This window comes from Gouania willdenowi, chromosome 17 (assembly GCF_900634775.1).
Source record: "Gouania willdenowi chromosome 17, fGouWil2.1, whole genome shotgun sequence".
In the NCBI taxonomy this organism is placed as follows: Eukaryota; Metazoa; Chordata; class Actinopteri; order Blenniiformes; family Gobiesocidae; genus Gouania; species Gouania willdenowi.
Genome location: NC_041060.1, coordinates 12,405,151 through 12,549,329, shown reverse-complemented (window position 1 = coordinate 12,549,329; position 144,179 = coordinate 12,405,151). Strand labels below are relative to the sequence as shown.

Below are 144,179 nucleotides of genomic sequence, written 5' to 3'. Positions count from 1 at the left end.
GGACTCCTGGATGTGTTTGTGTGGTGGAAATAGGCCAAGTGACACACCTTGAAACTGAAAATCTGGATTCCTGTCAGATGTGGCAGACGAAAGGTTTGGCTAGTTGACACGTACAACGTCAACACTTGAACAGAGCCACACGCCTCTGCTCTTGAGTTTGATGAATCTATTATTAGTGGTGGATTTCTTGATGTGTGCAGGGACTTGCAAATGAATCGTCAAACCACAGTTATGGAAGCCTGGGCTCATCCAGCGACAAAGAATCTGAGGTAAACATTTTGTGTTTCACTGACACTTTCAGCATGTTTACTAGTGCTGGGCAATATATCAAGATTAAATATATATCGAGTATTTTGGCTATATAGAAAATTACAATATTTCCTATAATGATATATTTTTATTTTACATCTTATTTTGTATTAAAATATTAGTTTTCAGTGTCGCTGCTTTCAATAATTTTCTATACTCTATGCTATACTTTAAAATGTTATTAATGTGAAATATGTATTGTATGTTTCAGGATTGTAAAATAACCAAAGTTAACTTTTTAACTATTGATTGAGCTTTTGTGAAAAATTGTATTGATGTGGATTTTTGCTAATATGCATATTACATTTGACTAATTGACTTGATAAATACCAACAAAGTCAGGAAGACTAGAACTAAGACCAAATAAAAAAATATATCTAATAGGCCTTGGCAATATATCAAGATTCATAGAGATTTCATTGATATTTTTTTTAATATATTTCATCATTTTGAAGAGTCGCTACTTTTGCTACTTCTCAGAAAAGCACTGTTAGATTGATTGCTGAGTGCATCCTGGTCCAGACCATCCCCTAAACAAGCCACACTACAGAACTCACTCACACGTGCTGTCCCTAATAAGAGAAAAAGCCAGAAGTGGCACATGTTTTGCAGCTGTTAACAAATGTGCCTGTATGGCATTTTTCATCAGGAAATTGAACCCAGAATGGTTTTTCAGGTTGGATTTTGTTTAAATTAACAATATCGAGATTTATGTTGTATATCATCATTTTGAGAAAATACATTGAGTTATAAGTTTTGGTCCATATCGCACAGCCCTAACGTTTACACACACGCCTGTATTAGCCTCCTTTCTGTGCATCTGTCCCACTTCTTCTTCTTCACTCTCCTAGAGCTCTGATTTGAAAAGAGGGAGCTCCCCTGCTTACTCCGTATGTATTTCTGCCTGCTTCCTTTTCTCTGCTGAACACACTACTACTGAAGTCTGCTTTTGTTTGGGTTCAGCGAATCTATCTTCTTCTATCTTCTCTTTCTCCCATTTCATATCGATTCCCAGACTCCAGAGAAGAAGCACTCTGAATCATCCCGGGGACGGAAAAGGAAAGCCGATACTTACTCGGAGAGCAGTCAAGGTACTGAGAGCAGCTGATAGATTCAGGTTAAAAAATAAATGATCTTTAGATAGAATAATGTGTGATTTGTTTGCAGGGAAGACGTCTACGCGTGGGCCGAAGATCAGCGATTACTTTGACGTGAGTGTTCCAGGCAGTTACATCTTTGATCGCTGCCGTTCTAAGCACAGTACTGAAGTTACTGTTTTTCTATGTAAAAAGTTTCAGAGTGGAAATGGCTCCAGTCCAGTTCGAGGCCTCCCGTCAGCTCGCCGCTCTCCTCAGAGCTCACACTCCGCCCCAGGCTCAATTGTGAGTTTAAGACTAAAACAGCGCTCAAACATTTTGACGATCCCTGCAAAAGACGTTTTTTTTTTTTTTTTTTTTTTTTCATTTGTAGATTCGACAGAACAGCTCTTCTCCCACCAGAATGTGTTTTATGGAATCCAACCTCAAGGCTTCCACCAGCAAATCCATCCAGGTAGGCGATCGCACTGACATGACACATGAGTTGTATACACCAGTGTTTCTCAAATGGGGGTACGCGATGGCACCACAGGGGGTACTTGAGAGAGAGAGAGAGGTGAAAATTACCAAATGAAAGCGTTAGAAATATAGGGTTTTATAATGTTTATTTTTATTTAAAAATTATAGTAATACTAAATGTTACCAGCAACTCACAAAATGACACCAAAAACACGCACACTAAGAGAAAAAAAAAATACTATTACCAGCAACACAAAAAATGACAACAAAGACACTGAATGAGAGAAAAACACACAAACACTCAAAAATAACAGAGACACATACAAAACAACAAAAGAAACAACCAAATGACACCAAAAACACACACACTGAGAGAGATTAATTTAAATAATACCTACAACACACAAAACGACAACAAAAGCACAGAAAATAAGAGAAAAATATACTGGAAAATAAAACGAACAGACACCAAAACACAGACGATAGAAATGATCTTAATTAGAACATGAACATGAACATACAAGGATCAGTCTCGGTCCCACATCAGGAAAGAAACTTTAAGTTTATTCATGAGACAAAAAATGAGATTCATTAAAATGTGTGTTTTTACTTATTAATTACACATCATTCTGTTCTATAGTTGTTTTTCAAAGTATTCTGAGCAAAATATTGAAGTTGGACAAAGGTGGTACTTGCATTCAAAAGTAAGAGAAATGGGGAACTTGAGCCAAAAAAGTTTGAGAACCACTGGTTTACACCATCGAGTCATCGGCTCATTTCCTGCTTGTGTTTGTGGATTATTAAGACTGAACTGACGGGTCTGAAGCTCGCTGCTCTGGAAACCAACAAAAGTCTGGACCTGGAAAAGAAAGAAGGACGAATAGATGATTTGCTCAGGGTGAGTTAAAGTTGGTTAGTTTCGTGCAGGTTTTATGTTATTCCTACGAAAATAAGATGTTCATGTTGATTTTTTATTATTTTTAAGGCAAACTGTGATTTGCGAAGACAAATCGACGAACAACAGAAGCTTTTGGAGAAATACAAGGAGAGACTGAACAAGTGCATCACTATGAGCAAGAAGCTGCTCATAGAGAAGGTATGTTTTTGGGTTGATCCCGTGTCACATGACCAGACTGGTGTTACCTTAACATAGTTTATGTGCCGCCTGCAAATGATGATGATTTATCATGGAGGGGCCACAAAAAATGTGATTGTTTGTGTTTGAAATGGCATACTCAGTACCATACAGTACACTACAAACTTCTGTTTATTCACCAGCTGTAAAAGTTCTGAAAACATTTGAAGCAAGAAAGTGACCAAGTAGAATATCAACATGTGGTCAATTTGATGCATAAAACTCGCAGAAAGCCATTTCAGAGATTTTCGGAGACCCACCATTGTGCTACTGACAAAACTTCTGTTTTAATTTCAAAACAAGAGCCCTATTTCCAAAACCTAACGGATGAAAAGAAGAGATACTTTTGTTTTGAAAAGGATATGTTTGATTTTTATATTGAAGCTGGTCCCAGGACAATTTTACGTTCCGCTCGCAATGCATCATGGGGCAGTTTAGTATGAGTAGTGTGTCCACCATGCATACATTAAAACATTTTCTTGATATCGTATATATCTGGGTATTTCTCGCATACTCAAATCTTTTTATACTATCTAATGTGAACGCACTATATACTCAATTTGACGTCAAGCTTTGTATGAGTAGTACGTTAGTGTGCCATTTCGAACACGGCCGTTGTCTGATCCAAGGGCCACATTAAGAATAATGACCAATCTGAGCATTAATAGAGGCAAGAAAAAAGGGTTTATTCTGTATTAGTAGTATTGTGTGTTTTTTTGAGTCATTTTTGTACATTTGTCTCTCATTTTATGTTTTTTGTTGTTTTGAATATTTTTCTGTTGTTTAGTATGCTTTTTTGGAGGCATTTTGTGTATTGTCATTATGGTTTTGTAGGGTGTTATGGCCCCCTCAAGATAATATCTCAGAAGGCTTGATGGGCTGCACCATAAATGACGCCATAACAGAATTAAAGGTTTTCAAAGTATTTATTAACAAAAAGTAATTAAAAGTAGCAACAGAATGAAACAAAAGGGACTGGAGATCCTGGCCAAACTAAACAAAAGTAGGGAGGATACTGGGCCAACCCTATAATGGGCCGTCGCACCCAGCGTTAACCCTCCAAACTACAAAAAGTACACAACACTAAATCTACAGAAACACAAAAACAGGACTGCCATAAATCACCAGCACAAACTAAAATAATAGTCTAATGTTGTGGCTCCCTTCCTTCTGGTCCTCTCAGCTCTTTTATACAGCTCTTCCTCCCTTTCCACCTGATTGCTGAGGTTAGAGGGAGGATGGGCAGGCTGAGATGCCAGGAGGCACCTGCTGTAACATAGGGTATTATTTGTATGTATTTTTCAGATTTTATTGTTGTGGGTTTAGGTATGATCCTTTTGTGTTTTTCTGTAATTGTGTATGTTTTTTTTTTTAGTTATTTTGTGTATTCTTGTCTAATGTTCTATGTTTTTGGAGTCATTTTCATGTATTTTGATGACCATTTTCTTTATGTTTCTGTTGTTTTTGTGTGTTTTGGGAGATATGTTGTGTATTTTTGTCATACATTTATGTTGGGTTTTTTTTTATCTTCTATTTTTTTTTGTGTGCATTTTTTTCTTGAGTTACAGCACTTAGTAAAACACTCTGAACAAACTGAACAGACCCGCCATAATGTGGTCACTTAATTAAATACCAATGAAGATTTACGCTACTAGAGCTTAGAAGTAGTTTTTAATGCCTGATTCTCTAACACTCTGCATGTGGAGATGGTTTTATTTTAATTTCAGATTAAACATTTAATTAGAATATTTTCTAATCTGCTTTATTTATCATTGTCTGTTTTTGTGTGTTTGGTTCTTGTCACTAGAGTACCCAGGAGAAGCAGTCGTGTCGCGAGAAGAGCATGCAGGATCGCCTTCGTCTGGGCCACTTCACCACTGTTCGACACGGAGCCTCGTACACAGAGCAGTGGACTGACGGATATGCATTCCAGAACCTCATTAAGTGAGACATTTTCAACACATTTGCTGTCAGAAAAACTGCTTTTATTAATTTTCCCTGCATTGTGCATTAACTGAATGGTCAGTGCGTGCATCATTTCACAGCCTCAAGCTAAAAAAAAAAGGTGAAAGGCTTCTTTTCTGCCTTTGTGTTAACTGACCATTCTTTTCTCTTTTCTATGAATGTGTTGATTCTCCACAGACAGCAGGAAGGCATCAACCAGCAGCGGGAGGACATAGAGCGGCAGAGGAAGCTGCTGGCCAAGAGGAAGCCCCCCAACCCTGCATCGCCCTCCATGTCTGTGGCCTCCACCTCTGAATCCAAACAGCGCAAAGCTAAGGTGGTCAATGGGAACGACTCGGACCCCTTCCTCAAGCCCTCGCTGCCCCAGCTGTGAGTGATCTGCCGAAAATACATCTTCCAAAAATGTCTATCATTATGGTTCTGGTCAGCCATGTTGACGTGTTGTCACATCACCAGGTTGACCCTCGCTGAATACCACGAACAGGAAGAAATCTTTAAGCTGCGGCTTGGACATCTGAAAAAGGTCAGTGGTTAATGATCTTTATCGAAAACTGATAAAAAGCCAAAGATGCTTCTGTTATATCGTTAATAATCTGCAAAAATGTTTCCAACATGTGAGTATTAGTTACATTTCCTAATGTTTGACGCCCTCAGGAAGAAGCAGAGATCCAGGCTGAGCTGGAGCGGTTGGAGCGGGTCAGGAACCTTCACATCCGAGAGCTGAAGAGGATAAATAATGAAGACAGCTCAGCGTGAGTTTAAAGGACGAGCTGTCAAACAACTGCAAATTCAATATTTGAGATTTAAAAGGATGAAATTTGGATGTTTGTTCAGACATATTTATGTGGGAAGATCTAATCATTTAGCTTTGATAAAAACAAAAACAAACTGATATTAAATGTTTGCTTCAGGATATTGATGTCAACAGTGTTGACATGTAAACAGTCGATGAAAAATACTATTATACTAATATTTTTTTCACGTTCAAACGAGGGGTTGAACAGACGAGTTGACTTAAGTGATGTCTTGCAACTGTCTACATGACGTCGACGAGTCGCAATACCAGAATTTTGCCCACGATGATGGCGCAACACAGCAAACAAGAGTCCTACTACCCCTACACGGCAAGGCAGCACAACATCAAGCGTTTATCACTCCTTCCTGGTTTGTGCTCAAACTGCACCTGGTAGGCAGATGCTATGGCTAATATACATGTTAACGTTAGCTGTAGTGGTCACATGTTTGTGTATTAAGCAGATCTGGAAAACATCAGCAGCGCGGGAAGACCGCTGTTGTGCCAAAATCCGTGACCTGGAATAATCTGTGACCGGAGGAGACGACAGTTCCAACCCCTAGCTATTAAGGAGCTATTTACTCCCCCTTAAACATGACGCTCCGGTGGATGAAGTAAATGCAGACTGGAGAAGAATTATAAACGTGTTTAAGGGGGAGTAAATGTCCGCCGAGAAGCTGCAGGGGTTGGAACTGTCGACACCTGCAGTCACAGATTTATTCAGGTCACAGATTTTGGCACAACACCGGCACTCGGCTGCCACTCGGCTTGGCTCTGGCTCTTGGTGACGTCATCGACTAGTCGACTCGACTAGTATGCAAATAAAGTCGACCTTTAAAATTATGAAGTCGTTCAACCCCTAGTTCAAACTGCTGTACAATTACAGCAAACTCCCAGTATACAGGATTGTGCTTTATGAAGTGTTATGTTAAAGGGATCATCCACTCTTTTTACAAATGTGGCCTAAAACTTTTGAAATGTACTTATTAGAAGATCTATGCCTAACAAAACACATTATTTCGCGCCATATAAATTTTATTGACTTTTAAAATCGGGACTACTTTACTGGTTTATAGCCTGTGTTCTGCCATCTTGGAAACATCCCATTGTTTTCTATTGGAGTGAAACATTCAGTCTGCTTTTTAGATCATTTAGCAGCTTTCTTTGGTCAAAATGCCAATATATGCTGGTTTTGGTTACTCTAAATAATCAGGAAGAGTTAAAGATGTCAATGTAACCCTCTTTTGCTATAGGTATAGATCTTCTAATAAGTAAGTTTCAAAGGTTTTAGGCCACATTTGTTAAAACAGTGGAGGATCCCTTTAAAGTAATGTATTATTGAAATCCACTCAGTCTACTTATTATCGACCAAACTGCTGAATTTGTTGCTAAAAAAACCAGAACTACAATATAACGTGCTGCTGTCACACTGTTAACTATCAACACTTCTGTATCAGACTCAATACCAGTCCCGAGCTTGCTTTCAGAAATGTAATATTTCATGAAGACTAAAAATCAGCTCTGCACATGTGAGGCAGATAATATAGTTTCCACATTTTTCATAATGATGATGATGAGTCAGATTTGTCATGCTGATATTGTTTGTCCTCACAGGTTTAAAGACCATCCTACTCTGAATGAGAGGTACCTTCTTCTGCACTTGTTGGGCAGAGGCGGCTTTAGCGAAGTCTATAAGGTACTGTGTGTCTGTGCGTGTGTGTGTGCGTGACCAAAGGCACCTTTTCTTCTTTTTTGTTTGTTTGTGCAACTGTCTATGTAAAATGTGTGTGTGTTCTGTTTTGGAACATGTAGGCCTTTGACCTCTTTGAGCAGCGCTATGCAGCGGTTAAAATCCACCAGCTCAACAAGAACTGGAGAGAAGAGAAGAAGGAGAACTATCACAAGTAGGTGTCCACACACACACACACACACACACACACACACACACACGGTGCTAAGAAGTGTCCACAGTTGCACACTCTGCATTGACACCTCTTCCCCTTTAGGCATGCATGCAGGGAGTACCGGATACATAAACAGTTGGACCATCCTAGAATAGTCAAACTGTACGACTACTTCTCCCTGGACACTGACACGTGAGTGACCTTTGACCTCAGCCAGCTGCAGCCCTGCAGGGAGCACTGGGCTAATGTGAGATGGGTCAGAGTCGAACAGTGGTTCTCAAACTTTTTTGGGGTATTTCCCACTTTGAACGAAGGTGAACTTTTAAGCCCCACCTGCGCCCATTGCCGCCCAAATAATCCTGACTAATAAAACATTTTCAAATGTGTTGAACTAACGGGGAACAAGTAACATCATATTTCCTAATATATCAAAAACTAAATTAAACTAATCACCTGCATGAAAAAACAAATGTAAAAGTGCAGTAGTCAAAAATACAGGAAATAACGAAACTTTGTTTGCAATCTGTACCAAAAAGCTTTAAAAAACCAAAAAGGAAATTATTATTTTTTTTAAGTCTAAGCATAAGTTTATTGTTCTGCTGCATGTGAAGTTCATGCCAACGTAAAATTGTATTTTTGCTCTTTAGTTCCCCGTTACATTTAGTTCCCGGTCACATATCGAATGCAGTCTTATAATCCAATGCTTACATTTTTAGGCGTCTAATTATTACTTTCCTTTTGTGTAGGTGTTTTGTTCAGTGTTAATTATCTTTATTATCAATGAAGAAAGCCATTTAAGAAGATTGGCATGAAATTGAAAATGTCCTCCTGTTTGGCGCACCACACGCTTTGAGAAGTACTGGGGTAGAAGCAAATCACATTTAGATCATGGTTCTGCTTCAACTAAGATTTGTAAAGGAATTTGAAAGTCTTTGAGGGATGGATGTGTATTATTGATGTGATCAGCGTTATTTACGTCAGTGGTTCCAGACCTTGAATTATTGAAGCCCCGCCCCTCTACATTTGTCAGATATAAGACCATTGAAGGACGAAGACTGGAAGAAAATGTATTTTAACAAGCACAATTTTTATGCATATTAGCAACTGCAGCTGCTGAGTGTAACTTATCATATCTTATGGAATGTGACTTTGTGTACTTGCTTGCTCTTTCAGATTCTGCACAGTGCTGGAGTTTTGTGAAGGAAACGACTTGGACTTCTACCTGAAGCAGAACAAGCTGATGTCAGAGAAAGAGGCTCGCTCCATTGTCATGCAGATCGTCAGCGCTCTGCGTTACCTCAATGAAATCAAACCCCCCATCATCCACTACGACCTCAAACCAGGTGGGTGTAGATAAAAAAGAACACTTTGAAATGATTGCTTTAAGTAAAGGGTGTAACGATTCATCCATTATATCGATGAATGGATTTATATTCCTACAATTTAACTGTACTGTGGCTTTCCGGATGTCATTAATTGTTTTTAAATCAAATCATTTTAAATTAACCAATATTGTCCTTGAATCGAATCGGCAGTGCCAACGAATTGTGATTCAAATCGAATCGTTGCTAAAAAGGAATCGTTACACCCCTACTTTAAATGCTATATTTAAATAGTAATAGTCTTTAATTAATCTCACTATCTCACCCAGGCAACATCTTGTTAGTTGATGGTACTGCATGTGGAGAAATCAAAATCACAGACTTTGGCCTGTCTAAGATCATGGATGATGATAACTACGGTGTGGATGGAATGGACCTTACATCACAAGGAGCAGGGACCTACTGGTGAGACTCTGATACACTTTATTTTTTTTATTTATTTTTTTTTCCCCCTTAAGTGATTCATTAACAGTCCAAAACCTGGATTGTGAATTTTGTGTTCAGGTATCTTCCTCCGGAGTGTTTTGTGGTGGGCAAAGAGCCCCCAAAGATCTCCAGCAAGGTGGACGTGTGGTCTGTGGGTGTAATTTTCTTTCAGTGCCTCTATGGACGCAAGGTAAGATAATGTCAATTACAAGTGTCAATGAAACACTGAGAGTAAACCCAAAGTAAGATTTGACCACATCTAATTATCAATATTAGGAAGGCAATGAAACATTAATAAACAACAAAGACAAAAATTAAGAAAAGATGAACACATATAAAAATGTCTTCTATTTACTGTTTTTTTCCCCTCCTTTTTTGAATCATTGATAATGTACCGTGAACATGAATATTTTTACATTTTACAATAGCAACAATAATGAGTTGAATGGCCCGTTATTATCAGTCATCAATAATTTGGATGACCGAAATGTGACTAAACAAACCTGGATGGATTACGAACCTGTGTTTTTCTTTCTTTCACAGCCGTTTGGCCACAATCAGTCCCAGCAGGACATTCTCCAGGAGAACACCATCCTTAAAGCCACAGAGGTCCAGTTTCCCGCAAAACCACAGGCCAGCACCGAAGCCAAGGTAACAAGTCATCAGTCACTTCCTCTTTACACAACAACAATGCCTCCTGTGCTCACGCTCACTCCTGTGACCCTTGGGTCTAAACGGAACATTCAACTTTAATTTCTCAGATGATCATTGATCAAGCGTCTTACTTTTACTCTTTCTGGCAGTATTTTTGTGTTTTTATTGTTCGAACATCATTGACTCTAATCCTGTCTCTATTGTCTTGGTCAAACACAACACGAGAAAGCATGATTCAGCTTTTTTTTTGAGTCTCAATATATCAATAAAGCTATTGTATTCTAAGCTTTGAGTGGATTCATGCACATGCTAACAAAATGAACTGCTTGAACAAGCTAGGGCTGGACGATATTGGCCAAAACTCATATCTTGATATTTTTTTTTCAAAATAAAGTCCTACCAGAAATACAATTCAGGGTGAAATCTGCTGATGCCCAATGCCACACATGTACATTTAACAACAAACAGCTGCACAATATGTGCCACTTTAGGATTTTTTTTTTTACCAAAGCTATAAAAAAAATATATATGTATATATATCAATATAGGCGATATTGTAATATCGCCTATATTGAAAACTAAATAGAAAACTCGATATACAGTGGTGTGAAAAAGCGTTTGCCCCCTAAACCTAGGTAGTGCGACCCTTAGCAGCAAATATTGCAATCAAGTGTTTGCAATAACTTGAGTCTTTTACAACGCTGTGGAGGAATTTTGGCCCACTCATCTTTGCAGAATTGTTGTAATTCAGCCACATTGGAAGGTTTTCGAGCATGAACCACCTTTTTAAGGTCATGTCACAGCATCTCAATAGGACTGAGCTCAGGACTTTGACTAGGCCACTCCAAAGTCTTTATTTGGTTTTTCTTCAGCCATTCAGAGGTGGACTTGCTGGTGTGTTTTGGATCATTGTCCTGCTGTAGAAACCAAGTTGGCTTTAGCTTGAGGTCACGAACAGACCTTGTTTGATGATCTGAAACATTTAAGTGTGGAAAACATGCAAAAAAGTAAGAAATCAGGAAGGGGGAAAACACTTTTTCACACCACTGTATCTTGAATGTTGATTTATTGCTCAGCCCTAGAACAAGCAATGAACTATAAGAAAATGTGAATGGTTTGGAACATTTAGCTGCCTTTGCCAGAGCTGTTGCCTCCGCTAGTGCACGTGAGAGTTAGAGTTGTCAGTTCTGCCCACCAAAGGACTGTAAAACACATTGTGTGCTGTAAATGTAAAACCGTTATTTATAAAAAGTTGTAGATAAGTGTGTGTGAAATGCCGATCTCAGATCGTGAAAGATTAGAATGTGACGATGATCAGACAAATCACAGAGGTGGTTGAACTGGCCATAGAACACATACACACACGTGTGTTCTTATCCAATGGATCCAGCGTTGTTTTTTTTTCTGCTTAATTGGGATGTTTGCCCTTTCCCTTTTGATCCTCACCTACAGAGCCGCTAATGAAAGCCAATGTGAGGAGTCAGTCCCTAAAACCAACTCTCAAACAAACTCAGCATTAACGTGTGCCGTGTGTGCTCGTCTGTTGACATTTTTGAATGCCTTCCCAGTAGGAAGCAGGATGGATCTCTGTGTCGGGTTGGGTTACTGCTCTGACGCCAATCCACAAAGGCAAAACAAACAGCTTTGACAGACATTTGATAACGAGCCTCATACTGTATATATGTATGATAAAACAAGGAAGCACTGGAAAGATGTAATCAAAGCAGGAGCGCTTAATCGTGCAGTGGATATGATTGATGATTATTACCACCAATAATAATATATGTGACAAGGTCATGAATCGTGTCCACTGAGTAAATCTAATCTTTCTACCATGTAAAGTGGGAAAACTCAGGTGTTCACGCATAATTTGAGGTGGATTACATGCTTTTGCAGAGACAAATAGATGTGCTGTTTAAAATTTAATTAGGATGCTTTATTTTAAGAGTTTGGTCGAGGCAAACGTCACAACAACTAAATTGATGAAGAATTGAGAAAATGATGCATGTCAAAAATAAAAGCAAAGCCTGATCATGTTGTAAAGCAGAGGTTCCCAACACGGTGCCCGCGGGCACCAGGTAGCCCACATGGACTATGTGAGGGGCCCTCAGGAGCTCGAGTCACCAGTGAGCTCCATCTAAAATCTGATTTAGTTTCCAGAATAGTAGAGTTAAATACTGCTAATAAAGTTTTAGTATTCAATTCATTTACCACCTTCAAATGTTCTGTTGTATGGTGATTGGTATGTTTAAATCAGTATAATACAATGGATATAAATATTATTTTTAAAAACACAAGGTGAATTTTCTATCACATGTACTGCACAAATTGGGAAGAAATAAAGTATTTAATGTTGAAACCTACATTTTCTACCTTTTTAAGTTCTTAGCCTCTAAGATGTCCAATCTTTACATAAGATGTGTAAAAGTGAAGTATATCAACAACAAGTAATACAGCCTGCACAAACATTAGCTGTGTTTCCATTACAGAAAATTGCGCTTTGAACGTGTTTCCATTGAAGGTTGTTGTGAAATCTCCTCCCGCGAGACTTCGCTGCAGGAAGATGGACGCTCCAAACCTCCTTATAACACTCTGCATTCCTTTGTTGTTTTACGTCTAATAATTCTGTCAACACACATAGCACGCCTTGTTTTCTCAGCGTAATTTTCCATCGCTTTTTTGTGATACATTTCAATATCGAAACATCTGCAAAAATTTCCTCATGAAAGCGTAGAAACCTTTTAGCAATATTTGAGTGTTTTTTTTTCTCATTTCCATTACTAGTCTTTATTGCACTATTTAGATTTTGCGCATTTCCAAAGGTAAAGGAAACGCAACTCGTGCTTCAATGATCTACAAACATTTGTCTGTCCTGTGCAGGCGTTCATCCGCCGTTGTCTGGCCTACCGTAAGGAGGACAGGTTCGATGTTCACCAGCTCTGCTCCGACTCCTACCTCCTCCCTCACATGAGACGTTCAAACTCCTCCGGCTCCCTGCAGCCCTCCTCCTCCTCCTCCTCCGCCCTCACCTACTGACTCATGGAACTCATGGCAGAATGGACACGTCTGGATGTGGATGTTGCTTTTTACTACCTGATCTTTTCTTCCCGGAATAAGGAACTTATTGACATATGGGTGGAAAAGAGAAAAAAAAAAAGTCAATGAAGAATATGAGCTTGAACTTGAAACAGTGTGAGAAAGTCAAACTAAAGCGATGGAAGAATAAAAGGGAAGTGAAAATGAAGATGATGGAGCAGGAGAAATATCTGCTGGATGGGGTTTACAGACTTTTTAGCAGCACTATCCGAGCTTACTTTTCACAGCCGCTTCTGCACAATTCCGTACGCTAGTGTCATGTAGGTCGACAAGGATTCATTCATGTCATTGATTTTCAATGTCTTGTTGCCAGTACTAATAGAGCAGGGATGAGCGTCCAGCGAAATAACTTAACAGTGATACAAACTCTGACAACGCTTCATGAATGATAAAAAAAAAAAAATATATATATATACAATTTCTGTTGTTAGTTTGCTCATTTCAATCTGGATGATGTGTGTCTGAGGACAGATTTGGAAAAAGATACAGTTTTTTGTTACATTAGAAGAAGAAACAGTCCAAGTCTCTAAATTTGTTTTAACTTGTCATTCAAAGTGAGGATGGAGATGTTATACCAGGGGTGTCAAACTCATTTTAGTTCAGGGGCCAAATTAAGACCAGTTTTCATCTGGAAGTGGGCCGCAGAATTGCAGATTATAGGCGGGAAAACGAGCAGTTTTAAAGCAGAACTAAGTAACTTTTTCACCTTAATAAATCCTTTTGTGTTTATGGGGTGATTGGGGGGTCGTCTCTGGCCAGAAAACAGCACTCTTTCCCAGCCTGCGGCGCGGTGGCAAGACGTACTGCTTTACGGCAGCACAATACAAACTAATGCTAGATTATGACCAGTCTCGTGGCTGCACACGGTCATTTACAAATTCATGTTTTTCAAACTTATATCATGGCTGAGGAACGGAGCAACTCCATGTAGTGACAGCTCAGCAGCAATCACACACACTGTCGTCGCGGTGCCACGACGACAGTGTGTGTGATTGAGCAACAGGCACTCACACACACTCGCAACCCAGCGCTCCATCAGGCAGCACACACACAAATATCCATCTACCTATCTATATATCTATCCGTCCATTTTCAGAGCTGCTTTGTCAGCACACACACATTTCCACATTCTCTTCCGTGTTACTCCGACATCATTCATTTATTTGACTTGTCTCTCTTCCTCAGACTGTTCACATGGTCACATGGGACTATATGTGTGAAAGCACCCTTAGTGTCACTGTTGTAGTAGGATTTTTCAGTGATCGGTTGCTACTGTCTTGGCAGAGCGAAGGTGAATATGTAGCTGTGGGGTGGGGCAGGCGGTGGGGGTGCAGAGTGTTTATGACAGTGACATAACCAAAAGGGACCTTTAGGTGGAGCGCTAAGTACAAGTTACTTAGTTCTGCTTTAACATTCATATAGTTGCACTTCCAAATATTATAGTATTTAAAGCAGGGTTGGCGTCAATTATAATTGTAATCGTGTAATTGATAATGATTTACAATTATGGTGGAATTATAATTGTAATTGTAATTTTAAAAAATCTGTTGCGTCATAATCATAATGAAATTGTAATTGAGTTTAGATAATTGACTTAATAATTGTCACTGCAATGAAAAGTTTATGAAAATTGTCAATTATAATTAAACGCAAAACTGGGGAACAATGTTACTGTGCTAGGTACAGTTTTACACATATGTAATTAATAGTTAATATGTATTTTTACCATTTAAAAAATAATAATAAATTGAGGGGTACTGTGACATAAAAAGGCTCAGATGTCCACATCAAAAATATCAAAACCTATATTTTGATTATTATTATTTGATTAGGAAGGTAACCAATATATAGGAACTAAATTAGATGATAGATAATTGTTTTTAGTGCATTTTACAGTTGATTTAGCACCTGTTATCATAAGAGATGCTAACAGAAAGCTAACACAAGAGGAAGGTTAACTTTAGGTTATTTATTTCAGGCTCAGTCAATGTGATGAATTGTTATTGAAATGTAGTAATTGAGAATCCAATTGTATTTGACTTTCTGAGGATAAAAAAACAATTGTCATTTAATTGTAATTGGGAAAAAAATGCTGGTCACTGTCATTTTAATTGAACTTGGGTAATTGAAAACACAATTGTAACTGAAAGTGTAATTGACCCTAACCCTGATTTAAAGTATGAAACTAAGGCACCGACAATAGCATTAAGTGTCTGCTGGATCTTCACTTTAATTTCCTTTATTTTGTGACATATTTTTTATTTAATTTTGGGAAATCTTGGGGAATCATTTCAGGAAAATTATAGGATTTTGGAAAAAGTAAGACTACTTACAACTATTTGAGATTAAAAAAACAGCATTTTCACTGAATTTGTATATTTGGAGGTCCTGAGATCTACAACTGAATTGTCATTTTTACTTTCTCCTTTTGGGCCGAATTAAGGGCTTTAAAGGACCAGATTTGGCCCCATGAACCTTGAGTTTGACACGTATGTTACAGCTTGGTAGTCCTAAACGTCCCATGAACAAGCCTGAAACAGGGGGACTTTAAACGTTCCGAGGCTGGTTTTTTGCTTGTTCTGTTTTCAACAGTGATTCCCAGGACTCTCTAAACTCAGTGTGCATTTCATGTGCAGAATACATGGTTCTCTAGCCGTTCTGAACGGCTTCTCCCAGCTTCCTAATTAATGTCTGCTGTGTTCATTTGTGTGTCCTCCTGAAAAGACGGTGTCTCCGTTTGCTGCTATAAATTTTTGCTTTTATTTTGTAACACAAATATCTCTACCCTCCCTCGGTGTGTGCAAAGGCAACACAGTTCTCTGCCAACATCGTGTCTGCTTGTTTTTATTTGTTTGGCTTCTTGTATGAAAAATCTAGACAGTCTGATATGGAGATGTGGTGTTAGGGGGGAAAGAGCAATCAGATGCAGCGGTGGGTGTATGGGGCGCCGATTGTAAAGTTGCACATGATCAAATAAATGGCAACTTTTTGCAATATTTAGCTACAAAACACATTTAAAAGAACATGTGATGTTTATTTTGTTACTTTTGACCAGATTTACAGCTATTTTTTTCTCTTGTAAAAATCTATCAATGTTAAATGAAAATGATACATTTTGAATCTAAATCTAAATGCTAAATATTAAATCTAAATCTAAATGTTCTTCCAATGAGCTTTTATTTTGGGACTTCTGGTGAATTTGCATATTAGCTAAATATTTAGTTTCACCTCTGACATTTATCATTTATATTTAGGTTTAACATTTATATTTGAAAGGAACATTTAGATTTAACATTTAATTTTAGATTTAACATACAAAATATCACATTATGCTGTAAATCTGGTCAAATGTAATGTAAAAAAAAATAATGCACATATTTTCTTAAACGTTTTGTTAAATCTAAATATAAATCTTAAAAGTTACATGCTAAATGTTGCAAAAAAGTTGCTGTGTATTTTAGCATGTGCAACTTTACAATCGGCAACCCACAGTGGGTGTGCTGATTAATGCAGCTGAAAATCAAGAAATTCAACCCAAATGTTGTCATAGTGTAAATAAACTACTCGCCTGAATTTTGTTACATTTTTAGGTCTTAATCTCCCTGATAAACGATAAAGGAGCGTTATTTTCTACTTTCACTTCCCTTGTAGGTCTGATGCTAATCTGGAGGAGCCTAGGTGTTGTTTTAGATTAAGATTAAAGAAAACCACTGTAGCAAACAGCCTACTCTCACTTTACTGCTAACTAATGAAAATAAGGCGTCTGATGGTAAAATGGGACAAATTGTACAAGAGTCACTGTTTTAATTGTCAGCATTCACTCGTAGAAAACAAACCATATCTGTTGTGCATTGTTTTCTCTAAATTGCTATTATTTGGCAAAAATTTGGATTTGGAGCACCGAGACCTAGATGATTCGTTTTTGATAATAATAATAATAATAATGGCTTGAATTTATATAACACTTTTTTCGAGGAGACTCGAAGCTCGTACAGAAACCGTTATTCACGTCAGTCATACCAGTGGTGGTAAGCTACAATGTAGCCACAATTGTCCTGGGGCATACTAACAGAAGCTTAGGTGCCATTTCACGCCTACTGCCCCTCTGAGTGACCACAACAACATTCATGCACAATTCATACGAATGAATGATAATGCTTTTTAAAGTGTTACAAATATAAAAAAAACCTTATTTCCAATTAATCCAACATTTTTTTTCCCCTCTCATTTTTTACTTTTATAGCATAACACTAATTGGCAGGGTTGGAGTCAATTCCGTCTTCTATTATCCATTCTTCAATTACAACTCAATATTATGGTAACTGGCATTTTTACCAATTACAATTAAATTAATTTTTTTCCCTGTAAGTCAATACATTTAGGTTCTCTTACTAAAGTTCAAATTCAATTAACCACAACTACAGAGCCCAAAATCAATAACCCCATAAAACTTATCTCTTGTTTTTTTCTGTTAGAAACTCTTACAACAGGTTAGTTTTGGTCCATGTCTTAAATCAGCTGTAAAATACACTAAAATATTTGATCTCTTGTCTTATTTGTTCATCTCTTGGTTACCTTGTTAGGCTTCCTTATTCATGAACATATTAGTATTCACATTTTAGGTGTGGGTGTCTGAGCCTTTTTTTCTGTCAGTAGAGCCCTAGGTTTTTTTTTTCCAATGGTAAAATGATGAAGATAACTGACAGGAAAAGTTGATATGAAAAATATATATATTTTTAATCATTATTGACCATGTATTTTTAAGCCATAGAACTGTAACAGGATTCCCCAGGTTTGCGTTCAAATTGTAATTGAGTTTTTATAAAATTTTGAAACTATTACAATTCAATTATGATTTATAACAGCGACATATTTTTTTTCCAATTACAATTGTAATTATAATTACACCATAATTGTGATTATCAGTTACACAATTACAATCCTAATTAACGCCAACCCTACTAATTAGTCAGAGTGTAAAGCAGGGATCTCAAACTCATTTTAGTTCAGGGGCCAAATATGCACCAGTTTGACCTCAAATGGGCCACAGATTTGAGGGTAATTTTAACACCACTGTGCCCCAGTTTGTGTAGTTTAGAAAAATTTTGTGGAATTGTTCGAGAGAAATTTCTCAATTTAGATTTCTTTCCACAATTTGCATTCCAGTGGAAAACTGCAAACCCCTTATAATATTGTGGAGTTTCACTAAAAGTGTTAATTTGAATTATCTACAATTTCATTATTTAATATTTTACACAATAACTGTTTATTCATTTCTACTTTCTCCTGCGGGGTCAAATTGGATGCTGCGATGGGCCAGATTTGGCCCGCGGGCCTCGAGTTTGATCCTAGTGGTGTAAAGCCTCATGCAGTCCCAGTAAAAGTCATTAACCTTTATTGCTCAGACCGAGTGTGCGTACTGGTTTTCAGAAAGCTTTTGACTCTTGATGCATCACATAAACTTACAGCCATGTTTCTCACACACCAACAGTTTACGCGCACACACACACACACACACACATTCTGCTCAGTAGCTCTGGAGATGCAAGCGTCCCGTCTCTGGAATGGCCTGGCAGTAGTTTAGAGCTCTGGTTGTGTACATACATATAGATATTTATATATATGGAGATATACAAAAACAAAACACTGGGTGGTGCAAAATAATGCAGATTCATTCATTAGGTGGAAACACAGGAAACTAAACAAATAATGCAGGGTAATTAATGTCTACAGGGCAAGTTTGGGGGTTCACGAACAAATGGGGGAAAAAAGTTACATATCAGAGCTGGATAACAATTGATTAAACTTTCCTAAAATTTATTTTCATAGTTTTCATTATGAAAAGTTGAATAACTTCCAGTTCCTTAGCATCTGTTGTCCTCCTTTAAATCTAGTTTATCCTCCAGCCTCGTTATTCTACATTTGTTTACATTTATGTGGCGGTGAGGGTTGCCAGATCAGAGAAGGGGGGAAAATCCAAGGATCGTTGTTGTTGTTGTGCGTGAGCAGAAATGCACATCTCGTCTTCCTCACAGTCGCTTCTAAAGCTGCGGCGCTACCAGTTCCTCTGCATAGCTCTGGCACTGACACCTGGATGGATCCTCGATTCATTTCAAAACATAATATAGTAGAACATCTGTCTGCTGTCGCTTTGGGCTGAATAAATACAAAAAAACAACTAAATGACAGAAAACAAAAAACCAGGTGTTTGTTTGTTTGATGGCGAGTCGACTCTTTCCCATGTTATTGCGATGATGTCGTTTCCGTTGGAGCCGATGACTCGGTGACATCAGCGGGGGGAAGTGTTTCTGAGGGGGCGGAGTCGGCGGCGCCGGGTTGGATCGGGGCCGCTGCAGTGAACGTGAGTGGTGAGGGAGAGATGGAGGTGGGGAGGAGGGGAACTACACCCTGAGGGAGGAGAGGTGGCAGCTGGGTCAGACCAGGCAGGTTCAGGGGAGGAAGTGACGTCAGAGATGGAGCTGGAGGAGGAAACACAGATAATTAACATCTTACCGTAAGTCATTGATTCATACTGTAACTCACAGATCCACCTTATACTAGAACAATAGAAATACCAGGAACTTATTACAGGAGTCATTTAGTAAATTTGGAGTAACAGGTCAAACAACTTGAAATGACAGATAAATAGCTTCAATTACTTATGTCAATAAAAGAAGAAAAAGAAGAAAACAGCCGCAACCAAGATCAATGTTGATGAATGTAAATAACTGAGACAAAAGACAACTTAAATTAAAGCTGCTGTACACAAAATCTAATCATACTGTGTTCCAAATCACATAATAATGTACTACTAATACTGTCTGACTTTAAAATTAGTATATAGTGTGTTCACATTAGATAGTATGGAAAGATTGAGTACGTGAGAAATACCTGGATGTATACTATATCAGGACATTGTTTAAATATGCACAGTGGTGAGCACACTAGTCATACTAAACCTCCACATGATGCTTTGTGGGTGGAATGTAAAATTGTCCTGGGACCGGTGTCACAGACTGAGTTTACCTCATACTGAGATTATGATTATGAGCATATATGCACATGCGCATGTGCATTTTTGCTAAAAAAAATACTAATTCAGTTTTGTTTTCAAAGTGAACATACACAATAACTGGTTATTCATTTCTACTGTGTTTTTCCTACTGGGAGAATTCACTCACCTGCGCTGCTGCCTGATAGTGACATAGCACTGAGGTCTGGGAGTGGCAGGTTCAGGTTCAGGTTGAGGTTGGGGAGGTGAGGGAGGGGCGGGAGTCCAGCCGGGAGGGGCATAAAACCTGTAGGAGTTACACAATAACACCACAAAAGGATTGGTGTTTACACTACCACTGTGTCGCAGTAACAACGCCTAGAATGTGTGCAGTGCAGCGACTTAGAGTAGTTAGAGTTTTACTTCAAACTTTAAAAACTATCAACGTAGACAGTTTGTGTTAGCATTTCTGCTAATGGAAGAAAAACTTTTTTTTCACCCCCTAAATGTTAAAAATACATGCTTACATCCATTTATATCAGCATTAAACAAACACTTATTGTTGCTCACATGTATGATAGAGTGCAAAACAAAATAACTATGTACTATGTTTTTATTTTATTAATATATTTATAAAAAGGACAATACATATTTAAGTAAATATGTGAGCTTGTACCCCGTGGCTAATTTTAATCTGTTGTTGTAGATGTAGAGCTGTAAGGACATATGAATATTCAAAACATGACTGCATGGTCATATAAATAATTACAAAAATGAGCAATTTGTAAATATTATAGGTGGAATTCGATTAAACTTTCTAATTAATCTTGTTTAATATAAATTACTTGCATAATATTTAATAAGAGAATTTATGTTGGTTTAATATAAATGAGCTTAAACAACAATATTGTGTTTATTATTTTCATCACTGAGTGCTAACAAAGAATATTATGATGATTTCATTGTTCACAAAGTACAAACTTAAATTTATATTCATGCTTCTTTTTATAAACTTTCTGAAACAAATACGTTTTTTATGTACATCTCTTCAGGTTCTCCTGTCTTGCATTGTAGTCTGTGCATCAGTATTATGGGTTTACTGGGAACTCGTGAAATGAGAAGTTTGGAGTGCAAAAAAAAAAAGCGATTAACTATGTTATTTATTTTTTGTGTATTATTTTTCTGTAATTAATTATTTGCGATTAACCCATTAAAGTCCTCACTCTAATACCCACACATATATACATACAGTATATATCTATAGCTATTGCAGCTTGTTATTACACATGCCAAAGTTATTATGAATTGCATACTACCATAAAATATAGGCAGTTGCTATTGGTCCAGACCCAGACCTCAGACAAACCCGACTATAGTTCTGGCACTTCCTTTAAGCCGAATGCCGGTAGTTCCGTCACTGCCGGACTCGTATCTTATTAGCTATAGTTCCATCAGTTTTATTCTAACCCTTAATCCTTTTTTTTCATACATGTATTTTTAAAGGTAGAATTTGCCGTGTTAAATATGTTAAAATGAAAAAAAAATATGTCAGAAGTTGGATTCGAACCCACAATAGCAGAAGGAAAAAACCTTAAATCTCACGCCTTAGACCATCGGTCATCCTGTAGCAGTGATGAAGCTGCGCATGCAGGTTTGTCTGAGGTCTATGTCCGTTCCCTAAAATATATCTTTGGATAATAGTTACCCACAGGTTTCTTCTGTAACTTTAGTGAGAGTAAAAACTAATTAGACAAATCCACTTTTCCTTCAGAACGACTGAACCATGTTTGTTTACTCTGCTCGAAAGCGTCACATGAGAATCACCCACCTGGTATCGTGGTAGCTGGGTTAAAGGGGGCACCGGCAGGGTTTAGTGGTGTGATTGGGCTGAGGGAGGGCGTGGTGGTGGAGGGGAGCAGTGGGACTGTGGGCAAACCTGGACGAGGTAGATGAAATGAATAAAAGATCTCAATAAGGATTACTAAGATTCTCAAAATGATCTGATGGGGATTGAAAAAGTTACCTGTCTGCAGCTCACTGGGTATACTGGGAGCAGCTGAACTGATGGACAGACCAGCCAGTGAATCCTCAAGGCCAGAGGGGACTACGGGGACTGTGGGGGGCGGAGTCACAGCAGAGAGCTGGACCTGTACATGGAGACACACACGTGCAGTTGGGCTGATTTAGAGCACAAACTAATTCTTCTGACATAAAAAAAATAGACATCTTTAGATTTGAGCAAAGATGTGTTGCTTGTTTACATTCTTCACCTCTGTGAATCCGTCCTTCAGTGGACTGACGGGCTCAGTGGGGGAGTTTCCAGGGAAGCTGATACTTTTGCCCTCCTCAAAAGGTCGAGTGGGAATCCTATGGAGGTAGCCGTAACCAATCCCACACCCTAGGCTGAACATAAAGGAAAGATACAACAGAATAGAAAACAATCTGGATTATTGTGACTAGGGGTGTAAGGATACACTCAACCAACGATTAAATTTGAATCCCGATATATATATATATATATATATATATATGTTTTTTATTTTATTTATTTTTAAACAAACTTAAATCAAAGACTGGGATGTAATGTACTTAACTATTTTCAATTTCAATACATAGAGATCATATTTTGGAGAAACATACAGATTAATCAAAACACACATTCTTATTATTTTATTTAATTTGTCGATAATTTTTTTTTAACTACCGGTAATATATATTGTTACTATCATGACTTTCTTACAAACCGTTTGAACTCTCACACCAAAACAAACTGCACATTTCTTCATTCACCACCATTCAAAGTAGAACAAAAATGTAATTTTTTTTTACAAAACATAAAATAAAAATATAAGAAACGTTTTCAAATCATAACTACAGTGGGAAAAAATAGAGGTGACTTTCAATAAGCAGCGTACCCTTCAGTTACTGAGATTGTCATTTAAACATCCCATCATAAATTCTAATTGTCTCAGGTGAAAAGCATCCAGTAACCAAGTGTGGGAAGTAAATAATATGTTTTACATAATAGTAAAAGCCTCTATTTTAAAATTAGCAACACTGGCAGATTGAACTGTACATAGTAACTGTAAATTAAGCATCGACTGTAATTAACCAAAGTAACTTATAAACCAGAAACTGCAGAATGTCCTGATCTACTTCTCACAGTGCATATATTACCTTCCCTCTCCTCCCCAGGAGCTGTTAGGTGTGATGACCACCTCTCTGCAGTTGTCAGTGTCCGTGTTGTAAACATAAAGTTTCAGGCCCTTCCCCTCATGGCTCTCTATCAGAGAAAACAGGTCCTCGGACTGGTGGGTCGTCACAGAGAGAAAGAGAATGAGCAAAGCTTGAGTCAGTGCATCATTCTGCATCACAACTCACCTCATTCATTACAGTGTCTGCACCGATGATGTAGTCCGTGTGCGGCCGTAAGCCGGCGAGAGCAGCGGGAGAGTTAGGCTCCACCTCCTGTCAGAGGATAAAACACCTGCAGGGTCAGTTAAAGATATCAAACAAAGTGTTTGATTACTGACGTTTTAGTTTCCTACCAGCACATGCCACACATTCTCATTGGCTCCCTCAAAACTGCAAAAGCGGATAGACACACCGAGCAGGCCTTGACCTCCCCACAGGTTGCTGGGTGTGACCGTAGACTCTCGCAGCTCCAGAGTTTTAGACGAGTACACCAGCATCTTGATGGGTTTCTCCACACTGACCTTAAGCAGATCCTTCAAAGTATCGTTGTCTTTGTTCTGTGAAAGGAAAGGAAGGAATAAATCATCAAACTGAAGTCTAGTAGTCCAATCTCCAGCTGATTGATCTTACCAAACGGGTGTTGTTGATGGACACAATAAAGTCAAAGAAAGGCTCCAGTCCTGCTCGATGTCCAGGTGAGTTTTCCTGAACCTGAAAAGGTGGAAAAAGCTTCAAGTAGATACACTTTGTGATATTAACTTTACATGCAGACCATGTATGCCAGTGGTTAGGGTTCCCAAACTTTTTTGGATTGTGACCCCATATTGATGTGACAAATTTCGGGCGACAATCAAGACATTTTCCATTTCCATTTTTTACAATTATAAATGAATAATAACTTTAAAATATCTGTTAAGGGTTTTTGTTCTTTAAATTATGTGCTAAATTAAAAAAAATAAAATAAAAAAAACATTCATGATTAAAAAAAAAAGGGCTTTACAATGATCATAAAGTTATTTGATCCTTTAGTGTTGACACGTCTTGAAGCTATGTAGCATTTGAATTGGTTCAACCTCTAATAAATAAACTGGGTTTGGACACTCAGCAGACTGGTTAGGCTTAATGGTAACCTACTTATTATGTTGTAATAGTCATGTTACAAGTAAAACAAACCTGTACAAAAATGCAACAATTACCCAACCGTCAGATAGCTCTATTAATTTTTAGGCACCAGAAGGTTGACTGCAAACCGTCTATTATCTGTTTAAATCACAACTTGAAAAACACAAGCAATTAAAAAGTTTGCAACAATCTTCTGGCTTTCGACAATGGATATGTGAAAGAATGAATGGTCCTGCTCTAACTCATCCAGTTGGTGTTCTTCCAGGTTGAGATTAGAGATGTAAGGATACATTGATCTGAATCACATCAATGGAAACGCAAGCCATCAATCAACATCGTCCTTGTGAGGAATCGGATACACGTTTTCGTTAAAAAGAACGATTTCCTTTATATGTCTGAAACGTTTCAGCAATAACATTTTCAAAACATCAACATTGCTTGGTATTTTGCCTTCCAGTTTTAGATGAAATGTCGCCAATTGTTATAAATTTGAATGTAAAATTGGTCCCTGAATTGAATCGAAATCAGCAAATATCATACCTTTGTACAGAGAATCAATTTTGTATCGTCGGTGGATTACACCCCCTTTAGTTGAGATCAGACACCAGTGGCCTTTCAAATATTGGAGACATTTTATCAAGCTTTTGCTCCTAAAATGAATAAATCAAGCTCAACAAAGGGGCTAAAGTCAGCATTACCATTTTAACACTAGTACAATGCATTTAAACAATATGGTTAAATCTGTTGTCTTAAAAAACTAAAACAGGCTTTTTTTTTTTTTTTAAATCGCGAGGACTGAATTAACCAGTAACCTGATAATAATAAGTTAATAAAGGTGATATAAATACAGTTAGATTGAATGCTAACTTATATATATAAAATCGATAATAGATCAATATAAGTATTCAAATAGGCAGTTGACATTCAGTGCGGGAAGGTAGCAACTACTTAAACTGTTGTTTGGTTTGCAATAGTAATGCTCATTACACAAAAACAAAAACATAACTCGTATAAATAAAAAAAAAAGTTTACCCCAGCTTAGCTATTCAGAAGGAGGCCACAGGAGCATCCCCGGCCTTGAGTTGTCACTCAGCCGGGAACCTCAGTCTGTCAACGAGCGGCTAAGCTAACAGTAAAACATCAGTGTGTCAGAGCCCAGAACTCACCCGCAGGACATGGTAGCCCTCGGAGCCACCTCCGGGTATCTCCACGCTCTGTGCGCCTCCCATGGTGTCGCTCCTTTAAGGCAGTTTAGGTGATTTTGGGATGTTTGTGGTCTGCTGAGCAGGATTTCACCGAAAGCCCCTGACTGACACCGGGTACACGTAGCCAAACTAGTGCAGCAATACGCATGCGCCGTTACGTGGCAGGAAGCACCGTGTTATCAGAGACGTTCATTTCCGGTCAGAGTTACAGGACACACTAAGTGATCATACAAAGATGATTTTCTAAAGGTAAACAGCTTTTATTGACATCACGTCTTTGTTACATGCTCTCAAACGCAGCTATTATCGAAATTTTATTCAGATTGGTTCAAGAGAAGAAGAAAAAACAATCCCAAAAATCTTCTTTAGACTACATAGACAACCTTTGACGTAATGGTAAATATCCTACAAATCTTAGCAAAATTATTTATTACATTTCATTGAGCCAAATTCCAAATCTCCAAGCCAAAGCCCAAACTTGCCAAAGACCTCTACTCAATATTATAAAATGATCTCACTAATTTTTTTTATTGTTATTATTTCATATCTTTACATGTTATGGCGTGTACTATGAATATATTCCTGTTGAATTAAGGTTCCTGTTCATGTTCAATTTTCCTTACTGGTTTGTACATTCGTGTTTGCAAATAAAGATATATTTGAGAAAAAAAAACTGTTCTATTAACATTAAAGATTGGGATTAAAACGATATTGCGTTATTGAAAGTAGAAGAACAAGAAGTAAAGGAGTGATAACACTTAATTTTTAAAATCACTTTTCAAAAATCTAATGTTATGAATAGTTTTCAATGTACATTATGCGTGTATTTTTATAGTTTACATAAAAATGCTCACATTTTTCATTTTGTGATTTTTTAATTTGCTTTTTTATATTTTAATGGGTTGAATGTACAGTAAATTAATTTGTTTTAGATCATGTACTACATGCATTGGTCCACCAAAGTTTTTGTAAAGGGAATTACGAATACATTTAGATTGGATTGGGGTTTTTTTTTAAAAAAAAAAAGAAAAAAAAAGGGGCGGGGGGTGTTACATTAAAGTACTCAATTTTAGCAAAAAAAAAAAAAAAAAAAATAAAGTAAAAGAAGGAAAATCAGTGCTTCTCAACAAGTCTGAAAATCAAAAGAAATCCAAAATTCTAAATCAAGAAAACATTTTCATTCATTCATTTTTTGTTTGTGTTTCTATTTTTTTTAAATCAATATAATCCAGGACATTAAACTACTCTTAGTTAAAAACAAAAAAAAAAAAAAAAAAAATAACAATAAAAAACATCAGATTACTTATGGGCTATTGGGTGAAACTGGCAACCAGGAAGGACAGTTTGTCATTTAAATTGAGTTGTTGGTGTTTTTTCTGCTACAAAATGCTATTAAATGCTGTATAACATCTGTTTACATGCAAAATACAGTAGGTTATATTGCCTCTGAATAATGGAGACCTCTTCCATCCTGAAGTTGACTTTTTAATCTTTTTTTTAATCTTTTTTTAACACTGCAGTGTTTTTAATGTAGCTTTTCATTGTCTGCATGTCTACAGGTTTGAAAAACTGTGAGCATTTTGCCATAAAGCGTGTGTTTTTATGACATCATGGTGGTTCAGTGGTTACCTTATCAGCATCTGCCTCACAGTAAGAAAGTCCTCTGAACTACTGAGTCAGACTGTGTACTTTTCTGTGTGGAGTTTGCATGTTCTCCCTGGGCATTTGTCCGCCTTTTCTGGATACTCAGACTTTCTCAAATAGTCCAATAATATTTCAGTTATTTTATTGGAGTCATTTTTGGGTTGACTTTATTAATGTTTCATTATTTTCAGAGGTGTAATGTTGTATAAAAAGCCCAATATGTTTAAAATATGATTAGCTGTAATTTATTTCACTGGAATCAAATAGTTTGTGGTATTATTGATATTGTCACAATTAGTTTCAACCCATTTCAGCAAAAGGAATTGCTGATGTAATGATTATTAAGCCCCTCCCCCGTCTCTGTTAAAAGGTCCAACCTTTTTTTCTTCTTTTAATTGCAAACCCATATTTTTTTCTTTTTTTAAAAGAACTTTATTTGTTATAAACATTTGTAAACAAAACAAAACAACAAGAACATCCATTGGTCATCATGTAAGACAAAAGGAAACTATAAATATGCATTACATGAACCATTACTTTTCAGTGCAGCGCTTTTCATCTTCTGTGTGAACTAAACTTTGACCAAATCCAGTGTCTGAGCTTTTTGAAGCTCTTCTTCTTTTTGGAGGTCAGATGTTGGAGCTCCTCCTCCAGCTCACATATCTTCTTCAGTCGCTGGAATTCCTCCACCTCACGTCTCTGAATTTCTTCTCTTAAGAAGCACACGTTCTTCTCCAGGTTCTTCAGCTCCTTGCGGCGCTCCTGCAGCTTCAGCTCCATCTCATTAATCTCCATCTGCTTGTCTGTGGTCTGCTTCTCTTTGATGGGCTTCACTTTGATCCGCTCCTCATCCTCATCCTTCTGCTTTTCTCTCTGTGAGCAGCAGACCTTCTCATTCAGTAGTTGCAGGTGCTCACTCTGCTGGTGAAGATGATACTCCATCTGTTGCAGTTCCTGCTGCTCCACTTCCTGCTTCTTCTGCTTGTCCTTCAGTGATTGGTTCAGCTCCTGCAGTCTGACCTCCTCCTCTTTCTCGCTGAGATGTCCTGAGGTTTCACTGCGCTTCATCTGCTTCACTCTACAAAATAAAACATGAATTAACATTTATTTAACAAACTATGAATAATATTATACACTCATATATATATATATATATATATATATATATATATTTTTTTTTTTTTTCAAACTTTCATATATATATTTATTTCCTGAACGGCTTGCCATATTATATATATGTATAACTTTTATTTGTTTATTTTTATTATATAGTGTAGTAATTATTTTTTTAATTATATTTTTACATCATTTTGTAACTCCTATGATTAGAATATAACAGCAGGCTCAGATTGGACACTTTTTTTTTTTGCATCGTTTAAAAAGAATAGTAATTCTTTAACTCTTAGAAAATGTGAAAAACATGGCTTCGTTTTTAAATATTGCTAATATCAAAATTAAGTTGTACAAATATTCTTTACTTGTATGCTTCCTTATCGAACCAAACTCAATCTGTCAAACTTCAAGAGAAGGAAATCCAGAATTCTGACCTCACTTGAAAGGGGTTCTATACCGCGTAAACATTGTGACGTATTTTGTTGGGCGTGGCTGAGCCTGGAGGCGGAGCCTTCGTTTTTCTGAGCATGAGTATCCGTTGGAATCCTATAAAACTCCTATTCTGGCCCTCAAACACACAAGACGACATTCTAAAGCTGTAACATGTAACATTACGAGCCTCCACAGTCTTTAGCCAGCGGTGTTTCCTGTTTTTGCCTCCAGCTAGAGTTTTGACGTCACACGGGGGAGTGCGCAGTGGAGGTTTTACCAGCAGAGGGCGCTAAATACTCATCTCTATCATAACCGGAACTACTTTTCTTTGCTTCACAATGTCATTGTATTAACATAGATAGTTTTAAGAGAAGAAGAAAAAAATAATACACAAAGTAAGTTAATTAGCAATTGACTTTTTATCTAGTTTAAAAAGCAGAGGTAAATGAATTTAAGCATATATGAAAAATAATTAAAATAAAATGAGTGGATGAATAATGTTTGTGCTCTGATTGTCATTATGATAGTTTTGGCAAATAAGCACATGACTGAACAGAACTGGGAACATCAATAAATAAAGGTAATGAATGAATAGATAAAATTGCTCTAAAGCAGTATTGTTATTAATATTACACTTATTCTTACAGCTTATATAATAGCTGTTAAAAATGCATTAGTCATTTTTTTCAGCTTTCACTTTGACCAAAGAAACCCCAAATTCTCCACTACATCTTATGTTGTCTGATGTTACTGTGACTCAATATGCTGCAAAAAAAAAAAGTGTTAAAACTGTATTTTACACATCTATCACACAAGTGTCAAACTCAAGGCCTGGGGGCCAAATCCGGGCCCTTTGTAGCATCCAATTTGGCCCGCAGGAGAAAGTAAAAATGACAGAGAAAACAAGAATCATTGTGAAAATGAAACTCAACAACATTTACAGGGACTACACAGTTTTCCTGGTGCTTCTGTCATTTTTAATGTTGAAAAACAAAAAAACAACCTTCTTACAAAATCTTTTAATTTTCCTCAAATTATTACATAACATTTTCCTTAATTAAATAGAATCTGGTCACACAATCTGAAGGGACTGATATCTGTCACTTATGGCTTGGATATTGTCGTGTTTCTTACATATTTTGTATTTTATCTACAAGTGTAAAACTATGACACAATAATGTTGAAATGACTTATTTTCAATCTGTGGCCCTCTTGAGATCAAATTGCTCCATATTTGGCCCCTGAACTACATTGAGTTTGACACCCCTGATCTATCAGGATTACCAGATCTAATCCCGGTTGCAGCAATCACTTCATTATTGTCAAATTAGTTACTTTAAATGAACAGAAAAGCACTTTATTGAATTTGAATGAGTACTCTCTTCAGGCTTATTTTTATTTGACTATTTTTCTGGGCAGCAGAGATAATTACACACAGACAACAGGCACCGTCTAATAGGTCTGAGGAAAAAGGACAAATATTATTTCCTCATGTTTCACATAAAGAATTAATAATATGATAATTGTATTAAAAAAACTGGGAAAATGTAACTATTTCTACCCTCATTTGTGACACGAACCAGAAAGACAGAACCAGTGGTTCCCAATCTTTTTTGTTCCGTGTACCCCCTTTGTTTTTTTGGTCAAGTCATGTGTACCCCCTTCATGTCATTAGTACCCTCTCCATAATTTAATATGCTTTTTCATTTGTGGAACAGCGGGCTCTCCGAAACGCTTAAGTGTGTCTCGAACATTGGTTCCCTAAGGCATAATATACAAATTCAAAACAATGAGTGGAATTTAAAGTGGAATTAAAAATAATAGTATTAATAATAATGCCACTTTAATGTGAATACTTTTTAATAATGCAGCTAATTATTGTCTACTATTGTCAGAAATGTGATAAAATAGAATAATACTGTTTCAGTAAATTACAATAAAATATTTTTTTTACGCAGAGGTCATGGACAAAACTGTATCCAAGTATTGGACATGTCAAAGCAATCAGCAGACACCTCTGAGGAAGACTGACAGTTGACAGTTGAAACATGTCAGGATATTAAACTAAACTTCCTAAAAAAAGTTGTCTGAATAAATAAAACCATAACATATTAATAGTAATGATAGTGTCATGGCAAATTTGCGGTTGCCCTCATTTGGAGACATGATTTGTGCTCTGGCTGAATGATGAAGTCCAGTCAAAGCATGATGATTTTATAAAAAAAGGATTTATTATAAACTACATTAAAAAGAGTACAAAAAAGGGTCTTCCATCCTGTAGGAAGGAAAGGCAGACAGCAACTAACTGGTAAGTTCCACAGCTTAAACTTTATACAGATAGAGAAAAGTCCCACCATGATGAGAGGAAAAGGAGGGGGTCAGATGCCCCCAACAGTGGAGACGTTGGTGTGTGTGTGTATATATGTGTGTGATGTGAATGTGTGTGAGTATGTGTGTGTGTGTCTGCATGTGAGTCCACATGTGAGTTTGAGTTTGGCCTTGGTCAGATGCAGCTTATCTGTGTGCGTAGGTGAAAGAATGTGAGTCGGCCATCTAAACCCTGTGAAAGGCATAAAACAAGAATCACATCTTATTTTACGTAGGCCTTCAGCAGAGACTGTTTGTTGCTGGCACTGTGAATACAGCACAATCTGTCTGTACTGCGGGTAATCTAATCTAACGTGACTTGGCAAAGGAGCAACGTCTCTGTTCAAAAGTACAACAATATAATGCAGTCATTGTGTATGAACACATGACAAACTGTACACATGAACACACATTTGATGATATGATGATTAATATAATAATTGCCATAACAATAGTTTGCGGTGAATTTGTCCCCAAAAAATAGTCTAAAAATGAACTCGGAAAATTTGTCAATTATTTTATAATTATTGTTAAATCTTTCTGAGTAGCCCCTACAATGTGTTCCGTACCCCTATAGGGGTACACGTACCAATGTTTGGGAATCACTGGAATGAACCAAGGAGATACTGTAAATATCATGTCTTGTCCTCCTTTTTGTGCAGAACCTGCAGTGAATGACAGTGAAAAATGGTGCGTGTAGAGACGACTCAGGCTTCGCTTTCTTCCATGAATACACTTTATTTAAGATCTTTTTTTCCAGACAGTTTAGTTAAAGTGCCCACTGGAGACCTCTCAATAAACCTTCACCCGCAGTTGGCCTCACCACCATACAATATTATACAATTAACTTATGCAATTGTGCCATTCAAATGTGGTCCCTAATAATCCTTGTAAATCATGTATTTTTCATATATCACATATCCATTTACAATGGAAGAAGAAAGGTGAACATTGTGCAAAGACACTAAACAGGAACTCCTTATACAAGATATTCCACCGAGCTCCTTTTAACACTGAGAATACAGTAATATGTGTTACAGTTAATACACTATATTACAGTAAATTCAATAGGATTCAGACAAACACAACTATACTTTCTTCTTAATCTCAAGCGTAAAGTACATTCTCACACCTTTGTGCTTATCACTAAATTAAAGATTACATAGACTATATATATATATATTTTTTTTATAGACTTCATTCTTCATCTCATCAGAAAGGCCATCCAGTCATCTCAAAAACATTCAGTAAAAAGACTCACAATCACAGAAAGAAAGAAAGAAAGAAAGAAAGAAGCCACACAAGAAAATTGCATCGCTGTCAGAAGGTCAACAGGTAACATTTAAAAACACGTGTAATCTCTAAGAAGTTATGCATGAGGAACGATGGAATGCTTTGCTCCCGATCCCTTTTCTTTGGCTCACAGAATCACAATAAATAATAAACTATATATACTCGACTCTGGGTGATTACATTTTACAGATGTATTACCGTGTAATACACATAAATATACTTTTACAATAAAATACCTGAATTTGGAAATGTAATAAATAGCTTTCCATAAATAATTACATCTTAATATCTCAACAGTGTTAAAAACACATGGTTTGCATGACGGACAATAAAGCCAGCGTTTCACACGGATATCCACGGACATTTTTTTTTTTTTTTAAACTTATTCATCTATGAGGGAGAATATTGCAGCTTTCTAGGTTCTCTACCAATCCTGCGCTACATGTGCACACATTTGCTTATTTAACCTAAAACACACTACGGAATACGCTCACCTACACACACACATACACACGCACACAGCTCCAGGGACTGACTGGTTGGTGCTGGGATTAAATATATATTATGTACATCTGAAAACACCAGTGATTCAACTGCTGTAGCAAGTATGTGATAGAGCATGATACTGTGTATCATGTAATATTTTGATCTGTGCTTTTTACGCTCCCTTTTAATTGTTTTACCACTTACACACACACACACACACACACTCACACACACACACACACACACACACACAGATTAAAGCACAACTATAACTGGGAAACTAAGCTCTCACACACACACACACACACACGCACACACGTTTACTGCAAACTCATACATTAAAACAGTTTGTTAGACCTGAAGACTTCAGATACGTCTTTATCTAGAGATAAAACTACACGGACTAGAGTGAGTGGGAGACTCTTCCATTACAAGTTTCTCTTCAGTTGCGATAACATTGAGAAAGTTTCAAGGAAAGACACAATGGACTGTTTCTCCGTCCGCAGCACTCAGCATGTTTAAACGAAACAGTCTCTTGCACGACATACGGATAAAAGACTGAAGGATTGTCCACACGGACTCAGACGTTCTACAGGTCGTGGCCGAGCCTCTCGATCTCATCGATGAGGAAGTCGATGTCCGACTGAGTGGCCGCAGGATTGGAGATAACCATTCTGAAGAAGTTGACTTTGTTGCCCTGGGGCTGGTAGCCCACCATGGTGGTGCCGGACTCCATCATCATAGCTTTGATCTTTGGTGCCACCTATTGGAGAAAAAGACAGCGCATATTTTATCTTATGACGCAGCCATTTAGGAGGTCAAAATGTTGACGAAGGCTGCGTCCCAATACCCACTTGCGCCCCTCTATTGCACGCTCCCGCTGAAGGGTTCAAGTGCGTAGGGTGTCCCAATCGTACAGTGTGTTTTAGCTCCACCCACTATGCGTCGTTCATGCACATCTGTGCGAAGTGTTCATGCAAGCGGACTTCGATCAAGGGAATTACCCATGAATCTTTTTTTCTTGTGACGTTCCAATTTAAAAAAAAAAAAAAAGAAAAATGATAGTGGACAAACCCTCACAATAGCAGCAAAAATGGTAGTGATTTCAAGTGTAAGTGAGGTATCAATTATTTAATTTCTGTAATATGTATTTTATTATGTTGACCTGCGATGAACTGAGCTGAAGATAGGCACCAGCAGACCCTCGCGACCTTGAAATAGGACAAAGTGGGTCAGAAGATGGATAAATGAATGGATGGATTATATTAAAATACATCATTGCCAGCGCAGCTGCTATCAACGCCATTTTGCCGACATGATTGATGACATCCTGACTCAGGTGGATGACGTAACCGCAAACTGTCCCAATTCTACCCTTTAAGCACACTTGTTCCCTTACACACTTTACAACCGAAGTGCACTTAAACCAAGTATACCCTTTCTGTTAGTCCATAGTGCGTAGTGTGCGTATTGGGACGCAGCCGAACACATCGTCTGAGCAAAGACCTATCATGTTTACTGCTTGATGGCAATTTTGTTTTCTTTTCCATTAATACTTCCTTCCTTAATGTTGTAACTTTACAATATATCGGCTAAAAAGACTTTAAACAACTATGTTTTTTCAGGCTTTATTTAATAATTTCTGACACAGAGCATTGCAAAAATAGATTGTTAAGTTGTCTGTTTTCTAAGGAATGGTTGTCGTACCCTGTGCAGTTTCTCTCGCCTCTCGTCTCCGTCAGGCATTCCTCTCAGACTTTGCGGAAGGTACCAGAAGCAAACGTTGGTGTGTTGGGGCTGCAGGTAATAATAACAACAAAAAAAAGTTAATAGAACATAAAGGAAGAAACTATTTCTGATGTTTCCGATAACAAAGAAAACTTTTAGAAGTGGCATCCAAAGGTATTGAGTGATACTTTTAATCTGATTAAAAAAAACTTAACAACAGCTTTGTGATGAAAATAATGTTGCTTGGAGGTAGAATTTAGTGACTCACCTCTCCATTAAACACCATCTCATATCCCTCTCGGTTCTTGATCTTATTGTACAGATACTGAGACAGATCCAAACACTTGTCGATGTGCTGCTCAAACCCGATGGTGCCCTGCAGGAGAAACACTCAGTCAAGCAATTATTATGGCAAGGAACACCCAGACAGTCCAGGTGACATTAGATACAGTATGTACGTTTGCTTTACAACCCTATGGGGAACATTTTGAATTGTGTTCTGTGAATGTATGTGTGTATCTAGTGTTCTTCTGTACCTTGGCTTTCCACATGAGCCAGAACTTAAAGATGTCGACGTGGCGACCACACTGGATGGCTTTATCCCCAGTGTCGTAGGTAACGTCGTACTGTTTGTCTGGTTGGAACAAGTATCCGGCACACATGGAGTTACAGCCTGCGAGGATCCCCTGAAAACACACAATGAAACGCTTTCTTTAATTGGTTTTCACAATGCTTCAACCAGAACATCGTTTCCACTTCTAAAATGTACCAGTAGCATGAAGCAAAATGCCAACACAAGGATAACATCAGCGTCTTATAACTGGAAGAGTATGTACTAATGACTTTTTAATGGATGTTAAATATGGGATCTGGTTTCCATGTGATTACTTTGGTTGTTGGTCTTTAAAACTGTTGCATTCTTAAACAAGAGCGCAAACCTCTGCCTAGCGTCAAATCTCTTTGCCAAATATTGGCCGTTATCAGTGATCCTGACTATGGTACCATGATCATTCACACTTTAACGGCTTGGAAGAAATTTCTATCCTCATTATTAATGATACAGTAGGTCCAAATGTATGGGCAGCCTCTTTCTTTCCTGAAAAATCGTGATTAAATGCCAAATTCGGATGAAACTTGGTGGAATAATTGAGGAACCAAACTGACATTACTGAGTCAGATTTAAAAAACATCGGTAAATTACGAACCTTGGTATGAATTTTTGAAATTTTGCCAATAATGAGATATAAGGATCTTTTAATTTTGAAACTCATCCAGAATCAGTATCTTGATCTGGATTCTCTTTAAAATTTAATGCAAATGTCCTAAAACTCCGTTAAGTACTTTTGAAGAAATCCTGCCAACAGGCAATCAAACAAACAAATAAATAAATGAATGAATAAATAAACGTTGGCAAAAATATCACCATCTTGCAGAGTTAATAAAAATAAAACTCAAGCAGAGTGGTTTGTGTGTACAAACAGGTCTTAAAACTGGAATTAGATTTTGAAAAATGAGCACAAAGCCAGATGTCTACCTCAGTATCTTGCAGTGTGTGTGTGTGTGTGTGTGTGTGTACCTTATCTCTGACCAGTATAGCAGAACATTGCAGAGGGACTCCCATCATTTTGTGTGGGTTCCATGTGACAGAGTTGGCCCTATGAAGGTTTTACACCACCAGGTAAACAAATGTGAGAAAACCTCAGCGAAATTCAATTACGTGAATGTTTTGTTCCTCACCTCTCAATCCCACTCAGCTTATGGCGATGCTTCCTGGACATCAGCAGTCCTCCGCCCCACGCTCCCTGAGCAGATATACAGCACAGTTAGAGAGGTGTATGCAGTGCAAGCAGGAACACAGTGGAACAGCTTTGGCTTGTGATTAACCACTCACATCGACATGGAGCCACAGGTTGTACTTCTCGCAGATGTCAGCGATTTCATTGATGGGGTCAAATGCGCCGTACACAGTCGAGCCCCCAGTGGCGTTCACAAACAAAGGCACGCAGCCCTGAAAACAAAAACACACACAGGAGGAAAATAAGAGCTTGATTAAAAAGAAGAGAGAACATACACTAGCACACAAATAAAATATAAGTTGCCTGACCTTCTGTTTGGCATCAATTATCTTGGCTTCTAGATCTGCAGGAATGACTCTCCCTCTGAACATGAGCAGAGCAGCACGCTTTACATTTGTGCACGTGAAATATCACACAAGTTATTACAGCTTCAGAGTTCTTTGACAAACCTCTCATCTGTGCTCAGCAGGATGACGTTCTCAGTGCCGAAGCCCAGGGCAGCTCCTGCTTTCTTGATGGAGTAGTGGCTCTGCAAGAAAACACAAGATTACATTTTACAGCAACATTTCTAGAGGATGGATCTAAGATGACTATGGGGTGCCGAATGTAAAAACTTGGTTTCATAGCAGACATATGTTGAACATTTAGCTCACTTTCCTCCCATTTAGCTCATTTTTTCTTTTATTTCAGACAAATTCATGTAAAACAGCATGTTCTATATGAAAATAAATCTAAATGTTAAATCTAAATATGAAATGTAAATCTAAATATGAAATGTAAATCTAAATATTAAATCTAAATCTAAATATTAAATCTAAATGTTAAATCTAAATGTCAATGTTAAATCTAAATATTAAATGTAAATCTAAAGATTAAATGTAAATCTAAATATTAAATGTAAATCTAAATATGAAATCTAAATCTAAATATTAAATGTAAATCTAAATATTAAATGTAAATCTAAATATGAAATTTAAATCTAAATATTAAATGCAAATCTATATATTAAATCTAAATCTAAATGTTAAATGGGTCGCCAAGTGTAAAGCTACACACCCCACCCTCCAAGGTCTTTTGCATCTGCGCCACTGAGCTGCCCACGATTTCACATTTAGATTTAACATTCATGTTCAGATATAAATTCAACATTTAGATTTAGATTTCACATTTGCATTTAGATTTAATTTTCATGTGTACACATTTTTAACAATGATATAGAACATGCTGTTTTACAATAACTTCTGTCTCAAATGAAGGAAAAATGAGCTAAATCAGGGCAAAGTGAGCTAAATGTTCAAAATATGTCGGCTATGAAAAAGTGACCCACTTTTTACATTCGGCGCCCCATAGCTGACAGCTTCTTTAGCTTCGAGAAGATCTGTGTCAATTCATCACTTTGTGTGAAGATTAGAAATGGCAGGAGGAAGATGGAATTTACAAACAGTAGCTGCACTGATTTACTGAACATGTTGTTTACTTCATCTGTGTTCAATCAGCCACTGATCATCCACATAGTGAATTCCAACATGTATGTGTTGGTGTTTGACGTACGTGTTCAGAGGTGAAGAGGACGAGGCGGGGAGCAGCAGACATGCCCTTGGTCTTGACCTCTGGGAAATACTTGTAGCGTGCGATCATCACACTGTACATGTTGGAGATTGCTCCACCTGGTGATCACATACACACGATTAGTCAGCGCCCCAACCAAAAGGACAAGCTATGGGACACATTCAGTATTTACTCACTTTACCCGATACTGAATGATTATAAACCCTAACTTAGATATCTAGCAAAGTCCTACGAACAAATTATGTTTCATGTTCAGGTTCAGTTCCAAACATCATGAGCAGTGTTAATTTTGTTGACCAAAAACATTTCGTCATAGTTTTTGTGACGATAATGAGACTATGACTAATTTAGAAAAACCCCCAAAATAAAACGTGTACGAAAACTATAGCAAAAATATTTTTGTCAACTGATAAAAAACAAGCTATAATTTTGTCACATGGGACAAAAGCAAATCAGAACTTGTGATTATGGGGACATTGACGACATTAAATCTGTCTGTGTGTATTTATAAACATTAATAGGTTGATCAATAGTAATTGAATCTTTAAAAAAAAAAATGCATAAACTCCTATTTTTTATATTCTTTAGTTGACTAAAACTAGACTATAACTGAAATAGTCCTGATGATTAAATTTTGACTAAAACTAAGACAATGGCTGTGTTCGAAATCTCATACTAGCGTAATACTTATACCAAGTCTGACATCAAAATGAGTATGTAGTGCGTTCACATTAGATAGTATGGAAAGATTGAATACGCGAGAAATACTCAGATGTATACTATATCGGGAAATTTTGCAAAGTATGCACATTGGGCACACTAGTCATACTCAACCGCCCCATGATGCATTGCGAGCAAAACGTAACACATCTCTTCTTGTCTTCCATTAGATTCCATTCGTTTTTAACGCTTTTGTAAATAGGGCTCTTGTTTTGAAGTTAACTGGAGGTTTTGTCAGTAGCACAATGGCTGGTCTCTGAAAATCTACAAAATCTCGGAATGAAATGTGTTTCGCGAGTTTCACTTAAAATGTTTTCAGAACTTTCAAAGGTGGCGAATCAATGAAGATATTCTCCTCCTAACCATACTTACAGTATATAGTAGACAGTAGGGTGTCACAATCCGATATTGATATAGGATATCGGTCCGATATCAGCCAGAAAACGAATATTGGATTTTATCGGACTGCATCTAAAAAGCGCTCCGATAACTTTTTGTTGTTGTTGTTGTTCCCACCATATACTGACAGCAAAAAGTAACTGAATTGAACTTGTATTGTTGACTATTGTTCTCTGTTTGAGTAACATCACTTGATCAAGCCTTTTATAACATTCCACACTACAAAATAAGTAATAAAGGTATGTATGATTCGTGTTGATATCGTATCGTATTGATAGAAATCAAAATATTGAACACTGGTTGTGTTTCTGGGTCCGTATTCATTCATGGACGTGACAGGAAGTGGACACTCCAACTGACCTGGTGAAAAGAGGCCATCGCCCTCTCCATTGGGCCAGCCAATCATCTCCCTCATTTTCTTCAGAGTCAGCTGCTCCATCAGGACGAACACGGGAGCGATCTCGTAGGTGAACCTGCCCAACATAGCACGTCAATTATCATCACAAAGAGCTTTCAGGAAATGGAGGAAATTCTTATGCACGAATGCATGCAGCTCATAGAGCAGACACACACACACACACACACACACACACACAGACAGTTTTCATTAGGCTCATTATATTTCCATCCACAGTGCACACAGTGGGCATTGTGCTGACAGGGCTAATTAAAAAGTGTCCGATAGGAGTCTTCCAACAAACAATTCATATTCAAATGGCGTCTAAAATCACTATGTAGTTTAATTAAAGCACACAAAGCTCTGATGGCTATCTGTCAATCCTACCCATCTCAGCAGCGAGCCTGAACGGGGGACGATTGGATGCTTTAGAGGACTTGAGTGTGTGTGTGTGTGTGTGTGTGTGTGTGTGTGTGTGTGTGTGTGACAGGGAGAGAGAGTGTGTTTTCGAGAGATAACAAGGTTGGCCCAAAAATAGAGGAATGGGGGTGGAGTCTGTGTCTGGAGGGGTGGAGCGTGTTGTAATTGCATTCAAAGAACTAAAAAGTAAAGAAGAAATCCAATCGAAAAAACATAAAGGAAGGCTACAATTTTCCGTACATATTTGTGCGTTTGTCCGACATTTTGAACGTCTAATAGAAACTGAAGCTGACGTTGGCAATTGTGGGCAACAAAGGAATGAACTCTAAAGCAGCTGAAGTAGGTTAAATGTGCCCCAGAAAGCCTGGGCGCTCTCAGCGGGGCTTTCACGGTCTTTGCTAACTGACAGGCAATGGCAGCTCTCACACAGGCCCTCAGGACGGATGCCTGTTAATCCGTCCTGCTCATAACCAGGCCAGTTATACAACAACCCCATGCACTATATGCACCTACACCAATATCAACCCCTCCCTGTTTCAGGCTTCACAATAGTTCCATGATGACAAAGGACAGAGGAGACAGAGGAGGAGAGATGGAAAAAGGAGGTGTGAGGAAACAATGCAGAGAAGGACAATAAAGGAATGAGCATGAAAGCAAAAAAAAAACATGAAGCAGAGTGAAAGATTGCATGTGAAACAATTTGGACAATATTTCTCAACCATAAGCAGCATTTAACTAGATTTTCTGATTTGTTTCAAGTTGCCACGGGTTTTTTTTTACCTTGTCTGCACATACTGTCGAAGGTCAACACTATATGTGGTGCAATTTCTTTGCGATAGCAATGCATGTTTTATTATTGCAATTAATATAATTATTATATTTTGTTTTATTGCATAATTGTGACCATCACCAGCCTTCACTAAGGAAGTGTAAGAAAAACTTTAATAAAGGAAAGATATAAAAAGAGAGGGCAGTGTTAAACCGTGGTGAGGGATAAGGGAACAGGGAAGAGGGAGTCAGGGTAGGACAATGGTAGGGGGAAGGAAGAGTCGACTGTTTTAAGGTAAGAGCCCAATGTGGTGTTACAGTTGCCACAGCTGAATGAAGGCAAATAAACGGGGTTTCCACTTAAACCTCAATTCGGAATATTTCCATGTAAATACAAAGCAGAATACTTTAATTCTGAATTAAAACACATCATGTACCAGTAGCCAACGTGTCCTGGTGACTATGGCTTCTAACAACAAGAAAACTGCTCTAATATTACAGTAAGACATGATGTTCCATCTGATTCAGACAGACAATGACTGTCCATCCCCCTCCCTTTTTTTTTTTTTCACTAAAATGATCCCATTATTGGAGGGAGAAAAATCATGGACAAAGCCAGCTAGGGAACGCTTTTAAAATTCTCCTTTTTTGTGAGTCATTTCACGCTGTAATGACAATAATGGTGATCATTATCACAATCAAAGCCAATCATTGGTCTTTTCAGGGTGAAAATTACCCCTCTGTCACCTGCCTGTCTCCAGGGACACCCCTAAATGCCCTTATTACCATCATCAAGGGCACTCGTGTGTGTGTGTGTGTGTGTGTGTGTGTGTGTGTACAACCCCCTGACCCCCCTACCACACACTGCTCTCAGCCCCTCAAAGCACCGCTGAGTCGTTGTGTTTCCTCGGGGACTATAGAGGCGGAGTGAAGACTCCGTGGGGAGCTGCAGCAGCCACTTTCTACGTTTCCACTGTGTAACGGGGTTTTTCTGTGCAGCCGAAGGACATTGTGTGTCAGTGTGGGGCCCAGCTGGCCTATCTGCTAAGACCTGCTCACAATCAGCCTGCAGTCAATGGACTGAAAACCCTTTACTGCTTGCTGTATCTGGGACATGCATGCATGTGTGTGTGTGTGTGCGTTAGAGGGGGGAGTAAGTGTGTGTGTCATTACGAAAGTGTGTGCAAGCAAGTGTTGGAAGTCAATGGCCCGGTATCTCGTGGCAGTTTTCCAGCAAGGAGGAGAGATGAGAAAGTTTTTCTTAGAGATGGCTGATCTCCAAGCTGACACTGTGCAGAAATGGGATTAGCGTATTTGTGTTTTATTTCAGCTCGTTGGTTGTCTTTTTACTTTAATCCGTCTTTAGTACACAGTTTGTACTAAAGATAAAAAAGAACAGATGGAGTAATGTGACTGAATACTTTGGATACGCCTGTGCTGCACAAAGCCTCCATAGAGTCCGTAAGGGCTAATGTAAGGATGCTAACATTGAATTTGAGCATTGGTTTTTAGTTCAGATGTTTGAATTTAGGTAAATCTCAGTATTTATCTTGTATCGACAACCCTATGCTAATTCATCTATTTGTAATCTACAGCTAATCTGATAATCCAGTACAGGGGTGTCAAACTCATTTTTAGTTCTGGGGCTAAATGCAAAGTTGTTTGATCTTAACTCACTCAGTGCCCCCGACGAGATATCTCGTCATTTCAAATCCAATTCCAATTCACGGGGATTGCTAGAAAACACCCTGGCGGAGGTCCCTCATCAATATCTAAGCTGTGGGGTGTTGTAGTGACCAACTGTGCCCTGACGATGGCAGCGGTGCACCTTTAGGTGAGAGATTAGCCACTGATGCTACCATTAGCTGGGGAGGAGAAACAGGAACGTGTGAGATTATGCCGCTACAGAGTGATATTGTGACGTATCCAGCAGCTCACAGCACCACATACTAACACAGAACATGTGTGGACCTGAGTGGATTATTGATAATGTTGTGATCGTGAGATAAAACCATCAACTAACCGGGCTAAACGGGTCATTTCTGCGTGTCGGGAGGAAGAGGAAGTTACGTCTGTGTGCAGACTGACGGGAGGGAAAGTTGGAGGAACGCCAAAATACAGTAAGAAATCTATTCAACTCTGACATAGACAGCAAAATAATAATAATTTTGCCATTAAAAGCCCGGTCTCAATGTTTTTTTTTAAATGTTTTATATAAGGAAACAATGTTCAGATGTTAGAGTTGTCACTAAAGCAAAAAAATAGCTTTAAAATCACTGACAGGGTGTTTTTTTTACAAAAAGGCTGTTTTGTCAGCTTTTTGCTCTGAAACTTAAGATTTGTGTAAAACTTTCTCTATTTAATGGCTGATTACAAAAGAATGGAACGAGCCAGAAACAAATGGTTTTTTTTCGTGACAGTAGAGGCTTCAATCTTTCAGAATCTGGTGTCAGATTTCAGATAGTCATCGTAGAAAATATTCTGTGGGTCTTTAAAATCAGTCAAAATGCTCAAAAACGGCTGGCACTGAGGGTGGTAGAAAATTTGAAAATGGCTGGCACTGAATGAGTTAAGTAGGCCACAGATTTTATGTTCAACGTCAATGTCTCCAACTCAGCACTTTTTACGCCGTATAAATCATACATAACGTATGTAAGGCGCCGACAATGTCCAGGCAATAAGTGACAGATATCATCAGATCCCTCCAGGATTTTCTCTTTTAAATCTCATTGACTTTGTGACCAATTTTTATTTGATTTGTGGGAATTATGTGAAACTATTTCAGGAAAATGAAGTTCTTTGAGCAATTTGAGATCTAAAAATGATTGCGTTCATGTGATAAAAGTGTGGTAAAATTGTGATCCTCCAAATATTGTGGAGTTTCAATGAATTTGTGTATTTAGAAAGGCTGAGACATCTATTATATTGGTCGTTTAGATAATATTTTATGTTTTTTCTGTCTTTTTATCTTTCTCCTGTTGGCCAAATCGGATGGTCTACTCTTAAAGGGCCAGATTTGGACTCCGGGCCTTGAGTTTGACACGTGTAATCTCATAGTTGGATGAGTAGTGATTATTTAAAGATGCTACCCATGATACATTTTGGTTGGATAAATATATTCATTTTGGTCTCCATCGTAAACAAACAAAAGATTTCGCGCCTTGCATTGTGGGATGTGGAGTCCCGTAGACTTGACGCATGGAAGTGTTATTCCTACATTCTTCTTAAATGTAAATTGTTTGTAAAATTGTGTAAATTTGGACCATTTTATTTGACTGTCTATCTCTATCACTATTGCTGGTTTTAAAATGAAAAATGTCCTCAACTATCCATCTTTGTGCAGTCAAATAAACACATTATAATCTTAGAACCATACCACAGCGTAATGGTTCATTTGCAGCCAGTCTGTGTGAATGGGAACGTGTTTGTGTCGAGCGACTCGGGAAGTTGATGTGGTTCGTGTCCTTTATCAGACTGGGCCACCATGTAACTGTGACCAGTAATCAATATGTAATCTAACCACGCCTCAGGCTCGACTGCCTCCGACATACAGTACAGCACGGTGGGCAGCTCACCATCACCTGTCAATACACGGCCTCAGCAGGACTAACACTTTACATAACCGCCCTCACAGGCTCAACAGTAGGGAACACCATTGGATACTGGTACACACCAGGACTAGGGGCTGTTTCCATTGCCCTAGATGCTGGAGATCTTGGTTTCCCGGTCATGACATAGATAAATGTGTCTTGGTCACAAACAAAGCACTTACATGTTGGTGTTTGCAGTGGATGTAAGCCACTCTCCTGCCAGGCCAATGATGTCCAGACCAGTAGATAACTGGTTGAAGAAGCGTGGGTGACCTGGCGATAGAAAGACACACGTTAAACAAAATAAAAACACTAAATATAAACATCAAGAATACATGAAACACAAGCAGGTTTTGTTTTTCCTGGAAGAGTCAGTGCTTAGCGTGACATTGTGTTGTGTTTTTACTGAATGTTTTTCAAAGAAACTTCAAAGGACAAAAACATTAAAAACAAAAAGCTAATATCTGTTACAAGTTCACAAGTTAAGCTGCATTTTGTGCTGCCACTGTGATATAAATGGAAAATGTTTTCATCTTGGACATCCAGAACACAATAAGCCTTTGCTTGTTTTGTTGTGTTCTGAGCGCCTTCATAAATCAAACTATGACAACTTTTTTGTGTTTTCCTTAACTCAGGTTTTTGTGTTTAAAAACATTTGTAAGTCAGAACTTATCAAACTTAACAAAAAAAAATTCAGAGAAAAATAGCTTTATTAAATACCAAAATCACGAAAGAATTCTCAGATCAAAAAGAGCAATTTGTAATATTCATTCATGAAAGAAAAAATGACAGAAACATATATTTGATTAGTTTTTATTGTAATTGTCTTTCAGCAGTTACAGCAGCTCTGGAAATGAATAGATTTCATTGGTTCTTCTGATTTAATAACATTATTACCTCTGCCAAGGAGGTCAGATTTTCATCAGCGTTTATTTATTTCTTTGTCTATTAGCAGGATTACATCATACGTAGGCTATTCAACTGATTTTGGCAACATTTACGCCAATGGATGATTCATTCACTTTTGGAGGAGATTCTCAAATCAATATACTGATTCCTCCTTTATGTGATGCCCATGGCATGATGTGCTGATTGCTGAGTGTTCCAGCCTGCTGATTGGATAATGTCACACACCTGGGCCCAGCGTGCTGAGGTTACTTTAGCTCCCAGACTCCTTCACTCACTCTGTCCTCTGGTCTCCACACAGGTACACACCACACCTTAGTCTGACTTAGTGATCTAAGGTTTAGCTTTGTTTATGCCTTATAACACTCACATTTTCTTCACTCATGCACATTTTACACCACAGCTTCCATGATGTAAATATCTAATTTGGTTTAATTTGATAAGTCAATGTGTTTGGAGGGTCAATGTCGTCATCTGACCAAAAACTGTTTTTATCATCTGAGAAATATCTCCGAAGTGAGGAATTTGTGTCAAAATCCCATCTCGTATTGATCGTGCATGCGTTTATCTCGTCACGCATTGACTATTGTAATTCTGTTTTAACAAGTCGACTCTGAAGAGACTTTAGATCGTACATAATGCTGCTGCCAGACTTTTGACCAGTGCACCCAGAACAGCCCTCATTACCCCCATTCTATCCAGTCTTCACTGGCTTTAACAGTTTTAAATTTAAAAGTTTAAAACTTTAGTCCTGACTTGTGGTCAGGCAGCTCAGTGTATCACTGACTTGTTGTGTCCCTACACTTCAGTCCTCAGTTCTCAGGCCAGGGTCTGGGGTGACCTGACGTTCCAGGCTGTAGCACCTACACCAGTTCCTCTGTGAGCTTGACTGTGTGGACTCTTTTAAAAAGCATCTGAAGACCGTGCACTTCAGAAAAGCTTTAGGTTAAATTGATTTTTTTAACTTTTATCATTTTATGATGTTGCTCCTGTTTTATTTCCCCCTTTGTTTGTACAGCACTTTGTGATGATTATCTGTGAAAAGCACTTTATAAATAAAATGTACGTACTTTGATGGAATTTGGTTTAATTTGATTTATTTAACTTGAATCTTTATTGTTTAATTAATTAAACATTAAAGATTTCTTGAATGTTTGCCATAATCGTGTTGTCTTCCTTTCTTCTTGTTGTGACCTTTTCAAGCCATGTCATGACATTTAGATAATCAAGTTTCATCCTGATAGGATCCAAATTGTGCATTTTATCTTAAATTTTTGAAAAAAAAAATTGGTGTACCAAATACTTTTCAACCTATTGTATGGTTATAGATGGTTATGGGGATAGATGTTTCTTCCAAGCCTTTAAAGCATGGCTGTCCACTTTGGGGCCAAAGTTGGCCTGTAAGTGATTAGTTTTGGGCCGCTGCCTGTATTTGAAATTGTTTTTTTTCATTTTTTGAAACAAGTACAGGTATTTATAAGAAAAAAAAAAAAAAAAAAACCTAAAGCTTCCTGTAAAGCGCATTTGAGTTTTCTTTGAAAAGCGCTATATAAAACTGTTTTTTTTTTTTTATTTTTTTAAATTATTATTAAAGCTGAGGTCCAATCATTACATCATTTTTCTTGGATTTTTAAGGATTTTTCATGGCAGGGAAAATGTGTTTTGATCGTATATGTGGGGTGTATTGTGTCCCATTTTGTTGAATTTGTATTGCACCCACTAAATGTCTTTGAAGACATTTAGATGTTTCATAATTTTATGCCATGACACGTGTTCAATTTCAAAACTACTTTAAGTGTTTATTTTGCACACTTGTTATTTATTGGCATATTTGATTTCATGCACTGGAACATAAATGTTTAGTTTTGCTCCCCGCCGCCCTCCTCCGTGTGGCACCCCTGTGTGATCCAGATAAGATATGGCGCTTGGTGGAGGTTCGGACTCTTGTCTCGCATTGTTTTTTTTGTTTATTTGTAAACGTAGTTCATTTGTTCTTAACGTTTCAGGGTTTATTGCCGACAGCATCAAACATGAGCATGGCAAAAAATTAATAATAGACACGGAATTGGTTATGATTTACCCAAAAGTGTTACGTTTGATCACATTTGTGTGCCACAGTGGAACAATAATGTTTTAGTTGAGCGTTGGTGCTTCAGAAAACAACCAATCCAGGCCCACAGACCCAGGAGTCCGACTCTGTGAGTGTAAATAATCATTTCAACCACATAAACAATTGACTGAACCTTTCTCCCACAGTTCATTCACTTTACTTTATTGGTCCTCTGTGGCACCTGGGGGTCTGACACAGCATTGATCACTGTAGCGGAACACTTGTGTGACAGCCACTTAGACTCTTTGCACCTCACACACCGTAAGTGTGAACAGGCTCAAAGCACACTATTAACACAATGTTACACATGCAGCTCACGTCATTAACAACAAGCTACACGGGGCCATTTTTCAATCAAAAAATTACATTTTTAAAAGAGAGCTTTTTTTTTTTCTACTCGCAGCCATCGTTCCATCACAGGACAATTATGTCAACAATATCATTGGATGGATTTATCTCGATAGGTAAAGGGCACCAACAGAACCATTATTCATTAATATTGGCTGCTGCCCTCAGGCCTTCTGACAAATGAAATGCATGGCAACCAATCTGCACACAACAGCCATTACAACCTCCACAATATTTATTAGGTGCCTTGAAAAACGACAATGAATATAAAATATATTTAGTCTGTTACAGAACCCACACGTGACGATAAAAAATCAGACATAGAATAGTTTTGATCATTGTGTGTGTGTGTGTGTGTGTGTGTGTGTGTGTGTGTGTGTGTGTGTGTGTGTGTGTGTGTGTGTGTGTGTGTGTGTGTGTGTGTGTGTGTGTGTGTGTGTGTGTGTGTGTGTGTGCTCTAATCTCAATCCCACACACCACACACACACAACGATTCTGTCAAAAACAACTTGATTGTCTTTGTGTGTACTCCGCTTTATTATAACTACACACTCAAGCGCACGTGTGTCAAAATTAAGGCCTGGGGGCCAAATCCGGGCCTTTAGAGCAGGGGTCCTCAACTGTTCTCACCCTGGGACCCAAGTTTTACCACAGTCATTAAATCGAGACCCAATTTTTTTTTAGAATTCAACCAACTAAATGAAGTTTTTCAAAATTAGCTGTTGAAAACACAAATATATAATCTTTTTTGAAATATTAATCGCTAGATTTTCCTGTGCAACATGCATTTCACAGCATGCCTTTCAAAATAAAAAGTTTCTTTAAAAATAAAAGGCATATTAAGTATTTATTTATTTTTGACTAGCTGTCCGCGACCCACCCAGTACAGGTTCGCGACCCACTTTTGTGTCTCGACCCACCAGTTGAGAATTGCTCCTTTATAGCGTGTAAATTACCAACTAATTCAGTTGTAGATATCTCAGCCCCTCCAAATACTAAAATTCAATGTAAATCCACAACATTGGCAGAGCTCAATTTTCCAGTTATGTCTTTTTTTTTTATCGCAAACTGTTAAAATAACTCAAAATCTGGCACATTTTACTCAAATTACTCCATGAAATTTCTCCAAACTCCCAAAATCTAGGAAATTTAAGTGAAGATCCTGCAGGGACTGATATACTTACACACTTTATTATTTATACGTGGAAGTGCAAACCAGGGAAGATTAATGTTGAAATTCCTCTTTTTACCACCCAAAATCTGTGGCCCTCTTAAGCTCAAACTGGTCCGTTTTGAGTCATGGCTGCCCAAGGAATAACACACAGTTACACACACACAACCACTACTAAGTATATTTTAAAGGATTGCTGAGAGAACATGCAAATGCTGCTAATAAAGACGACGGGCCACTAGGGTTTGAATTATGAACACTCTCTTCATGGGACAGTGATGCTCCACACAAGGCAGAGTCATATTTAAAAGGCAGTGGCTCAGTACGGTTGCCGTATCAATATACCAACATTCTATCCATACGCAGCGCCCGTATTTGGCCAGTTTAGGTCATGTGACTAAGACTAAACCTTACCTTAAACCTAACTCTAATAATAATAATGCATTGGATTTGATATAGCGCTTTATCATAGACACTGAAAGCACTTTACAGAATTAAGGCGTTATTCTTTCACTCCATACTTAGTGGTGGTAAGCTACTATGATAGCCACAGCTGCCCTGGGGCAGACTGATGGAAGAGAGGCTGCCATAGTGCGCCATCGGCCCCTCCGACCACCACCAACACTACATTCATACTAGGCAATGTGGGTGAAGTGTCTTGCCCAAGGACACAATGACAGATACCACTGGAGTGACTGTCCCCCACTGTGGCACCTGGAATTGTCAGTGGTCTCCCATCCAACTACTAACCAGGCCCAGACCTGCTTAGCTTCTGAGATCTAACGAGGCAATGACAGGCTGCTATGGCCACAATTCTAACCCTAAAAATTGTTGTGATATTGGGTTATAACTTAAACCTAGCCCTAACCCTTCAGACGCGACGTACGTGTACTTCGGTAACCGTACCAATAGCACCGGGAGTTGTCCGTACGACTACCGTACAAACAGACACTTTCTATTGAAAAAGCCGGTGGGAATGTCTGACTTGTCAGCACCACGGACAGCGCCACCTTCACTGTGAGGGAGAAGGAAGGAGAAGGAAAACTGGCTCTGATTTGTAGCTGACAACTGTGTGATATAGAAAGCCTGAGGGACAGTTTGAGCTTGTCGTTTATAACAGCTTGAAACAGCTTGTGCTAGGATCCCCCCCTGGGGGGACACTCATTTAAATGAGTTAGAGTGGGAGGAAGATGAAGAATTGAATCACCAAGAGGGCAATAAATATGGGAGCAATCTTAATAGCCCTGTGCGCTATCGGGAAAACATTTTGATCCCTAATAGCTTAAGTGGTTTTGTGATATACCTTTCTGTTCAAAATGATAAATAAGGATCATTTTAAACCAGTTCTCCTGATATAAACTGTGAAGGGCAGTTTATAACCACACATGGTAGAATAATTTGTACAATGAGTTCATTCCTTATGTTGCCCCCCATTTTTCCACCTTTATATAGACTAAGGGCTATACTTCATGTATCTAAGTCATGGCACTGGAGCCGATCCCAATTTATTTTTGGGTACACCCAGGGCAGATCATTTTACAGCTCCAGTGTAGGTAATATATATATATATATATATTTGCTCAAACTAGCATGTAGAGAAAAGCTTACACAAGCTCTGCTGTCACCTGCAATAAGAAAATTGGATTCTCCTTTGAATTGACATTTTAAAATGCTAAATGTGAGTTAAATCTTCCCTTAGATCAGTGGTTCCCAACCCTTTTTGGACCACGACCCCATTTCAATATTACAAATTCCTGGCAAAAATTCCCCCAAAGACATTATTTACTACAATAGTTTTTTGAACATGAGTAGCTCAGATATTTTCATACTGTATTTTATTTATTTGAATGAGATTTATATTTGAGAACGTGAAAGAATACAGTTGTTTGAGATTGTGTCATGTTTTTTTTTTTTAGACAATTTCATGATAATAAGAATTGAATAATCAAAACAATATCTTAGATATATTTTTAATCAGTGATTATTTTTGTTGTCATTTCATACATTTCTCTGTTTTTGTGTATTTCTAGTGATCGTGTGCAACTTTCAGTTACTTTTGTGTATTTCTGTTCACATTTTTATATATTTTTGTTGTGTTTTTGTGTATTTTTTCCTTAATTTTTTACGTTTCTTTAAATATTATTGTGGATTTTTGTTGTCAATTCATACATTACTCTGTTATTTTTATGTACTTTTAGTCGCCTCGCGCAACTTTTGGGCAAGTTCGTGTGCTTTTGTTCACATTCTAGATTTTTTTTTTTGGTGTTATTTTTCTGTATGATTGTTGTCCTTTTGTGTATTTTTCTGTAATTTTATGTTTTTCGTGTCATTTCGTGTATTTTTGTGGTCATTTAGTAAATTTCTCTGTGATTTTTGTGTTTTATATTTACTTTGGGGGCCACACAAAAATAGAGCTACATGTGGCCCCCGAGCCTCCCGTTGCCCATGACTGTGAAAAAATAAGCAATATATATATATATATATATACTGTATATATAATCAGTAATTACTAGACATTTCAGGTGATCCCAAGGTTGAAAAACACTGCCTTATATAGATAAGGTTCTCTCACCTGTGCGTACGCCATATTTGAGCGTGTCCCTGCAGTCCACCAGAATCTGCTCCAGGGATTCAGGCTGGTCAGATAGCTCCAGGTTAAAGCCTTCCATTCCCTCCAGTAGCTGGTGTGGGTGGTGGAAGTCCAGCACCTTGGTGGAACGATCAAAGGTCTTCTTGACATAGTTGGTCAGAATGTCCACCAACTCCAGCAAAAACTGTATAGTGGGTTCTTCTCCATTTTTGGCCGGCAGCAGGTCTGATAGAGTAATAGAGGAGATTATTTGAGATAAGAACAACCATAAAGTGCAGAAAAAAAACACTCTTAAACCATCATCTTCATCTTTTTTTCTCCCTTGTCTTCTACTACTAGTGTCTCCCTTCTGCACATTTCCAAACCACATCAAACTGACCTCGATAATCTCATCTATCAACTACTCCACCTGATCTTATCCTCTGATGTAGGGCTGGACGATATGGACCAAAACTCATATCTCAATATTTTTTCTCAAAATAGAGATATACGATATAAATCTTGATCATTTTATTTCAAATGAAGTCATGACCAATTTTGGGTTAAATTGGATGATCCAAATGCCACACAGGCACATTTATTAACAAATAGCTGCAGAATATGTACCACTTTAGTCTTTTTCTCCTCTAAGAGACAGCACGTGTGAGTGAGTTCTGTAGTGTGGCTTGTTTAGGGGAAGGTCTAAAATGCACTCAGCAAGCATCTAACTGAAAAGTGGTGAAAGCAGGGACTCATAAAAGTATTTTAAAACAAAATAAGCAATAATTTATATATATATATATATATATATATATATATATATATATATATATATATATATTTATTTATTTTTATTTTTTTATTATTTATTCTTTATGAGTTTTTTGTAGTTTACAACAATAAAGCATACAGAACATTAAAGAACAGGGAGTGACCAATTAATACCATGTTTCTTATTTAAAGAAAAGATAATAGTAAAAAAGAGATGAAAAGAAAAAAGTAAATAAAAAAATTTCTAACTATAATTTACATTTTGATTATATAATTGGGTTTCTTTGCATTGGTGTATGTCACCCACTTATCCCAACAGGAATCAAACCAACTGTGTTTGTCATTTACAAAAGCTGTCAACTCTTCCATCTTATAGATTTCAAATGACGTTTCCCACCATAATGTTAAAGTTGGTATGTTATATTATATATATATATATATATCAATTTGTTTTCATATCCCCTTAGAAAACTCGATATATTTTGATTCTTGATATATCGCCCTGTTATATAACTTCAATAAAAAGCATCAGATGTCAGATTAAAAAACAAAATGCATACATTTAAAATCCATTATAAAAAAATAACATGGCTTAGTTGTCCCGACATGTTAGCAATTAAGCAAAGAAACAGCCTGACATATAAAGCATATGTTAACTTCCAGATGTATCCTCTATAGCAGTGGTTCCCAAACGGTGTGCCGTGGCACACTGGTGTGCCGTGAGGCAAGTCCGGGTGTGCCGTGGGATTTTGTGACAACCATACATAATTTATTGCACTAAAATAATTATTTTTTAATTTACTACTTTGTATGCACTCATTTCATAATACAGAGGCTTTTTAAATATTTCATGAATAATATAGTTCTCTGTCACATTTTATTTGGCTTTAGTAAATAATTATGCACATTTACAGAAATTGTACATGATACGAGTGATAACACGTGTTATAAAGGCTATTTTGCACAATAGCTGTGCCTTCAGATTTGTACTTGTCCTTTGGTGTACCTTGGGCACAGAAAGTGTGGGAACCACTGCTCTATAGTGCATTTATTGAGGCTCAAAATCTCCATATTTGGCACTAATGAGAACACAATGAGGTCTAGCTCTCAGTAATAATCATCACCATCTTCTTCATTCTCACCTCTGGCGAACAGGTTGGAGAAGTCGGTCTCATTGTGTCTGTAGCGTGCGTCCCGGTCGCTGTTGTCACAGGACAGCAGGTTCTTTGAGCCTGAAAGTTTCCCTCTCTCTTCCAGGCTGTTGTTCTTCTGCAGGAACCCTAACGTGTCACACGTTGAAGAGAGAGAGTTACCTCCAAACACCTCCATCATCCCCCTCAAAAAGCAAAACAGATGGAAGATGAAATCACAATTAGCACCACTCAGAGGAAACCTTTTTCATTGTTTGCTGTGCTATTCACAGTCAGTGGTGGAGGCCAAATGTATATATACTGCATATATAACACCTCTGGGTGACGTCACACTTAGTCACACATCTGGGAGGGTGCGTGCCCTCACGTCCAACAGACTGATCGCCTCAGTGAACAGAGATGACCCTCTCTCTCTCTCTCTCTCTCCCTCTCTCTCTCCAGACGAGTTAATGAGGTATCCACAGAGCCCTGCAGCAGTCTGCCTCTGTCAGACCTGACTGGACTCTCTTTGGACTCTGATTTAGTCGTGCACACAGACCTTCTGTATCAGCAGAACAACCCCTCGGCCTAATTGTGCGTTAAATACTAACTCTTTATTGGCGTAAGTGTCTAAAATACACACAAAAGCTCTTTGGTAAGAAAAACTTTTTAAACAAACTGAGCATCAGCTGCTAAATGACACGTTCAAAAGTCATTACGTAGAAGCATTTCTACCTCATTGCCACATCAGTCTATTAAAATGCAATCTGATGGTCAATTAAAATGATGACCTATAGCCTGCACAGAAAAAAAAAAAAAAAAACACAAGTCAATGATGCTTTGGATTTAATATTACCATGACGTCAATCTTTTTTTTATGAACAAAATTATAATCAAATATTAAATAAATAAAAATAACGCCCTTAATGTGTCTTTTCCTCTGCATGCCTCTCAACCAGGTCAATGATGGTTGTAATTGTGTAATTGATAATTAATTACAATTATGACGTAATTATATTTGTAATTGTAATTGAAACAATACGTTGCTATTGTAATCACAATTAGTCATTGTAATATGCAAGAACATTCTATAAAAACTGTCCATTGCAATTTAATTAAACACAAAACTGGGGGAGTCGTGTTACAGTTCAATGGCTTACATATACGTTATTAGCAGTTATTAAAATGTGTTTCATATCAACTTTATCTGTCACTTCTCTTGAGGATCATTTTACCATTTAAATAAAAGATAATAATCAAGGGATACAGTGACAGAACATTAATGCCAATATTTTAATTGTTATGGAAGCCATGACAAGGTAATCAAGAGATGAGAAACAAATTAGATGATAAATAATAAATTATTTGAACGTCTATAATTGAAAGCTTAATTGTAATTGACTTTCAGGGGAAAAATAATAGTAATTGGAATTGGGAAAAAAATGCTGGTTAACGTAATCGTAATTGAAGGGGTAATTATAATTGAAAGATATGCAATTGAAACAGGACTCTATAATTGCTGTTGTGTGCTCTTTAAAAATGAGAGTGTATTTTATTTATTATTTTGCATGAGGCTCATCAGGAAACATCTTGTCTTTGTTGAGAAATGGGCGAAGACGTGGGGGCATCAGTGAGGGTCGGAAAAGGTTAATGTCCACTGACCTTTAGAAGATGAGAACACACAGTGACAGTATAGAATAGATAGAGGCTCAGCCACAGCCTGTATTATAGTAGACCAGTGATTCTCAACTGGTGGGTCAGGACCCAAAAGCTGGTCAAAAATAAATAAATAAATAAATAAATGCTTAATGTTTCTCATGGTGGACTTGCCTTTTATTTTTGAAAGAAACTTTTCTTTTGACAGGCATGCTGTGAAATGCATGTTGCACAGGAACATTTATACATAGATTTTGTTAACAAATAGAAAATAACATAAATAAATAAATTATATATGTGTGTTTTCCACAGGTGTTTTTGAAAAATTAGTTTGGTCGTTTGAATTCTAAAAAAAAAACAAAAAAAAAAACATAATAATAAATGAATAAAAATAAGTGGGTCACGATTTAATGACCGTGGAAAATGTGGGTGCCAGGGTGAGACCAGTTGAGAACCCGTGAACTCGACCTCAAAATGGGATGGAAATGATTGTTGACTAAATGAACGTGTATAGGTCTAAAATACGGACAGAAATTAAATATATATATATTAGGTAGGCCTAATGATGAAGATCTCGGCCTTATTGTGTCCCAAAAAAAAAAAAAAAAAAAAAAAAAAAAATCGTGTTAAAACGAAATATTTCAAAATGACAAAACATTTTGAAACCAAAACTTACCACATATCTTCATCCCCAGTTTCCGTGTACATCCGTGCATCCACGCGTATTCATAGGCTAAAAACAGAACGAGCGTTTGAGTGCATGTGGTCTGCAGGCCTCACGCACACATGGAGCGGATGGTTTTACGCGCAGAGACGACGGCGGCACTTGGCCAGGTGTGCGAACTGGAATAACATCTGGTTCCCCTTCATTTCATTCTGGATTTATTCCTCCTGAAATCTTATTGGTCCCCAACCTTTTTCTTTCTTTTTTTTTTTTTTTTGGTCTCAGATATTTACCCACCCCCTTCACGCCCTCTGATCACAAAAGGAAGAGACTTATAACACTTCCGATTTGGGTTCAATCGATAGGGAGAAAAAGAGAAAAAAAACCCGCACACACACCCAGCCAAGGGGCGGATTGGGGATTAACACCCGTGAAATGAGCTCACGAAAGAGGGCAGAAATTAATTGAGTGAAACACAGTGTGTGACTGAAGCGAGCTGGTGATGATGTCTATGGTCTGGAAGCAGCAAAATACGTCTAGAAATCCATGCTTTCACACAAGCAAGAAGAGATGGAGCCGGAGGGGATGTGAAGTGGCGCGCATGACGCACACACACACACACACAGATGACTAAATGTGCCTGATGGACACCCCTAAAAAAACACAACGACTATTTAAATGTACTATATACTGAAACAAACACACAGCGAGGCGAAAAAGAGCTTCAGGCCAAAAGCAGACGCACACACACGCACAGAAGCGCGCGCACACACAGGCTCAATACAAGCCGCCGGGCGTGAGATGAAGCGTGACAGAAATAATGGCAACATCCAGGAGCAGCAGCAACAATAGCAGTGAACGGGCAAGTCATATAAAAACATCTTCATTTCAAAAACACTTTTTTTTTCTTCCTCCATCACATTCACAACTAAAATTATAGTTAGATTTCTATCAACCTTTATTGTCCCCCACGGGGCCCACTCAGAAATTACATTATAGTCGATGCTACAATTTGGTTTATAATAAAGAAAGACAGAGATAATAGGATATTGCACTTTTTTTTTTACAGTCTGGCCCATGGGGAGATTCAGTCGGTTTTGTTTGTTTGGTTGAATATTCCCGTTTTGTCGATTGTGTCTTTGGAAGACAAACTTGATTATTCATCCAAATTAACGGAAAATGTCAGTTTAAAAGTAAATGATCAATTCCTCATTTGGGATTCAATTTAGACGGTCTTTTTAAAATAAAATGTAAAAAAAAAAAAAAAAAAAATTAAAAATGTGGGAAAAAAAGACATTTTTTTGATTGAAAATCTAAAGGAATTGGCTCGGCAGCCCTTTTTTCTTTCCTTTTTTTTTCAGCTCTAATGGCACATTATTTGTGGCGCACGGCTGATCCCACAGACAGCTGTGATGGCTCTGTTTTTAACCGCAATGATTAACGACGGAGCCCACACAGCAAATGGCCCGGGCCAGACTGGCTTTTATCAGCCTCAGAATGAAGGTAGAGAGAGAAAAAGAGAGGGATGAAGGAGGAGGAGAGCAGACAGAGATGATCACACTGGCAAAGGTGCCTTTGAGCAAGGCAAACAGGTGGAGCAGTTTTACCCTCTTCCTCAGGAATCAAAGATATATATATATATTTTTGTCAGAGAATGCATAGAACATACTGGCAGACGGAGGTCTTAAATTAGCCGAGTTGGGGTCCTGCTCCCCACCAGTGGCTCTCGGTTCAGATGCGGCCATCAGTCCCCTCTTATCAGATGCACCAGCAGAGAAATAAACAAGCTGCAAACAAAAACGATCCTTTCGTTAAAATACTGTCCATATGATGATAGAAATGCCTAAAAATTGTGTGTGTGTGTGTGTGTGTCATGGTGTGATCTGCTTTATTGCTTGGAGCTACCAATCTTCTATAAAGAGGCGCAAAGTGCAGCGAGTTGCGCACATCAAGGACGATCGACGCACATGTGCATGAGGAGATAAGGCCTTTCAATCTGATAGAAGAGGTGTTTCCATTGATGAATCTTTCCTATTTATTTCCAACGCCTCGTGCTTTTTTTTTTTTTTTTTTAGAGACAATTCTTATTGATGTAATAAATAATTAGTATTTATTTCCAACAATATTTTAAACCCCAAGTACATCCTTTTGACATACGACGTCAAAAAGCAGTTCGATCATAATGTCATAAACGAAAAATGCAGTAATTTACAAAATAAATAGATTTTTTTTCTACCATAACCCACAGGTGTTTTTTTTTAATCAATTGACTAATATTATCAACATGAAATAAAGTCACTAACCTGTTAAATTCGTTAACAGAGCCTAAAGTTGTCCAGATTTGCTATTTTTGATTTATATTTACCAATTAAACATCCAAATATAATATAGTCAATCACATTTCTCAGTTTTGAAATTCGTCTCTCTTTTTTTTTTTTTTTTTTTTTTTTTGGGGGGGGGGGGGGGGGGGGGGGGGGGTCATATATTTGTCAATATGAGTCAAGAATAAATGATAAGACGTTTGTCTAATGATCACCTGTAAAAAATAATAATAATAAAAAAAAAAAACTAAAAAAAACATGACGCGCTGGAATGCGCATGAAAAGGAGGATATAGATGCGTCTTACCGGCTTACGGTGCACAGGTTGTCTGGAGTCCAGAGAAACGGTGAGTTAATCTAACGATCGCCGCCCAAAGGCACAACAACAATAACAACAAACAATCCGGTAACGACGGCGGTGGAGGAATATACCAAAGAAAGAGAGCGCGCACACTAATAAAATCCCATCCAGCGGTGCGCAACTGACCCTTTTCTCCCTCCTCAAGATTGTTTTTTATCCGTTATTTATATCTCAGACTCTGGCAGCCCATTGGTCTCTCTTCACGCAGGCATGAGTCACAGCCTTTGCTTTTCCTCTGACGACTAATGAAGCTTCCCTGAGTGCTGCTGACAGCCAGCATCCACTTTAAGGAGCCCCCCAAAAAAAATAGAGAAAGAGGGGAGAGGAGGGGGAAAAAAACCCCCAATGACGTCCACCTACCTCATGTGTGCGCATAGGTGTGTGCATGTGCGCGTCATAACATGTAAAATAGGATTCTGCACGAGGTGCTTGTTGCAATTGACCTTGGTTAAAGGCTGAGGTTTTTGTGAAGGTGAAACAACAGATAGGCATTCAGCACATCATAGTCATCGCTTTGATGTTTCGTGTCTTGAATAAAGACATCCGTTATAAAACAGATCAAGAAAGCAGGGTTAACCACTATCCATTTAATAAGTGGCTATATAAGTCACCTTCATGAGATGACAACAACCAATACATGCATCATAATTTCTGACCTGCACCTTTTTATTTTTTATAACCTTCCCATCATGGACAATAACCCTGAAACATCAAAGCGAATGCAGCCTGGTGACCATTGACTCATTCTCCTCACTGTGGTTCTCATGCCTATACGTCCTGGTCCAGTGAATAATAATGCATTGGATTTTATATTAGCACTGTATCATAGACACTCAAAGGGCTTTACAGAATTAAGGCATTATTCTTTCACTCTGCACTTAGTGGTGGTAAGCTACGATTGTAGCCACAGCTGCCCTGGGTCAGACTGACAGAGGCGAGGCTGCCATAGTGCGCCATCGGCCACCCTGACCACACACTGCATTCATACTAGGCAATGTGGGTGAAGTGTCTTGCCCAAGGACACAATGACAGATACCACTGGAGTGACTGTCCCCCACTGTGGCACCTGGAATTCTCAGTGGTCTCCCATCCAACTACTAACCAGGCCCAGACCTGCTTAGCTTCTGAGATCTAACGAGGTAATGACAGGCTGCTGTGGCCACAATGAATGCTGCATGAGCTTGGCCATTATGCTCATTCAGCCGCTGCAAATTACACATAGCCTTTTATCAGATGGTGCTCATATGTTGTCATCTCATAAGTCATGTGGTGAAGATGCATAATGATGAACCGTGGCATGGGATGGTAACCCAACACATCCTATAAATATACTCCAAGATATCGAACTGAACTGGAAAAAAAAAAAAAAAAAAAAAAAAGAGTCAAAAAAGAGGTGTTAAGTCAGTTTCTGTTTATAGTAAATGTTCAGTATGTGGGTAGAAATCTAATTTGGCCAGGTGCTAATATGCTAAGGTTTCATTTATTCAGACAACTCAGAAAATATACTTTGAAATTTACTTTGATCCCCGGACATGTTTCAACTGCCAACTGTCAGTGTTCCTCAGAGGCATCAACTGATCGCTTTGATGTATCCTCATGAGTACTTTCTGGGCAAATCCAACTTGAGAGTTCTCTGATCAGGACCCATCAAAGCGATCAGTAGATGCACCTGAGGAAGACTGACAAGTGGTAGTCAAAACATGTCAGGAGATCAAAGTAAATTTCAAAGTATGATATTATTTAAAGAAATAAGACAAAATGAACTTACTGGAATTAATTAGTCAGGAGCTATTTAAGAAAAGTAGAAATTGCAATCCATCCACTAGAAATGGTTTGAAATAAGCAGGAACATGATTTCGAATCAAATCTATGGTATTTGCTAAACCAGTGCTTCTTATGGGTTCAATCGAACCCCATACAGGAGTTCATTGAGTCAGTCTTAGGGGTTCAGCAGGGGTCAAGACACACACAGTAAAAATGTGTTACACAAAATACATTTTCATGGTAAACAATTAACAGGTAAACAATAATGTAAAATTTAAATATGAATGTTTAATAGTTAAAATAAAGCCAAAAATCAAAGGATTAAGTGAATGCACCGATGAAGCTTGCAGGGTTCAATACCTCAAATAAGATTATTTGCAAAAGCAGATAACTTCGTTTTCATAATTATACAGAAATTTAGTTTCTTTTTTCATGTTTTAGTTTCAGTTATATGTGTCATATCAAAGTTGAGTGGGGTTTGAAAGGTGATATTTTATCTTTGGTCAAAGCTGCTCAACTGTGATATGACCTGAACTATAAAATCAGAGTTATCTGCTTTTTGCAAATGAACTCTTTACGAGTTACTCAAATAAAATAACAAATATCAAAATAATTTAGTATGCAAGTGGTTGAAGTTCACATTTATTAAGCATTGATTGTGACAAATACAACACTATAAATAATTAAACTGTTTATCTAGAAAACACTCTGAAGATAAAAGACACGGGCCCCACTCTGACACAGCAGAGACACATTTGCAAACATTCAAGCTGTCATTAGATCCAGCTTTTAACTCTGAGAACAGGTGAGAACATGTCTGTTACCTAACACTGTCTGTCGTTGGTGTTCTCTGTTCCACTCCCTGATGTAACCCATTAGATAATAAATGTTTATTTAGGGTATTTGGAGTGTTTTCAACATTGTGAAAGCATTTTCAGCAGCATTTTATGTATGATAAACACTTTTTATAAATACATTTCAAGTGATGGATTGATATTATGCAATGGAAACCTGGGTAATATCAAAAGGCGTTCATCCTGACCAAATATGACTGCTATTCAGCTGTTCCCTATGAACTCTCAGTTTATGCATTATATTTAGTACTGTCAAGAGATTTAAAAAAAATGTGCGATTAATTAATCATGCTCTGTAATTAATTAACCTAATTAATCTATTTTTTAATTGCACCTAAAAAATGCGTAGAAACGCCCTCAACTTGAAGTATTTTCATTAAAATTACATTATTGTGGCAGATGTAGAACAGAACCAGGCGTAGCCATTTACATTCTGCTGTGTTTAAGACTTCGTCCCAAGGGCTACGTGTCATATTGATGTGTACTTTTGTCAATCTCCAATTAATAGAAAATACAAATGAAATAAAACGTCATACGTAGTGCTATAAGTTAGCACATCATAAACAGTAAGAACACTTTTCTGACACCAAACTTGTTGCTTTTTCACTCCTTCAGATAATATCTATCCAGTGAGTTTGTTCATTTGTACATTGCAGCATGTAGCAGTTAGCTCTGTCCGAGTGTTCGCGCTAGCTGTCTGTGCTAGCTGCTACATGTTTAGCCTTGAGGTGGTAGCGGAGGTTACAAAGCTCCGGTGGTAAGAAAAATCTTTTTTGCACAATTTGCATATACAACTAGTTTTTTATCCGGTGTTTTTATACGCCAAAATTAACGCAAACGAAGCTGAGGAGCTTGGCAGTGTCTTTTTGGATCAGTGACGTCACTAAACATCAATCTTGCTGCTTTGACTGGGTGTGTCTTAATTACTGTAGAAGCAACGCCCATAATCAAGGCTTTTTTTTACTTTCCCCATAATGGCAAGTCAACTAAAATCTGGGGGTGTATTTACACTTTGGCTGTGTTCGAAATGGCATACTCCATACCAACGAGTATATACTTTATACTATATACTGTAAGTATGGATATTAGGATTAGGATGATGTTCCCACTGAAGTATACTTGCAAGTTTCCCAAGATGCATTTCAAACCTACAACGACAAACACCTGAAGCACACTGAGGCTACATATCTCTGTTGATTTGCCACCTTTGATAGTTCTGAAAACATTTTAAGTGAGAAAGTGACCAAGTAGAATATCAACATGTGGTCATTTGATCCATAAAACTTGCAGAAACACATTTCATGCTGACATTTTGGAGATTTTCAGAGACCAGTCATTGTGCTACTGACAAAACTTCTTGTTAACTTCAAAACAAGAGCCCTAATTACAAAAGGGCTAAAAATCTAATGGAAGACAAGAAGAGATGCTTTTATTTTGAAACGGGGATGTTTGACTTTTAGTTTGAAGCCGGTCCCGGGATGATTTTACGTTCCACTCACAATGCATCATGGGGAGGTTGTGTAAGACTAGTGTGCCCACCGTGCATACTTAAAAAATATCCCGATATATACATTCGGGTATTTTTTGCACACTCAATATTTCTATACTATCTACTGTGAACGCACTAGTATTGTATGAGTAATACATTAATATGCCATTTCAAACACAGCCTCTGTCTGTGTCCCAGCTATAATACATATATATATGTGTGTGTGTGTGTATGTGTGTGCCGTTGGGTATAGAGTGGTTGATTGCATTGCCACCTTAACTAACAGGATGTGGAGTTCAGTAAGAGTTGAGTTTTGTCATATATTATTTAAATGTATAAAATTACGACAAAACCAGTACCAACTCTGGTTCCAGTGATTTTCTGTCAGAAGTAACCTAACAGTGGATGATGGACCGGCGACCTTTCCAGGGTCTACCACAGCTTGAGAATGAAATAATATGGTTTCAGCTCAGTAAAAAGCTTCCAAACTTATACTTAAAAATTGGCCCGATATAGTATACATCCAGATATTTCTCGCCTTCTCAATTTGTCCATACTATCTAATGTGAATGCACTACATACTCATTTTGTTGTCAGACTTAGTATGAGTAGTACGTTAGTATGCGATTTCGAACACAGCCTTTAACTTTCAAATGAATTAAGTACTATTATTATTTTTTGCCACCAGTGTGTTGGAGCAGGGAAACATTTAAAAAATTCTAGGATTATGATTTAGATAAAGCTGCATGAATCCAAGGCAAATACATAAAATTGCAACCTCTTGACAATAAGTCAAGCTTTTCTACCTGATTAGTATAAAAACCAACCAAATACCATTTCCATGTCGAGCACTGTTACCTGAATGAATCGTGCACACACAGATGATCAGTGTAAACAATTGTTGTGATGTCTGAGGATGAGTAGCTTTTAGAAGACGAGTGAGTGGGAGGGAAAGGCTTGTGTCTATTGAATCGCTTTCCCCTCTTTAACATCACTATCTGACGTTGAAGATGAGGAACTCGAAGAGGAGCAGCTTGAGCTATCCGACGACCCCTCATCACTTTCAGACCCGTTGTCTCTATTATCATCCTCATCATTATCCTCGTCATCTTCCTCACTGCTCGGCTGCTCGGCCTTTTGCTCTAAAGATGAAACGGAGCGTGACACAGGCGCTGTAAATGCAGCTTTAGTGATCAGAGTTATAGGAACACTTACCTTTCAGCAGTTTGCTCTGTATCAGTGAGAGGAACTCTGAGGCCTCGGGACTATCTGGTTCATAAGTGAGAACTGAAAGACGGGGAAAGATGGTGGTTTTGACCGACTTTGTGTGATGAGGCTATAAGTGAGCTCAGAGAGGCTGGACTTACTCATCTGACACAGCGTTTTGGAGAGCTGGAGGTTTTTGTCCTTTAATGCTTGAAGAAACTGAAACAATACAAAAATCAGTGAGTTTTAGTTTATTTTCTTTATAATTGTTTGTATTTATTTATTTAAAAAGGGGGACAGTGGAGGCATAGAATGGATGCAAAGTGAAACCAATGATAACAGCTTAGCTTACCTTCATTTTTAGCTCCACTGGAGCCTTTAGATCCTGCTTGTCCGTGTTGTCCGCATCCATGTTTGCTTCTTGCATGAGAGGAGATTCAGCCTGTAAGGAATGGAGAGCAAAACACATCATCAACTCCTATTTTTCCTCTACTTTACCAACTCATCTGACACTGTTATCTATTAGATCATTGGAATATTGGATTATATTTAGTCTTATCATTGTTTCTCTCACAAACATCATGAGACGTATAGAAATTTCAATTTTGAACAGTCCGGAAACACACACAAAACTCTATTAACAATAGGAAACCTTAAATCAGGTTCTCTACAAATTTAAACACAAGTTTTAAACTACAAGAAAAAAGAAAGCTGTTTGATCGAAGGGCCACATTATCAAGATTCATGTCAGCATTCAGAATGAAGACCAATCTGAGCATTACCACAGGCAGGCAAGAACATAGGTTTTTATACTCATTTTGTGTGTTTATTGTTGTCATGAGGCATTTTGTGCATTTCTCTTGTCCTTTTGTGTATTTTTCCTGCAAAATACATGTTTTTTGGAGTCATATTGTGTATTTGTGTAGTCATTTTGCAGGGTTTTTTTTGGAGTAATTTTTGTGTTTTTATTTTCTACACTTTTTATATATTTTTTTAGTCATTTTGTGTATATTTTTGTGTTTTTTTTGTGTTATTTGGCATCATTTTGTGTATTACTGTTGTAATTTTGTTGCTAGTACTGTGGGTTTGTGGAGTACTTTTTTCTGTTTTTCTTGTCTTTTTGTATAATTTTGTTGTCATTTTCTGTAATTTTGTACATTTTTTTGAGTCATTTTGTGTATTTCTGTAGTTGTTTTGTGTTTGGCGTAATTTTGTGTATAACGGTTGTTGTTTTGTTCAGTTTTGTAGTAGTTTTGTGTGTTTTTGGAGTATTTTCTGCATTTTTCTCGTCTTTTACTGCATTTTCTTGCAACGTTGTAATTCTGTAATGCATTTTTGCTTTTGTTTTGTGTATTTTTCTGTAATTTTGTACATGTTTACTTTGGGGGCCACACAAATCTAGACTAAGGGCCGCATGTTGCCCATATCTGCTCTATAGAGATATTTCTGAATGTATTGTTAATATCTTCCACTTATGTTCTTATTCTGTCATGATTCCAGAAAGTTCATTCTCTTACATAGAAATAACCCTCAGCCCTTTACATAAGAAAGGCTTTTGTAAATAGAAAAGTAGGCCAACAACAATAACAACTCTGCTGGAGATACAATGACAAAACAAGGCTGAGGGCAGTACAGTGGTGCTTAGAGAGGTTAGCAGTTCTACTTTACAGCAAGAATCCTATAATTTAATAATTTCTGTCTAGAGTTTGCATGTGCTCTCTGTGCATGCATGCAAAGTGCTCTTGTCTTACTCCCACAATCCAGAATAATATATATATTATATATATATTATATATATAATATATATATATATATAAATAAATATATCAGAATGAGGTTTTCTGAAATTGCCCATTGTAGTGAATGTTATATAAAAGGTTGTATGTCTCATGTTGGCCCTGTGTTTCATTGATATATATATATATATATATATATATATCAATATCAATGAAAAAACAAACAAAAAAACAAACATATCAAGACTCAGGGCTTGTTCAAACTTATTTTACAGAGATTTACACCACAATGCCAACCAACAGCACATGAGCCCCCAACTTGTGCAAAAATATCCGTAAAATTAAACACACATACAAAAAGAAAAAAGAGAAAAACACATATTCAATGACAATACAATACAAAAGTCTGCACTCCCCACCTCATCAACAATTGAATTATGTATTATACATCCCACTCAAGTAAATGGTAAACATATGTAATGAAGGGCGACCATGTCCTATGATATTTATTCATTGACCCACGTAAGCTGTCGTCATGCCATGGTTTCAGAGATGATCAGTAATAATAATAATAATAATAATAATAATAATAATAATAATAATAATAATAATAATAATAATAAAAATAATAATAATAATAATAATAATAAAAATAATAATAATAATAATAAAAAAAAAATAAAAAATAAAATAAATAATAATAATAATAATAATAATAATAATAATAATAATAATAATAATAATAATAATAATTTAATTATTTTTAATTACATTTAAATTTAATTTAAAAAAAAACCAGACATTTAAATTAAAGTTAATTAATTAATCAAAATAATGATCATACATTTGGTATTTTCAAAGAATAGCCACTTAGAAACCATGGGCTAATCCCAGTGAACGTGCATTGCACACTTCGCTACGTCATTACACAAGTTCACGAGGACATTAGCTCTGCTGGGTCAACCTAACTATAACAAAGCACTTTGTCCAAACAACCTGTATTACTCACTTAGAGGAAAACACAGCAAGAGGATGATCATCTGCGGTATGAAAATCCGCCTGTTTGGATGTTTTCCGTTTGTTTCCTGTGGTTAAATGTTGAAAAGAGAAACAGACCACGGACCACAGTTACCACGTAGGAAGTAAACAGTCGTTACCACGGCAACAACCCCCCCCACAACCCCACCCCGGAAATAAAGAGGAAAACATTTATTTTCTAAAAACATTTCTGAAATAGTTTTAATTTACCTTTAGATAAATATTAAAAATTAAAAAAATGAATAAATAAATAATATATTTTTTACATTACTTTTTTCTTTACCACATTACCATGGCAACAACCGCCTCCCCCACCCTGGAAATAAACAGGAAAAATTGTAAATATTTTCAATAAACATTAATCAAATAGTTTGAATTTACCTTTAGATAAGTATGAGTTATTCTAAAAATGAATAAATTATATATCTATATATTAAAAAAAAAATCGCACACAGTATATTAAATGGTTCATTACTTTTCACTTTTTTAAATTTTTTTAAAGATTATAAGTACTATTACTATTGGAAGTGTCCAGTTTGTTGTTGGTGTTGACATTTCTATTATTTTAATAACTTTTTAATATTAAAATAATCAATGTTTTTTTTTATTTAATAACACCTAAAATTGCTTGTATTCATTATATATAGTTGCAGAAATACTAACAAGTGTCTTCCTGTTGCTGTGCTGCATTTAAATGAAAGATTATGTGTAAAATATTTTACATTTACTACAAATAAACAAAGCAAACTGTTTAATTGAGTCTTATTAGTGCTTTTGAGTTTTCTCCTATACAGTGCAAAGTGACACTTTATATCTGATTCCTATAATATACTGTAGGTCTCTGATAGCTATCAAAATATTATTAGAATAGTGAATTTTGCAAATTTTATGGTAATGTCAAATTAAATCTTTTAAAATGTGAATTTATGCTAATATTTGCATGTAGCTAAATAATTATGCTTCCTTAAACCAATAGCACACCAAAGTTCTAATTGTATTTGTATAATAGAACAATAAAAAGACATCCAATATTAAAAGGCGGGTGTTAAGCGTCTCTGCTTTTGTGTTTGTCCCTCTCAAGTCTTCTTCTTTGGTCAGTTTAACACAAAACTGTTTCTGTCCACTTTCCATGTCAGCCATAATTCATCCAATAAGTAGATGTAACTGCTACATTAGCTGTGCATACATTGAAAAGAGAGCGCGACCCTCAGTCTTAAGGTGTGTGTGAGATACACCATGTGGGAATGAAGCTGCTGTGCGTGTGCTTTTGTGGTTAATGGGTTCAGTCTTCTTCAGTGGTATAGCTGCATTGGTTCATGACTGACATGTTGGAGACAGACAAGCCAAAAGAGCCTAAATTAGCTGCTGGCTGGCAGGATAACTGACCCTCTGTCAAAGCATTGTTTACCCCACAGTGGAGTTCGGTTGGACTGCTGATGTGTGCCGCGCTTTCTATTAATCTGTTACACATGCACATATTCTCCAACATACACACACCCACACGTCAATTAGGCAGTGCAGTCAAGTAGCTCGGACTGAGGTTCTGCCTTCTGACTCGAGAAATTCTGAGAAATGACCTAACTGCAGTTTTTATTCACCCCTTTGTTTAACTTTGTTGATGAAACAATAGATGGATTTCCAATACCTTTGGAAACGCGCAAAGTCTAAATAGCGCAATAAAAATTGGTAATGGAAACACCTGCGATTTTAAAAAAACACTCAAATATCGGTAAAATGTTATTAAGCTTTCATGAGGAGGAATTTCGATACTGAAATGAATCGCAAAAGCACTGTGGAAACACTTTCTCCAGCTCGTGGGTGGGATAACACTACAGGAAGGAGCGCAAGAAACGATAAAGAAACTTTCTTTTGTGGAAAAACGACAGCTTTTAAAAGATGGAAGACCAACACCTGAACTACTCGACCTTCAGCAAAGGTAAGGTCAGAACATTGTTGGTACTTTCCACAGTGAATGGTACAAAAGGAAGGATTGGCTTTGTGGATGCGCCTCACTGAGGCTGTTCTGAGTTGTTGTTGTCATTTTCTCCGTGTCTCTGTGTTTCAAACGCAAACAAAGGATGGGCTGCTGTGTCATGAGATTTATCTGGTTTGGAGAGCATGAAGGCTATATTGAATAATTGTTTATGTTTCTTTAATAGTGTTTTACGATGTTGATTTTGTTTGATTAACATTTGCCAGCAGAAACATGTGAAAGTCATTGGTGTGACCACTGTGCACACTTAAAAAATGTCCCGATATAGTATGCATCAGTGAATTTCTTCTGTCCTCAATCTTTCCATACTATCTAATGTGAACGCACTACATACCGGTACTCATTTTAGACTTAGTAGCACATTAGAATGCGATTTCGAACACAGTCAGTGTCTTGCATCTTCTTGACGGTTTTTCATGTTCAGCGTCACAGGGGTAGGCTGCTTATGCTAGGTGAAGGTTACACCAGTCACAGGGTATCAGTCCATATAGCAGGGACCACACAGATCACCACAACCGTTCACTCATATGGGGGATCTAGCAAATTTCAATTAACCTATGACATACATGTTTTTAGACGGTGGGAGAAAACCCACTCAAGCAGGGGCAGAACCCTAACCCTAACCCTATGAACTCTAATACCACAAGACACATAACCTTACGACAGGGGGTCCATAGGGACACAGAATGGAGAGGGTGCACCCATCCCCCTCTTCTGATCCCTGTCTCGTTCTTACTACACTACAGCACTGATATTGCATATATACTGATACATAAAGTATCAGTAAGTGACATAAAGAAAAGAGATACACGAATGACAAGGGTCGGCCCGTGCCTGCCTTTGATTCCCTATCTAACTGGGGTGGCTCATTGAGAAAAAAACATTTCCTTACCAAACCAACTGTCAAAGAAAAGTGAACTGGTTTTAACCTTTAATTTGGAATGTTTTTCCTCGACCTTCTTCCCGGAGCTTTTAATTGAACAGCTCTGAGGACAGATAACAAGAGTAGTATAATTTCCTTTCCAGTTATACAGTCTCAAGTAAAAGACACACACGGGTGGCCAGAGGAAGAAACCTATAGTATGTCTCTGTCTGTGTATCCATCTGCATCTATCTGTGTATCTTCATGGCTGCGCCATCCTTCTTCCACTGTACACAGGACAGGCTGGTACATCATGATCTAACCACATATCACAGGGCAGTGTAGCTCCTCCATGACCTTGGGGGCACAATTTGTGAGTGTTTAAACCGAAGCAACTTAGTTTCAGGGACTTCAAAACATAAAAAATTACATAAATAAAATAAACATCTTGCAAAGGAATCAATCATATTTTTCACAAAAACAGTTTAACATTGCATTTTATTCCAGTTTTAATCAATAAATTGGTTCGTAGTTTTAAAGGTTGCAACGAAAACCATCAGTGCTTGTTTTCACTGTTTGCCTAAAGTGACGCTTGTGCCTTGTATTAATTTACTCCACATTAGCTCAACATCACACGCGCACACACACACACACACACACACACACACACACAGCCCTATCAGATGAACACAAACACACCTGCCATGCAGGGTTGATGGGAAAATATATTCCACACAGACGACATGATAACAGAATCATTTCACACTTGACTGAACCTCTGCAGCTTCTCTGCGTGTGCGTGTGCACGACCAGTGTGCGAAAAGAGAGAGCGAGAGAACTGGGAGGCTATACTGGATGTGCCTTGAGTGACTTTGCTCTCCACAAATTTCCATTTGATGAGCCCTGAGGCCGCCTCGACAGCAAATGAGAATAGCGTCCAACCGAAAGGGAGGGGCACATTCCTTCAGGACATTAAAACACGTAACATGAAGCGTGTCAGATGAACCTCCACTGAACACTGTGTCCCCCTCTCAGGCTTTATTAACAGGGAGCTACAGCGGGGACAGGACCGTGATCAGCATTAGCCAAACAACGCAAAACATCTTTCGGATGTGGCTTCTTACACATGCAATCATTGTGTTTCTGTCCTCGTGCACATGTGTCTGTGAAGCATCTGTGCAGGTCCATCAGTGGGATGTGGTGTATGACGAACCACCCTTATGTCTCACAGCCTCTGGCAAGCTGAAGGCTAATAATAAATGCAAATTACAATCAGAAGAGCAGATCGAAGCTGAAGAGGATAATTGCACCATTATGGCTGAGTGTGTGTGTGTGTGTGTGTGTAGCTGGTGTCTAAGGGACACAGACAGAAGAGAGAGGGATGAGGCTAATGGCAGGTAGTGATGTAACACAGTGGCTGCTTTAATAGGACAGATGATTTCATGTATTGATGTTATTTGTTAGAGCAGACACACTTTTCCAGTAGCAGAGAATAATCAGTGTGAATGATATAACTATTAAACAGAGACACAAACATTAGGACCTAGAGCATCGTTACTGATGGAGAATACACATCTGAGGATCAGTGAGGGCTTCATTCATTCGGTTATTCATCATCTGTTTGTCTTTTGGAGGCTTTTGCTGCGCTGAAGCCATTTGATTTTGTTCTCAAGCTGTGGTAGACCCTGAAAAGGCCCCCAGTCCATCGTCCATTGTAGGGTTACTTCTGACAGAAAAATCACAGGAACCAGAGTTACATTTTTAAAGCAAGTACTGGTTTTGTCTCAGTTTTATACCTTTAAAATAATACATGACCAAAGTGACCTCTTATTGAACACCACAACCTATGAGTTGAATTGTTAGAGGTGGGACATATAGATGGAAGCTGTGTTTGAAGTTGCATACTACTCGACTCTACGACTCTACTACTGGGACATTTTTTAAGTATGCATGGTGGGCACACTAGTCATACGCATTCCCCCCATGATGCATTGCAAGTGGAATGTAAAATTGACTTGAGACCAGCTTCAAGCTAAAAGTCAAACATTCACTTTTCAAAACAAAAGCATCTCTTTGTGTCTTTCATTAGTTTTTAAAGCTTTTGTAATCAGGGCTCTTGTTTTGAAGTTAACCAGAAGTTTCGTCAGTAGCACAATGGTGAGTCTCCGAAAATCTCTGAAATATCGGCATGAAATGTGTTTCTGCAAGTTTTATGGATCAAATGACTACATGTTGATATTCTATTTGGTCACTTTTTTCACTTAAAATGTATTATAATGGGCTCACAATGATGATACGAGACGATATTTTGGTGGAAAAAAAACAAGCTTTTATTTGAATTCAACTCTAGGCATTCTTACTTACCCTCAGTATTTATTTATCGAGAAATAAAATAAACAGTAACATAAATAAGACCAATTGTTCCACTTTAAAGTGCACAAAGTGCCACTCTGCAAGCAGAACACAAAAACAGAGAGTGACAAATAATGCCAGTCTAAAATGAAAACCAAATAATGTTATCATCATTATGACGTTCTTTAAAACAATATTCCTACCTGTGCAGGAACACCGTTTTGTTTTTACATAAAACATCAAAGTAGAACAGTCGACACAGCCCAGATTAAAGATATGGACATGTTCTTTTTCAAGAATATTAGCATTTCTACATTTTCTGGTAGCAGCTGAAACCTTTGGCCAGTAGTTGAAAAGAAATGCTCGCTTGGGACAGATGTAGCAGTGATAAATATCTATACCTCCCCCACCTTAATGCAATATAACAATACCACTCGTACCATCGATGATAGATCATGTGACACTTTAATACCTGTGTGTGCATGTGTAAAATGTGATAAAAAAAAATGCTTATTGCTCTTACAGCTCTTACACTATACACAGCAGCTTGGGAGCAGCTAATTTCTAGTTCCTGTTCACCACTTTAAACAAGGCCAGAAGGAAAAGTAACTGAGCAGCTCTTCAGCAGCTTTCCACAGAATTAAGTGACACATTATTTTATTGTTTCCTTAAATCACCATCTCCCTGTAACTCGAGCCAAAGGGTTTTACTGCTCATATTAAACAAATGCTTTTAGAATTTACAGAAGGAGACCCCCAGCCTGAGGGTGTGTTACTTTGTGTGTGTTTCTGTGTCTTCATTACCATCATCGTATTTGTCATGGAAAGCATCTTTTTTTTTTTTTTTTACGATCTCAGTTTCTTACTGTCTCAGGGTTTGCTGATGGAGATGGAGCTGGCCCATCTGCTGTTCTTTCAGCCCATTCATCATCACTGCACATCGTTTCTTCATTTCATTTCCTCTTTTTTCCTTCATCTCCTCCCTCACTGGTGGCTATGGAGCGATTCTGCTGGTTGTGGAAAAGATTTACTTATTGATAGATTTTTTCTTTTTTAAAGCAAAACATATGGAAAAATGACACTGTATGATAGTATATGTAACTCCTGAACTAGCTAATATTTACATTAGATCTCTAATCTTCTGGTTTATGAGGCACAATGCCACACCCACACCAAAAGTATTAAAACCTATATTTTCATTGAATAGGAAGCCTAACAAGGTAACCAATAGATAGGAAAGAAATTAGATGATAGATATTTTGTTTCTAGTGTATTTTACAGCTGATTTAGGACCCGTTATCATTAGAGATGCTAATGGAAAGCTAACACAAGAGAAAAGTTAACGTTTATTATGTATTTCAGACTCAGTAATTGTGATTAATCTTAATTGAACTGAGAATGTAATTGTAATTTACTTTCTGAGGATAAAAACATATTGTAATTTAATTATAATTGGAAAAAAATGCTGGTCACTGTAATTGTAATTGAATTGTTATTGAACATGGGTAATTCAAAATGTAATTGACCCCAACCCTGGTCTAGGTGGATCAGAAATGGATCTGAAAATGCAATGAATAGATCATTTCCATTTGAAATTGAGAATAAGGCAGACTTTTCCAGCTTTTACAAAGGTAAATAATTCATAACAAATTAATAATAATTGGAATTTTTTAAACAGATTCCCAAGTTCTTCTTTGAGAATCCCAATATATTTGTGATTTAAAGTAGGTCATATGTGCTTGAGACTATTGACCCATCTCACAAAGCAAACTCATTTCCTCCAATCCATTCCAGTAGAAATATGGATTGGTCTATACCTGTACGGTGTAAAATAACCTTTGCTGGCATTCTAAAAACATTTGCATCTTGGGAAATCCATTACTTTCCAGTGACCACAGGCTGAAATGAAAGATGGGAAGGTTTCACCTGAGGAGAAGCACCGCCATCATTCCTCTGTTTGCACGATGGAGCTGAAGGATGAGGTAATCTGACTGACAGCTATAAGGCGGCCTTTGGAATGGCATGAAGGAGACGAACAGGCCTGAATAGCAGCAGCAGCAGTGTCGGGTGGTGGTGGTGGTGGTGGTAGAGAAATTATGAAGATTTATTCCTTGGGTGCAGCGGCAGCTCTGGCATGATTATGATACCATAACACAAGGTGTCATAAAGAAAACGCTGTCAGCTAAATGAAGAGCAAAGCGCTGAAATGTGCTCCCCAATATGTAATCAATCACTGCTGTCATCCACTACGTCCTCCATCAACAGAGCTGTCACTGTCAGCCATCGGCCGTCTCCAGCTCAGCCGTGACTTTCCTCATTTCTGTGTTTTTGTTTTGTCTGTGTGAGCCTGTAGTGTCCGTGGGTCACTTTGTCTTTTCTTCCCATGGCGGCCACACCACAATTCTTCATGTGAGCGTTGATAAGAGGTGAGGAATCACTAAACAAGTCGGCCACATGCTGCCTGAGATCACACACACACACGCTGTAATATTTCACAGGGTGAAAGAAACGGGTGCATGCATCATTCTGACACAGGCAGAACGGAGAGAGACATCCCTCTGTTATCTCCACACACACACACACTGTCAGAGATTTATTGTACAAGGGTTTAATTGTGCACACACACACACACACACACACACACACCAGTGTCTCTTCTGTGCACATGTTGCCTTTTTTCCCCCTGCACGGACGCACAAACACACATCCATCAATCATTGGCCTTCCTCTACGTCCATTTCCCTCTTCTTCATCTCCTCTCTATCTTCTCTCCCCCTCGTCTCTCCAAAGACAGCTCTGTTCTTCTCTAATTGAAAAAAGATCTCTAAAACAAATATGTCAAACTTAACCTCAGTCATTTCTGATGTGTAATCTTGGGGTTGAGGACAAGTCTGGGTCCAGTATGGTGTAAAAGGAGTAGGAAGTGCCGTATAGGTTTGATTTGCTCTATATATGACTTCATATATAGTGAAATGTGTGCAATAAACAGCAGGCTGACAGCTGTACATGGCTTTCTAATGGAGCGAGTTTAACACTTACACACAGACCATTTACTCTGGTGATTTATGTAGAAAGGCTGCAGACACAGGAGGCGAAGCTCCACTCCTATTAAAAAAAAAGAAAGAAGACTTGTTTTTTTTTTTTTGTTGATGAAATTTGCATGTGATTATGTTGAATTTGTCTTAACTGAGTGTAACAGGTGTTGGGTTTGGACGGTTGGGCAATAGCCACACTCGGGGACTCAGTATTGGGCTCCTCTCTGGTGTGCTGCTGCGCTCCTCTCTGGCGCATGTCTCTCGGTCCCGGCTGCTCACCGCATTTAAATACAGGTAGAATGATTACACCGCACCGCCACACCTGCGTTCAACCATTCACAAGAGCCATTCCCACGCACCACTTCCCCTGCCCCTCCCAGTCTGGACACACACCCCACATATCTCGACCGCCCGACTTAGGCCGGGGTAACATCCGGCCGACCCAACTCTCCCCCGCTGCCCCACGCGAGCGAGAGCGAAAGTCAGCCACAACCATCTGTGTCCCGGGCTATGGATCACCTTGAACGTAAAGGGTTGTAAAGCCAGATACCACAGAGTGATCCACGTGTCCTTCATCCAAACAGAGGGTGACTGTGTGCCCCATGAGGTAGTAGCGCAGGGCGTCAACCACCCACCGGATTGCCATGCGCTCCTTTTCCACGGTGCTATACCAGCTTTCTCTGTCTGACAGCTTCTGGGGTATGCACACCACTGGACGGTCGAGTCCCTGTACCTCCTGGGACAGAACAGCCCCCACCCCTCTGCCGGACACGTCTCTCTGCAAGACAAAAGGCAGAGTGATATCAGGTGTAAAGAGAAGTGGTTCCCCACAGAGAGTTGTTTTTACCTCCTCAAACGCCTGCTGGCACAGCTCTGTCCACTGGACCAGATCTGAGTCACCCTTGCTTGTGAGATCAGTCAGGGGGACAGTCAGGTCTGCAAAGTTCGGGATAAAGCGCCGATAATAACCTGCCATCCCCAAAAACCGCCTCACGCCTTTTTTGGACTGGGGCCGCGGACAGGTCACAAACGCTGCGGTTTTATCTATCTGAGACCACCCTCCATCCAACCGCACACTTTTTCGGGTTGGCCGTGAGCCCCGTCCACCTCAGGGCGCCCAACACAGCGGTCATGCATATATTCAGCCTAGCTGTCATTGCAAATGATGATGTCATTGAGATATGCGGCCGCGTAAGCAGTGTGCGGGTGCATCATTTTGTCCATCAGGCGTCGGATTGTGGCTGGAGCCTCGAACAACCCGAAAGGAAGTGTAACAAATTGGAAAAGAAAGCCGACTTTTCCTTAGACTCTGGAGATAACGGAATCTGCCAGTGGCCCTTGTTTACCCAGCCGGTCCAGGAGTTTGTCAACCCGGGGCATAGGATACGCATCAAAAGCTGCTTTTCAAAGCAACTTTTAAAAATAAGACTTTGAACCCTAACCCTAACCATAACCATAACCTTAAGTTATCTTATAATAATCTATCTTGAAATAAGGCATATCGACGCCAAAGGGGTACCCCTTGCGTCGAATACTGACGCTAAAGGATCCTTCCCGAATGTCAGTATGTGATGAGTTGGGGAGTGAGAATGTGTTGTTTTTCACGTCATAAGTGACCCATGGTGTTGAGTTTTGCTCTCAGGCCCATTACGTATTGAATTTCATTTTTACCGTCCTCCCAGTTTTCCTTTAACAAGTCCAAGACCCCTCATGGTTTCCTGCCGTAAAGCAGTTCAAAAGGAGAAAATCCTGTTGAGGCCTGGGAAACCTCCCGCACTGCGATTAACAGAGGGTTGAGCCAGTGATACCAATTACGCTCATCGTCACTGATGAACTTGCGGATGATATTTTTCAAAGTCTTATTCAGACGCTCCACAAGCCCATTGGTCCGTGGGTGATACACACTTGTCTGAATAGATTTGATACTGTCCTGCCAATCTGTCAAAACCCAACCAACCAAGATCAGGGGATACGTGAGGAGTGTTTTATGGCCACCTCCAAACTATGCGTTTGGTCACCGTGAATATACGTAACCCCCACCGGTGATGCGTTAATCAGAGCCCCGGACCAAACCAGGTCCTAATGGATCATAGACTGTGAGCAGCCTGAATCCACCATCGCTCAGTATTCATCCCCTCAAAGCCTTACCGGCACTCGATAAGCCCCACCTGGGCCAAGGGAGGGCGCTGGACAACCCGGATCACTTGCTCCACCTCCATCGCTGAACACTCCTTGCGGAGTGCCCGGGCTGTCCACACTGCCAGCACTCCTGCTCCGGCGTTTGAGTGACTGTCTGTGGAGTGGGAAAGGCCCCTGGAGCCACCGGGACCTGCAAAGAGAAGGAGGAAACAGTTACTGCCACATCCTTCGGTTCGGAGGGTAATTGTGCCGCTGCTTGTTCCACCATCCCGCCTTCCGACTGGGTGCCACTGTAACAGGTGTTGGGTTCGGGCAGTTGGGCAAAGGCCACACTCGGGGACTCAGTCGGCAGTTTCTAGGGTTTTATTTTTGACACCCACATGCAGCACACCACATTCACACCGATGCTCCCTCTCTCTCCGACGCTCGTGTGCTCCTCTCTGGCGCATCTCTCTCGGTCCCAGCTGTTCAGTATATTTGAAAAAGCTCCGAGTTTCAGAAAGGTGGTGAACCCTCCCTTGGAGGCAGACAAAGATTTAACCTTTCTATTATAATAATGAATTGTTGTATAAGCTATTTTTACATTATGAAAGCTCATAAATAAAGTGACAGCAGGGGCTATTTTTGCTCTGGTCAATACCCATCAAAAGAAGGGAAAGAAAGAGTCCCAAAAAGAATCCAATGGTCCAATCGAACAGAAGAGGAACTGCAGCTGAAGAAGTAACTGCTTTGGATATAGATCAGATTCTGACTCTAATTCAGATGCAATGAACAAAAATAAACACAAATAATAAAGGTAAACATTCGAAAAGGTAATATGAGGTGATTTCCATCATCAGTTCTCTGGCAGACTAATAATGCCAGCCACACAAAAAAAGATCACATACAAATTAACAATAGGAACAGGAACAGAAGGAGATTTCACATGGTAATTAAGACAAAAGTGACCACACATTACTTTTAGACCAGAAATAAATTTGTATACTAAAACACAAAGGATGTTAATTCAGTTGTGCAAAGTGCTAAAAAAGCATAGTCATTTCTTAAATGTGCACTGCAAGCATGGCTGCTTCGCAAACTCCAGCATCCCCTTCGACCCTGTACAGGAGAAAACAGGCACATACTGTAGTACAGACATGGGCAACTGTGGTCGGGGGACCACATGCGACCCTTGATCTAATTTTATGCGGCACCCAAAGTAAATGTACAAAATGACAGAAAAACACAAAAAACAAAAGCAGGAATATATTTTAAAAAATACAAAGAATTAGAACTTTTCAGGAAAATATATAGTAACAGACAAGAAAAACACTGAAAAATACTAAAAAGACAAAATTACAGAAAAACACAAAAACTTATGCCGCAAACCCACAGTACTAACAAACAAGCAAAACAACAACAGAAATAAACACATATAAAACATACATTTTACAGGAAAAATACACAAAAGAACAACAGAAATGTACAAAATGCCTCATAACAAGCAAGACAACAACATTGACAGAAAAACACACATTACTATTAAAAACTCATTGTTCTTGTTATCGCTCAGATTGGTCATTATTATATGGGCTGACATGAATGGTTATAATGTGGCCCTTTGATCAAACAAACACATTTTTGTGGCCCCCACTGTGATAGCACTTTCTTGGGCACATATTACCCAGCAATGTGCCAGCAAATGCACCAGGTTCACATCCTTGTCTGCAGATTCTAATTAAATATACTTTTTAAACAGCCTTAGAATTTCCTTTTAATGCTAATCTAAATGGTCAAAAAAAATTATGTTTATTAATTTTAAACTGATATTTTATCAGTTTTTTTTAATTATTATTTACTTTTTACAACCTTTGCTAAAAACACAGTAATGTCCCTTTATTCCTTAATTAGTGATGGAGAAGGTCAATGGAGGTGTTCCTTTATCTTCTGTATCGAACAAGTCACTGATTTATTTATTCAATAATTCATCCAAAAACTGGTTCATATAAAACTGAGATGACAGTGACGCAGAATGTCACATATTCTTGCCTTCTATCTTTATGTATGTGTGTGAGTGCTGTCACATCTGGGATTGATTATATAGAAAAATAAAAGAAACAGAAGCTCATCCATTTCACCTTTTCATTTTCACCTGCTCACCATGGTTTTTGTATGCAGGAAGGGTTTTTCTCACTCACACGTGCACACACCCTCTCGCCCTTCCTTCCCTTCCATACAGCCCTATAATTTGCCAGATGCAGCGAATCGCCGGTTTCTATGGCAACAACAAGAGGGAGAGTTTTTCGGTTTTGCGCAATTTTGGCAAGAGGGCTGCACACGGACACACACACACACACACACACAGTCATGTGATCATAGCTGATGCAATGAATAGAGGAGTGGGTTGAAGAACACCAGCCCTGCACCTGCAGCCAATGGGATGTTGACTTTGAGATGGTGGCGACGATGGTGATTGGTTCGAGTGAAGGAGGTTAATTTTTATTGTGAAGAGCACACACAAATTATGCTCACACACAGGCAGAAAAACAACATTAATGCACAATGACAAGCCACGCACGCACAGACACATCAATGCACCAAGCGTTTTGCATCGCATTGATGAATATAACACGATGATCTGATTAACTGGGAGTTAACCGTTTAAAATGGATTTTCTCAAATGCCACCATGCTGTAATTAGAGCTGTGCCATTTGGAAAACACAACCTTTAAAAACACCAAAGGAAACGTACTGTTCCTAACATGGACCTGGAGTCATCAGCTACACAGAAATGGGTTTGAGCTGAGCTGATTGAAGCAAGGGGATTAGGCTCTCACACACACACGCACACACACCCACACAAACACACACACTGCAGCTGGTTGGAGCTGATAAGGAGAATTTTCCACCCTTCAGGGAATCAAGCTGAAGAGAAAAGGGGCAAAGAAGAGGACATCAAGTGAAGGGTCAGCAGTGGGTGGGTGAAAAGCAGAAAGTTAAGGTGACCTCACATTCAGACCAGGTCAAATATAGCCACAGACAGTCTGTGTGGGTGGGTGCATGTGTGTAGTATCTGCAGTGTCTTTTACAGCTGGTTTAAGGGAACCAGAACAGCAGCAGCTAATCAATAAACAGCATGTACGGTAAACACAACAAATACACACTGTCAGTTTATCAATGAACCGTGGCGCTTTGTCAAAGAGTGGAAACAGTCCTCCCAGGACAGAGACTTTTATCACAGCAGGGGCCACAAAACTGTGATTCTCCTCCCACGTTATCAATATTCACATCAGCGTTTAGAATAAGGACCAATGTGAGCATTAATACCTAATAAAAACATAGCGTTTATGTGATTTTGTTGTTTTGTGTAAATTTCTGTTATTGGGATGTTTTTCACCATTCATTTTAAGTAATTATTAGTCATTCTGGGTGTTTTTGTGTGTGCTGATTGTGTTTTTTTTTCTTCATTGTCCTTTTGTGTATTTTCTTTTTTTGCGTGTATGTGTATGTGTTTGTTTATTTTATAATATTTATGTTTATTTTTGTAGTCCTTTTGTGTATTTTCTTCTCTTTTGTATATTTAATTGTCATTTTGTTTGTTTTTGGAGTCATTTTGTGTGTTTTCTTTTTTGTGTGGTTCTGTTGTCGTTTTGTTTATTTAAGATTATTTATGTTTATTTTTGCAGTAATTTTGTCTATTTTTTGCTCTTTTGTACATTTCATTTTGTATGTTTTGGAGTATTTGTGTGTTGTTGCGTTTGTCATTTATATTTATATATATATATATATATATATATATTTTTTTTTTTTTTTTTTTGTTGTGATTTTGTATATTTTATGTTTTTTCTGTATTTTTAAAATATTTTTTGGATTCATCTTGGGTTTATTTGAAATCATTTTGTGCATTTAATTTGGGAGTTACACATAATTAGTCCAAGAACTGCATGTGGCCCCCAGGCCACCAGTTGCTCATGTCTGATCATATAGATTTATCATTTTTACAAGGTTAAGCTTCATAATCTATAAAGTATGTTATATGTAATGCACAACAATTTCAGACCTTTGTAAAATACATTTATGTTTCAGGGCTGAGAAGGTAAACCGGATTTACAATCCAAAGAAAGAGAAAGAACACTGATTCTTTAGGAAGAGAGTGCAAATGAGGTGTGCTTGCTTCACTGCATCATGTTTTCTACTATTAAAAAAATGTCTATTTAATGTTTGTTATGATCCACACTTTAAAATAATAAAATGTATTAAGAGTGACAGATAATTCAATTTGGCAAAGAACTGAAGAAATGTAGGAACATCAAATCAAAAATAATTTTAATAATTTATTTAAAATAATTGTTCTTTTGAAAAGCATTTATCCCACAGGGAGTATGTTTTAGGTTTATTTCTGGAGGCCATTTTGAAATGCCTTTGACTATAACAATTTGAGATCAAATATGAGGGGAAAAGAACATCTACTGATACAGTTGTCCTTTATTTGCCCTCAAGAACTCAGAGAACATTCTGATGCTGCACAAACATGTCTTTACCGGAACAATGCGGGGGCTTCTTACGCGCATGTGACGACTGATGCCCAACACGTCATCTGACAGGGAAGCCCTCCTCCCTACCAGTTCCTGTCAAGCTATGCAAGTTCCCTTTTTGTACTCTGAGCCAGGCTTTGCAGGGATGTAAAGCTCTGGCCAATCAGAGGCTTCGGTATTTGCATACATCTACATGGCTAGTGTCTCGTGCAAACTGAAGGAGCGACAGTGTAACTTCACCTTTTTCTCAGCGATAATAAAACCCACCAACTGACCTTTGACGAAAAATGTAATGGCCTGATTAATCCTTTCATTTGCCTTCCAGTCAGACAGAGTGAAAAACAAACTGCATTTGTTTGTGTAATTGCCCATGAGCGAAGATGATTGAGGGAGAAAGAGGTATAGTGTGTGTGTGTGTGTGTGTGATGGGGGTACTAGTACATAAACAGGGGAGATGGATGAGTCTATTAAAGCTAATCCAGGCTATTAGAAAGCAAAGTGTATGAGTGTAAGGAAAGGGATACATACGACTGGTTAATGGCTCTAAATACAGACCTAAATGCAACTCAGGACTGTTGGAGATGATTATAAATGCACCCAGGGGCGTCACACGAGTTATGAGCTCTGTGCACTATAGGCCACTCTGGACCGTCCTCCTTCATCCATTGGCCTTATATGGTCACAGGACTCCTCTATGTCTCACAGCTCAAACACAGCCACACACTCAGGATGAGTAATCACAGTACAACTTCAGACTCACTAGTTGTGTTGTTGAATATACTGTGATTAAAGCCTTCTACTGTCTAGAGTGCATTTGGTCTTTCCTGTTGGGTAAGAATCGACATGTCAGTCCTTGTCTTTCTGTGAGCAGTTTGGTTTCCTCACACAGCCTGAAAGAAATTCTGTGAGGGTGATCAGAATGTCTAAATAGACCGCCATGCTAATCAATGTGTGTGAGTGTGTGTGGTTCTTAAAACTGTTTTGGCTCTAGTACCCACTTTCACTTACTTTTGAATGCAAGTCCCCCCTTATGTCCGACTAGAAGATTCTGCTCAGAATACTGTGAAAAACAACGATAGAGCATAATGAAGGAATATCAGAGAGAGCACAGTTCACCGAGACAAATTCCTCGTGTGTGTTCAATGCATTACTTGGTCAATAAAGTTGATTCTGATTCTGATGAATGAGTGATAACACACATTTTAAAGAATCTCATCTCTCAATAAAAGCAATGTGTCTGTCTGTCTGTGTGTTCCTCAAATATCTCTGCGGATTAGGATCAGACTGACCTGAGAGGGTGTGCATCGTCAGATTTGCTCTGACGCCCAACCCCCACGCCCCACCTCCTGAGTCAACTGACTCAGTGATGATGTCATCAGTCCTACCTCTACAGTGATGATGTCCCACCCTCAAACACAACTTCATTTGGCCATCCATGAAAAAACTACTTACCCTGCCACTTTTCTATCGCAACACATATTTATTATGGCCACTGCACTAGTTTTGTAAATAAGTGGAATGAAACAGTATTTAGTGCCTCCTGAGAAGATGTATCTCTATTGTTTTTATCATTTCCTGTCACTCCCTCCTGATGTGGAACCAAAACTGACCCTTGTATTTTCAGTTCATGTTCCAATGAAGATCATTTCTATCAAGTTTGTGTGTTTTTAGTGTCATTTTGGGGGGGGTGCTACAAATCTCGATATTTATATCCTGGATTTATCTCGAGCTTCACCTAACCAAACCATCCCTGTCAGAGAGAAGCTGTCCTACGAAGGTCAATAACAACATGCTATATTAAGCCAAGTGATTTCAGCCTGCTACGTGCACGCTCCCATAAAAGGGGTGGAGGTTGCAGCGTCTGACCAATCACGACAATGAAAAAACCTGGCAGAGCGACCTATTTTACAATGGAGGAACAGCTTATGATCTCGAACAGATATAGTGAATTCAAAACCATGATGACAGTGAAGAGCAACTGTAAGGGCAGCGCACACCAGGAGGGAATGGTTAGGAGGTGGCGCTTTTATACTCGTTCAGATCTGATCCACTTCAGAACCTGGTCCCGACCAGGTTAAGTGTTGCTTAAGTTTAAAATTTGACTAATTAAAATCCATAATTCAGAACAAAAACAACAATGATGTTAAGTTAGACACCTGTTGTTTTCAAAATCGGGAGTTTTTACCACATTGCCAGGTCTACATCAGTTTTAAAACTGAAAATGTTTTAAATGAATCAGCCGAAACTCATTCAATCAAAACCCAAAGTCATGCGCAGAAAGGGAAACATGTTCGCAATGTCATAACAATTCACACGACAAGTCTTACTGCCCCCTGGTGGTGATAGAAAATAGAAAAACACTATGCATTATATTGACAGTTTTCAACACATGCTTCCCAAATGTGTTCAGAAATGCTCTTGGAAAAGTGGATGATCGTTTGTCAGGATGAGTTTTTATGGAGCACACTTCCTTTGGCAGAGCGCCATTCACCAAAAACTGATGGTTTAGTTAGAATTTTTTGCAAGCTATAAAACCTGCCATGTATTTTAAAAGAACCCAAACCACAACTTTCAAAACATTTTCATAATAACTTTTTTTCAAAATTGGCTCTGTAGCACCCCATTGAACTTTTAAATAGTAGTAATAGTTGTAGTAGTCACTGCTTGCATTTTTAATTATTATTGCAATTGATATATGTATCTATTTAATTGCAATTAATGAATTTGTTGATTTAATTGCAATTTAAAAGGAGAGAATTTGGCACTGGGTTCTAAAACGTGATAACCAAAGATGATGAAAGGCAATGATGTCATAGCTCATACTGCGGCATTGGGTTCTAAAACGTGATGACCAAAGAAGATGAAAGGCAATGATGTTGTAGCTCACATTCTAAAACAGTAGTTGTAAGCCATTTGCTTCCACTGTGATCTTGAAATCTTTTCACTGCACACAGACTTCTTTTGCTGTATTTTTTTGCCTTAAATACAATGTTTTGCAACGAGATATTGAAAATGGAAAGGAAACCAAAGAAAAAAGTTACTTTTGCTGACGTTGTTGGGTCCTCATCCAGCAAGGACAAGGAGGCTACATTCCACCAGATGGCTAAACCCAACCAAGCTTTGGAGAATAGGGGTTGTCTCAAATTAGAGGAACCTAAAAAATCTTCATTTAAACCTCCTCAGAAGTCTAACGCAAAGGGTCTTGGGGAGACTCTGCAGGCTAAACATCAGGGTTCAGATTCCAAACTTGTACGGCAGCCAAACAATGGATACAAAGGAGCACAGACACGAAGGTCTGTTGCTATATTTCAAAATGATGAGCCCTCATGCAACAGAAACAAGGGGAATTCACTCTACTGCAAGCCTCCTCAGAAGCGTAAAACAGAGGAAGCAGCCAGTCAAAAACAGTCTGTTGTTAATGATCCTCAACGGGCTCTGAAGATTTCACGTTGTGTGAAACCAAACAATGATAAGTGCAAACATATTTTGGACCAAGCTAAACCAGACTGTATGCAGTGTGCAGAGCGGCATCACAAGTCCATAGTAGAACACAAAGATCAGGAAATCGCTGACCTTAAACTTGCTCTTTCAGTAAGGGAAAAGGAATCGGATTCCATGATTCAAAACCTGAGCGATCAAATCACTGACCTCAAGGATTTACTAAATCAGGCCAAAGTGAAGCTAGTTGATAATGACAATCATTGGGAAGAGAAACTGGAAAAGATGCAAAGGACAGAAAAAGAAACCGACCGCATCATTGAACATCAGAAAATGCAAATCTCCGACCTTAATAATTCACTGGTTCAGGGACAAAAGGACCTGAAGGAGAAGAATATCCAAATGGAAAAGAAAATGGAAAACATGCTAAGGACAGAAGAAGAAACCAACTGCATCATAAAAGACCAGAATAAAGAAATCTCCAACCTCAAGGCCACACTTCTGAGCCAGAAACAAGGAAGTGCCAGCCTCCAACTTTCACTGAGGGAGCTGCATGAGGATTTCCAGGCTCAGAAGAAGCAGTGGGCTAAAGAAAAAGCAGATATGTTGAAGATTACTAACCAGCTTCAGGACCAGGTACAATTGCTGTGTGAGGAGAGAGATGAGACTGCGAAGATCATCTGCGACAAGGATTGTGATTTAAAACAGAAAGATCTTCTCATAGAAAAACAACAGAAGACTATTTCAGAAATGAGTGCCACTCTCAAGAAGACGGAGAGGGACTTAAAAACCCAGACAGTCCAATGCAACCAACTGGTGACAAGAGTGGAGTTATTAGAGGAAACTCACAGCAATAATGACAACCAGTTCCAACAAAAGCTGGAGGAACTACAGACCGAGCTGGATGAAGCAGATGAAAAGCTTCGAGTCAAAAATATTAATCTGTCTGCCCTGATGGTGGTCCTCACTGAAACACAGGACGCCTTAGAGATCTTGCAAGAGCAAGCTAGGGCAGGAGAATACCTCTAAACAGAAACCTGAAACAGATCCATCGCAGGTTAAAAGTTTGAGAACCCCAACAACAAACACATTTCATCACCACACCTCAAAACATCTCCTGCACTGACCAACCCGATTAGGTGATGAAGGCACATTGAACGTAATTCATATGTTCTTCGTCATGCCACTTCTGATCAACGCCCAGCCACTTTCTTTGGTTCATGTTGGGGCTTCTACCTATTACCATGTGGAAAATTGATGAATTCATTGATGTTATTTCATTTTTAAAACAGAATTCTACATTTTAACCAACTACTATTTTATGCAGATGCCTTTGTGAAAAATAAATTAAGTAGCAATTGTGCAGGATTTTGTCTTTTCATTTTTAGGCTGGGCTACCAGACACTTTGTTGCTGTTGCTCTTCTTCTTCTTCTTCTTCTTCTTCTTCTTCTTCTTCTTCTTCTTCTTCTTCTTCTTCTGTATGATGTGTTTTTGATTTGAGGTCCACGGGGCCAAAAGAGAAAAAAAAAAAACCACAAAGCCGATTTCTCATTTATTTGCGAGTCAAATGTTACGACAGTTGGTGGTACCGGATCATTGGCACATACCAATATATAAATGGGGCCCATTAATCCCTATGTGCCACAGGGGTGCCAGGAAGCCCCCAGGGGCCACATTTTTTTACTCAGTAGAACCGAGTCATTTGACTGAATTTGCAGAAACGTGGTACATGCTAATCGGAGGGGAAACGTTCCGAGGGCCCGGCCATAGGTCAACCAAACTTGTTAAGTTTATACATGAGATATTTACTGTATTCTTTAATTGAGCCACTTTTTAATTGTACTTATTTTATGTATGACTTACTTGTACTTGTACATGAGCACAATTTCAATCAAGCAAGTAGTAGGATGGATCAGCACTACACCTTTGTCCATAACCGTCAATAATTGGCAGTTGCGCCTGATCAACACCAACATTCATACACATTCATAGGAGGCAATTTGATAAAGTGCCTTGCCCAAGAACACAACAGCACTGACTGGGATAGAGCCCAGTCCTTAGTACTCACTGTTTAACTAGCTTATGATACAATAAATGAATGTGCAAAGTTTTTGTTCTAACTTAAAGGTTTATTTAAAAAAAAAAAAAAAAAAAAAAACTAGTGCTGTTTCATATGTAATTTAAGAGGAAGCATTGATAGCAGCAGCATCATCATTTATTATTTATTTATTAATATTTGTTTTCAGAAATACGCCAATGGTACTTTACAGATTATGACCACATTTCAACCAAAGATAGAACTTGCACAGTGGAAGATTCCATTGCATTTAAATGGGATCTAGATCAATATATTGATTCTGGATCAGTTTCAAAAATCAATCATTGACGAAATGTCACAAAGTCATATCTCAGTTCTTAATCAACTGATCTTTATGAAATTGGATTCACTGATGTTGGGTTTGTTTTCTCGATTACCCTCTTATGTATCATCTGGATCGGATTAGAATTGTGCATTTTATCAAGATGTATTTAAAAAACGGAGATGCCCATACATTTGGACCTCCTGTATCACTACTAATGGGGATTTAAATTTCTTCCAAGCCTTCAAAGTGTGAATGATCAGTATGAGTATTTTCGCGTTCCGTGCTCTTCTTTATTTACTGTCTATGTTAAAAGAAAATAGGAATAGAACACAGCACAGCACAGCAGGTGGTTCCACGAATCTCTCTGAGGTCAAAGTCCTTGGAAATAAAAGTTGTTAGGTCTAAATACGTTAAGACCGTTGCTAAAATGTGAATGTTGGGTCTAAATACGTTAAGACCGTTGCAATCACAACTCAGGGAGAAAAACACTATCTGACTTAAAAGGCGACCAGAGGCAGAGAGGTGCGAGCTGCAGCTCGGAGAAAAACCCAACAAAAAGAGACACAAAAGTCCGATATAAGTTGGATTGCTCTGATGGTGATGCCTCAGAACCAGGTATTTATTATAGAAAACATAGACCACACCCAGAGGGCTGTGCAACAGCGCTCTGGGTGCAGGCTTAATACCATATATGGTAACACGAAAACTTTGGGGGAGAAAAAGGCTCATATGTCCCTGCAGTGGGTCACATACCCCCACACTGGCCCAAACTAGTTTAAACCAGCTATGGTGGACAATGGATATGTTTTGCAAACACACACACACACACACACACACACACACACACACACACACACACAGTTAATCATGGATAATTTCATATTCTAACTATCGTTTAATCATTTAACTATAACTAATAAAGTAATAAAAACCACACAGACTATAACATATCTTACATATCCGCCCTGTTGTGGGTTTGGAAAACATCAAGCAGACGGGCGTCTTCACAGGTTTACCCGGTGCCATCATAGGACCAAAACAACAGGGATGACCACCGTGAGGTGGGGCGAAAACCCGACAGCTAGTACGGGAAAAATTCCCCACCGTCCCCCCCTGCTGGGGCGAACATCGATTCTGATCCACGGTGATCTGGAGACAGTTCAGGGTGTATGTACAACTGATGACCCAAAACCATGGTGTTGAAAATAGGGCTTTAGGTCTCAGTGTGTGTTTGGAGTTGGTAAGGGAGGGTCAGAGGTTACCAGCACATAACCCTCCAGTAGCAGTGAACCTTTACCGCTCACTGTGATGATGGGAAGGTGTGGCAGGGTCTTAGTCCATCAATGGGGCAGATGGGGAGAGACCCATAACATGGAGTTGGTACTCTGGGGAGGCCTGAACCTGCATAGCACCGATGATCATGTTGTCTATGCCTTTCTTCACACAGGGGACGATGCAGCAGCAGGCAAGACCAACGACCAGCAGCACAGCCAGAAGAGGGAGACCCAGACGTAGCAGGAATTGGAACCAGGAGCCTTGGAACAGCCAGTCCCACCCGGATGAATGGACATTGGACTCGTCAGCTGACATGGCACCTTCCAGGTTGCGGAGTGTTTGCAGGGCGTCTTCGATGGACTCCGAGGAGTTATTAGGTATGTATGTACAGCAGGTAGCACCCACCATAGCACACACACCACCTGTGGAAGCTAAAATCGTATCTAAAGCCATACGGTTCTGAATAGCCATTTGCGCGGTGGCCGCTGTTCTAGCATTCATTTTGTTATTAACAGCTAAAGATGCATTAAGAAGCATGTGAAAGCGGTATTGGAGGGTCTCTACCATAAGGGAATTCTTACCCACGCCTATATTAGGGAAAAGAGCATGAACGACTTTTTGACTAGTTGACCAATATCTATGTTCGGGAGGGACATCTGAGCCCCATATTGCATCATGAGGTGTGAAGGTTATAATCTCACGACGAGAACGACTAGGCATTGTCATATGAACTATGAAAGACCCATCTGTGACTGCTACTGGTACACAAACGGCTGACATATTAATTGGAGGGGAAGGATAAACTTTATCACCGCACTTCAACCAAACACCGTCTCTAGCAAACATTGGGACAACCGTACGAACGTTCTGAACGGTAGCACAATGGTTTATGTCTACTGATGGTAGACCTTTGGTGTTAGTTGGTGGACCATTAAATCGTACGCATAAAGGATAGCAGTGAGTATAATTACCACAAGGGACATCATTCGTGTTTAGGTGTTTAGCAGCCTGACCTAGGGGTTCGAGGGTCTTTAGCACTGGTAGAACAGGAGGGCACGGGGTCGCGGACTTATTTTGTAAACATTCTAGTACTTTCTTTGAGTCAGGGACTGGAAGGGACGCAGACAACAAAGTTGGGGATTTTACAGCATGCGGCAGATGTGAGCAAACATAGCAACTATCATTAGTTACTGTTCGTGCAGATAGTTCTACCATACGGTACCAAGAATTAGCGCGCAGACGATGATGGACGTGATTATTCTGTTCAGACAGTAATGCGAGTAACGAGTCAGGTTCTTCTGTTGGCATAGGTTTTGCATTTATAACTCGTATATTCTGTCTAACCTCAGGTGATAACACTATGTCCATGCGTGGTTTAACTACAATGGGAGTGGCCGGAGGTGTAATACAAATATCCACCCAAAAGATGGGATCTGTCCCTTGTACGTCAGGGCCGAATCCCATAAGCAAACAAGAAGGAGGTACCGCGGTGGTGTTAACGGTTAGGAGTAGGATTTTTTGTTTCTGAACAATTGTTTTTCGCAATGACAGATATGCCGCTGTAACGGTACGTGTAGATGGTGTGAGGGGCCATGTAATAGGGGTGTAGCTTGTATGGAGGAGTACCTCAGACCAACCATGAGTAGACCATGATTGGTCTGCTCCCCGGACTTGCATGTACCATTCATAATTTACATAGTCCTTACCATGTTTCCATGGTGTGTAGCCTTTATTAGCCAGAGCCTCTAGTGGAATTGTAACGTCACTTAAAATGTCCGGTATTTGTGGTATGCACATAACGAGGTTAAAGCCCCCGGGGCATCTACCTATGTAATCATACCAAGGTGAGCTTAGAGCCCCTGCTAGCACTTCCTGGGATCCCACGAGGAGGAGGAGGAACAACAGATCCATCTCTGTGTTACTAGGGTGTATCACCTGCTGTGGTGGGTTTCTGTACCTTTTTCCCGTGTGATTGGTGTATCCACGTCTGTCTTTCAGCTATCTTAAATGCAGTTGGTGTGGTTAGCAGAACTGTGTAAGGGCCGTCCCACCGTGGAGTACACCAGTGTTTTCTCTTAATCACCTTGATGAGGACCCAATCACCAGGACGAAGGGGATCTGAAACAGGTAAAGAGAGACTAGGCAGTGTATTAGCTTCAACAATTTCAGCATCTGTGAATAATTTAACCATCCATTTTGTTATTGGATCCAACTCTCCCTCCTGATCCTGCACCCACTTAGAACTGGTGAGGGGTAGGTGAAAAGGTCGTCCTGTGACAACCTCAAAGGGGGTCAAACCCTGTGTGTTTGGTGTTATGCGCATGTACATTTCTACCAGGTTAACACACTCTGGCCAGGGCCTGTTTGTTTGTTCTACAGCTTTTTTTAATCTGTTTTTAATGGTACCATTGTTGCGTTCTACCAATCCAGCACTAGCCGGGTGGTAGGAGCAGTGATGTTTTAATTCAATGCCCATGGCCTCTGTCAGCAGGAGTATTACTCTGTTAACAAAATGGGGTCCATTGTCGCTCCAAATCTGTCGTGGGATGCCATGTTGAGGTATTATTCGTGTCAAAAGGGCCTTTGCCACTGTCATTGCATCATTTGTTTTAGCGGGCACTATGGTGACCCATTTTGAGAATGAGTCCACCAGAACCAAACAATACGTATACCTCTGAATAGTGTGCAGTGTTATGAAATCCATCATAATGACCTCAAAAGGATATGTACCAGCTGGCGTCTTACCCCGAGGGGGCCTAACATTACCCTGAGGGTTATGACGACAACAGATGATACACTGACGACAAAAGTTTTTAAAATGGGTTTGGAGTCCTAGTGGTATATGAAATGACTGTTTGACTATATCTACCATCCCTCCTGTTGAGACATGGGCCAACCCATGGCTCATTCTAGCAACGACGTCAAACATACATCTAGGCAAACACGGCTTGTCATTTAACATAAATACTCCAGAGTCATTTTTAACAGCACCTTCAGTCACCCATTTTGTTTTATGTGAATCCAAACCATCCCTGCGCTGTACTATGAAGAGGAATGGAGAAAAATGCATTACTTAAATCAATTACAGTGAACCATTTTTGATGAGGTTGTAATTCATTTAACAATGTGTGTGGGCCTGGTACATTTGGAGCTCGTGATTTAACAGCCTGATTTACTGCTCTTAAATCATGTACCATCCTCCAGCCCCCCTGTGGCTTTTTTTACAGGGAAGATGGGGGTGCTGCATTCAGCTGAGTCATGTTCCTGTAACACGCCTGCAGTCAGTAAATCATTAATTACAGGCTTTATTCCTCATCAGGCGTTCTAGTACGATATGGCTTTTTTCCCTGTCTTTTAAACCCTGAGCGTTCGCTCATTAGAGCTGCAGCCATGGCCTCAGCCAATACATTAACATTAGCTGATTCAGTTTTTGTTTTCTTTCTTTCAGTGACTTCATAAGCATGTTCGGCCCATTCCATTAGCTCTGGAACAGTGAGGGTACGGTGTGTGACACAGTTTGCTTTTATGAAATCTGACACGTTTGGCAACAAACCACTAATTAACCACATTTTTAGCTGTATTTGGTATGGATTATCCACCAGCGGAGAATGAGGAAGCCCGCTATTAGTCCTAAAAACCGTTTCTAAACGGGCACGATATTCCATTGGCGTCTCGTCTGATTTCTGACGACACGCACTTATTTCTTCGTGGCTTGGGGGTTTTGTGTAAGTCGCCCTAGTCACAGGTCCCTTTGTTTCTTGTCCTGCAACTGCTCCCCCCTCTTGTAAACCCCCTGCGGCCCCATTCTGTTGCTGATTTGTCTCCTCAACTCTACGCGGTACACACACGGTCTCATCAAAAGGCTGTATTTTAGCTGCTGCTAACTTCCCTGCAAACCCACAATTTTTGTACCAATCTTCTAAATAGCAACAACTACCGGGATACTTTCTCTGCATGAATTTCACATCATTATTTTCCATCAATGCTTTACGCTGCGCGTTACCCATGTTCTCAGCACGGGATTTACAGACACCGTTACAACAAAGAAACACCACAAAGAAACAACACACAAAGAAACAACACACAACAACTCCCGTCTGCCCTCTGTCCCTTTACCACGCCGTGTGAGTTTTACGTCACCCACCACGGTCTCCACTCCCCGTTGTACGTCACGGGTACTATGGTGAAAAGAAACAAAGAAACAACACACAAAGAAACAACACACAACAACTCCCGTCTGCTCTCTGTCCCTTTACCACGCCGTGTGAGTTTTACGTCACCCACCACGGTCTCCACTCCCCGTTGTACGTCACGGGTACTATGGTGAAAAGAAACAGCTTCTCACCTCGTCAGTGTTCTCCCTGGTTCGTGGGACCCGTCACTCCCCGTCCGGGTCGGTGCTGGAACAAGCTGTGACCACCCCTGCAAAGGAGGGGGTGCCGGCAGTTTTACTAATGGTCCGGTTGCGCCCGCACCGATCCAGACGAAAAGATGTAAGGTCCCGGGTTTCGGCACCAGTGTATGTTAGGTCTAAATACGTTAAGACCGTTGCTAAAATGTGAATGTTGGGTCTAAATACGTTAAGACCGTTGCAATCACAACTCAGGGAGAAAAACACTATCTGACTTAAAAGGCGACCAGAGGCAGAGAGGTGCGAGCTGCAGCTCGGAGAAAAACCCAACAAAAAGAGACACAAAAGTCCGATATAAGTTGGATTGCTCTGATGGTGATGCCTCAGAACCAGGTATTTATTATAGAAAACATAGACCACACCCAGAGGGCTGTGCAACAGCGCTCTGGGTGCAGGCTTAATACCATATATGGTAACACGAAAACTTTGGGGGAGAAAAAGGCTCATATGTCCCTGCAGTGGGTCACATACCCCCACACTGGCCCAAACTAGTTTAAACCAGCTATGGTGGACAATGGATATGTTTTGCAAACACACACACACACACACACACACACACACACACACACACACACACACAGTTAATCATGGATAATTTCATATTCTAACTATCGTTTAATCATTTAACTATAACTAATAAAGTAATAAAAACCACACAGACTATAACATATCTTACAAAAGTTCTTTAAATTAATTTTCTTTTTCAACAAAACCTTCGGCTGTTGACTTTTTAGAGGCCTTGGTTTGGGATTCCTGCTGACAGGGCAGTAATTCTGAAGAGCAAAAACACCAAGTTGGCAGGATCTCGAAACCTTAGTAACACACACACTAAACACTAAACGTCTGCAGGTGTTCGTGCCCACTGCGAACACATATATATCCCAATTGCCACGACAGCAGAGAGATTAGCCATCTGAATAGCTGTGATTCTTTTGGATTTGCAGTGACGTCTAGAGCGGGCCAAAAAACTGAAGGTCTAAAATGGAGTAGTTAGAATTTTTTGCAAGTGACGAAACCTGCCATGTATTTTAAAAGTACCCAAACCACAACTTTCAAAACATTTTCATAATAACTTTTTTTCAAAATTGGCTCTGTAGCACCCCATTGAACTTTTAAATAGTAGTAGTAGTTGTAGTAGTCACTGCTTGCATTTTTAATTATTATTGCAATTGATATATGTATCTATTTAATTGCAATTAATGAATTTGTTGATTTAATTGCAATTTAAAAGGAGAGAATTTGGCACTGGGTTCTAAAACGTGATAACCATAGATAATGAAAGGCAATGATGTCATAGCTCATACTGCGGCATTGGGTTCTAAAACGTGATGACCAAAGAAGATAAAAGGCCATGATGTTGTAGCTCACATTCTAAAACAGTAGTTGTAAGCCATTTGCTTCCACTGTGATCTTGAAATCTTTGCACTGCACACGGACTTCTTTTGCTGTATTTTTTTTGCCTAAAATACAATGTTTTGCAACGAGATATTGAAAATGGAAAGGAAACCAAAGAAAAAAGTTACTTTTGCTGACGTTGTTGGGTCCTCATCCAGCAAGGACAAGGAGGCTACATTCCACCAGATGGCTAAACCCAACCAAGCTTTGGAGAATAGGGGTTGTCTCAAATTAGAGGAACCTAAAAAATCTTCATTTAAACCTCCTCAGAAGTCTAACGCAAAGGGTCTTGGGGAGACTCTGCAGGCTAAACATCAGGGTTCAGATTCCAAACTGGCACGGCAGCCACACAATGGATACAAAGGAGCACAGACACGATGGTCTATTGCTAAATTTAAAAATGATGAGCCCTCATGCAACAGAAACAAGGGGAATTCACTCTACTGCAAGCCTCCTCAGAAGCGTAAAACAGAGGAAGCAGCCAGTCAAAAACAGTCTGTTGCTAATGAGGAACCTAAAAAATCTTCATTTAAACCTCCTCAGAAGTCTAACACGAAGGGTCTGGGGGAGACTCTGCAGGCTAAACATCAGGGTTCAGATTCCAAACTGGCACGGCAGCCATACAATGGATACAAAGGAGCACAGACACGATGGTCTATTGCTAAATTTAAAAATGATGAGCCCTCATGCAACAGAAACAAGTTGAATTCACTCTACTGCAAGCCTCCTCAGAAGCGTAAAACAGAGGAAGCAGCCAGTCAAAAACAGTCTGTTGTTAATGATCCTCAACGGGCTCTGAAGATTTCACATTGTGTGAAACCAAACAATAAGTGCAAACATATTTTGGACCAAGCTAAACCAGACTGTATGCAGTGTGCAGAGCGGCATCACAAGTCCATAGTAGAACACAAAGATAAGGAAATCGCTGACCTTAAACTTGCTCTTTCAGTAAGGGAAAAGGAATCGGATTCCATGATTCAAAACCTGAGCGATCAAATCACTGACCTCAAGGATTTACTAAATCAGGCCAAAGTGAAGCTAGTTGATAATGACAATCATTGGGAAGAGAAACTGGAAAAGATGCAAAGGACAGAAAAAGAAACCGACCACATCATTGAAGACCAGAAAATGCAAATCTCCGACCTTAATAATTCACTGGTTCAGGGACAAAAGGACCTGAAGGAGTTGAATATGCAATGGGAAAAGATAGTGGAAAACATGCTAAGGACAGAAGAAGAAACCAACTGCATCATAAAAGACCAGAATAAGGAAATCTCCCACCTCAAGACCACACTTCTGAGCCAGAAACAAGGAAGTGCCAGCCTCCAACTTTCACTGAGGGAGCTACATGAGGATTTCCAGGCTGAGAAGAAGCAGTGGGCTAAAGAAAAAGCAGATACGTTGAAGATTACTAACCAGCTTCAGGACCAGGTACAATTGATGTGTGAGGAGAGAGATGAGTGTGCAAAGATCAGCTGCGACAAGGATTGTGATTTAAAACAGAAAGATCTTCTCATAGAAAAACAACAGAAGACTATTTCAGAAATGAGTGCCACTCTCAAGAAGACGGAGAGGTACTTAAAAACCCAGACAGTCCAATGCAACCAACTGGTGACAAGAGTGGAGTTATTAGCGGAAACTCACAGCAATAATGACAACCAGTTCCAACAAAAGCTGGAGGAACTACAGACCGAGCTGGATGAAGCAGATGAAAAGCTTTGAGCCAAAAATATTCATCTGTCTGCCCTGATGGTGGTCCTCACTGAAACACAGGACGCCTTAGAGATCTTGCAAGAGCAAGCTAGGGCAGGAGAATACCTCTAAACAGAAACCTGAAACAGATCCATCGCAGGTTAAAAGTTTGAGAACCCCAACAACAAACACATTTCATCACCACACCTCAAAACATCTCCTGCACTGACCAACCCGATTAGGTGATGAAGGCACATTGAACGTAATTCATATGTTCTTTGTCATGCCACTTCTGATCAATGCCCAGCCACTTTCTTTGGTTCATGTTGGGGCTTCTACCTATTACAATGTGGAAAATGGATGAATTCATGAATGTTATTTCATTTTTAAAACAGAATTCTACATTTTAACCAACCTTTATTTTATGCAGATGCCTTTGTGAAAAATAAATTAACTTCCAATTGTGCAAGATTTTGTCTTTTCATTTTTAGGCTGGGCTACCGGACACTTTGTTGCTGTTGCTGTTGCTCTTCTTCTTCTTCTTCTTCTTCTTCTTCTTCTTCTTCTTGTGAATGGATGTGTTTTTGATTTGAGGTCCACGGGGCCAAAAGAGAAAAAAAAAACCACAAAGCTGATTTCTCATTTATTTGCGAGTCAAATATTACGACAGTTGGTGGTACCGGATCATTGGCACATACCAATATATAAATGGGGCGAATTAATCCGCATGTGCCACAGGGGTGCCAGGAAGCCCCCAGGGGCCACATTTTTTTACTCGGTAGAACCGAGTCATTTGACTGAATTCGCAGAAACGTGGTACATGCTAGTTGGAGGGGAAACGTTCCGAGGGCCCGGCCATAGTTCAACCAAATTTGTTAAGTTAATACATGAGATATTTACTGTATTCTTTAATTGAGCCACTTTTTAATTGTACTTATTTTATGTGTGACTTACTTGTACTTGTACCTGAGTACAATTTCAATCAAGCAAGTAGTAGGATGGATCAGCACTACACCTTTGTCCATAACCGTCAATAATTGGCAGTTGCGCCTGATCAACACCAACATTCATGCACCATTCATACACATTCATAGGAGGCAATTTAATAAAGTGCCTTGCCCAAGAACACAACAGCACTGACTGGGATAGAGCCCAGTCCTTAGTACTCACTGTTTAACTAGCTTATGATACAATAAATGAATGTGCAAAGTTTTTGTTCTAACTTAAAGGTTTATTTAAAAAAAAAAAAAAAAAAAATAGTGCTGTTTCATATGTAATTTAAGACGAAGCATTGATAGCAGCAGCATCGTCATTTATTTATTAATATTTGTTCTCAGAAATACGCCAATGGTACTTTACAGATTATGACCACATTTCAACCAAAGATAGAATTTGCACAGTGGAAGATTCCATTGCATTTAAATGGGATCTAGATCAATGCATTGATTCTGGATCAGTTTCAAAAATCGATCATTGACGAAATGTCACAAAGTCATATCTCAGTTCTTAATCAACTGATCTTTATGAAATTGGACTCACTGATGTTGGGTTTGTTTTCTCGATTACCCTCTTATGTTTCATCTGGATCAGATTAGAATTGTGCATTTTATCAAGATGTATTTAAAAAACGGAGATGCCCATACATTTGGACCTCCTGTATCACTACTAATGGGGATTTAAATTTCTTCCAAGCCTTCAAAGTGTGAATGATCAGTATGAGTATTTTCGCGTTCCGTGCTCTTCTTTATTTACTGTCTATGTTAAAAGAAAATAGGGATAGAACACAGCACAGCACAGCAGGTGGTTCCACGAATCTCTCTGAGGTCAAAGTCCTTGGAAATAAAAGTTCTTTAAATGAATTTTCTTTTTCAACAAAACCTTCGGCTGTTGACTTTTTAGAGGCCTTGGTTTGGGATTCCTGCTGACAGGGCAGTAATTCTGAAGAGCAAAAACACCAAGTTGGCAGGATCTCGAAACCTTAGTAACACACAGACTAAACACTAAACGTCTGCAGGTGTTTGTGCCCACTGCGAACACATATATATCCCAATTGCCACGACAGCAGAGAGATTAGCCATCTGAATAGCTGTGATTCGTTTGGATTTGCAGTGACGTCTATAGCGAGCCAAAAAACTGAAGGTCTAAAATGGAGTAGTTAGAATTTTTTGCAAGTGACGAAACCTGCAATGTATTTTAAAAGTACCCAAACCACAACTTTCAAAACATTTTCATAATAACTTTTTTTCAAAATTGGCTCTGTAGCACCCCATTGAACTTTTAAATAGTAGTAATAGTTGTAGTAGTCACTGCTTGCATTTTTAATTATTATTGCAATTGATATATGTATCTATTTAATTGCAATTAATGAATTTGTTGATTTAATTGCAATTTAAAAGGAGAGAATTTGGCACTGGGTTCTAAAACGTGATAACCATAGATAATGAAAGGCAATGATGTCATAGCTCATACTGCGGCATTGGGTTCTAAAACGTGATGACCAAAGATGATGAAAGGCAATGACGTTGTAGCTCACATTCTAAAACAGTAGTTGTAAGCCATTTGCTTCCACTGTGATCTTGAAATCTTTTCACTGCACACAGACTTCTTTTGCTGTATTTTTTTGCTTTAAATACAATGTTTTGCAACGAGATATTGAAAATGGAAAGGAAACCAAAGAAAAAAGTTACTTTTGCAGACGTTGTTGTGTCCTCATCCAGCAAGGACAAGGAGGCTACATTCCACCAGATGGCTAAACCCAACCAAGCTTTGGAGAATAGGGGTTGTCTCAAATTAGAGGAACCTAAAAAATCTTCATTTAAACCTCCTCAGAAGTCTAACACGAAGGGTCTGGGGGAGACTCTGCAGGCTAAACATCAGGGTTCAGATTCCAAACTGGCACGGCAGCCATACAATGGATACAAAGGAGCACAGACACGATGGTCTATTGCTAAATTTAAATATGATGAGCCCTCATACAACAGAAACAAGGGGAATTCACTCTACTGCAAGCCTCCTCAGAAGTGTAAAACAGAGGAAGCAGTCAGTCAAAAACAGTCTGTTGCTAATGAGGACCCTAAAAAATCTTCATTTAAACCTCCTCAGAAGTCTAACACGAAGGGTCTGGGGGAGACTCTGCAGGCTAAACATCAGGGTTCAGATTCCAAACTGGCACGGCAGCCATACAATGGATACAAAGGAGCACAGACACGATGGTCTATTGCTAAATTTAAAAATGATGAGCCCTCATGCAACAGAAACAAGGGGAATTCACTCTACTGCAAGCCTCCTCAGAAGCGTAAAACAGAGGAAGCAGCCAGTCAAAAACAGTCTGTTGTTAATGATCCTCAACGGGCTCTGAAGATTTCACATTGTGTGAAACCAAACAATAAGTGCAAACATATTTTGGACCAAGCTAAACCAGACTGTATGCAGTGTGCAGAGCGGCATCACAAGTCCATAGTAGAACACAAAGATAAGGAAATCGCTGACCTTAAACTTGCTCTTTCAGTAAGGGAAAAGGAATCGGATTCCATGATTCAAAACCTGAGCGATCAAATCACTGACCTCAAGGATTTACTAAATCAGGCCAAAGTGAAGCTAGTTGATAATGACAATCATTGGGAAGAGAAACTGGAAAAGATGCAAAGGACAGAAAAAGAAACCAACCGCATCATTGAAGACCAGAAAATGCAAATCTCCGACCTTAATAATTCACTGGTTCAGGGACAAAAGGACCTGAAGGAGTTGAATATGCAATGGGAAAAGATAGTGGAAAACATGCTAAGGACAGAAGAAGAAACCAACTGCATCATAAAAGACCAGAATAAGGAAATCTCCCACCTCAAGACCACACTTCTGAGCCAGAAACAAGGAAGTGCCAGCCTCCAACTTTCACTGAGGGAGCTACATGAGGATTTCCAGGCTGAGAAGAAGCAGTGGGCTAAAGAAAAAGCAGATACGTTGAAGATTACTAACCAGCTTCAGGACCAGGTACAATTGATGTGTGAGGAGAGAGATGAGTGTGCAAAGATCAGCTGCGACAAGGATTGTGATTTAAAACAGAAAGATCTTCTCATAGAAAAACAACAGAAGACTATTTCAGAAATGAGTGCCACTCTCAAGAAGACGGAGAGGTACTTAAAAACCCAGACAGTCCAATGCAACCAACTGGTGACAAGAGTGGAGTTATTAGCGGAAACTCACAGCAATAATGACAACCAGTTCCAACAAAAGCTGGAGGAACTACAGACCGAGCTGGATGAAGCAGATGAAAAGCTTTGAGCCAAAAATATTCATCTGTCTGCCCTGATGGTGGTCCTCACTGAAACACAGGACGCCTTAGAGATCTTGCAAGAGCAAGCTAGGGCAGGAGAATACCTCTAAACAGAAACCTGAAACAGATCCATCGCAGGTTAAAAGTTTGAGAACCCCAACAACAAACACATTTCATCACCACACCTCAAAACATCTCCTGCACTGACCAACCCGATTAGGTGATGAAGGCACATTGAACGTAATTCATATGTTCTTTGTCATGCCACTTCTGATCAACGCCCAGCCACTTTCTTTGGTTCATGTTGGGGCTTCTACCTATTACCATGTGGAAAATGGATGAATTCATGAATGTTATTTCATTTTTAAAACAGAATTCTACATTTTAACCAACCTTTATTTTATGCAGATGCCTTTGTGAAAAATAAATTAACTTCCAATTGTGCAAGATTTTGTCTTTTCATTTTTAGGCTGGGCTACCGGACACTTTGTTGCTGTTGCTGTTGCTCTTCTTCTTCTTCTTCTTCTTCTTCTTCTTCTTCTTGTGAATGGATGTGTTTTTGATTTGAGATCCACGGGGCCAAAAGAGAAAAAAAAAAAACCACAAAGCCGATTTCTCATTTATTTGCGAGTCAAATATTACGACAGTTGGTGGTACCGGATCATTGGCACATACCAATATATAAATGGGGCGAATTAATCCGCATGTGCCGCAGGGGTGCCAGGAAGCCCCCAGGGGCCACATTTTTTTACTCGGTAGAACCGAGTCATTTGACTGAATTCGCAGAAACGTGGTACATGCTAGTTGGAGGGGAAACGTTCCGAGGGCCCGGCCATAGGTCAACCAAATTTGTTAAGTTAATACATGAGATATTTACTGTATTCTTTAATTGAGCCACTTTTTAATTGTACTTATTTTATGTGTGACTTACTTGTACTTGTACCTGAGTACAATTTCAATCAAGCAAGTAGTAGGATGGATCAGTACTACACCTTTGTCCTTAACCATCAATAATTGGCAGTTGCGCCTGATCAACACCAACATTCATGCACCATTCATACACATTCATAGGAGGCAATTTGATAAAGTGCCTTGCCCAAGAACACAACAGCACTGACTGGGATAGAGCCCAGTCCTTAGTACTCACTGTTTAACTAGCTTATGATACAATAAATGAATGTGCAAAGTTTTTGTTCTAACTTAAAGGATTATTAAAAAAAAAAAAAAAAAAAAAAAAACTAGTGCTGTTTCATATGTAATTTAAGAGGAAGCATTGATAGCAGCAGCATCATCATTTATCATCTATTTATTAATATTTGTTTTCAGAAATACGCCAATGGTACTTTACAGATTATGACCACATTTCAACCAAAGATAGAACTTGCACAGTGGAAGATTCCATTGCATTTAAATGGGATCTAGATCAATATATTGATTCTGGATCAGTTTCAAAAATCGATCATTGACGAAATGTCACAAAGTCATATCTCAGTTCTTAATCAACTGATCTTTATGAAATTGGACTCACTGATGTTGGGTTTGTTTTCTCGATTACCCTCTTATGTTTCATCTAGATTGGAATAGAATTGTGCATTTTATCAAGTTGTATTTAAAAAACAGAGATGCCCATACATTTGGACCTCCTGTATCACTACTAATGGGGATTTAAATTTCTTCCAAGCCTTCAAAGTGTGAATGATCAGTATGAGTATTTTCGCGTTCCGTGCTCTTCTTTATTTACTGTCTATGTTAAAAGAAAATAGGGATAGAACACAGCACAGCACAGCAGGTGGTTCCACGAATCTCTCTGAGGTCAAAGTCCTTGGAAATAAAAGTTCTTTAAATGAATTTTCTTTTTCAACAAAACCTTCGGCTGTTGACTTTTTAGAGGCCTTGGTTTGGGATTCCTGCTGACAGGGCAGTAATTCTGAAGAGCAAAAACACCAAGTTGGCAGGATCTCGAAACCTTAGTAACACACAGACTAAACACTAAACGTCTGCAGGTGTTCGTGCCCACTGCGAACACATATATATCCCAATGCCACGACAGCAGAGAGATTAGCCATCTGAATAGCTGTGATTCGTTTGGATTTGCAGTGACGTCTATAGCGAGCCAAAAAACTGAAGGTCTAAAATGGAGTAGTTAGAATTTTTTGCAAGTGACGAAACCTGCAATGTATTTTAAAAGTACCCAAACCACAACTTTCAAAACATTTTCATAATAACTTTTTTTCAAAATTGGCTCTGTAGCACCCCATTGAACTTTTAAATAGTAGTAATAGTTGTAGTAGTCACTGCTTGCATTTTTAATTATTATTGCAATTGATATATGTATCTATTTAATTGCAATTAATGAATTTGTTGATTTAATTGCAATTTAAAAGGAGAGAATTTGTCACTGGGTTCTAAAACGTGATAACCAAAGATGATGAAAGGTAATGATGTCATAGCTCACACTGTGGCATTGGGTTCTAAAACGTGATGACCAAAGAAGATAAAAGGCCATGATGTTGTAGCTCACATTCTAAAACAGTAGTTGTAAGCCATTTGCATCCACTGTGATCTTGAAATCTTTGCACTGCACACGGACTTCTTTTGCTGTATTTTTTTTGCCTAAAATACAATGTTTTGCAACGAGATATTGAAAATGGAAAGGAAACCAAAGAAAAAAGTTACTTTTGCTGACGTTGTTGGGTCCTCATCCAGCAAGGACAAGGAGGCTACATTCCACCAGATGGCTAAACCCAACCAAGCTTTGGAGAATAGGGGTTGTCTCAAATTAGAGGAACCTAAAAAATCTTCATTTAAACCTCCTCAGAAGTCTAACGCAAAGGGTCTGGGGGAGACTCTGCAGGCTAAACATCAGGGTTCAGATTCCAAACTGGCACGGCAGCCATACAATGGATACAAAGGAGCACAGACACGATGGTCTATTGCTAAATTTAAATATGATGAGCCCTCATACAACAGAAACAAGGGGAATTCACTCTACTGCAAGCCTCCTCAGAAGCGTAAAACAGAGGAAGCAGCCAGTCAAAAACAGTCTGTTGCTAATGAGGAACCTAAAAAATCTTCATTTAAACCTCCTCAGAAGTCTAACACGAAGGGTCTGGGGGAGACTCTGCAGGCTAAACATCAGGGTTCAGATTCCAAACTGGCACGGCAGCCATACAATGGATACAAAGGAGCACAGACACGATGGTCTATTGCTAAATTTAAAAATGATGAGCCCTCATGCAACAGAAACAAGTTGAATTCACTCTACTGCAAGCCTCCTCAGAAGCGTAAAACAGAGGAAGCAGCCAGTCAAAAACAGTCTGTTGTTAATGATCCTCAACGGGCTCTGAAGATTTCACATTGTGTGAAACCAAACAATAAGTGCAAACATATTTTGGACCAAGCTAAACCAGACTGTATGCAGTGTGCAGAGCGGCATCACAAGTCCATAGTAGAACACAAAGATAAGGAAATCGCTGACCTTAAACTTGCTCTTTCAGTAAGGGAAAAGGAATCGGATTCCATGATTCAAAACCTGAGCGATCAAATCACTGACCTCAAGGATTTACTAAATCAGGCCAAAGTGAAGCTAGTTGATAATGACAATCATTGGGAAGAGAAACTGGAAAAGATGCAAAGGACAGAAAAAGAAACCGACCGCATCATTGAAGACCAGAAAATGCAAATCTCCGACCTTAATAATTCACTGGTTCAGGGACAAAAGGACCTGAAGGAGTTGAATATGCAATGGGAAAAGATAGTGGAAAACATGCTAAGGACAGAAGAAGAAACCAACTGCATCATAAAAGACCAGAATAAGGAAATCTCCAACCTCAAGACCACACTTCTGAGCCAGAAACAAGGAAGTGCCAGACTCCAACTTTCACTGAGGGAGCTACATGAGGATTTCCAGGCTGAGAAGAAGCAGTGGGCTAAAGAAAAAGCAGATACGTTGAAGATTACTAACCAGCTTCAGGACCAGGTACAATTGATGTGTGAGGAGAGAGATGAGTGTGCAAAGATCAGCTGCGACAAGGATTGTGATTTAAAACAGAAAGATCTTCTCATAGAAAAACAACAGAAGACTATTTCAGAAATGAGTACCACTCTCAAGAAGACGGAGAGGTACTTAAAAACCCAGACAGTCCAATGCAACCAACTGGTGACAAGAGTGGAGTTATTAGCGGAAACTCACAGCAATAATGACAACCAGTTCCAACAAAAGCTGGAGGAACTACAGACCGAGCTGGATGAAGCAGATGAAAAGCTTTGAGCCAAAAATATTCATCTGTCTGCCCTGATGGTGGTCCTCACTGAAACACAGGACGCCTTAGAGATCTTGCAAGAGCAAGCTAGGGCAGGAGAATACCTCTAAACAGAAACCTGAAAGAGATCCATCGCAGGTTAAAAGTTTGAGAACCCCAACAACAAACACATTTCATCACCACACCTCAAAACATCTCCTGCACTGACCAACCCGATTAGGTGATGAAGGCACATTGAACGTAATTCATATGTTCTTTGTCATGCCACTTCTGATCAACGCCCAGCCACTTTCTTTGGTTCATGTTGGGGCTTCTACCTATCACCATGTGGAAAATGGATGAATTCATGAATGTTATTTCATTTTTAGAACAGAATTCTACATTTTAACCAACCTTTATTTCATGCAGATGCCTTTGTGAAAAATAAATTAACTTCCAATTGTGCAAGATTTTGTCTTTTCATTTTTAGGCTGGGCTACCGGACACTTTGTTGCTGTTGCTGTTGCTCTTCTTCTTCTTCTTCTTCTTCTTCTTCTTCTTCTTCTTCTTCTTCTTCTTCTTTTTCTTCTTCTTGTGAATGGATGTGTTTTTGATTTGAGGTCCACGGGGCCAAAAGAGAAAAAAAAAAACCACAAAGCTGATTTCTCATTTATTTGCGAGTCAAATATTACGACAGTTGGTGGTACCGGATCATTGGCACATACCAATATATAAATGGGGCGAATTAATCCGCATGTGCCACAGGGGTGCCAGGAAGCCCCCAGGGGCCACATTTTTTTACTCGGTAGAACCGAGTCATTTGACTGAATTCGCAGAAACGTGGTACATGCTAGTTGGAGGGGAAACGTTCCGAGGGCCCGGCCATAGGTCAACCAAATTTGTTAAGTTAATACATGAGATATTTACTGTATTCTTTAATTGAGCCACTTTTTAATTGTACTTATTTTATGTGTGACTTACTTGTACTTGTACCTGAGTACAATTTCAATCAAGCAAGTAGTAGGATGGATCAGTACTACACCTTTGTCCTTAACCATCAATAATTGGCAGTTGCGCCTGATCAACACCAACATTCATGCACCATTCATACACATTCATAGGAGGCAATTTAATAAAGTGCCTTGCCCAAGAACACAACAGCACTGACTGGGATAGAGCCCAGTCCTTAGTACTCACTGTTTAACTAGCTTATGATACAATAAATGAATGTGCAAAGTTTTTGTTCTAACTTAAAGGATTATTTAAAAAAAAAAAAAAAAAAAACTAGTGCTGTTTCATATGTAATTTAAGAGGAAGCATTGATAGCAGCAGCATCATCATTTATTATTTATTTATTAATATTTGTTTTCAGAAATACGCCAATGGTACTTTACAGATTATGACCACATTTCAACCAAAGATAGAACTTGCACAGTGGAAGATTCCATTGCATTTAAATGGGATCTAGATCAATATATTGATTCTGGATCAGTTTCAAAAATCGATCATTGACGAAATGTCACAAAGTCATATCTCAGTTCTTAATCAACTGATCTTTATGAAATTGGACTCACTGATGTTGGGTTTGTTTTCTCGATTACCCTCTTATGTTTCATCTACATTGGAATAGAATTGTGCATTTTATCAAGATGTATTTAAAAAACGGAGATGCCCATACATTTGGACCTCCTGTATCACTACTAATGGGGATTTAAATTTCTTCCAAGCCTTCAAAGTGTGAATGATCAGTATGAGTATTTTCGCGTTCCGTGCTCTTCTTTATTTACTGTCTATGTTAAAAGAAAATAGGGATAGAACACAGCACAGCACAGCAGGTGGTTCCACGAATCTCTCTGAGGTCAAAGTCCTTGGAAATAAAAGTTCTTTAAATGAATTTTCTTTTTCAACAAAACCTTCGGCTGTTGACTTTTTAGAGGCCTTGGTTTGGGATTCCTGCTGACAGGGCAGTAATTCTGAAGAGCAAAAACACCAAGTTGGCAGGATCTCGAAACCTTAGTAACACTCACACTAAACACTAAACGTCTGCAGGTGTTTGTGCCCACTGCAAACACATATATATCCCAATTGCCACGACAGCAGAGAGATTAGCCATCTGAATAGCTGTGATTCGTTTGGATTTGTAGTGACGTCTATAGCGAGCCAAAAAACTGAAGGTCTAAAATGGAGTAGTTAGAATTTTTTGCAAGTGACGAAACCTGCAATGTATTTTAAAAGTACCCAAACCGCAACTTTCAAAACATTTTCATAATAACTTTTTTTCAAAATTGGCTCTGTAGCACCCCATTGAACTTTTAAATAGTAGTAATAGTTGTAGTAGTCACTGCTTGCATTTTTAATTATTATTGCAATTGATATATGTATCTATTTAATTGCAATTAATGAATTTGTTGATTTAATTGCAATTTAAAAGGAGAGAATTTGTCACTGGGTTCTAAAACGTGATAACCAAAGATGATGAAAGGTAATGATGTCATAGCTCACTACTGTGGCATTGGGTTCTAAAACGTGATGACCAAAGAAGATAAAAGGCCATGATGTTGTAGCTCACATTCTAAAACAGTTGTTGTAAGCCATTTGCATCCACTGTGATCTTGAAATCTTTGCACTGCACACGGACTTCTTTTGCTGTATTTTTTTTGCCTTAAATACAATGTTTTGCAACGAGATATTGAAAATGGAAAGGAAACCAAAGAAAAAAGTTACTTTTGCTGACGTTGTTGGGTCCTCATCCAGCAAGGACAAGGAGGCTACATTCCACCAGATGGCTAAACCCAACCAAGCTTTGGAGAATAGGGGTTGTCTCAAATTAGAGGAACCTAAAAAATCTTCATTTAAACCTCCTCAGAAGTCTAACACGAAGGGTCTGGGGGAGACTCTGCAGGCTAAACATCAGGGTTCAGATTCCAAACTGGCACGACAGCCATACAATGGATACAAAGGAGCACAGACACGATGGTCTATTGCTAAATTTAAATATGATGAGCCCTCATACAACAGAAACAAGGGGAATTCACTCTACTGCAAGCCTCCTCAGAAGTGTAAAACAGAGGAAGCAGCCAGTCAAAAACAGTCTGTTGCTAATGAGGAACCTAAAAAATCTTCATTTAAAACTCCTCAGAAGTCTAACACGAAGGGTCTGGGGGAGACTCTGCAGGCTAAACATCAGGGTTCAGATTCCAAACTTACACGGCAGCCATACAATGGATACAAAGGAGCACAGACACGATGGTCTATTGCTAAATTTAAAAATGATGAGCCCTCATGCAACAGAAACAAGGGGAATTCACTCTACTGCAAGCCTCCTCAGAAGCGTAAAACAGAGGAAGCAGCCAGTCAAAAACAGTCTGTTGTTAATGATCCTCAACGGGCTCTGAAGATTTTACATTGTGTGAAACCAAACAATGATAAGTGCAAACATATTTTGGACCAAGCTAAACCAGACTGTATGCAGTGTGCAGAGCGGCATCACAAGTCCATAGTAGAACACAAAGATCAGGAAATCGCTGACCTTAAACTTGCTCTTTCAGTAAGGGAAAAGGAATCGGATTCCATGATTCAAAACCTGAGCGATCAAATCACTGACCTCAAGGATTTACTAAATCAGGCCAAAGTGAAGCTAGTTGATAATGACAATCATTGGGAAGAGAAACTGGAAAAGATGCAAAGGACAGAAAAAGAAACCGACCGCATCATTGAAGACCAGAAAATGCAAATCTCCGACCTTAATAATTCACTGGTTCAGGGACAAAAGGACCTGAAGGAGAAGAATATCCAATTGGAAAAGAAAGTGGAAAACATGCTAAGGACAGAAGAAGAAACCAACTGCATCATAAAAGACCAGAATAAAGAAATCTCCAACCTCAAGGCCACACTTCTGAGCCAGAAACAAGGAAGTGCCAGCCTCCAACTTTCACAGAGGGAGCTACATGAGGATTTCCAGGCTGAGAAGAAGCAGTGGGCTAAAGAAAAAGCAGATACGTTGAAGATTACTAACCAGCTTCAGGACCAGGTACAATTGATGTGTAAGGAGAGAGATGAGACTGCGAAGATCATCTGCAACAAGGATTGTGATTTAAAACAGAAAGATCTTCTCATATATAAACTACAGAAGACTATTTCAGAAATGAGTGCCACTCTCAAGAAGACGGAGAGGGACTTAAAAACCCAGACAGTCCAATGCAACCAACTGGTGACAAGAGTGGATTTATTAGAGGAAACTCACAGCAATAATGACAACCAGTTCCAACAAAAGCTGGAGGAACTACAGACCGAGCTGGATGAAGCAGATGAAAAGCTTCGAGCCAAAAATATTCATCTGTCTGCCCTGATGGTGGTCCTCACTGAAACACAGGACGCCTTAGAGATCTTGCAAGAGCAAGCTAGGGCAGGAGAATACCTCAAAACAGAAACCTGAAACAGATCCATCGCAGGTAAAAGGTTTGAGAACCCCAACAACAAACACATTTCATCACCACACCTCAAAACATCTCCTGCACTGACCAACCCGATTAGGTGATGAAGGCACATTGAACGTAATTCATCTGTTCTTCGTCATGCCACTTCTGATCAACGCCCAGCCACTTTCTTTGGTTTATGTTGGGGCTTCTACCTATTACCATGTGGAAAATGGATGAATTCATGAATGTTATTTCATTTTTAAAACAGAATTCTACATTTTAACCAACTACTATTTTATGCAGATGCCTTTGTGAAAAATAAATTAACTTCCAATTGTGCAAGATTTTGTCTTTCATTTTTAGGCTGGGGCTACCGGACACTTTGTTGCTGTTGCTGTTGCTCTTCTCTTCTTCTTCTTCTCTTCTTCTTCTCTTCTTCTTCTTCTTCTTCTTCTTCTTCTTCTTCTTCTTCTTCTTCTTCTTCTTCTTCTTCTTCTTCTTCTTCTTCTTGTGTATGGATGTGTTTTTGATTTGAGGTCCAGGGGGCCAAAAGAGAAAAAAAAAAACCACAAAGCAGATTTCTCATTTATTTGCGAGTCAAATATTACGACAGTTGGTGGTACCGGATCATTGGCACATAGCAATAAATAAATGGGGCCCAATAATCAATAAAAGAAAATAGGGATAGAACACAGCACAGCACAGCAGGTGGTTCCACGAATCTCTCTGAGGTCAAAGTCCTTGGAAATAAAAGTTCTTTAAATGAATTTTCTTTTTCAACAAAACCTTCGGCTGTTGACTTTTTAGAGGCCTTGGTTTGGGATTCCTGCTGACAGGGCAGTAATTCTGAAGAGCAAAAACACCAAGTTGGCAGGATCTCGAAAACTTAGTAACACACAGACTAAACACTTAACGTCTGCAGGTGTTCGTGCCCACTGCGAACACATATATATCCCAATTGCCACGACAGCAGAGAGATTAGCCATCTGAATAGCTGTGATTCTTTTGGATTTGCAGTGACGTCTAAAGCGAGCCAATAAACTGAAGGTCTAAACTGGAGTAGTTAGAATTTTTTGCAAGTGACGATATAGCGAGCTGTCAGTAAAAATCCCAGGCTTGGATTAGTGGGAGGAAAAGTAGCTTTACCTAAGACGTTATTCCGGAAATCCTCAAATATTTTCTGCTTCTTTATGATCTCACATCCCCACATCCAGTCTAGCAACGTATTAGCAGGGCCACTGTCAACGTCCAGCCAATCACAGCACAGCGTGTTTGTTGTATGTTCATCAACGCAATGACGGGTTCAGATACTGAGAGCTGCAGGGTGTGAGGAGCACAGTGAGGGGAGGGCACAGTCAACAACTAGGACACACACACACACACACGAAGAGACACACAAACACGCATTAACCATAGTGGACAAGCCCTCGCTTCCCATTAAGTTCAATGCTGCCCTGAGGTATGGGGTAAAAATACATCACCACAAAGGGACAGACCAATACAACCCAAGTGTTGGGAATGCATTGCACAGAAGTAAACCTCACACACATTAGAAATATGATAAAATATCATCAAAATTAGCCAAACTCTATAGGCATGATTAAAACGGGTCGTTTTAAAGCTACATCATTAAAACAGCTTGAAAAAAGGGCATCATACAACAACCCGAATGAACAAATGTATCCATGAAGAGCTTCTACTGTGATGAGGATTTATTCTAATGCTGTCACGACTGAGTGTAATCAGGATTCCATGCCCTCTGTGAGTCACAGCAGAACATGGTTTATGCACACGGCTGTGTCGTGCTTCTTCTATAAAGGACGTGAGTGGGTGTAACAAACATTTTCTTCCCACTAAAAGGGAGTTTTTTTCTCCCCACTGTAGCTGTAGCATGTTCATGTGGATTTATTGGGGTTTTTTTCTGAAGTATTTCATATTTTAATCACGCTTCGAGACCAGTATTGTTGTAATTTGCGTGAAATAAATAAAGTTGAATTGAATCCTTCAGATTGCGTCTTAACAACATCCATTTTATTTTATAGGATGGACGTCACATTTTACAGTAAGAGTGTTGTTGGCCATGAGCACAGGCGTTACCGCAAGTTCTATATGTACATTACATCTAAAACAGTGCCTGCAGGCCTAGCTTTGATATTTGCTTATATTTACCCAGAGGAGAAAATTACTGGCCAACCAAAGCATGCAAATATTGACTTATTAATAGCACCTGGAAAAAAAATGGTTAGATTTGAACAAAACTTAAATGTTAAAAGGTGAGTTTTTTATTTCATTCAAAAAAAAAATGTTAATTCAAAAGAGCTTCAAGATGGTTGAGATAGTTAGTACTTATTTCTATTTATTTTTAATCTTACTGCATATACTTTGTTGCTGCAAATGTGAATTTGCCCTCTGGGGATTAATAAAGTTCTATTCTATTCTACTTAAATGTTGACTGAGCTCATTGTGTACTGTATATTATGTTCATTTAGGCTTTGTGTGTTAAACTCAAGGCCCGGGGACCGATTACGGCCTTAAGTCAAAATGACAGAAAAAAAAAAAACTTGAATAAATGTGTAAATTACCAACTAATTCAGTTGTAGATATCACAATCCTTCAAAATATACAATTTCAATGAGACTTAATACAATATTTGCATGCCATCACGTGATGGCAATCATTTTTTAAAAGCAAATCGTTGAAAGAACACTGAATTTTTCCAAAAATCCTGCAGTTTAACTTAAACTATTCCACAAGATTTCCCCAAATAATATAAAAAAATTAATCACAAAATCAAATAAATTTAGGTGAAGATAGTGATGGGACTGATATCTGTCACTTAATGCTTGGATATTATTGATGCCTTACATACTTTACTTATCATTTAAAGGGTGAAGTGCATGGTATATAAAGTATAGGCTGTAAAAGGCTCCAGCACCACAACAGCAAATAAATGCAAAGTTGAGGGTATGGCAGAAGTTATATAATTGCATGTGTAAATGTAAGAAAGCACAACAAATACATTCAGTGGAAAAGAAGAAATGACTATATTTACTACAAATGTCATCTGGTCTTTCAAAAAAATTTTAAATAAATATTCAGACAATAAAGTATATTGTATTACAATAATTTCATTAAAAGAAAACGCTAGAGATGTGTCATTAAGTTATTTACATTTACTGACATCATAATTTAATATCTGACAATTATGACAATGTTGGAGGTTTTTAATAGATTTGTTCGGTCAGATCAAACGCAAAACGGTAAAGCAATAGAAAACATGAAACTCATTGTGAGTTAGGTCATGTTGACTTAAATTTAGACTTTCAATATTTACATTTGTCATCAGTGACACAATGTGCCTTAGAGTCTAGTGACCTCACACGCACACATGCACAGATGATTTTTTTCTGCAGAGTATTCTGTGATGTGCAGTGACATTAATACAATGTCCCTACAGTCACTCACTGCAAGCAGAGGACAAGCCTTCCCTATATAAATGACCCAATAACATTACAGTGTGTACATATTTGTTTACATGTGGACTCTGCAGGGAACCATTGCTATGTTACGTGCATCAAAGCAAAGGCTTTGTCTCGACTCACTGTGTCTTACTTATATAAAATGATCAAATAGTACACATGCAAACCTAATAGTGACCCCCAAACACAGATATAGCTTCTCCCCCTCCATCCTGGATCTGTTCTTTGGCTTCTTTTGACAAACGACTACATTTAATGTGGCCATTTTAGGTGCACCACACTTCCCTCAGCTTATTAGTTTCAGATAAAGCTGCAATATTTCCATTAATCTATTTCCGTTTGTCACACACACACACACACACACACACACACACACACACACACACACACACACACACACACACACACACACACACACACACACACACACACACACACACAGGAAGTTGCACAGTGATAAATACACCCTTACTCTATCTCCTTGGTCATTAATATTGTACCAATGGCAATACTGGTGCTGACCCATAGCTAGGCCATTAATCAAACAATACAACTAGCATATGATCATAATATCTATGCTCAGGGTGAATGTGCTCCATGGGAGGGTGGAGTCACTGTTATTATGGGGAAGCAAACACTTAATAAAATATGAAACAGTAACAGATCAGATGCATAGAGCACATTTTTACATTTTCACAGTTTTAAAGAATTAGTGGTCACAGAACATTCAGTTTTCCTCTTATTTCATCCAGCAGGGATTGATTGGTTTCAATGTAACTATCAATAAAGATGAATATTGTCCTTCATTTAATGGAGTGAGAATTATCAGTGCTGTTCTGTCATCTGGTGGAGAAAAGATGAACTACAACAGTGGTTTTCAGACTGACCTCTTAATTTGAGTTTGGCAGGTTTCATTTTATTAAAATAAGGGTATGATGATCTGTATTTTTTTATTTTTGTTTTTGTTTTGTGTTCAGGCCAATCTGTCTACACCATATTACTGCATCACAATGTTTAGTACTATTGACTTACTGTAGCAGCCAAGAGAAAGTCCTCTTGGATGAAACTAATGCCCTCAAATTGATTAAAAGGCAGTTTCAGGCGATCCATAACAACTTATTTGATTTAGCTGCTAATTGTGAGATTATCTTTATTCTGCTTACTTACGTACGGTGTCAACACTAGTCTTAAGATGAAACCGCACTCATGTTCATCCATATACAGTATGTCACATACACATAGGGCTGGGCGATATGGACCACAATTCATATCTTGATATTTTTTTCTCGAAATATTACAAGATGCCACACAGGCACATTTATTAACAAACAGCTGCACAATATGTGCCACTTTGGGCTTTTTCTTCTATAAGGGACAGCACGTGTGAGTGAGTTCTGTAGTGTTGGTTGTTTAAGAGAAGGTCTGGGTTAGGACGCACTCAGAAATCCAACTAACTGTGGTTTTCATGCCGTTCTGAGAAGCGACTCCCCAAGCGAGTATTTTAACACAAAATAAACTATAAAATAAAAATAAATATATTGTTATCGGCGATATTTACAGTTTTTATAACACCAAAAAAGAAATATTGATATATCTTGAATCTCAATATATTACCCAGGCGTAATGTGGCAATTGCTAATGAGTGAAACAACAAAAACAACAACCACAAAAAAGGCAAAAAATCTTCACACATTGACCATTTTTATAAAATGGCTCTTAATTCCATTGCAAACAAAAAAACAAAAAAAAGTTTCTTGAAAAACTTTAGCACTTTAGAATACTTTGATGTGTTTGACAGCGTGCTAAACATTCATATTTATTTTCCTAATTATAATGTCAAAAGGCGGCATAAGATAATGCCTGTTTGTATTATTTGACCCTATGTGAAAGACTAAAAGTGCAAAACTAGAAAAACCCCAAATTGTGACATTTGAAGCACATGGTTTTTTGATTACCTTTATTGGAGTCTGATGTCATAGAATAGTGTTGGCCTTTATATACAGTAACTGTGCATACATGTTAATAATTGAATTCACAATTAAAGGCGACTAGGATACAAAGCTACTTTTAGTGGCTGTGTTTCCTCTAAAGCTGATGGTTCTCAAACTTTTCTGGCTCAAGTTCCCCCTTTCTCTTACTTTTGAATCCAAGTAATCCCTTTGTCTGACTGGAAAAAAAACCAACTCTAAATCATGATGACTGAATGAATGAGTGATAACATATATTTTAAAAAATCTCATTTTGTAAATAAATAGAATTAAACAGTATTTAATGCCTCCTAAATAGATTTATTTCTATATTTTTTTATAATTTCCGGTCATCTTCCTCATGGGACCAAGACTGATCCTTGTATTTTCAATTCATGTTCATTTTGGTGTTGTTTTGTGTACTTTGTTGTTGTTCTTTTTATTATTCTGTATATTTTTTTTCTTATTTTGTGTTTTTGTTGTTGTTTTTGTGTGGTGTTGGTAATAATTCAATCACTCGCTTTCAGTGTGTGTGTTTTTGGTTGTTTCTTATGTCGTTTTGTATGTTTCTCTGTTATTCTTGTGTGTTTTGTAGTGATCTTGTGTATTTTTTTTTTGTGTGTGTCTTTGTTGTCGTTTTGTGTGTTGCTTGTAATAGTAAGTATTTTTCTCTCTTAGTGTGTGTGTGTTTTTTTGGTGTCTTTTTTTTACATTTTGTTGTGTGTTTGTTCTGTTTTTAATTCAGTATATTTTTTGTCCTAGTTTGCATTTTTTTAATTATTATTTTGTCGTTTTGTGAGCTGCTGGTAATATTTATTATGATTATCATTTTTAACAAAAAACATACATTATTAAACCCCATGTTTTTAACGCTCATTTGTTCATTTTCCTCTCTCTGTCTCTCTTAAGTACTCCCTGTAGTGTCATCGTGCACCCCCATTTGGGAACCACTGCTCTAAAGACAGCAAAGCAATGGTATCACATTTCCACATTAACTGAAAGTTTGCACGTGCGTCCTTTAAAAAGGCCAATGACTCATTTATCACTTCAAGTTAACATTTACAGTATATGACCGGATGTGTTTGTCCTCTCAGTCTACACACTATGAATGCTTTGACCTGGTTTTACCCTGAATGATGTGCTGAAACTTAACTTCTTTCTACTCCTGGATGAATGTTTTTACAGTCAAGGACTGGGGTTTACTAAGGCTAACATACAAACTGAGTGGTCTCTGGAATCCAGGCCTATGAAGTGAAATGTGATCTGCCTGACAAACATGTTCATGCTTCAGATAATGATTAAAGTGTTAGGCAACGTGGTGAAACCGTTGTTTGCACCTTTCCTGGGGTGGAGACCCAAGTGTTTTTGCCTTAGTGGGTTCACCCAGCACTCCGATGTACTCACAGTCTAAATATATAAGGTTAAATTGAGAAACATTAAATGACTTGTGAGCTGGCGTCCAATGTATGTAGAGTATAACCCAGTGGTTCCCAACCTTTTTTTGGATCGTGACCCCATTTTTATACCACAGATTTTTGGCAACCCCAAATTATTTTTTTGCTGTTGCTAGAATTGGTTTTGATCACGTTTTTTTTTTGTTTTTTTTTTACAGTTACAAAGTATATATTGCATTTTTTTTTTTAAATAGATTTATATTTGAGAAATAGTGGTTTAAGATTGTGTATTGCGTTTTAATTTGAAAAAGAATATTTAATTCTTTAAAGAAATATATTTTTAATCAGTAGTTGTTTTGTTTTTAATTTCAACATTTCAGGCGACCCCACATGGGCTCACAACCCTTAGTTTGAAAAACACTGGTGTAACCCACTTCGGACCTGATGTGAGCTTGAGTAGGAACAAGTAATACTCTGTGAGACTGGACAAAATAAAGGATAAAAGTGGGTACAGCAGAGCAAATAAAAGTGAGGAAATCGCTCCTGGTTTCATTCAGCCTTTTACGTTGGTGTTTAGTCAACACTATATGTACCGTCACAGGTCAAATGATATTTACTGTAAATTAAAGCTCGGTGAACTCTGTGCAGCCAAGAAAAAAAGACAAACTGTACTCGCTCGATGTTGCACTAAAAATAAACAGTCAAACTGTCTCCATATTTCTGTCTGTGTCTGAACATTTAGAAATATGTATTTCCTAGGTGTGAACCTTTAGAACAGACACAAGTCAAGGTTTTAATGTAACAAAGAAAATTAAAACAACAGTTTTTGGGATAACAAACACAAAAAATAACAGATACAGAAAGTAGAACATCAAGTTAAAAAAAACAACAATTCAGAAGCTGAATTAGGAGTCAAATGTTTAAATATATGTATATAGGTGTTGTTTAAAAACTGACTAAAATGACACAATCATCACCAATCTTCCCTGTGTTAGTCAGCTGACCTTAATGTTCTTAGAGGGTCACCACGAGGGTGCAGTAGACCAGTTGGATCCAAGGTCCTACATTTCTTTAAAATTATACAAAAAGTCATCTGTTAGTGGACCCCATTCTCTAAAACCCTGTCTCCTACAAAAAAAAATAAGTTTAATCTAATGTAAAATGTTCCTATTTATATTGGCCATCCAAACTTTTATATAATCAAAATACATTCAACCATGACTTTAACAATTTTTGATCTTATTTCTAATAAAATTTACATTTGAGTGTCAATGTTAGCTTGGATAGATTCAACCACCCCAGGACCCCTAATACCTAATAAAGAGAAGTATCTGAGTGAATAAAATAATTTTGGGGGGGCTCTTAAGATATGCCGTTGTTGGTTTTGTTTATTCAGGCAACTTTTTTTTCAGGAAATTTGTTCTCCTGACATGTTTCAACTTCCAACCGTCAGTCTTCCTCAGAGGTGATTGCTTTGATGTAGAAGTAGTAGATGCTGTTCTTGGTTAATGGCCTGTTGCAACCAACTTGAATAAGTGCATATCGCCACCTACTGTACTGTGCGATCTATTTCAGGTAAAACAACAAACAAACCAACAAACAAACAAAATAAATAAAATAAAAACCAAAACAAACTACGCTCAACAAATATTGGAGCAGTCCATCATTATTGCAAGGCCATAACATTTTTTAAATAAAATAAAATAAAAACTATTTTAAAAAAAATAAAAAATGTTGCTTTGGTGTATCCCTACGAGTTATTTCATAATGAAAAGGGCATCCAAGCATCTATTAAAGGCTTTCATACGTGTTCATGGCCCGTTGTTGTTGTTGTTGTTGTTGTTGTTGTTTTTTTTTTTTTTTTTTTTTAATCAATCGTAATTATCTTTTTTTTTTTTTTACATGATTTGGTTGAAGTTATCGAAGGACAATATAGAAAACATATTCAAAATGTATACTGTATGCTTGTAAATTTAGTTTAATCAATTTATTTTGTTTTTATTTTAATCAGTCTTCCTTTCGAGGTGTGGGCGGAGCTTAAAGTGGTTGGCGGGCGGACCCGATGGGCGTGGCTTCAACTGCAGAGCCGAGCGACGGAGGTTTGATTGATAGCCGCGAGTCCGTCTGTTGCGCACGCTGCTATCCACACATCTCCCCGCTGTTCACGGCTCATTCACATCGTGAAGTTTCTCTTTTCCTGGAGCTCATAGTCGTCGTCTGGAAAAGGATGTCTACCGTCAACTGGAAACCCTTTGTGTACGGAGGACTGGCCTCTGTGACGGCGGAATGCGGTGAGAGATGCGTGGAGGCCGGGGGATGTGAAAAACCGAACCTGGTGCTAGTTTACAGCCCTTTAGCAAAGCTTTTTGTTCTTCTTCGGTGCTACAGGAACATTCCCCATCGACCTGACCAAGACTCGTCTGCAGGTCCAGGGCCAGGTGGGCGACAGCAAGTACCGGGAGATCCGCTACAGAGGCATGCTGCACGCCATGAGACGGATAGGCAGAGAGGAGGGGCTCCGGGCGCTCTATTCAGGGTCAGTCTGTCAGTGGCACACCCTAAACTCACACATAACACTTTAATTCATTCACTCCACGAGTTTTACCTCATGTTATCAAACAGTAGAAAAAATACCCTCTTTTTTTATCGGTTTCCTGTGTGAACATTTTTTTTTTGCATTTCCTGTTTGTCTACATGCAAATGTCCCACTTCTAATTCTAATGTAACACTGACTACATCCACAACACATTAACTTGATCACATAGTGGTTAAATAGTGGTTTGCAATGTATGTCGTGGGTGTTTCCATCACTGTTCAGATTTCCTCAGATGTGATGAAATCTGAACAGTGAGGAACAAGTGCTGTGACCTCCATGATGTCATCTGACCTTCTCAGTTTAGGACAGGGGTGTGTACTGAGCAGTTCACTCTTCACATTTACATTGTAATGTTTTTCTGTCTTCAAATAATTTAATGCTGGGCTTAAATGAATTTCAAAAATATATTTTGTCATATTTTATCACTTAAAAGTACAGTTTTAACTTGCTGCTCATAATATGGCAGGAGGTGAGTTTCTAATGTTGATAACCAATGATGCCAAAAACTGATTGTCCAATTCAACAAGGTAATGAAAAAAAAAATTAAAAAATTATGATGATGATCCAGTTTTTCACATCCAGGGCTTAGGCAGACTTTAAGATTCTTGCCTGGGGGACAGCGATAATGAATATAATAATAATAATTATATATATTGAGAGAGAACGTCTTGAGTTTCTTTCACAAATAAGGAATGCAAACAATTTTACCAATTTAACGGTTGTTTTTATTGTCATTTCTGTATCATAAATTTCTAAAGCCGTATTATGGACCTGTCAAAATAAATCCAAAATGCAGCATGAAATGTTCAGCCCCCACTGTAACTTAAAGAAGGAGGGAGTAAAGTTGCTCAAATGAAGTAGTGTTAAAATGTATTATGTTCTACATGATTTATCATATAACACTGGAAATATGTGCTTTAATATGGGAGATACACTTTAACATGGAGGGATAAACTTGCTGGCAATGGAGCACCCGTGGTATCCTCCATGTTGTAAACAAAGCACTGAGCTGCTACGGGAAGCAGGAGGGTCAAATGTCATCGTCTGTTGGGCCTTTAAAACTTTTTTACTTGGTTTCATTTTGTCAAATTTTGAATTTTATGTTGCTGTTTTTATTATATCCTAGTCACTGTGTGTGTGTGTGTTTTTTTAACACTTAACATATTTGTATATTGTGTCAGTTATATTGAAAATTAAGAAAACGAATGAAAACTTTTGACCACGGGTATGAACCAGGGTTGGTCAGTGTTCTAATTATGGCTGCACAGTTAATTAAATTTGAATTGTGATCACGATTCTGGTTGCCACAATTAAATTAACCTGATCGTCTGCGATGTTTACATTTAAAATCCGGGCCGTATAATAGTGTATTCATTCAATCATCCTTTGGTACATTTTATATTGTTGGGTTCATCTTTTTTTAATTATGTTTTTAGTGTAATTGTTAGTTCAAGCTTCGGTTTGCACTGTAACCTGTACACATATTGCTAGTTTAAAAGTAGTGTAATAAAAGCACATATTTTTTTTCTAATGTGATAAATAATTGTGATTATAATCGTGATTATTATCTTGGCCATTGTCGTGCAGCTCTAGTTCTAATGCTTACAATAGTGACCTAACAAACATTGAGGATCAATAAAGGTTATCTTTTGTTAGAGGTTAATAACCTGCCGCCTGCACATTTCTGTGGACCTGTCCGTGGTTTATCAACCATGAGTCTGATGTTGGCTTGGAAAAGGCTTCGGCACCCCTGGGACGTGTACAGGATAAACACATTCTAGAAGGACACCGAATGACTGTTATTGAATGTTACAATTATTAAATTCTGTGGACTGACAAACAAGGTTTTGTATTAATAGTTAAAGGCGATGAAGGCTTCTGCCCATTTATGATGGCACAGTGAGAAATTTGATGGTGGATGTTTGGAAAATGATGTGTTGGATATTGATATGGAGCCATTTGATCATTAGAGGGCCACATATTTAAAGTCTATTTTAAGGTCTGCCTTAGTTTTCACTTCCATGTGTAACTGATATAAGCAGGTTGTAAGGCATCGACAATATCCAGGCATTAAAGGACAGATATGAGATATATCGCTGCGTTTTTGTGACACATTTTTTTGGTAATTTCAGGTCATTTTTTAGGGATTGTTTTTTAGAAATTGCAAGATTTTAGAAACATTGAGAGTTATTTTGACAATACAGTATGTGATGGCAGTTATGTGAAAAACACATGGGAAAATAGTGACAACCCACAAATATTCTTGAGTTACAATGAATTTGGCAGGATTGAGACATCTAATCTAAAAACTGAATTATTAAATTAATTTCCACAGTAAAAAAAAAACAAACTTTCCCTCTCGTTTTTATTTTCTTCTGCGGATTCATGTTGTTAGAAATAATTGTTTTAAGACCGGTTTAAAAAGAAGACACCTAGTGACCTAGTTTCTTCATGTGACTTATAACCTAAAAACACATAAACGTCTTCCGATGTTACGAGAGCATAACAATAAATTATCTTTGTGTGTTTTTATTTGTTGTGACAGAATCGCTCCTGCCATGCTGCGACAGGCCTCCTATGGAACAATTAAAATTGGGACATACCAGAGCTTTAAGCGTCTACTGGTTGATCGACCAGAGGGTGAGTTTCTAAACATTCCTTTAGAAGGTCACAGATGTATAAACATTATTTGGATGTCTCAAATTCTTTATTCCCTCTCTCTTAGACGAGACTCTTCTGACAAATGTAGTGTGTGGCGTTCTCTCCGGAGTCATCTCCTCTTCCATCGCTAATCCCACTGACGTGCTGAAGGTAAGCGGGTGCACGTGAGATCCCGTGTTTGATGCTGTATGTCTGTTCCTGTTTTTTGATGCTGTCAAACAGGTTCTGAAATATGCTGTAAGTACTAACACACACACCACACTGTTTTGGTTCATACTCGACTGCTTTTCTTTCAATGCAAAGCTGTACCAAAAGTAATTCCAGCAAGTTCATTGTGTCTTTTTTTTTAAATATGTTAAAGTTTCATTAATTCAGACAACTGTTTAGGAAATCAGATCTCCTAACATGTTTCAACTGCCAACTGTCAGTCTTCCTCAGAGGCATAGTGATTGCTTTGATGTATCCCCACAAGTTCTTTCATTTTGAAAGCATCTACTGATCGCCAGTGATGACCGATACATTTTGTGTGTTTTTTTTTTTTTATTTTTACAATGGATGTCCCGATACAACTTTTTCACCTCCGATATGATACCGATATTGCAACCTTGCGTATCGACAAATATCGATATTGATCCGATACGATATCAGCACGAATCATACATACTTTTATTACTGAGTTTGTAGTGTGGAATGTTAGAAAAGGCTTGATCAGGTGATGTTATTCAAACAGAGAACAATAGTCGGCAACAGTAGGTTACTGTGTTGGATAAAATCCGATATTTGTTTTCTGGTTGATATCGGACCAATATCATTATCGGACCGGGACACCACTATTTTTTTTAAGTGTATTGACATCGGCCGTTGCAGGCTGCGTTCGCTGATCTGCAGTATTTACAGAGAGCAGAAATATAAAAATCGGTATCGGCCCTAAAAAATCCATATCGGTCTATCCCTACTGATCGCTTTCATGTGTCCTGTACCAAAACTGTTTGTAAACGTCATTGTTTATTGTTGGTCATAACTGGTCAATAAAATACTAGATTTTTATGTAATTTATTTAAACCGAATTATTTGATGCTGTAGAGGCATCAAATAATCTGGTTTAAATATATTAGAGGCAGCTGTCACACTTTTAAAAATTGCAGACAATAATTAATTAATGTTTCACAAAATTAAAAAAGCATATGAAATAATTGGAGATGGTATTTATGATGTGGAGGGAGGGGTACACGGGACAAAAAGGATTAAGAACACATTTGTCAAACCCACAGCCCTTTGAAGCATCCATTTTGTGCCGCAGGAGAAAGTAAAAATGACATGGATCATTGTGTAAATGGAACTCAACAATATTTGCAGGTTCTCACAGGTTTTGCGGTGCTTATGACGCATGATTGCAGTCATTTTTAATGTTTAACTGTTGAAAAAACTCAAAATCCTTAGAAAATCCTTCAATTTCACTCAAATAATTACATATTATTTTCCTTAATTAAATTGAAATTGGTCACAAAATCTAGAAAATTCAAAATGAAGATCCTGTTGGGACTGATGTCTATTACTTATTTCTTGGATATGGTCGGTTTATTACATATTTTTTAATTTTATCTCATTGTAGAAGTGCAAACTAGGGCACAATAATGTTGAAATTATTTGTTTTCCTCCATAAAATCTGTGGCCCATTTGAAATCAAACTGCTCCGTATTTGGCCCCTGAACTAAAATGAGTTTGACACCCCTGATTTAGAGGATTTTCTTTTAAAGAAGGGACATTAATAATAAAAAAAAAAATTCCAATAAAATGGCGTCTTTTTAGGAAATTTATTTTAAATAGGCCATAAAACCAAAGCTCTGTTGCCTTTTAGTTGGTCTAAAAATTGTCTGCTGCTCACTTTCAGTGAACAGTGTGTGTGACCCAGTAACTAGAATCCTCCTCTCTGCTGCTTGACTCAGTGCTATTTTGGTTCACATTCTCTCCTAAGGGCAACAGTTATAAGGAGTCACATTGAATCACGTTGTCTGCTAGAAAAATAAGGAGTAGTTGATCATCTACAGTGTTGGTTTGAGCGTTTGGTAGTATACCAAGTCCAACACAACAAGATCTACTCGTGATTTTATTTTTAGGCCGAACATGTTTGACATAGTGTTCTGTAACAGATATTAATCCCCTTTTGCACTGATGATATTCTCCCCTGTGGCTTTTTGCATCATACCTAGTAGGGGTGTCGGATTCAATATCGGTATTTTATCAATTAATTTTTTATTTGTTTTATTCATTTGTAGAATACTGTAGATATTATGTAATCGATGGGTTAATATTAAATGGGTCAGTTTTTCCTCATACCTACTGTTGCTGACTATTGTTGTTTGTTCGAGTAGCATCACTTGATCAAGCCTTTTCTAACATTCCACACTACAAAATAAGTAATTTTATTTTTTATTAAAGAAAAGCGAGAGAGAATTTTTTTTTTTTTTTTTTTTTTTAATAAAAAAAAAGTATGTATGATTCCTGCTGATATCAGATCAATATCACTTTCGGCCGATACGCAAGTCTGCAATATCGATATATCAGAAATGAAAAAGTTGACATCGGGACATCCCTAATATGTTGTTAATTATGTCCATCTGCTTTTTGTTAAACTAAAAAGGAGAAAAAAACAAAACCTTCAGAGTTGAACATGTTGATGTTCTTTGACAGAGAACCAGTTCTGTGAGCCAAACTAACACAGTCAAAAAAACAAGTCTCTACTGGATTTTCTACAGCAGTCAAACATGAAAACAGGTCAACATCACATGAGGAATTCCAGGAATCTAAGAGACACTTTTGTAGAGTGATGAGCTTGCCAATTATTCACTCATCTTTCACGTTCCTTTAAAGGCCAAACAAACCTCATGTTAACTTTCCATTTTCCTCACGGCTGCTGCAAACTGCGATTGTGTCCATATTGTTTTAAAAAAAAAAAAAAAAAAAAGACTTTTTTGTTCTCTCAGATTCGAATGCAGGCTCAAGGAAGTGTGATCCAGGGCAGCATGATGTGCAACTTCATTAATATCTACCAACAGGAAGGAACTCGTGGCCTTTGGAAGGTTGGCAAGCCCTAATAGTTCAATCTCTTCATAAGTATGTGTTGAAACAAATGCTAAACATGTCTTTATCTCTTAATTAGGGTGTTTCTCTAACAGCTCAGCGAGCTGCTATTGTGGTCGGCGTGGAGCTGCCCGTCTATGACATCACCAAGAAGCACCTGATTCTGTCTGGGCACATGGGAGACACGGTTTACACCCATTTTCTGTGAGTTTCTGAGTCACCATGGCGATCCTCCTTAATCATAGAGGAAATGGACTGGTCATCAGTAGGAATCCAGTTAGACAGGGTGGAACATGAAACCTAATGTTATAATGGGAGGAGTGAATGGATTTTCTTCCTCTGACGCTTTCACCAGTGTTTACTGCAGCATTTTATGAGAATTTCATAAAATGTCATTTTTTATTTATTTTTTTACAACAATGTATTATTTTCAGAAATTATTTTTACTTTTTTCTTAATTAAATAATGCAATTCTAATGTTATTAAAGCTTTATGGATCGCTGCACCTGCTCCTCATGATTTGATTTATGTCATGATATCGGGTGGGGGGGGGTCATTGTGTCATTAGGCAACACACTTCACCCACTTTGCCCAGTATAAATGAAGTGTGAGTGAGTGCTGGTGGTGGTCGGAAAGGCAATTCCTTCAGTCTGACCCAGGGCAGCTGTGGCTACAATAGTAGCTTACCACCACTAAGTGTGGAGTGAAAGAATAATGCCATGTAAAGCGCTAAGAGTGACTAAAATAAGGTGCTATATGAAGTGCGTTATATAATTAATACAGTGTTTTTCAACCTTGGGGTCGGGACCCCATGTGGTGTCGCCTGAATTATGTAGTAATGAAAAATAAAATAAAATACTGATTTTAAAAAAAATATATATATTTTTTTCAGATTATTATTTAATTAAAACAAAACACAATCTTAAACAACTTATTCTATACTTTCACTTTGTCAAATATCAATGCAGTTAATAATAATAATTACAAAATACAGTATAAAAATATCAGAGATGGCACAACTTGTTACTAATACTCGTAACATTGTACAGTACAACAATTATGATCAAAATCTAATTCTTAAAATAAGTCTTAAGGGTCACCAGAAACTCTTGATTTTTAAACAGGGTCACGTTACAAAAAAGGTTGGGAACCCCTGTTTAAGTGTTTTCAATCAGTTTTCCCAGATTTGGGGTTCTGATCAGGAATTGAATATTCAAAAAACATTTGTGTTTTTAGGGATCATTTAGTTCATTTTTGTTGCTTTGTGGAGTCATTTTTTGTTTTGTTTTGTATATTTCTCTGTCATTTTGTATTTAATTTTGTGTATTTTTCTCTCACTTTGTTTCATGTTATTTTGTGTTTTGGCATATTGATGATGATGAACAGTGTGTGATGTCCTTTGTGGCTTTTTGAACCTCAGGTCCAGCTTTACGTGTGGCCTGGCAGGAGCTTTGGCCTCCAACCCAGTGGACGTGGTCCGAACACGGATGATGAACCAGAGAGGATTAGCGCTGTACAAGGGAACGCTGGACTGTCTGCTGCAGGTTGGTCCCGCCTTACAAACATATATATATATACACACACACATACTATATTCACAGATCAGTTTTAAAGCTTGGTTAATGCTTCCTTCACAATAAAGCAACCACTGTATAATTAAATGTTTTTTCTAAAGTAAAAAGAAGAAACCAGTTAAGAACATTTCTGTCACATTACACTTTTCTATTTTCTTTTCATTTCATCATCTTTGCTGTTTCTTTACTTTACTTACATTTAATAAAAATAAAAAAAAATAGAGACTGCTTAATGCACGTGCGTGTCAAATATCTCTGGTGTTCAGGGACAGACAGAGCTCATACTTGCTCAAAACAAGCCCTCACCACACATAAGGTATTTATAATAAAAAATATACTAAATGAGGAAAATAAAACAAAAACCTTAATACAAAAAGTATACAAAACAACAGAAATGCACAAAATTATACAAAATGACTCTAGAAACACATGAAAGTACAACAAAAACTGACAAACTAACTAAATATACACAGAAAGCTCCTAAAACACACAAAATGACTTCAAAACACATACATTACAGGAAAAAAAACCAAACGACAACAAAAATATGAAAATTAGTAAACTAAAAACCAAATATTTATACAAAAAATTACACAAAATGACTCCAGAATCACATTGAAATGGCAACAAAAAGCAATAATCATACAAAAAAGCACAAAAAGACAACAGAAAGATACAAAAATACACATAATGACCCCAATAAACATACATTACAGAAAAATATACCAAATGACAAAAATATAAAAATGAGTAAAAAATGTATAGATTGCTTGAGAACGTGATCCTGTGGCTCAGGCAGTTTAAAAAGAAAAAGTTGAGTCAAATCCAAATTGTTCATCTGAAAGTGGTAAGAGCAGGAGCTACAGGGCTGTTTTAGAATCGCCCCGTGTTTGAAGTCTTTGTGCAAGTACCATAAAGAGCACTCTGTTTGAACTCAGCTTTGGGAGCTGGAAATAACTTAATATTTTACAGGTATTTAGAAATGAACAGCTGATAAAAATGTGTTAGACTACATTCTGATTTTTTCACCATGTGTGGTTTCACATTAAAAGCCAGTGCTGGTTACTCTGGTACGATTCTTAGAAATTTTATTAAGTTAAAAGGAGAATCAAAACAGGAAATCTGTGGTCTTTTTTTTTTTCTTTCTCTTTTTAAATGTGTCACTGCAAACACGCTGAAACATTTAAAGGATAAATATCTGTTGCAATGTTAAATATGTAGACAGGACTGTGATGTTGTTGGTTTCCAGTCCCAGTTAAAGATGCCCAGAGAGAAAGATCATTAGAAGGAAACGTGGAACATTTGTTTGTTCGTGTCTTCCAGACGTGGCGCTCCGAGGGCTTCATTGCCCTGTACAAGGGTTTCTTCCCCAACTGGCTCCGCCTGGGACCCTGGAACATCATCGTATCCTTTCAACCATCTCATTAGTGCACTTCTGTGTTTACATACATCCTCCGTGATGCAACACTCACTGAGCAGGAGAAACCATTACTGGGAGGTTTGATGTATCACATTCTTTTTTTGAAAGAAAAAGAAAAGTTTGATCCACCTGAAAAGCTTTAGTTCTCCCTGCTGACGGGCCCAGAGCGTGGGTCTGTGGTTAGTGGGCTAGTGAGGCAGCAGGGCCACAAAGTTACATAACGATGTAATGAGATTATTGATCGGCTCACAGTGACGTAACGTGCAGTTATAGAGCCGGAGGACAGAACGTGACTAAAGTCCTCAGTGTTCCTTTTATTAGCCTCAGAATTAAAGTGTTCTGCTTTGTGTTTACACAATTTCGAATTGTTCATTTGCATGGAAAACACGATTATTCGCATTTATTCAATTCTGCTTTAGGCAGGGTTGGGGTCAGTTATGATTGTTATTGCATAATTGATCATTGAATACAATTATGTCATAATTATAATTGTGATGGGGTAAAATCTGACACTGTTATCATAATTTAATTGTAAGCTCAGATAATCGACTTTGTAATTGTTAATGAACATTTTATAAACGCTGTCATTAGTAATTTAACTAAACGTAAACCTGGGTAAGACGCCCACACCAATAATATTAATACCAATATTTTTTATAGATTAGAAAGCCTAACGAGGTAACCAAGAGATGAAAAACAAATTTGATGATTTTTTTTTTTTTTGTATTTTACGTCTGATTTTAAGACATAGATAAAAACTGACCCGTTATCAGAAGAGATGCTAACAGAAAGCTAACACAAGAGGAAGGTTACGTTTTATAGGCTTATTTATTAAATGTTAAGTAATTGAGAATGTAATTGTAATTGACTTTCAGGGGAAAAATACTAATTGTATTTGTAAATGGAAAACATGCCAGTCACTGTAATCATAATTGAAAAAAGAAAAAAATCTAGTATTTAATACCATTTTGTACTTGTAAAGGTGAAATTTGTAATTACTGATATCACGATATATCGTGATTAGGGATGTAACGATTAATCGTAAGGTAGTTAAAAATCGATTCATAGGTATCACGGTTGATATCGATTTTCTGACAATTGAATCGCAGTACTTTTTTTAACAAGTGTTGGCGGCGGGCGGAGTCTGCTAATACTTTCTTTCTGGCCGCCTTCTACTCTTAAATATGTTAATAAATGATTCATTGCCCCTTTAGCACCGAAAGAATATCTGTAATATTACTTGAATATCTGTAAAAGTCATGTTTTTCTATTAGCTCTGTCTGCTAGCATAGCTTCTCTTCTTCACTGCAAGATATCTGCATGCAAACCGACCACTGGGTTACCAGCGCCCTCTGCTGGTCCAAACAAATATGACGTAAATCAGTGCAATGATGGGTTTTTTTTTTAAAGTCCAATTGTTAAGGTACAAAATACATTTTCAGTTGCACTTTTAAAAGAAAAAGAACTGCAGTTTTGCATTGTTTATTATAGAACCAGAATTTAAGTTAATAGGCTTCATTTTCATTTGTATTATTCCTTTATTTATTTAATTAAAGATTTATTTTTAGTTAAATTGTATTGTTTTGAATAGTTTATCAAGGAATTATTTTGACAATGAAAAATAAAAGGAAAATAATACAGTATTTTTTACTTTTTTTCCCAAAAAAAAAAAATTTGTCTACAGTCCCATTTTGTAAATGAAAAAATCGTGAGAGAATCGTATCGTGAACCCAGTATCGTGAATCGAATCGTATCGGGAGTTGAGTGAATCGTTACATCTCTAATCGTGATGTATATTGTATTGGGATATATTGCAATACATCATATCATGACATGCGTATCGTATCATCAGATTCATGACAATGCACACCCCTGGTTTTCATTATATCCATATATTCTGAGGCTCTTATTAAATAAATAGTCTCGGCTCAAGTTCTTGCGTCAGGACGACCGGAATTAATTTAAAGCGGAATGATCGTATACAAGATCGAGCAATTACTTTAATTCTGAATTAAAATTTGAATCAACCAGCCTCTTAAATCTGATTTAAGTTTAATTTGGAATGGCCAGTTTAATTCAGAATTAGATGTTTAAAATGATTAAAAATTATCTTGTAAAGGGGATTGACTTTTTATTCTGATAAAACGGGAATTAAAGCTCTCATGTAAATGAAGCCATTGTTTGAAAAAAAAAAAAAAAAATTCCTTCCTTCACTCGTTTTCCAGTTCTTCCTCACCTACGAACAGCTGAAGAAACTCGACGTGTGATCAGAAGCTGAAGAAAACTAGGAGACAAAGTTCAACCATCAAATTGCCAAAGGACCAAAAGATGTTGGATAGAGAAGGAAGAAGCATGTCTGACATGTAGGCCAGCGTGCTGCTGACAATACCTCCGACACATACTGGTTCCAGTGTCCCCAGGAGGACAAACGCAGGTTTTGAACACGTGACGTGCTCTGCACACTGAGTGCCTTAGATTAAAAGCAGGAGGTGTGAGTTTGAACATCCCGCTGTTATCATTCCCCCTATTAAGCAAGATTGGAAAAGGCAGATGTGCTAATATGAGTCAGTTGAATTTCACAGAGATGTGGAGGATATTTTTTATATATTTATGGACACGTCCACTCCTGAATTGTCTTTATTTAAAGATTGTGTTTTTTAGTCCACTTAGTTAAGATTACTGGGTGGGATTAGTGCTCTCCCAATGATTATCACCCAATGTCTGAGGTGTGATTTGCAGTGGGACGTGATGGGAAGACTGAAAAAAGGGCTGTTGAGATTGTTTCTGTTCCCAGTTGGGCAAACGGAGCATGCAAAGCTTTTATGTTAACACTTGAATTCACTTTTTTGCTTTTCTCTTCCATGTGTTACCCAATATCTCCATGTGTCACGACTCTTATTTCTTACGTTCATCTTGTCAGACACCAAAACATCCGTCTGACGTTCTCCTCCAACTCACTTCCTTTCTATAAAGAGTTGTGGCAGAAAAATGAAGAGGACAGTTTGTATCTGTGAAGCCGTCATAAGTACAGAATATGCTGCTGGCTTGTGTTTGTAACAGCTGTTGCCAAAATGTAAGCATGAGTAATGTTGCTTTACGTCTGTTACTGATGGAAATGCTGCTGTTTGTGTTTTTTTTTTTTTTTTTTTTGTTTTTTTTAAATAAAATAAAAAATAAAAAACATCACTTCTTGGATTTTTCTTTTTTTTCACCACAGTGTGGCGCTGTGGAGCTTTCTACTCACCCCAGCACAGATCGACCCAGTTGAAAACACACTGCTGTTAGAAACACTTAATTCCCTGTCTGATTATGTCAGGCCTGCATTTCTAAATCTGCTGTAGGTTTTTTTTTGTTTTTTTTGAAGGATTGCTGCTGCTGCTTAACTCGTGTTTCACAAACTCATGAATTTTTCAGGGCAATCTTTTAGATGTAATTGTTTTATTTTTGTGGGTAAATTCCCAGTTTTCCCTTCATCAGAGCTGTTGAAGACAATGGGTGCTCCAGGGAGTAAAGAGAGGGAAGTGTTTGCAGTGAATCTGTGTCTCGTTGTTTTATTCAGAGAGCATCAGCATGGGACTTATTAGTTGTTTGAGAACTTATTGTGGTACATCTTCCTCATCTGAGCTGTTGGTCTGTTGTTGGTCGCTGTGTGGAGGCAGATGGTGGAAGAAACACAAAGGTTCAACCTGAGAAGTGCATCAACAATGTTTAGTAACATTTGACTTGAAGTTTTATACATAAGGTGTCATGAAAGCTGTCATTAAGTGTTGTTTGCTAAATAAATTATGACACCTTTGGAGCTATGTTAGCATTATTTTTGGGGTTAGGTGGAGGGATCTAGTAGGGTTAGGGTAACTAGGGTTAGAGCAGAGATGGGCAACTTCATCACGGGTGGCCACAAAAATGTGATTGTGCCTGTTCCGAGGGTCACATTATCAACATTCATGTCGGCATTTAGAATAATGACCTATCTGAGCATTAATATGGGGGGGAAAGAAAGGAGAGTTTAGTCTTTTTTTTGTCTTTGTGGTTTTGTCATTTTGTGATTTTTTTTTATGTTTCTATCAATTATTGACCTACTCAAGGCTGTAATAACTTCATACCAAATATTTCATGTTGCACCTTATTTGTGGGAAAAAAAATGCATATTTTGTTTTTTTCATTGAAAAAAATGTGTTTTTATGACAAAAAGGACAAAAACTTTTATTTTTTCCCCAAAAAAATACAGACATATAATGCAAACTTTATATCTATGGTTAGGTCTACAGTTGTTGAAAAGATCTGATGAGAAAAAAGTGTGATAAACATTTATATACAACATTTTTATCACTGTTTTGGTAGCTATAAGCACAAAGAGTGTCAGTTTTATTAAAGGTGCCCCGAGGGTTAATGACAGCTTTCATGACACCTTATTCACGCTAATGACATGTGTCATGTCATTGTCATAATAATGTCAGCCTATAAATCTTCAGATAAAGTGTTACCTAATGTTTACTTGGGAAACAAAAAGAAAAATGGCCTGATGTGTTATCTGTCGGTTGGCATTGTTTTGTCTCTGCCTGGCATCCCAACCTTGGCATTGGCCTTTAGAAGCTGGACAATCACGACCACAGGGGATTCCAGCAGTCACGGACATGCTACATTACGAGTGTTATTCGCTGCTTGGCCCAAGGGTTCCTGGGAAGGCTGGTTTCATGTGGGCTTTTGTGTCGGAGGCATAAAGCTCCAAACAGTAACAACATCGTGCCCTTTCCCTCTCCTTGGTCTTTGTCTTTGTGATGGAAACACTGCAGCACACAAATGAATAAAAGACTTCAGACGAGCAAATGGAAACGTTGACAAGGCGACAAATTCATCCCATCGGTTGATCCAGTTGGAATAAGGACTGAGCCGTGCCCTTGGCCTGTTTTTTTTCCAGTTGTGATATTGGGCAGAGAGGAAAAACCACTTTCTCCCCCATGAGAGACATTATTTACATTCAGACCCAAGCTTTAGCTTTACAACAACACAAGAAAAAACTTTGATTAGGAGGGCTGAGGGAGCAAGTCTTTTTCTTCTTTTCGGGGAAAGAAAAACACTGCAGCCGACTAAGACTGGAGATTGAGCTTGTTGTAAATATTTTGATAAATTGCACAGCAGCGCCGGCTCATGAAGAACAAGCTGACAAAGCGAAGATTTCAAAGATGGAAAAGCCAAAAATAAATAAATAAAAAAATACTGCAAAGCTTTTCAACAATACTTTAGGAACTCTTTTTTTTTTCTTCCTTCTCTCCAGCAAAACAACAGTAGCATTTATTTGTGTATTTCAGACAGAGTGGAGAAATCTGGGATGACTGTAAAATAGTTTAAAAACTAAACTACTAAATAATCTTCGAGGTGATGTTTACCCCACACACACATCTTACAAGCTAAATTCAGGTCTGTTATTGCTTGGTGTTGAAACAATGTTTTTCTTATTTATAGTTTCCCAGATTCTATTTTGAGGATGAAAAAATAAATAAATAAAAATATAACTAAAATAAATTTAGAAACTTTAACTTTTGGAAAGTATTGAATGTAAAAATAAAAAAAAAGTTATTTATTTGACCTAATCTTTACTAGACAAAACAAGTCATAATTATTTGTATTGTGTATTTCATACACAAGGCAATTCAATGTGCGTTACATGATTAAAAAGTGCAACAGAAAACACTAAACAGTTTAAATAACAACAATAAAACCAGCAGCAAAACACTTCAAATCTAACAACTAATACTAATTCAGGTTAGTAACTGAAGTCTTTTTCAGTCCACCATATCTTCATTGTAAATTATATTATTGTATGTTTATGTTAACTTATTTTATCAATACTTGTAGGTTACTTTAGGTAGCCTGAAAGGGCCTCTAAATAAAATGTATTATGATGAAGAACATTTGGTCTTTCACAGAAAAGCAGGTTAAAGGTGCAGTCTGCAACTCTTATAAAAGTAGCTTTTTGTCACTATGTAAGGACAGCTTTACATGAAACTAGTAGTTTGTGTGAAAAAAAAACAGCCTCATTGAGTCAGAATGTACCACAACCAAGCAAAAAGAACCAATCAGAGCCAGGATTGTGTTTGATGGGCTGTCTGAAAGTCCCCGCCCCTTTCTCGGAGCTAGAGTGCAGTGTTTTTTTTACAGTGTATTGTCTGGAGGAGTAGAAGATGGAATTGGTGACTTTTCTGCTCGAAAGGTAATTACTGCTGCTTGATTTACATTACGTTTGATTTGTAATTGTTACACTAGAACTCTGTGGTGCATGTGTTGTATGTGTGCACGCAGCAGCCTGCGTCTGGGCTGCTGTAAGTAACACTGAGTTGTTGCTGCTGCTGCGGACTAACGTTCGCTTGTTAGCTCCTCTGAGGGAGGGACTTTGGAAAGTTTGGAGGCAGGGCAAGAGAGCAGCAGGGAGGGAGGGATCTGAAAGTCGCGAACTGTGCCAATGTATGAATATGTCATCATAAATTAACAAAGTAGTAAATCAGATTTAAACATTTTTCTATTAAGAGGTACACAAAATGAAACTTCTTCAGGAAAATATGAATTTCTTGTTGCATTAAACACAGAAAGGAAATAGACCACTAGTGTCAAACTTAAGGCCTGGTGGCCGAATCCGGCCCTTCAGAACATCTGATTTGGCCCGCTGGAGAAAGTGAAAAATGACAGAGAAAACATGAATCATTGTGTAAATTACCAAATAATTGAGTTATTGTTGTTGTGAGAGCTCAAAAATGCTTCTAACACCCTGCAATTTTTCTCTAGTTATTCCACAAAATCTCCCCAAATTAAAAACAAATTGGTCAAAAAATAAATAAATCAAAGGATATTTAAGTATCTGTTACTTATTGCTTTGATATTGTTGATCCCTTCCATACTTTGTCTGATTTATGACTGGAAGAGCAATCTTATGCACGTTAACGTGGAAATTAGTTGTTTTCCCGCCAAAAACCTGCAGCCCACTCAAACTGGTCCATGTTCTCTAACTGTGAAAGCACATTCATATTGATTTAGCAATGAGACATATTAGAAACAAGTATATATGAGAAAGCAGTTTGACTCATACGAACAGAAAAACACGATTCCAGAGCTTCCTCCGCCTATTTGTCACACCTGTAAATGTGTCGAAGAGCGTGAGCCGACAATTTGTGTTGACTAAAAAACTCCTCATCCATCCAAACAAACAACAGGCCCCTAAACCACAGTGCAGACGACCTACATTCACAAACCACTGGAAGGGGACTGGAACCCATGGGAGACAGGATCACAAGCATGAGCCGCTGGTAAAGCTGCTGCATTGTTCCATTAAGATGAGAGCAGGCCAAGGGAGGGAATGTTGAAGGAGATAAAGTAAGGAGAGATTTGCTCCACATGCTGCTGCTACAGCGAGCAGCTCCAAGAGTCAGGGAAAGTTAAAGTGACTCACTTGTGACGTCTTCTTCATTTACTTTGACACTCCAGAGTGTTTTCAATCAACCAATCAGAGGGATCAATTTCACTTTAGATCAGAAAAATGATACCAAATGTACAGGATTTGGAGATTCTCATTAAACTGCAGCAGGGAAATTAGCTTTGTGAAAGGTTTGGTAATAATCAGAATTAGACGTCGATTAATCAGGCTCATTATAGCTATTACTGATTAATCAGGCTTATCATTGCTATTACTGATTAATTTGGCGTATTTCAGCTATTACCGATTAATCAGGTTTATTATAGCTATTACAAATAAATCTGGCATATTTGAGCTATTACTAATTAATCAGGTTTATTTTAGCTATTAACGATTAATTGGGTTTATCATAGCTATTACCGATTTATCTGGCGTATTTTAGTTATTACCAATTAATTTGGTTTATTATAACTTTTACCGATTAATCAGGCTTATCATAGTTATTGCCAAATAATCCGGCGTATTTTAGCTATTACCAATTAATCAGGTTTATCATAGCTATTACTGATTAATTTGCCATTTTGAGCTATTACCAATCAATCAGGTTTGTCATAGCTATTACTGATTAATTTGCCATATTTGAGCTATTACCAATCAATCAGGTTTATCATAGCTATTACTGATTAATTTGCCATATTTGAGCTATTACCAATCAATCAGGTTTGTCATAGCTATTACCGATTAATCTGGCGTATTGTAGCTATTACCAATTAATTGGGTTTATTATAGCTAATACTGATTAATCTGCCGTATTTTAGCTATTACCTATTAATTTGGTTTATTATAACTATTACTGATTAATCAGGATTATCATCGTTATTGCTGATTAATCTGGCGTATTTTAGCTATTACCAAATAATTCGAATTGTAACTATTACCGATTCATTGACATCGGTCAATAGTCCAACTGAATAATCAGTTTTTGCTGGGAGGAGTTTGTGTGCTTTCTGCCACCTTTGAATTTGAAGTCATGATTACAAATTGACAACACTGGGAGAAATGCATTTGTTTCTTATTTACAGTTACATTTTTAATGTTCACTGTTTGACATTTAAGCAACTTTTCTTTTTTAATGTTCACATTTTACTTTGCAAATACAGTTTGCCTTTACAGTCACTATGTTGACAGTGTCACTAATTAAAGTTTCTTGTTTTAATGTAAGTGTTTTGCTTCTTAGTCTTGAATCATATTTTGTGTATTATAATTTGTCTGTATCAATATTCTTATTAAAAATTGCCGATATACTTGATTAACCAATACATTGGATATCAGGTTTTTTAACCCCCAATTGTCACGTCTTGAAAACATGGAGATGGACCCAAGAGCGAGACAGAGGAGTGAGTTTTGACAGAGGAATGATTTTTTGTGCACAGAGAAGTTGATCCAGGTAGCTGCGGTGGTGACGAACATCCGGGAGTGGATGAGTTGAGGCAGGCTGGAGGCGCTGGAGTTTAAACGGAGAACACTGGAGGGAGAGAAATAGAGATTCCGATGAGTGGTGGGTAAAGCACTGACAAAGGCTTCAGAAATATGCTCGTGAGCAAGGCAGCAGGTAATACCACTCAGGAATATGAACAAACTGCCACTGATAAATCACAGCAGGGCTTAAATCCTGTTGCAGGTCATCAGCGCTGAATGCAGGTAGGTGTGTTGCTCTCCAACAGACACTTTGCCGTAGACCCGCCCCAGATCCTTTCCCAAGATGCGGCCCCCACCATACAGGAACCAGTTACGATGGGGGTCAGGGTTTTTCAACACCGGGGCACTAGTACAAAGAGTCTTAAGTTTGTAAAAAGATTGTTGGGCCTCAGAACTCCACAGGAAAGGAAGCATGGTTGAGGCAAGTCTCGTAAGGGCGGCTTGCTGTAGTTGCAAATAAACCTGCGGAAATTTTTTGCGAAGCAAAGAAACTGCTGAAGCTCCCGGCGGTTGCCTGGAGGTGGCTAATCTGCAACGACTTCAGTTTTCACTGGATTCGATAGAACTCTCTCTTGGCGCAATCATAGGGTCGGTGGGGGGGGCAAGGTGTGTGCCAGATGCTGGGAGCGGGACGCAGGAGCTGCCAACTGCAAGCAAGAAGAGCGGCAGGGATCACTGCAGCTGACGATGGAGGTCTCTCAATTCAGATGAGGGTTATGCAAGTGTTTATGGGGTGATTGGGGGGGGTCCTTCAGAAGCCGGGTTTCAGAGTTTCAACTGAGCCTAGCAGGAAGAGAGGTTTGTATCGTAGAGATGGAACCAGAGCACCGTCCTCCACTGATGAACCTGGTCTCCTTTGTGGGCAATCGATGGCATGATGTCCTGCTTGACCACAATAACCTCCTCTCCATGCGCCTTTGACGCTCAAGAGTTAGACGCATTCTCCCTAGTTGCATGGGCTCCTCCAAATCAACAGAGGGTGTAAAAATAGTGGCGGCATAAGAGTTTGAGACTCAGTGGGAGGGGCTACTCTCCGGGCCCTGGCTTTCCGTTCCCTCCCCTGTTCCCGGAGCCGACCATCTACCTTAATGGCTAAGGAGATTAACTGTCTGAGCGAGGAAGGCTCATTTCGAGTACAGAGCTTGTCTTTGAGCTCCTCGGAAAGGTTCCTCGAAAACACTGACATTAAAGCTGGCTCATCCCACCCGCTCTCAGCTGCCAGAATTCTAAAATCAATACTCAGCTACAGACTGTGAGCCTCATCTTAAAAAAGGCAACTGATTTCCTGCCTCCTGTCCGCTAACACGATGATCAAAAACAAGGTTACAGTTCAATAAAAATCGCCTACATGAACCAAGCTTGCCGGAATATGGCTCGGGAATAGGAACAAAGGGTTTTCATGAAGATGGTGTAAAAACTGAAGCAGAAACATAACTCACAGGCTGAGAGAGGGCAGGCCCGGCAGCTCAGCAGCACCCTGAGAGACCTGAGAGTTTGTTTTGTACCTGTATGCTCAGGTGTTTGAGCGTCTCAAGTAGGTTGCATAACAGCTCGTCATGCTTGTGCAGGAGGACTCCTTGAGAGCTGAGGGCATCCTGTCAGTGTGTTGGCGTCCGCTGGGTCCATGTTTGACAAGTTCGTTCTGTTGCGTCTCGAAAACACGGAGTAGGACCCAAGAGCGAGACGGAGGAGTGAGTTTTGACTGAGAAGTTGATCCAGGTAGCTGCGGTGGTGACGATAATCCGGGAGTGGACGAGTTGAGGCAGGCTGGAAGCGCTGGAGTTTAAATGGAGAATAATGGAGGAAGAAAGAAAGAGATTCCGATGAGTGGTGGGTAAAGCACTGAAAAAGGCTTCAAAAACATGCTTGAGAGAGGCAGCAGGTAATACCATTGAGGAAGACAAACAAACTGGCACTGATGAGGAGTCACAGCGGGGCTTAAATCCTACTACAGGTCATCAGCGCTGATTGCAGGCCGGTGCCTTGCTCTCCAGCAGACTCTTTGCTGTAGACCCGCCCCAGATCCTCACACCAATATCAGTATCGGCCCCAAAAATGTCAGGCTCTAGTATAAATCTAATATATTTTGGAAATAAAAAAAAAGTCAAAAGAAAAAGTTGCCTTTGAAAAAACAATCATGCTTTTATTCGACTTTAACTCTGGGCAAACTTACATACTTACTCTGGGTATAAACAATTATATAAATAGGACCGATTTTTCCTATTCTGAGTACAAAAAGTGCCACTGTGCAAATAGAGACTGACATTGTATCATCATGACATTCATTAAAAAATATTCCTAGCTGTGCACGAACTTTGCTTAACTGGTTTCTTTTACATAAATGATCAAACTCGAACCGGCTACACAGCGTACGTATTTGCGCCCACAATTACGAAACAATAAGTGACTGATAGATATAAATTCCTTCATTTTGTGATTTTAACTAAATTTGGGGTAGATTTTTGGAAAATTGTAGGATTTTGGAAAAATCAAGAGTTCTTACAGTTTGCGATGAAGAATGATTGCCATCATGTGATATAAAGGCAGGAAAAATTGAGCCCTGCAAATATTGTGGAGTTTCATTGAATATACTGTATGTATTTGGAGGCACTAAGATTTGAAACAAAAATTGTTGTTAGAATGATTCCTGTTTCCTCTTTCATTTTTATAATCTTTTATCATCTGCGGGCCAAATTGGATGCTCTAAAGGCCCAGATTTGGCCCCAGGGCCTTGCGTTTGACACATGGTGTATCTGATGGAGTACTCTTCTCATCCAGTTCTCTATTTGACTTCCATAGAACATACATGATGGGTTAATTCTCACATGCTTATCCTATAGGCTGATGCTTGTCTTGATCTCTAAATAAGTTGGAATATATTTGGTCATCTCTGATTGGAATAAATAAGTGTGGATGAAGAGAAATGCATCAAACCAACAACATTTATAAACTAGAAACTATAGAGGGTAAAAATTCATCTATTTTGCTCTTATGTTTTCTTTGAATTCCACAAGTCGTCACTCAATATCTTGGCCTTCAACCAAATCAAATCTATATCTTGAAAGACACAGAGAGAAAAAGGTAACTTCACAGGGAAACATGTCTTTAGTCTTTTTAATTGTTAAAGTTCAATAAGTCTAAAAGACGATCCGTGAGAATAAGATAACAGAATGTAGTGTGTTCACCATGAAGGAGATACTGGTAATTTCCATTTAAGTTACATCAATAACTTTTATGAATTCAATTTCAAGGTAAAATGGTTTGATCCCAGCTTACACCCTGGAGTACTGTATCAAACTATGATTATGTAAATGTGGGTGGATATTACAAGACAACAATCCTCTTCTCTGTTCACGTTTTTACATTCAAGCATTTAAGGACACACTTTTCCCATCATAGGCAACCAAACGCTGCAGCGTTTTGTGAGCCGTAGCGCTTAAAAGGAACACATAACTTTGTTTTCTGCAGATATTCAACTATAAATTCAGTTTCAAGGATAATTAGCATATGGAAGTGTTTGATGGGACTGTTCCACAGACAGGCTGAACTGTTGGTGGTATTGAGTACCTTAAGTCTCAAAGACCAAGTCAAAAACCTTGGCGTTCTGATTGACTCAGATCTGACATTCAGCAGTCAGAGCAAATCTATCACAAAAACAGCTTCTACCACCTAAAGAAAGATCAGGAGAAACTGGTCCATGCTTTTATCTCCAGCAGACTGGACTATTGTAATGGTCTTCTGACAGGAATCCCCCAAAAGAGCATCAAACAGCTACAGCTGGTTCAGAACGCTGCAGCTCAGATCTTAACCAGAACAAAGAGATCAGAACACATTAGTCCAGTTTTAAAGTCTTTACACTGGCTCCCAGTCAGACTCAGAATAGACTTTAAAGTTCTGCTGCTGGTGTATAAATCTGTGAATGGGTTTGGTCCAGAATACATCAGTCACATGTTCGTCAGGTATATGAACCCAGCAGGTCTCTCAGATCTATGGACACAGGTCAGATAGTGGAGCCCAGAGCTCACAGTAAACATGGTGATGCTGCTTTTAGTTGTTATGCTGCAAAGAAGTGGAACAAACTGCAGCAGAGCTGAAGTCAGCATCCAATGTGAACATTTTTAAAATCAAAGGCACCTTTTTCTACTGCATATGACTGACAGGGAGATTTTTGGTCATGTTGTTGATGTAACGTGTTTGTTGATGATTTTTAATGTTTTTACTGATGATTTTAAATGTTTTTTGCTGATGATTTTAATGTTATTATTGATTTTAAGCTGTTGAATGTTTTCCATTGCCCTTTTTGATCATGTAAAGCACATTGTGTTGCCTTGTGTATGAAATGCGCTATACAAATACATTTGTCTTGCCTTGCCTTGAGAAAGCAAACGTATCGGCTCAGTGATACATAAATTGGGCAGAATGCATCAATATTATGTTGAATAAAAACTGACCTATTTTGAAATTTTATAGTATGAAAGAGCATTAGGGCCAGTTTTGATGGAGAAAATAGTTTTGGGAAAAACAAGAATAAATTCGAAATGTCAAGATTAGTCAAAATTTCCAAGATGAACTCAAAATACGCTGTGATTAAAAAGTCAAAGATCTGCTAATGAAGTCACATCTATGGAAATTGACAAGGGCCAATTCACCATATGACAACAAACAGCAGATCGCGGCCGTCTACAAAATGCTGTGTATTGATGAATGTGCTCAACAATAGTTCAAACTTGGGTTTAATAACAAAGAGATTCTTTTTTTTTTTTTTTTAGCTCATAAACAAAGCGTTGTAATCGCTTTAAGGACTTTAAAGAGATATTGCCAAAAATGTAATCTGTTCAGAAGGAAAAAGTTTGGAAGAGGCGGAGCATTCAGTTCGTCTGTGGCTATTGAGGAGCTACGGAAACAGATTAGGTTTTTATATCTATATCAAAACTTATTTAGATTTAGTTTTGATATAGACTGTTGTCGTATATGGTGAATTGGCCCTAGTCTGCTACCATAGATTTGACTTTCAAAGCAAACCTTTGACTTTAATCACGATTCTGTATTTTGAGTTTATTTAAACAAGTTTTAACTTTAATTTCATCTTTTCAACTTTAATCTCAACCTTATATTTCAACTTTATTCTTGAACCGTAAACTTTAATCTCGACATTTCGACTTTATTCTTGATTTTCCCAAAATTGTTTTCTCCATCAAAATTGGCCCTAATTCGCTTTTGTAGATTTTACTTTAATAGCAAACCTTCAAATTTGCTATCACAAAATTGTATTTGGAGTTTATTTTCTAAATTTTGACTTTAATGCAATCTACACATTATATTTCAACTTGATTCTCAAAATTTCAACTTAATTCTCAAAACTTTTAACTTAATTACATTTCGACTTTATTCTGGATTTGCCCAAAATTGATTTCTCCATCAAAACTGGCCCTTCCTTAACACAGGACTACAAAACACTTAAGAAATCATGCCACATATAGGGCAGCAAATACATTTTGATAGATTTAGAGTCATTTTAAAGATGTTTCTGAAACAGCATGACATTCACACCACCTATTTTGAAAGTAAATAACAAATAAACATTCTATGCAGTTAACCCTTTTTTAAGTGCAGTTGGACGGAAAATGTTGTTGTCATGTCATTGACATATTTGATCTGAGCTGGAAAAGGCAATCAGAGTCCTTGTTTGATGTGCGGCATCTTATGTAATACCAGATGATTCACACTAGGCAGAGCTCATGAGCTTTATTCCCAGTGTACCTCAAACAAACAGAGAGAGGCCTAAATGCACCATCTGCCTGTCACACAGCTAGACTCTGCCTGACTCACTCATAGCTCCTCTTATTACCAGCCCCGGCTTCTGATAAGAAATAAATATTCACATATACCAGAGCATCACTTCTCTTTTGGATCCTTCATTTAAAATTCCCTGCCCTCAGGCACAGCAGGCTCAGAATGCAAAATCCCCACCAACGTGCAGCCAGAGGCCTCTGATGTGCATGTGCGCTGGTGGCTGCGTTACAGACACTGAAGGCTTCTTTTTTTTACATACATACAGTGGTGTGAAATTGCTGCTCTCTGCTTGTGTTTACCTCTTGTTTCAGACAGTTTCAAAAGTAAGAGAGCGATGAAGGCTGAAGTGTATAGTGAGAGGTGAACGTGAAACGTGAGGTGAATGGAGGGATGGAAAATGAGTCTCCTACAGGGAGGTACGGGGCGGGGGGGGGGCTTTTAGGGTTGTTCTGGTGATGAAGAAGCCAGGATGAAGAAAGAGAATAGAAGATGACAAGAGAGAGGAGATCAGTAAGGATTCAACACATGTCTCGATTCACTGCTGCGCTCCAATTACCACCATCCATATGAGGCCTCCCTCAGACACTGGTTGTCAACCATTGTTCCAACTACTACGACATAAAAATAGCATCTCAGACAGATGGTTATGTGTTCTGACATCCTTTGAAGGCACTTTGTAGGATACTAAAATGACACAGAGAACTCGGATGAATGGATTATTTTCAAAATGGCCATCAAGTTACTTTTTTTAATTGCATCAAATCGGTTTTTCAAAGGTCATTTCAAACAGTTTTTCAACTCTGATCTTCTATTCTCCCTTAGAAAAACACATCCCTAAAACACAATTTTCCCTTCATCTTGTTGCATTGTATGCTGAAACAGGGTTGGCGTCAATTACATTTTTCTCTTCCAATTACGTATTCAATTACCCATGTTCAATTGCAACTTAATTTTGATTACAATGACCAACATCTTTTCCAATTATAATTAAAATTACAATTATTATTGTCCCCTGAAAGTCAATTACAATTATGTTCTCAATTACTGAGCTTGAAATAAAAAACCCCATAATTGTGTTAGATTTCTAATATGATAACGGGTCAGTTTTGACCCACGTCTTAAATCAGCTGTAAAATACAAATTTGTTTACCTTGTTAATACATTAAAATATTTGTATTAATATTTTTGATGTGTGCGTCTGAACCTTTTTTCCATCAGTATACCCCTAGATTTCAACTTTTTTTTTTAAATGGTACATTGATCCTCAAGAGAACTGACAGGTAAGCTTGATATGAAACACATTTTAATAATGGTTTACTACATAGACCAGGGGTCTACAACCTGTGGCTCTGGAGCCTCATGTGGCTCTTTGACACTTTTGCAATGGCTCCCTATAGCTTTAAAAAAAAAAACTATTGAAATAAATAGTTGTTTTTTTTTACAGAGGCTATTAATGATTAATGACAAATAAAATCAAGATATAGCAATTCGTTAACCTAAAAATAAATCATGTTGTGCAATGACCTTCTTACTTCACCTCCTGCAACATCTACAGATCATCAACTTTTCCTGCACCTGTGACTAACCTTAAGTTTTAAATCCATGGTAAGATAACTAAACTAATAAAACACTATTCTGGAAGAAAATAGAGGTTTTAATTGTTTGGGGACAGATTAATTTAACCACTAATGTGCTGCTTAAATATGCATGTTTTATGTGTGGCAAGAAATGAGCAATTATCATGTGTTAATCACATGATAATGTGTTATCAAATTCAAGTTACTTTTTGTAGTCTTTCAAATACATGAACTAAAAAAAATCCTCTTTATATAACATTGTGTTCATGTAAACTGAGATGCATAAGAATTTGAAGATGCAAGATACTGTTTTATTTCTTGATGTTAATTTATTTTATTTTATTTCAAACTGTTTTTAAGTTTCCATTTACATGATCAATATAAATCAAATAAAATCAAACATTATTCTATATACTTTTAACTGTATATAATGTAATACACTGTATTGTCTTCATTGAGAAGGTATTTTTTCGGCTCCAGGAGGACTTTAATCCAGGTGAGATGAGGTTAGAGTAAAGGTTACAGACCCCTGACATAGATTTATGTGTACGCCATAGAATTATAACATGGTTCCCCAGTTTTGCGTTTAATTACATTGGAAATGACAGTTTTGATAAAATGTTTATGCCAAATACAATTGCAAAGTCAATTATCTGAACTCAATTACAGGCAACATGTTTTTTCAAATATGAGTTCAATTGTAATTGTAATTAATTACCAATTACACAATTACAATTATAATTGACCCCGACCCTGTCCAACACTCCAATCCACCTGGGAAAAACACATCCCGAACCTTATTTT

At 38.3% G+C, this 144,179-nt stretch overlaps 7 protein-coding genes across 10 annotated transcripts in view; 2 read left to right on the top strand and 5 right to left on the bottom strand.

Moving 5' to 3' along the window:
• The window catches only part of LOC114479102 (serine/threonine-protein kinase tousled-like 1-B), a 16,020-nt gene extending 2,385 nt beyond the window's left edge, over positions 1–13,635 (top strand). The window contains exons 3-22 of one of the 2 annotated variants that reach the window (XM_028472577.1): positions 201–269; positions 1,161–1,199; positions 1,325–1,400; positions 1,477–1,520; positions 1,602–1,691; positions 1,780–1,860; positions 2,671–2,763; positions 2,851–2,961; positions 4,808–4,944; positions 5,143–5,334; positions 5,422–5,488; positions 5,620–5,717; positions 7,373–7,454; positions 7,571–7,662; positions 7,765–7,854; positions 8,836–9,005; positions 9,314–9,449; positions 9,549–9,660; positions 10,014–10,121; positions 13,005–13,635. In XM_028472577.1, coding sequence (XP_028328378.1) covers positions 201–269; positions 1,161–1,199; positions 1,325–1,400; positions 1,477–1,520; positions 1,602–1,691; positions 1,780–1,860; positions 2,671–2,763; positions 2,851–2,961; positions 4,808–4,944; positions 5,143–5,334; positions 5,422–5,488; positions 5,620–5,717; positions 7,373–7,454; positions 7,571–7,662; positions 7,765–7,854; positions 8,836–9,005; positions 9,314–9,449; positions 9,549–9,660; positions 10,014–10,121; positions 13,005–13,160 — 2,043 coding nt within the window. In that variant the 3' untranslated portion in view covers positions 13,161–13,635. The remainder of the gene's footprint in view (positions 1–200; positions 270–1,160; positions 1,200–1,324; positions 1,401–1,476; positions 1,521–1,601; positions 1,692–1,779; positions 1,861–2,670; positions 2,764–2,850; positions 2,962–4,807; positions 4,945–5,142; positions 5,335–5,421; positions 5,489–5,619; positions 5,718–7,372; positions 7,455–7,570; positions 7,663–7,764; positions 7,855–8,835; positions 9,006–9,313; positions 9,450–9,548; positions 9,661–10,013; positions 10,122–13,004) is intronic. The other variant, XM_028472578.1, reaches the window with a different exon arrangement.
• A 4,963-nt stretch (positions 13,636–18,598) lies between these two features.
• Positions 18,599–25,867, bottom strand: LOC114478829 (Golgi reassembly-stacking protein 2-like). Of its 2 annotated transcripts, none has more exons than XM_028472111.1 (10): positions 25,695–25,867; positions 24,037–24,117; positions 23,760–23,963; positions 23,593–23,679; positions 23,389–23,519; positions 22,473–22,614; positions 22,235–22,358; positions 22,040–22,147; positions 20,402–20,518; positions 18,599–19,699 (listed from the first exon to the last, which is right to left on the bottom strand). In XM_028472111.1, exons 1-10 carry the CDS (start codon positions 25,755–25,757, stop codon positions 19,464–19,466), a joined length of 1,293 nt encoding a protein of 430 aa, XP_028327912.1. In that variant the 5' UTR covers positions 25,758–25,867; the 3' UTR covers positions 18,599–19,463. The 2 variants fall into 2 exon arrangements, with proteins under 2 accessions (XP_028327912.1, XP_028327913.1); XM_028472112.1 differs by having other exon boundaries at positions 22,482–22,614.
• Positions 25,868–27,902: 2,035 nt separating this feature from the next.
• Positions 27,903–28,911, bottom strand: LOC114478830 (golgin subfamily A member 6-like protein 7). Its single transcript, XM_028472113.1, has 2 exons — positions 28,856–28,911; positions 27,903–28,455 (listed from the first exon to the last, which is right to left on the bottom strand). Exon 2 carries the CDS (start codon positions 28,443–28,445, stop codon positions 27,933–27,935), a length of 513 nt encoding a protein of 170 aa, XP_028327914.1. The 5' UTR covers positions 28,446–28,455; positions 28,856–28,911; the 3' UTR covers positions 27,903–27,932.
• Positions 28,912–32,011: 3,100 nt separating this feature from the next.
• On the bottom strand, positions 32,012–58,761 carry LOC114478828 (glutamate decarboxylase 1-like). Of its 2 annotated transcripts, XM_028472108.1 has the most exons (17): positions 58,408–58,761; positions 57,450–57,567; positions 55,793–55,849; positions 53,473–53,610; positions 51,563–51,805; positions 44,638–44,728; positions 39,641–39,753; positions 38,144–38,259; positions 37,042–37,121; positions 36,901–36,955; positions 36,688–36,804; positions 36,534–36,598; positions 36,373–36,451; positions 35,333–35,482; positions 35,065–35,172; positions 34,776–34,865; positions 32,012–33,831 (listed from the first exon to the last, which is right to left on the bottom strand). In XM_028472108.1, exons 2-17 carry the CDS (start codon positions 57,523–57,525, stop codon positions 33,658–33,660), a joined length of 1,752 nt encoding a protein of 583 aa, XP_028327909.1. In that variant the 5' UTR covers positions 57,526–57,567; positions 58,408–58,761; the 3' UTR covers positions 32,012–33,657. The 2 variants fall into 2 exon arrangements, with proteins under 2 accessions (XP_028327909.1, XP_028327910.1); XM_028472109.1 differs by lacking the exon at positions 55,793–55,849.
• Positions 58,762–63,445: 4,684 nt separating this feature from the next.
• Positions 63,446–66,643, bottom strand: erich2 (glutamate-rich 2). The gene is made up of 5 exons (XM_028473779.1): positions 66,520–66,643; positions 64,127–64,216; positions 63,936–63,993; positions 63,784–63,855; positions 63,446–63,710 (listed from the first exon to the last, which is right to left on the bottom strand). Exons 2-5 carry the CDS (start codon positions 64,199–64,201, stop codon positions 63,532–63,534), a joined length of 384 nt encoding a protein of 127 aa, XP_028329580.1. The 5' UTR covers positions 64,202–64,216; positions 66,520–66,643; the 3' UTR covers positions 63,446–63,531.
• Positions 66,644–75,125: 8,482 nt separating this feature from the next.
• LOC114479609 (uncharacterized) lies at positions 75,126–82,867 on the bottom strand. The gene is made up of 4 exons (XM_028473369.1): positions 82,850–82,867; positions 82,451–82,502; positions 76,938–77,118; positions 75,126–75,567 (listed from the first exon to the last, which is right to left on the bottom strand). The coding sequence occupies exons 1-4, from the start codon at positions 82,865–82,867 to the stop codon at positions 75,126–75,128; spliced, it is 693 nt and encodes a 230-aa protein (XP_028329170.1).
• Positions 82,868–117,862: 34,995 nt separating this feature from the next.
• LOC114479267 (kidney mitochondrial carrier protein 1) lies at positions 117,863–129,443 on the top strand. The gene is made up of 9 exons (XM_028472857.1): positions 117,863–118,080; positions 118,178–118,325; positions 120,931–121,025; positions 121,111–121,196; positions 124,031–124,126; positions 124,207–124,331; positions 125,548–125,671; positions 127,025–127,105; positions 129,347–129,443. The coding sequence occupies exons 1-9, from the start codon at positions 118,017–118,019 to the stop codon at positions 129,386–129,388; spliced, it is 861 nt and encodes a 286-aa protein (XP_028328658.1). The 5' UTR covers positions 117,863–118,016; the 3' UTR covers positions 129,389–129,443.
• Positions 129,444–144,179: the final 14,736 nt, after the last annotated feature.

Excerpts from the sequence above, each read along its gene's own strand:
- erich2 (XM_028473779.1), bottom strand. The coding sequence starts at position 64,201 with ATGCAAGAAGCAAACATGGATGCGGACAACACGGACAAGCAGGATCTA. Across the intron at positions 63,994-64,126 it reads CAGTGGAGCTAAAAATGAAG|TTTCTTCAAGCATTAAAGGA; the intron begins GTAAGCTAAGCT and ends GTATTGTTTCAG. Across the intron at positions 63,856-63,935 it reads CAAAACGCTGTGTCAGATGA|TTCTCACTTATGAACCAGAT; the intron begins GTAAGTCCAGCC and ends CCCGTCTTTCAG.
- LOC114478830 (XM_028472113.1), bottom strand. The coding sequence starts at position 28,445 with ATGAAGCGCAGTGAAACCTCAGGACATCTCAGCGAGAAAGAGGAGGAG.
- LOC114478829 (XM_028472111.1), bottom strand. The coding sequence starts at position 25,757 with ATGGGAGGCGCACAGAGCGTGGAGATACCCGGAGGTGGCTCCGAGGGC. Across the intron at positions 20,519-22,039 it reads CCCAGCTACCACGATACCAG|GTTTTATGCCCCTCCCGGCT; the intron begins GTGGGTGATTCT and ends TAACTCCTACAG. Across the intron at positions 19,700-20,401 it reads ACTATCAGGCAGCAGCGCAG|CTCCATCTCTGACGTCACTT; the intron begins GTGAGTGAATTC and ends TTCCTCCTCCAG.
- LOC114479609 (XM_028473369.1), bottom strand. Across the intron at positions 77,119-82,450 it reads GGGGGGACTTGCATTCAAAA|GTCCCGGTGGCTCCAGGGGC; the intron begins GTAAGTGAAAGT and ends TTCTCTTTGCAG. Across the intron at positions 75,568-76,937 it reads GTGGGGCTTATCGAGTGCCG|AGAGACGTGTCCGGCAGAGG; the intron begins GTAAGGCTTTGA and ends TTTGTCTTGCAG.
- LOC114479267 (XM_028472857.1), top strand. The coding sequence starts at position 118,017 with ATGTCTACCGTCAACTGGAAACCCTTTGTGTACGGAGGACTGGCCTCT. Across the intron at positions 121,026-121,110 it reads ACTGGTTGATCGACCAGAGG|ACGAGACTCTTCTGACAAAT; the intron begins GTGAGTTTCTAA and ends CCTCTCTCTTAG. Across the intron at positions 127,106-129,346 it reads TGGGACCCTGGAACATCATC|TTCTTCCTCACCTACGAACA; the intron begins GTATCCTTTCAA and ends CTCGTTTTCCAG.
- LOC114478828 (XM_028472108.1), bottom strand. The coding sequence starts at position 57,525 with ATGGCCGCATCTGAACCGAGAGCCACTGGTGGGGAGCAGGACCCCAAC. Across the intron at positions 53,611-55,792 it reads ACTGGGGATGAAGATATGTG|GGTTCCTGCAGAAGAACAAC; the intron begins GTAAGTTTTGGT and ends GTGACACGTTAG. Across the intron at positions 35,483-36,372 it reads CTATACTGGTCAGAGATAAG|GGGATCCTCGCAGGCTGTAA; the intron begins GTACACACACAC and ends GTGTGTTTTCAG.